Source organism: Rhinatrema bivittatum, chromosome 3 (assembly GCF_901001135.1).
Source record: "Rhinatrema bivittatum chromosome 3, aRhiBiv1.1, whole genome shotgun sequence".
In the NCBI taxonomy this organism is placed as follows: Eukaryota; Metazoa; Chordata; class Amphibia; order Gymnophiona; family Rhinatrematidae; genus Rhinatrema; species Rhinatrema bivittatum.
This window is the reverse complement of record NC_042617.1, coordinates 361,895,843-362,040,021: the sequence shown is the minus strand read 5'-3', so window position 1 is coordinate 362,040,021 and position 144,179 is coordinate 361,895,843. Positions and strand designations below refer to the sequence as shown.

The following is a 144,179-nucleotide window of genomic DNA, read 5'->3' as shown; positions in this document are numbered from 1 at the left end:
CCTTCTGCTCCATCTATCCCAGCACACAGTGATACTCCCAGGATGCATTCCTCAACCCGTCGTTTCCCCCTTGTCTCCTGGACCATTCAGAAGTGTATCCAAGATGTAGCGGACCTGATACTCATCACTCCGGCATGGCCGAGACAACCCTGGTACGCTTATCTAATACGACTTTCCGTTGCCCGACCATTCCCCTGGGAGACAGCCCAACACCACTCACTCAGGAGCATGGAACATTACTCCATCCAGTGCACCTCTCCCTACATATCGCAGCGTGGAGATTGAGAGGACAGTATTGACCCACCTTAATCTCACTTCCACCAGAAACAATTACAAAGAAAAATGGCTTTGCTACTCTAAATGGTGCTCATTAAAGGACATTGACCCGTTCTCTTGTACTCCTACACTTCTCTTGGAGTACCTTCACACTCTCTACCAATCCAGACTAACTACGGCATTGGTCAGAGTACACATCAGTGCCATTGCTGCTTTTCATCATCCTCAGAATGGGCTACCAATCTCCAACCATCCACTAGTCTCTCGTTTCATGTGGGGCATGCTTCGCTTGCGTCCACTGGTCACCAAACTGCCGATACCTTGGGACCTTAATAAAGTCTTACAATGGCTCAGGGAACCCCCCCCCCCCCTTTAAGCCTTTGAACACCTGCCACATAAAATACATCACTTGGAAGGTGATTTGTCTGGTAGTGGTTACTTCTGCCAGACGAGTCAGTGAACTGCAAGCACTAGTTCACTATTCACCATACTTGGAATTCTTCCATGACATAGTCACCCTACCTTCCTCCCCAAGGTGGTGTCCGCTTTTCAACTTAATCAAACAATAACCTTATCTATGTTTCACCCAAAATCCCACCACAATGAAAGGGAGCAACTTCTTCATACAATAGACTGTAAAAGAGCCCTAGCATATTAAAAGCAGAGAACCCAAACTCTTTCCAGACCATCTCTCCTTTAATCCCAATGCTCCTGGCCAACCATTCTCCAAGAGGACCATAGCAAGCTGGCTGGTGCAGTGTATTCACTTTTATCACACACAGAGTTCATCACCAATAACAAGTAAAGCACATGTACACCAGGTCAGAGCGATAGCAACCTCCATGGCCCACCTCAAAAATGTACTGGCAGTGGACATTTGCAAAGCAGCTACCTGGTCCTCTTTTCATACTTTCACTTCCGACTACTGCCTAGACCAACACATGTCCTCAGATGCAGCAGTGGGTTCTGCAGTCTTATCTAACTCCTTCAAGAAATGAGACTGTCTACTTTAAGATCTGGGTTGTTTTTTCTGGACTCCCACGAAAAGACCGCTACATTCCACAACCCAGGGGCTTGGGACGCCCATACAGCATGGCTAGTTCAGCCTGCTATCGACGGGAAAGAGCAAGTTTGCTTACCGTAAACGGTGATTCCATAGATAGGATGAACTAGCCATGCAACCCGCCCTCTTCCCTAGACAGTCTTTTGATGCTCCGCTACGCTATAACAGCTTGGATATAAACAGACTGAGGAGGGAGGGGGTCCTGATTCACGCGAGAAGGGAACCGTGCAGCTGCACAGAGTTAAAACTCTGTGTATTTTCCTGAGGAAGCTCCGCCTAGAGGTCCCCGTGGACGTCTCCCATACAGCATTGCTTAGTTCATCCTGCTATCTATGGAAACACTATTTACGGTAAGCAAACTTGCTCATATGGATAGGTATTTGGATAAAACAATTATAGATTAACCAGGTTTAGCATACTTAATTAGAGCATGACTGTGTAGTACAGCTTTGTGGTGTGAATTTTGTAGTCACTTTGTGGTTTCTTTTTATATTTATAAAATGTTGCAGATTTATGAGAAAATTCACTTGCAAAACTTTTGTCTTGAAAGAGTTTTATTTATGTCTCACTTATGCTGCTTATGATAAATCCTTATCTTAAATCACAGAAAGGAGAAAGCAGAATTATGGGTAGTTTTATTTCTTCCTTGTTTTTCTTACTTCTGGGGTTTTTTTTTGTTTTGTTTTTTTTTTAGAACAAATTCTGTATAGCATAAAACAAGAGCATAAACGCATGCAGAAGAGGAAACATTTGGAAAATTCTTTCCAGCAAACGGACCCTTGCAGTTCAAATGATGCACAGTCACAGTCTTTTCTCCTTGGTGGGCCAGCTGTTCCAGGTAAGAACTTTCTAGCAGAACCTCGCTGGTTAAGTGGAGAGTACACATGACTTCTTAAGTGTCTCTATTCATTTTGGTTATGTAGCCTAGTGGTTTAGTGCATGTTAACATGGACTAGACTTAGTTTTTGGGTACTTGCCAGGTTCTTGTGGCCTGGATTGGCCACTGTTGGAAAAGGGATGCTGGGCTAGATGGACCCTTGGTCTGACTCGGTATGGCATTTTCTTATGGTCTATGAAATCAGTAGAACCCAGTTGGCATCACTCTTCCGCTGTTCATGTGATGGTTAGAGCTGAAACAGACTTATTTGTCTAGCACAATGCTGGGCCCAGAATAATTTATAAATAAAAAATTGTGTTACAATAGCTGTACTGTACTATAAAATATTGTTCAAGCAAAATCCTTTAAAATAATTTAAAAAAAAACCAAAAACCTCTTGAAAATGTAGCATATTTTAAAATTTTCTCTGGAAGGGAGCGTGTTTTTTTCAGTCGATAAGCAGGCTGAATTAGCCTTGCTATTTGGGTGACCTCATCGGATGGCACGCCGGTTTGGACATTTCTCTTCAAAGATCAACGTCTTTGGTGCTATGCATGTGCGGCATTTCCTGCTCATGGCTCCTCAACAGCAGTTATTTTTCTTCCGCACTTGAGCATGGGCGCGTTTCTTCATTCTTCTCAACGACTAAATTTAAGAACAACAGCACTTTTAAGTGCTCACATGACTGTGAGAAAACCAGGCATCAAACATTGTCAGTGCAAACAAATAATGTCCATCAATGACAACCGCAATTATTATCTCTGTTTGGGCCTCGACCATGACCAAGCATCATGTTGGGATTTCGGGCGCATGTCGCCGAGAGCCCAGAGACAAAGGGTGGCTAAAATAGCGAACCTTCAACGAAGCCACTCTCCAGACTCGGGCTCATATGCTCCTACCTCGGGACATTCAATTCAATCTTCCCTGGGATCTAGGAAAAAGGTTCATAATTTGCCCAAAAGATCCTCCTCGGCTGAACAGAGACCAAAAAAGCATCAGGCCCCTCAAAGGTAAAAAAAAAAAAAAAAAAGAACCAGGAGGAAAAGGGTCCTGACTCAGATGCACTATATGCACCGCAAAAAAACCCCCAACGCATGACGCTAAAGCCGACACAACCTACTCAAGTTGATACTGTTTCGAAAAGCAGAGACCACGCATTGGCGCCATCCGACGCACACAAGTCGAAGCGTTCTACCTAGACGCAAAGTGTGTCGCAACCACATAAACATGAGGCATCGACGCAATCCCATCATGATTCTTCGCATTCTTGACACAGGACCCCCATCGCACTGATGCAATTGCGCCATCATGTAAATCCTCCCACGCAGGATGAACAAATAAGCCCCAACAAAATACAGGGCGCTGTTCCATCTATTTTATTGTTCCCAAGAAGGAAGGATCATTCTGACCCATCTTGGATCTCAAGAACATCAACCGTCATCTGCGGATACTACACTTCCGCATGGAGACTCTTCGCTTCGTCATAATGGCAGTACAACTAGGAGAGTTTCTAACCTTCCTGGACCTCTCCGAAGCGTTCCTTCACATTCCAGTCCATCAGGATCACCAGTGTTTTCTACACTTTGCGATACTAGGTCATCATTACCAGTTCAGAGTGCTACCTTTCGGCATAGCAACCGCCCCCAGAACATTCTCCAAAATTATGGTGGTCGTGGCGGCAACACTGAGGAAGGAAGGGATCTTGGTACACCCTTACCTGGACGACTGGCTGATCAGGGCAAAGTCTTCGGAAGAGAGCCGGTAGGTGACCAGCAGAGTCAAGAGCCTACTGCAGGAACTCGGTTAGGTCGTGAACACGGCCAAGTGCAGTCTGCAGCCCTCTCAATCGCTAGAGTACCTGGGGGCCCATTTCGACACCAAACAGAACAAATCTTCCTCCCTCCCCCAAGGAGAAGGAAACTGATGGAACAATTACAGTGATTGATGTCCAGTACACACACCAAGGTATGGGAATATCTTCAAGTCCTCGGCTTCATGGCATCAACCCTGGAGGTCGTCCCGTGGGCAAGGGCCCACATGCGACCGCTCCAACGCTCCTTACTGTCATGATGGAACCCACTGTCCCAGGACTACTCAATTCTCCTCCAACTACCAGCAGAGGTACGTTCTCAGCTCCAGTAGTGGCTACAGGAAGACCACCTAAGCAGAGGAGTAAGCCTATCCCCACCAAACTGGATCTTACCACGGATGCGAGCCTGTGAGGGTGGGGAGCCCACTGTCAGGAGCTGACAACCAGGGACAATGGAATGAGGAAGAGGCGGAATTTATCTTATTTATTTATTTAAAATCTTTTCTATACCGTCGTTAAGCTGGTGCCATCACAATGGTTCACAATAGGGCACAAAAACTATATGTTGTATAAAGTGTCTGGAACATAAACCGCCTGGAAGCTCGAGCAGTAAGACTAGCGTGCCTGCGATTCGGCCACAGACTCAGAGGCAAAGCGATTCGAGTAATGTCTGACAAAGCTACAATGGTGGCTTGCATCAACCCCCAGGGAGGAACCAGGAGCCAGCAGGTGTCTCTGGAGATAGACCCTCTTATGGCATGGGCGGAGATAAACCTACAAGGGATCTCTGCCTCCCACATCACAGGAAAAGACGTCTCAGCAGACTTCCTCAGCAGAGAGAGCCTGGACCTGGGAGAATAGATGCTGTCAACCACAGCCTTCCAACTGATAGTAAATTGCTGGGGGCCTCCCAGCCATGGATCTACTGACCACCCATCTCAGTTCCCAAGTCCTCCAGGTTCTTCAGCCGCAGACAAGAGCCACATTCCCAAGGGATCGACGCTCTCGTCCAGTCTTGGCTAGAGGAAGACTTACTGCATGCCTTCCCCCCCATGGCCGCTCCTGGGCAAACTCATCCGCAAGATAGAATATCACAGGGGACTAGTCCTACTAGTGGCCACGAATTGGCCATGGTACGCAGACATGCAAAGACTCCTGGTGGGGAGCCCTCTGTGCCTACCTCCAAACAGGGACCTTCTCCAACAGGGCCAGATTCTTCACGAAGATCCGTCTCTATTCTCTCTTACAGTCTGGCCCTTGAGAGGACTCGCCTGAAGAAGCGCGGTTACTCAAAGGCCGTGATTGACACCCTACTCCGCGCGCACAAGTTCTCCAAATCCCTGTCATACATACGAATCTGAAAAGTATTCAAAGCCTGGTGTGAGGACCGCGGGATACTACCACGGATGGCCAAGATCCCCATGATTTTGGAGTTCCTACAGCAGGGGTCGGGAACCTTTTTGGCTGAGAGCCATGAACGCCACATATTTTAAAATGTAATTCCGTGAGAGCCATACAAGACTTACCAAATTAATTTACTACAACCCCCTACTCTCCTGACTCCCCCCAAGACCTGCCAAATTAATTTACTACAACCCCCCACCCTCCTGACCCCCCCCCCCCCAAGACCTGCCAAAAGTCCCTGGTGGTCCAGCGGGGGTCCAGGGCTCGCAGACAAATCTTTAATAAAAAAGTAAAAATCTTAACAAAACCCCCCACCCTCCTGATGCCCCCCAGTACCTCAAAATTAATTTACTACAGTCCCCCCACCCTCCTGACCCCCCCAAGACCGACCTGCCAAATGTCCCTGGTGGTCCAGCGGGGGTCCAGGAGCGGTCCGGGAGCGATCTCCTGGACTTGTGCTGTCGGCTGCCAATAGTCAAAATGGCGCCTACGGCCCTTTGCCCTCACTGTGTCACTGGGGTCGACCAATGGAGGCGGTAACCCCTGTGACATAGTAAGGGCAAAGGGCCGTCGATGCCATTTTGATTACTGGCAGCCGACGGCCCTTTGCCCTTACTATGTCACAGGGGTTACCGCCGCCATTGGTCGACCCCAGTGACACAGTGAGGGCAAAGGGCCGTCGGCGCCATTTTGACTATTGGCAGCCGACAGCCCAAGTCCAGGAGATCGCTCCCGGACCGCTCCTGGACCCCCGCTGGACCACCAGGGACGTTTGACAGGTCTTGGGGGGGTCAGGAGGGTGGGGGGTTGTAGTAAATTAATTTTGGAGGTCTTGAGGGGGCGTCAAGAGGGTGGGGGGTTTTGTTAGATTTTTACTTTTTTATTAAAGATTTGTCTGCGAGCCAGATGCAGCCATCAAAAGAGCCTCATCTGGCTCGCGAGCCATTGGTTCCCGACCCCTGTCCTACAGGATGGTATGAAGAAGGGGTTGCCACTCAACTTCCCTCAAGGTCCAGGTAGCTGCATTGTCCTGCTTCAGAGCCGAAGTGGACGGTATCCGGCTATCAACTCATCCGGACTTGTCCCGCTTCCTGAAAGGGGTTAAGCAACTTCGGCCACCCCTAAAGTGGCCAGTGCTCCTATGGAACCTCAATCTGGTACTAGACTTCCTAGCGGAAGCTTCCTTCAGACCAACGCACGGTCTGCCACTACGCCTCTTACCATTGAAGACTGTATTTCTGGTGGCAATATGTTCAGCTCGTCGCATCTCCGAACTACAGGCACTATCCTGTCGGGAACCGTTCCTTCACTCCTGGAACCATACAGCTGCGCACCGTCCCCTTCTTCCTACCGAAAGTGGTCTCCGATTTTCATTTGAACCAGTCATCTCCGGATGAACATAAAGACTCTGAAAGCTCATGCCTTCTTCACCATCTAAATGTTGGCAAACTCCTGGTGCAGTACCTGGAAAGATCGGAACAGGTGCGCAAAACGGATCGCTTGATCGTTCTTCACAGTGGGAAGAAGCAAGGAGAAGCGGCCTCGCGGGTGACCATAGCCCGCTGGATCAAAGAAGTAATCCAGGAAGCCTACAAAGAGGCAGGAAAGCCCTTATCACTACAGATTAATGCTCGTTCCACGAGGGCCCAGGCAGTTTCTTGGGCAGAAACCAAGCTGCTGTCGCCCGCCAAGATCTGTCGGGTGGCGATGTGGTCCTCCCTACACACCACCTCCAGGTTCTACCGTCTGGATGTTCAGGCCCGAGAAGACGCAGCCTTCGCAAGAGCAGTACTAAGTGGCCACGAGCAGCCTCCCGCCCTGTCCGGGAGTAGCTTTTGTACATCCCACTGGTCCTGAGTCCATCTGGCTACATGCTAGGAAATGGAAAAATTACTTACCTGATAATTTCATTGTCCGTAGCGTAGACAGATGGACTCAGCATCCCGCCCTTGGCTGCCCCAGAGAAGGAAGACCTCGGAAAGCGAACCTCGAGACTAAACAAATATGGGTAAGCCGCTGCCTACCCCTAGTTCAAGACACCCTCAGTTTGTCCGGTGTCAGCGTTAATTGGTTGAGTGCACTGGCGGTCTCCAGTTTTGAAATCAGTTGAACCAGTTCAATCAAGTTTTAATCAAATTTAATCAAGTTTATTAAACAAAGATATATCCACATTGGCTTTTCGAAGAGAATACCGAAGAGCTGAGGTTACTGCAGGGGTATATCTAGAGTGATGTCAGCTTTGAAATCTGACTCTGTCTCCCATCTGCTAGCAGAAGAGCACATAACCCACTGGTCCTGAGTCCAACTGTCTACACTAAGGAAAACAAATTATCAGGTAAGTAATTTCTCCATTTGAAAGGCTAGCTGTTGATGGTTAGCTGGCTGCCCCCCGAAGAAGTGTTTTTATGTCTATAGCATTTTTTGTACTGAGCAGCCTACTATACAGTCCTATTAAACTAAAATACCAAAAGTTTGATGTTGGAAATGTTACCCATATTAAAATGGCTAGCTGTGAAATATTTGATAAAATTCTTGAACATGGACTGATGGCAAATAGACTGCAAGTTCTGCCTAGTTTGCCATTTCCTTTCTACTGCAGTGTTGGAGACTCTATTTGACCTCCAGCTTTATGCTCCCTTCACGGCTAAGGATCCTCCATGCTTGCCCCATGCTTTTGTAAATTTTCATACCAATTTTGCTTTCTTCAGTAAGACGGTTGCTTGCATGCATTCCTTCTACAAGTGTGTGTATTGTTTGTTTTTTTTTAAATATTTTATTTTTCATGTTGCTCTTCTGTTTTCAGTCTGTTCATTAAGCTACCTTTTGAGCATTAGTCGGCTTTCCAATTCTGTTGATGGTATTTGACATTCTGTGCAATTCAGTTAAAAGAAAAAATTTGTTGATTTGTAAATTGTACATTTACTTGAAGGGACTTCACCTGCATCACCATCGCCACCACCATCACTGAAAAAAGAGCAGCCACTGTTTACTCTAAGACAAGTTGGAATGATCTGTGAACGTTTGCTTAAAGAATGCGAAGAGAAAGTCCGTGAAGAGTATGAAGAAATTTTGACCACAAAACTTGCAGGTAGGTTATGTTGTTTGCTTCTAGTTTTGTTTAAAATATCACGTTGAAGTTGAGAAAGCAAGTTTGCTTATGGCAAACGGGGTTCTTTATAGACAGCAGGATGAATGTTATGTTACGTGGGTGATGGCATTTGGTGAATATCGGACCAAGCTCTCTAGCAAACATTTTACTACTGAGCATGCACAGGATTTCCTGCGTTGTTGCCTTGAGCCCATCAATTGTAGAACTTAGCTTTAGGAAGGTAATCAACTCTCCAGGGAGGCAGGTGGGTATTAAGCATGGTTAATTCATCCTGCTTTCTACAGAGTACTGTGTTTATAGTAAGCAAATTTGCTTTCCCTGTTGATAAGTAGGGCTGAATTAGTTATGACATGTAGGGAGTCTCAGGCTGAGGATTGCGTAGTGGAGCACTTACTGAAGAAGCAACCCAGAGCCCCTCCACCCCATCCCACCATGAAGAGTGACTTACTGAATGAACAGGCTGCACAAAACTGCTTGCCCAAAATTACTGTCGCTTCTTGAGAAGATTGTCTAGGCTAATGGTATGTCAAGGTGTAAACTGATGACCAAGTGGGAGCCCTTGTCACATCCCATAAGGATAACTACAGAAATTAAGTCATCCCTCCATTGGAGGCTGGAACCAAGGGTCTTGGAAATAAGTTCCCCTCTTCAGGCTCTGTCTCATCAGGTAACGTGTTACACTAAGGACTAGATCTAAAATAGCTTCTTCCTTTGTTGGTTCCTGTACCAGCTGTTCCATTAAGCACATGTATTTCAGCTAGAACTTCACCTTCTTAGCATGTCCTGATGTGACATTTACCCAGTCGATACTGGGGTAATTTAAATCACCCATTATCACCGTACTACTAATTTTGTTAGCATTTCATTGTCTGTCCATTTTGCCCAGGCAGATGGTAATACACCCCCAGTGCTATTTTATTCCCCTTTTCACATGGAATTTCTATCCATAAGGATTCTGCAGTACATTTTGTTCCTTCCTGTGGGATAGGTGAGCAACTTTCCCAAGCTGGAGAGACAGATTCAGGACTCCAGCCTTTCTTCATGCACGTTCACTTTATTCAATACTTGCAAACATAGGTAGACTGCCCACCTTCTTCTAGCAATACACTGACACAAAATCTTTACCAGAACTGTTATCGGGAGCTCCTCTTCTGGGGCCTCCTGAACCTAGTTAGTCTCAACCTCTTATCCTGCCTCAGCAGGGGGTCCACTCACAGAGCTGTCTCTCTCTATAGGATTTAAGGTGGACCAGGCATCTATCCTGGTCCTGCACAGGTTGAGGAGGGTTGGTAAGGTCACTCACACTTAGGGCCTGATTTTAAAAAGCATTTACTCGAGTAAAAACCAGGTTTACTGGAGTAAATTCACTTTACTTGAGTAAGTGGGTTTTTGAAAATTGCTACAATATATGCCATTGACTTGTCTATAGGATTTACTCACATAAGTGTACTTTACTTGAGTAAATGGCTTTTGAAAATTGCTACAATAGTAGCTACATTTACGCATGTAACTCCTTTTGAAAATTACCCCCTTAGTTGTAACTTTTCCAGCGCAAGTATATCTTTTTTTTTTTTTTTTTTGAGATGCAGCAACTAGAACTGCACACAATACTCTTCAGTGCAGTGTCACCATGGAATGATACAGAAACATTATGACCTTCACATTTTATTCTCCATTGTTTTCCTAATAATTGCTAACACTGTTTGTTTTTCTGACCGCCACTGCACTCTGAATCGAGGATTTCAAGATATTGCCCACTATGATGTCCAGATCCTTTTCCTGGGCGTTAACTCCTAATATGGAACCTAACATCGTGTAACTAGAGTGTGGGTTACTTTTCCCCATTTGCAAACTTTGCACTTGTCCACATTAAATTTCATCTGCCATTTAAATGCCCAGTCTACTAGTCTTGCAAGATACTCCTTCAATTTTTCACAGTCTTCTCGAAGGGGGGGGGGGGGGGGAGCTATTTTAGAATTAATCATATGATTTGGTGCAGGTGGTGATGATGTTAGGGCCGCTTGGCAATAGTGATCATAACATGATCAAATCTGACATGATAATTGGAGGGAGGACACTAAGAAAATCTACTACAATAGCATTTAACTTTTAAAAGGGAGACTATGATAAAATGAGAAAAATGGACAGGAAAAAACTGAAAGAAGCTGCAAAGGTCAAGTATTTACTTCCGGCATGGGCATTGTTTAAAAATACCATCTTGGAAACCCAGATCAGATATATTCCACACATTAAAAAGGTGGAAGGAAGGCCAAACAATTTCCAGCATGGTTAAAAGGTGAGATATGAGAGGCCATTCTAGCCAAAAGAACATCTTTCAAAAAATGGAAATGGGATCCAAATGAAGGAAACAGCATAAGTACTGGCAAGCTAGATGAAAAGCATTGATAAGGAAGGAAAAGACAATTTGAAAAGAAACTTGCTGTAGAAGCAAAAACTCATAATAAACATATATTCAGGTACATTCGAAGCCTGTGAAGGGAGTCAGTAGGACCGTTAGATGATGATGGAGTAAAAGGGGTGCTAAGGGAGGACAAGGCCAAAGCAGAGAGATTAAATGAATTCTTTGCTTTGGTCTTTACTGAGGAAAATGTAAGTCAGATACCCATGGCAGAAGTGATATTTAAATATGATTCAGAGTAACTAAAATCTCAGCAAACATGGAAGATGTACTAAGGCAAATTGACAAACTAAAGAGTTGCAAATCACTTGGACCAGATGAAATATATTGCAGAGTTCTGAAAGAACTGACACATGAAATTGTAGACCTACTGTTAGTAAGATGTAAACTGTCATTAAAATCAGCTACAGTACCTGAAGATTGGAGAGTGGTCAATGTAACACTGGTTTTTAAAAAGAGTTCCAGGGGTGATCCGAGAAACTACAGACCTGTGAGCCTGACATTCATGCTGGTAAGAATGGTTGAAGCTATTTTAAAGAACAAAATTACTGAACAAATAGACATAATTTAATGGGACAAAGTCAAATGGATTTAGCCAAGGGGAAGACTTGCTTTGTCAATTTGCTACACTTTGTTGGGAGGTGTAAATAAACGTGGATAAAGATGAGCCAGTTGATATAGTATATCTGGATTTTTGGAAGGCGTTCAACAAAGCACCTTATGAAAGAATCTTATATAGAAACATAGAAATGACGGCAGAAGAAGACCAATCGGCCCATCCAGTCTGCCCAGCAAGCTTCACACATTTTTTTTCTCTTACTTATCTGTTTCTCTTAGCTCTTTGGTTCTATTTCCCTTCCACCCCCACCATTAATGTAGAGAGCAGTGATGGAGCTGCATCCAAGTGAAATATCAAGCTTGATTAGTTAGGGGTAGTAACCGCCGCAATAAGCAAGCTACACCCATGCTTATTTGTTTTACCCAGACTGTTATTCAGCCCTTATTGGTTGTTTTTCTTCTCCCCTGCTGTTGAAGCAGGGAGCTATGCTGGATATGCGTGAAGTATCACTTTTTCTTCTCCCCTGCCGTTGAAGCAGAGAGCTATGCTGGATATGCATTGAAAGTGAAGTATCAGGCTTATTTGGTTTGGGGGTAATAACTGCCGTAACAAGCCAGCTACTCCCCGCTTTGTGAGTGCGAATCCTTTTTTCCACATTTCCTCTTGCTGTTGTAGCTTAGAGCGATGTTGGAGTCACAGTAACCATGTGTATGTTTATTGAATAAGGGTATTATTTCCAGGCAGTAGCCGTCATTCTGGTGAGCCACCCCCTCTTCATTGATGGCCTCTTGACTTTATGGATCCACAGTGTTTATCCCACGCCCCTTTGAAGTCCTTCACGGTTTTGGTCTTCACTACTTCCTCCGGAAGGGCATTCCAGGCATCTACCACCCTCTCCGTGAAGAAATACTTCCTGACATTGGTTCTGAATCTTCCTCCCTGGAGCTTCAAATCGTGACCCCTGGTTCTGCTGATTTTTTTCCTATGGAAAAGGTTTGTCGTTGTCTTTGGATCACTAAAACCTTTCAAGTATATGAAAGTCTGTATCATATCACCTCTGCTCCTCCTTTCCTCCAGGGTGTACATATTTAGATTCTTCAATCTCTCCTCATAAGTCATTTGATGAAGACCTTCCACCTTTTTGGTCGCCCTTCTCTGGACTGCCTCCATCTTGTCTCTGTCTCTACAGAGATACGGTCTCCAGAACTGAACAGAATACTCCAGGTGAGGTCTCACCAAGGACCTGTACAAGGGGATAATCACTTCCCTTTTCTTACTCGATATTCCTCTCTCTATGCAGCCCAGCATTCTTCTGGCTTTAGCTATCGCCTTGTCACATTGTTTCGCCGACTTCAGATCATTAGACACTCCTGCTCCTGCTCCGTGCACATCAGCCTTTCCCCCCCCATCGAATACAGTTCATTCGGATTTCCACTCCCCATATGCATGACTGCACTTCTTGGCATTGAATCTCAGCTGCCATATCTTCGACCACTCTTCCAGCTTCCTTAAATCCCGTCTCATTCTCTCCACTCCTTCCGGCGTGTCCACTCTGTTGCAGATCTTAGTGTCATCCGCAAAAAGACATACCTTACCTTCTATCCCTTCCACAATGTCGCTCACAAAGATATTGAAAAGGACCGGTCCCAACACCGATCCCTGCGGTACACCGCTTAAAACCGCTCTCTCTTCAGAGAGAGTTCCATTTACCATCACACATTGTCTTCTGTCAACCAGTTTGCAATCCAGGCCACCACCTCGGCACTCACTCCTAAGCTTCTCATTTTATTCACCAGTCTCATGTGCGGGACAGTGTCAAAAGCTTTGCTGAAATCCAAGTAGATGACATTGAGCGCTCTTCCTCGATCCAATTCCTTGGTTACCCAGTCAAAAAAGTCAATCAGATTTGTCTGACAGGATCTTCCAATGGTGAATCCATGCTGCCTCTGGTCCAGCAATTCTCCCGACTGTAGATAGTTCACTATTCTCTCTTTCAACAGTGACTCCATTACTTTTCCCACCACCGAAGTGAGGCTAACCAGTCTGTAGTTACCAGCCTCTTCTCTGTTCCCACTCTTGTGAAGCGGGACCACCACCGCTCTCCTCCAATCACACGGCACCACTCCCGTTTCTAGGGATCTATTGAACAGGTCACACAGCGGACCCGCCAGCACATCTCTGAGCTCCCTCAGTATTCTGGGATGAACTTCATCAGGCCCCATGGCTTTGTCCACTTTCAGTTTCACCAGCTCTTCCCATACATTTTCTACTGTAAATGGAGTTACATCTACTCCATTCCCCTCCAGTCTTTTGTTAACTAGTGACGGTCCTTCTCCAGGGTCCTCTTTAGTGAACACAGAACTGAAGTATTCATTTAATATTTCTGCCATTTCTTCGTCTCTCTCCACACATTGACCCTTTCCACCTTTCAATTTCAGTATACCACTTTGAACTTTGAACTCTTCACTGATGCATCTGAAAAATGTTTTGTTACCACTCTTTATCTCCTTGGCAATCCTCTCTTCCGCTTGACTTTTTGCCATCTTGATTAATTTCTTTGTCTCCCTCAGTTCTACCAGATATTCTTCTTTGTGCTCCTCCTTTTGGGATCTTTTATATTTCTTGAACGCTGTTCTTTTAGCCTTTATTTTTATTTATTTATTTATTTATTTATTGTTTTTGTTATACCGAGTTTCATGACAGGCATCACATCAACCCGGTTTACAATTAACAAAGTGTGTAAAACATAACATAACGTAAAACAATGTTCTCAAAAAGAACCTTGAACTTTTAAATATCGTGAATCAGATAAAGGAATTGAGAAAGTTACAATAAATCAGGGAAATCAACTTGGAACTGGAAATAGGGGAGAGATTGCACAGAGCAATATTTACATTTCAGTCTATTAATGTAATAGATTAGCATAGTGAGTAAATAAGAATATGTGAGAAACTGTGGCAATACCTCACTATGGAACGGAACATAAATAACCAAATGCATAAATACGACAGTGGTATGATAAAAGTTCAGCAGGTATTGAAGATTGTCAGTTTAAGGTTGGTTGAATTGTATTTGGTCTAGTTATTGGATAAGAGTTTGTGCTATTTAATGGAGGTATTATTCAAGGCTTGGAAATGCTTTTTTGAAAAGCCAAGTTTTTAGTCTTTTCCTAAATGTTAGAGAGCATGGCTCCTGTCTCAGATCTGGTGGGATAGAGTTCCAGAGAGTTGGACCTGCTGAAGAGAAGGCTCTGAGACTCAATGATTTATGTTGGTAGGTTTTGGCCTTTGGTATTTGGAGTGACTCTTTGTAGCATTCCCTGATGGGTCTAGCGGAAGTGTATTTTTTAAGAGGTATTTGTAGGTCGAGGTGCGTGTTTTGGTTGATAGTTTTGTATATGATGTTGATGGTTTTATATATGATTCTATAGTGGATCGGTAGCCAATGGAGGTTTTTGAGGATAGGTGAGATGTGGTCCATTTTCCTGGAGTTTGTGAGGACTCTGGCTGCAGAGTTCTGGACCATTTGTAGAGGTTTGGTATAGGAAGCTGGAAGGCCTAGTAGTAATGAGTTGCAATAATCTAATTTGGAAAAGATTATTGCTTGCAAAATTGTTCTAAAATCTTGGGCGTGAAAAAGTGGTTTAAATTCTTTTCAGGATATGTAATTTGTAGAAGCAGTCCTTGGTGGTTTGGTTAATGAAAGGTTTGAGGTTGAGTCGATTGTCCAGGATGGCTCCTAAATCTCTTACATGGGCTGTTTGAAGGAGTGTGGGTGATTTTGGGTGTGTATTTTTGTTTTCCGGTGATATGAGCAGGAATTCTGTTTTAGAAGCATTAAGTACCAGGTTTAGACTGGTGAGGAGAAGTTTAATTTCTACTAAGCATCTGTCCCAGTATTCCATTGTTTTAGATATTGATTCTTCTATGGGGATCACAATCTGTACGTCGTCTGCGAAAAGGAAGTGTTTCAGGCTTAGTTTTGTAAGAAGTTGACAAAGTGGTAGGAGGTAGATATTGAATAGCGTGGGTGAAAGTGAAGAACCCTGCGGCACCCCTCTATTAGAATGGTGGTATTGGGATTCTTTATTGTGGATTTTGACTCTATATCTTCTATTTTCAAGGAATGTTTTGAACCAGTTTAGTGTGGCACCTGTTAAACCAATGTTTGCCAGCTGTTTTAGAAGGAGGGCGTGGTTGACTGTGTCGAATGCCGCCGAAAAGTCAAGGAGGATTAGTAAATATGCTTGGCCTTTGTCAATTCCAGAGAGGAGGAAGTCCGTGAGTGAGAGTAGTAGCGTTTCAGTGCTTGCGGCTTTGCGAAAACCATATTGGTTTGGGGAAAGAATACTGTTGTCCTCTAGGTAATTGGATAGTTGGGTGTTTACCAATTTTTCCATGATTTTCGCTATGAATGGGAGGTTGGAAATAGGGCGGAAGTTGTTGGGATTGCTTGCATTTAGATTTGGTTTTTTTAACAGTGGCTTGATTGAGGCAGTTTTTAGGTCATCAGGGTAGATACCATGTGATAGAGAGCAGTTTATGATATCTGCTAAGGTTTTTGCTATTGTGTCCGGGATGAGAAGGAGCATTTTGGATGGAATTTGATCAAATGGGTGAGATGATGGTTTCATTCTTTTAACACCGTTTGTATCTCTGTGATTGTGATGTGTTCGAAGGCAATAAACTGGATCTCTTTGTTTTGGGGGAAGTATGTGTTATCTGGAGAAGTAGTGATTGGAGTTAGCTGATTGAGGAGATCCGATATTTTTTTGTTGAAATGGAGAGCCAGTTCGTCTGCTTTAGTCTGGGCTTGTTCGGGTGGGATATCTGGAGTGATCGGTTTAGTGAGGCTGGAGACGAAGGTGAATAGAGCTTTTGAGTCAAAGGTGAGATGATGAACTTTTCGGGCATAGTAGTCTCTTTTGGTTTTTAACGTGGTACTTTTGTATAGATGGAGTGATCGTTTGTAGTCAGCGAGTGTGGCCGGTGAAGTGGCTTTACGCCATTTTCTCTCTTTTTGCCGAAGTAGTTGTTTGAGCTTTCGTAGTTCATCGTTAAACCAGGGTTGTCGTTTGGATGCATTGGAAGACCTTGTTTTGGTTGTCAGTGGGCAGACAACCAAAACATAAATTTATAAATTTATTTATTTATTTATAAATAAATAAATAAATAAAAAATGGATGCCCCATCTTTTTTTAAGTCGGCCCATAGTGCTTCTTCATTGCCCCATCTTCCTTGCAGCTCAGATGCTTGGATATTGTTTCTGACATAAAGAGCCACTCCTCCCCCTTTCCTATCCTCTCTGTCCTTCCTTAACAAGTTATAGCCTGGTATTGCCGTATCCCAGTCATGAGATTCCGTAAACCACGTTTCCGTGACAGCAACAATGTCCAAGTCCGCCTCCACCATTAGGGCTTGCAGATCTGGGATTTTATTACCCAAACTACGAGCATTTGTGCTTATAGCTTTCCAGCTTTCTTCGTTCAGGTTACTGCTGTTCCTGGACTCCTTTTGTGACCTATTTAGTTGAGTTTTGTTATCCACTTTTCTCTTTGCATTTGTGCAAGGGAAGAGATTAGTGCCTCTGATGACAGTATTTGCCTCTGTTGTATTCCATGCAGGCAGAGCACCGTGCCATCGGCAGGCCAGGCCACCAGCGGGCCAAGGTTGCGGCGTCCGTTCATGGACCTTTCTGCCTGTATCCGGGCGTCCATGATTGGAGGCAGCGGGGTCTATAGAAAAGAACCATCCACTTACCTGGTGGAATGACATTTCAAATGACAGGTACCAGTGCACTCTGGATACTGTGTAGGCGCTGCATACCGCTCTATACAGTAAAATGGATTGCGAGCGCCTACTGCTTCATTGACGCGCTTTGGACGCCGCTTGGATTTGCGTCTAATTTGAATACTGAATCGAGCGGTATGTGAACCAAAATATGCGCGCGGCAAACGAGCGGGCGCCTGGCACTGCCACACTGTTTCTTACGCGTCCTCGCTGTATCGGCCTGTAAGTTTGTACCTGAGGCAATGGAGGGTAAAGTGACTTGCCTAAGGTCACAAGGAGCAACAGCAGGACTCTAGCCCTGGTCTCCTGGTTCATAGCCCACTGCTCTAACCACTAGGCCACTTCTCCACTCCAATTTGCCAAGAACTTTTGCCCAACTGAAATCTCTGCAGGAAGTAAACTCTACCATGCATTCCTAGGAGCAAGGAACCAAAAAGAAGAAGCAAGAGAACACAGAGAGGGAGAAAACAGGAATAGATCTGGTAGGGAGCTCAGAATTATTAAAGAAAAAAATAATCATGAAAAAGAGCTCTACATATGCAGAGACTCTTAAGCTAAGCATTATCATGAGTTGACACAGGTAGCAGTTTAGCAAAGAAAAATATACTGTACATACGCTACGGAGTCCGAAAAATTACTTCATACATATGCATAAGATCCAAAAGTTGATTTTGACTGGTTGTTACCTAATCCACTGGCATATAGGATTGGTGGGATTCCGATATGACTACTACTTAGCTGGTACATATATGCATAATCTCACAATGATGGTGTGAGTTGGAAGACATCTGGCATGCAATGCTGGGTCTCAGAATTGGAAACAAAGTTTGTCAAGGCCACAAACTGAGCAAGTTTCTGTCCGGCGAACCCTGAAAAATTGTAGCTGAAGACAGATTGCTGTATAAGAACAACAATAACAGCTGCTTCTCAGTGTGGTTCCCACAGGCATTAATATTAAAACTGCAGGGGCTATCACATGGCATGACTTCCATCTTGTGTTCAGACCTGCAAAATTTGGTTCATTTGCACACTCCTTTTTAGGTTGACTTGGGTTATCTATACGTTTCCTAGAGTGTAGCCAGATGGACTCAGGACCAATGGGTATTGTGCTCTCCTGATAGCAGATGGGATACTTCAAAGCTGACGTCAGCCTACATATACCCGTGCAGCGTGCTTAGCTCTTCAGTATTTTTCCGTCTCCATAGCCGATGCAGACACAATCCAAAAGAGAATAGTGAAACTTTTTCAACAAAGAAGAAAAGAAAATGTACCTTTTAAGAAGAGAGCCCCGCTTCTTCTGCGGTGAAACAGTCCCTCCCACAGTCGAGACTTTCCCTCAGAGGTGAACCTTGGTCTGATAGCCGATTCCCGGCATGGACTTAGCCCCCAGGGTGGCTGAAAGGCAGCGGGGGCAGAATTGAGCACGGCGGTGAAGGTATTCCCCTCTCCCCCCGCAGCTGGAGACCGCCCGGCACGCGACCGGTAAACGCCGAGACCAGGTAAGGTAAAACCTTTACTTTTAAGTCTCCGGTCTCCAAGGCTCGAATAGCCGTACCGATCTTCCTTCCGAAGAGGTTTAAAATAGGGTTGAGTAGCGGTAAGTGCGGGGCAGGCCGGAGGCCCAAGGCGCCTAACTTGAGTGCGCCAGTAAGGACACACGCTTAGCTGCGCGCACATCTGGGTTGTGCGCACAACTGCGCGAATAACTGCCGCGCACACCTGCGCGAATAACTGCCGCGCACACAAAATCCGTTGTCCGCACACACAACTTGTGCGCACGTCGTGCACATAACTTCTGCGCATCCGATGCGCACAACTAAGAGCATCCACGCGCATATCTCCACACACGGACGAGTTTTTAAGCCCTACACAAGCACAGACAATGGCACCACCATCCAAGAAAGCCAAGGGATCCTTCCTTTGCCCAGCCTGCCACTTAAGAGCCGTGCAGCCTGAATTGGAATCCCTCCTGTGCCTACAGTGTGAGCAGACTCGAGGAGAACCAAAACAAGACCTGCAGCCAGGCGAGGGATCCGGAACCACTGATGGCACCCCAGACCTAAGCATTTCCAACTCAGCGCCCCCACAGGAAAGAACCGCCGGGGCCCCCACTACAGTCCCTCCTGGGATCAACATGGACCCAGGAACCTTCTCCTGGGTTGAATTTTTTAAAGGGCTGCAAACTTTTGTCCAGGCACAACCAGCCCCTACTACTCAAACCCCGCCGGAAGCTCAAGCCTTTCCCTGCCCCTCCCGAGTTCCTCGAGACATGCCTCTCCTAACCAAGAGCGTCCCTGATGAGGATCCAGACACCTCAGATGAGGAAACTGACTCCCTGGAAGAAGGAGAAATATTCCCCAGGGATGGAGCCATACTGGACCATGCTCCGATTCTTCCACAAGGACGAATTACTAGCCCTCGTGTCCCAAACTATGAAGACACTGGGTCTTCCGGGCACGGAGCCTATATCGGAACCAAAGAAGAACCCCATGTTGGTATACCTCCGTAAGGCCGCCTCCTACTTTTTTTTTTATGTTGGAGCCCATAAAGGAACTGATTGACCTGGAATGGAATGCTCAAGAGACCGGTTTCAAAGGGGGGGGCGGGCCCTAGAAGCCCTATACTTGCTGGAACCCACGGCTAAGAACGCCTACGCTTCCCTAAAATGGACGCTATGATATGTGCAGTCTCAAAATGCACTACGATCCCTGTGGAGGGAGGAGAGGCACTGAAGGACACCCAGGACAGAAGCCTGGACGCCATCCTTAAGCAGTCCTTTGATGTATCAGCAATGACGCTACAAATTGCTTCCTGCTGCGCATTGGTGGCATGTTCCTGCTTGATCCTCTCCAGAGATGCAACCATGCCTGGAGAAGAGATGGAACCTGCGGTCTCCTTCCTCACCGATGCTACCGCATACCTCGTGCATACCTCAGCCAGAGGTGTCGCCGCCACAGTGGCGGCCAGAAGACAATTATGGCTCCGGAATTGGTCGGCTGACGCGACTTCCAAAGCGCCCCTCACAAAAATGCCTTTTAAAGGATCTCTCCTGTTCAGGAACGAACTGGAGAAGTTAGCCAACAAATGGGGCGAATCCCCAGTACCCCGATTACCTGAAGACAGGAGCAAAAGAACATATCAGTGCTCCTCCCCCAGAAGAACCAAGGGTAGAGGATCGCAGAGTTTTAAATTTTACAGGAACACACAGTCCCAAGCACCTCTCCCTTCAGGAAGGTCTCATTCCTTTCGGAACAAGCACATTAAGAGAGGGGCAGGCTCAGGCCGTGCCCCACAATGAAGACACAGACCCATCCACAGGAAGAAGACATAGGGGGCAGCTTGCCCTCTTCTACCAAAAGATGGATCGAGTTAACATCGGACAAGTGGGTCCTAACCATCATTCAAGAGGGGTACTCCCTGGAATTCCAAAGCTTCCCTCCAGACAAATTTATGAGACCACTTTGCCACTCCCATGCCAAGAGACTGGCAGTGGAAACCACACTAGCAAGACTACTCAGCCTGAAGGCAGTAGCCCTGGTGCCTATGCTTCAACAAAATACTGGCCACTATTCCATCTATTTTATCATTCCCAAGAAAGAAGGAACATTTCGGCCCATCCTGGACCTCAAGACAGTCAACCGTTACCTGAAGGTACCACACTTCCACATGAAAACCCTATGCTCCGTTATAATGGTGATATAACCGGGAGAATTCCTAACCTCCCTGGACCTATCCGAAGCCTACCTTCACATCTCAGTCCATCAGGACCACCTGCGCTTTGCGATACTGAGCCGGCATTATCAATTCAGAGTGTTACCCTTCAGACTAAACCTTCACCAAAATTATGGTGGTAGTGGCGGCAGCACTGAGGAAAGAAGGAATCCTGGTACATCCTTATTTGGACAATTGGCTGATCAGGGCAAAGTCTCCGGAGGAGAGTCACCACGCGACCACCAGAGTCAGGAACCTACTACAAGAACTCAGATGGGTCGTGAACACAGCTAAGAGCTGTCTACAGCCCTCCCAGTCACTAGAATACCTGGGAGCCCGGTTCGATACCAAACAGAACAAAAAGTCTACCACCCCCCAAGGAGAAGGAAGCTGATGGGTCAATTACAAAAACTGTTGACATCAGTTCGCCCCAAGGTATGGGACTACCTTCAAGTCCTCGGCCTCATGACATCAACTCTGGAAGTTGTTCCGTGGGCAAGGGCCCATATGCGACTGCTACAACATTCCCTACTGACACGATGGAACCCAGTGTCCCAGAACTACTTGGTTCGCCTCCAGCTACCGACAGAGGTTCAGGATCAGCTTCAATGGTGGCTACAGGAAGAACACCTATCCCCACCGAATTAGATCTTACTCACCACGGACACGAGCCTGCGAGGGTGGGGAGCCCACTGTCAGGAACTGATGGCCCAGGGACAATGGAACAAGGAAGAGGCAGGATGGACATAAACCGCCTGGAAGCTTGAGCAGTCAGACTAGCCTGCCAATGATTCAACCACAGACTCCAAGGCGAGTCTGTCAGTCATGTCAGACAATGCGACAACTGTTGCCTACATCAACCGCTAGGGAGGAACCAAGAGCCAGCAGGTGTCTCTGGAAATAGACCCCTTCATGGCGTGGGCGGAATTAAACCTACAAGGGATTTCGGACTCCCACATCACGGGAAAAGACATCTCAGCAGAGAGAGCCTAGACCCGGGGGAATGGTCGCTGGTGGACACGGCCTTCCAGCTGATAGTAAATCGATGGGGTCTCACAGTTATGGACCTACTGGCAACTCGTCTCAATGCCCAAGAACCCAGGTTCTTCAGCCGCAGACGAGAACCACAATCTTAGGGAATTGACGCTGTCTTCCAGAACTGGCCAGAGGAAGACCTCCCGTACGCCTTCCCACCCTGGCCACTACTGGGCAAGATCATCCACAAGATGGCCAATCCGGGGCGACTAGTAGAACTAGTCCCCTGTGGTGTTCTAAGAAGGCCATGGTATGTGGACATGCGAAGACTACTGGCGGGGAATCCTCTGCATCTACCGCCATACAGGGACCTTCTTCAGCAGGGACCAATCTCCCACGAAGATCTGTCTCGATTCTCTCTTACGGTATGGTCCTTGAGAGGACTAACCTAAAGAAGAGTGGCTACTCGAAAGCCGTGATTGGCACTCTGCTCCGGACACGCAAGTTCTCCACATCTGTCTTACATACGGATCTGAAGAGTATTCGAAGCCTGGTGTGAAGACCACGGTCTCCTCCCGAGGACAGCCAAGATTCCCACGATCCTGGAATTTCCTACAGGACTGCATGAAGAAGGGGTTGTCTCTCAACTCCCTCAAGGTCCAAGTTGCAGCATTTGCTTGCTTCAGGTCCGAAGTGGACGGTATCAGACTATCAACTCATCCTGATGTGTCTCGCTTCCTGAAAGGAGTTAAACAACTCCGACCACCCCTGAAATGGCCAGTGCCCTTATGGAACCTCATCCTAGTACTTGACTTCCTAGCAGGGAATTCCTTCAGACCAACATGCGGCCTGTCTCTACATCTCCTGACCTTAAAGACAGCATTTTTGGTCGCAATATGATCAGCTTGGCGCATCTCCGAACTTCAAGCACTATCCTGTCGGGAACCGTTCCTTAGGTTCACCCCGGGCACCATACAACTGCGTACGGTACCATCCTTCCTACCAAAAGTGGGTTCCCAGTTCCACATGAACCAAACCATATCCTTACCATCTCCAGAGGAGCACAAGGATTTGGAAGACTGACGCCGGCTTTTCCACCTAAATGTCGGTAGAATCCTAGTTTGATACCTCGAAAGATCAGAACCCCTGCGCAAAACAGATCACCTATTTGTTCTTCACAGTGGGAAGAAACAAGGGGAAGCGGCATCGCGGGTGACCATAGCTCGCTGGATCAAAGAAGTAATCAAGGCAGCCTACATAGGGGCAGGAAAACCATTACCTCTCTACAGGTCAAGGCGCTTTCTACAAGGGCCCAGGCAGTCTCCTGGGCTGAAACCAAGCTGCTTTTGCCAGCCGAGTTCTGTCGAGCGGCGATATGGTCCTCCCTACACACATTCTCCAGGTTTTACCGCCTGGATGTTCAAGCCAGGGAGGATACAGCTTTCGCAAGGGCAGTACTAAGTGGGCCACGGGCAGCCTCCCACCCTGTAGGGGAGTTGCTTTTGTACATCCCATTGGGCCTGAGTCCATCTGGCTGCAGGCTAGGAAATGGAGAAATTACTTACCTGATAATTTCATTTTCCTTAGTGTAGATAGATTGACTCAGCATTCCTGCCCACGACTGCTCCAGAAATCGAGAACCTCGGATATCAAATCTCGAGACTGAGCAAGTATGGGTAACCCACGGCCTACCTCTCGTTCAAGACACCCGCAGTTGCCCAGGTGTCGGCGTTTATTGTTTGAGTGCACTGGCGGTCTCCATTTCCAAATGTTTTATATATATTTAATCAGTTGAACCAGTTCAAGGTTAATCAAGTGTAATCAAGTATTAAGCAACATATATCCACACTGGCTTTTTGAAGAGAATACTGAAAAGCTAAGCACGCTGCACGGGTATATGTAGGCTGACGTCAGCTTTGAAATCTGACTCAGTCTCCCATCTGCTATCAGGAGAGCACAATACCCATTGGTCCTGAGTCCATCTGTCTAAGGAAAACGAAATTATCAGGTAAGTAATTTCTCCAATATCTACATCCATCAGCTCAGGGACACTGTCCTGGTGGCTGATTTGATCATATCTGGCCAGAGGAATATCCTTCCAAATTCTTCCAGTACAAATTGTCCAACATCTAACCTGAGCTGGGGAGTTCATTTAGAGGAGAAAACAGATTCCACTCTGCAGGGTATACTAAATAAATAATGTAACAAATACTATGTTTCTTTTGTCCATCTTTACTTCATATATTGACATTAACTTTTGTACATAGGGTTTCATAAATGTTTCCGTGTTAAATAATTTAGTCTTCATATCAGTATTCAACTAACTTTATCTCCATGGTCTATTCCACATTTTCAGCATGGGACTCAAAAGTGGAGGTGTCGTCCCCGTCCCCCCCCCCTTTTTTTTTTGGCATATAAAATACTCATTTTAAGTGGACATTTTGCATGTTATATATGCAAGAAGAGAACATTCCTGATTTTGAGCATATTACCCCTACCTTGATGAATCTCCATTGGTTACCAATTAAGATAGTGGTTGCACTTTAAACTGTTACTGGTGATACATAAGCTACTTTACTTGGATACGCCTTGTAATTTAGCTATATGTGCCAAATTTAGCCATATGTGCCAAAGAGGGGGTCAGCTGGCAAACTTTTTTTTTTTTTGGATGATTCCTTCCCCGTGTGTTTTTAATTTAGTCACCCCGGGTTTGAGCATCCTCGTGTGTAACTCTGTTTATGGAATGCTCTCCCTGCTAAATTGTGATCAGTGAGACTTGAAGGCTTTTAGAAAGGAATTTAAATTTTTATATATTATGAAAGCTTTTAGATTTACACTTTTGTCTCTTTATCTTGATGTTATTTATGTGAATCGTTTGAGTGTGTCAATGAATGTTTTAACAATAATCTGCGCTGAACATATTTTCTGGAATTTCAGACTATAAGACTAAATACATAAGAACCCTTTTGGATTCCATGATGACACACATGGGATAGACCATAGAGATAAAATTGAATGAACACTGGTAGGAGGAACCTAAAATATGTAATTCTGTCCAGTGTTTCATAAACATAGACCATTTTGGTCTTTATCTGCCATCATTTATTATTTTAGTATATTTATTATCAATATATGAAGTAAAGGTACTATTTCTGTTATACAACCTACCAATATGATCGCTTCTAAAGAGGTGTCTTTTTCCTTATGTTTGAAGGTAAAATGGGGCCTGCACAGTGAGAAATGGGCTTTAAATGAATTAGAATAGGTAGAGAATGTCATTAATATTTTGTTTGTCCATAGAACAATATGATGCCTTTGTGAAGTTCACACATGACCAGATTATGCGACGATATGGAGAACAACCTGCTAGTTGTGAGTATTTAAATTGCTATAAGTACTGACTTAATTTTTGAATACTAATTTTTGTTTAGCACTTCTTCAGCCTCCTTATCTGAGCAATTTTTGTCATGCTGTTTAGGGCATCCAGCTCAATGGATGCCCCTATTGGGCTATTACTAAATCTGCAGTACAGTATCTAATTCAGAAAAAATGTTCCACTACTGAATCAAATAAAAAAAACCTGTCTGCTTTTCCACATGTGTAGACCCCTGAGTATATTCTTAGAACCCTGAAGGTTTTGTTAAATTGTATATTTCCATCTTTTAGTTCATGCTTTTCCTGTTAGAGTTCAAAGTGTGCTACAGCAAGTTAAAGTTTACTGTAACAGTAAAAATTTACAGTTCAGTATATTGGAATACTGCAGCTGGGTGGTAGCTGTCTGTTACATGGGAGTCTGTACCACAAATACCAAAGGTGAATTTATGCAAAACAGATTCTAGAAAGCTGTGTTTTGCTACGTTTTTCATTTAAGAGTAATTCAGAATTTGAGTTAGAAGATTAAAGCATATTAACACAGTAAATGAGAGAAACAGACCGTCCAGTTGCATTTAGTTTGCCCAGTTATCTTGTCCATGCTGCTCAGAATATTCCAGCTTCCAGTCCCAGAGCATAACCACATGCACAATTTTTCTTTACTCATGGCACTCGTGGCTTTTTTTTTTTTTGGCATCCTTTTAGTGTTCCATCACCTTGAGTAGAAGAGCATACAAGATCCAGCCCCACAACTCCTTGATACTCACTGACCACCCTGAACCACTAAACTTGACTCTGCATAATGTTATCTGATAACGCCATGTGAAATAACTTTTGACCATCTTCCTAAAGAGACGATAATCCTCCTGACATCAATGTCCTCTGGAAACAAAAAGTAAACAAAACAAAAAAAACCCTACATGAATAAAGCATTTCTATAGCATTCAAAGTACATGCAGCTGAATGATTACCAAAACTTTAGATGTTTGTGAGAATTAGATGAATAATTCTGCTAAGTCCTCTATATACAATTATGTAAGCTTTAGCTTTACAGTGTGATATTTAGACATGATCAATTCAGCCTTCAAGGCTGAGGTATAATAGTTATGCAGTCTGTTTGCTTTGAGATCTTTAAGGTCTGAATAAAGCAGAGTTGCTACCTGTAACAGGTGTTCTTCGAGGTACACATGGGTAACATCATTGGATGGAGTCCAGGTCTGTAACTTTGACCTTAAAAGATTCTAGAACTTTCAAACATGCCCTACTAAGCATGTGCAGCTGTAGTCATCACCCTGACCCCTAGGCAGAGTCCCTCAGACCATGATATACATGGAGAAACCAACTCCCAGGGGTGGAAAGTGGGTTTCATGAGGACTAACATCCTGCTGTTCTCGAAGAACACCTGGTACAGGTAAGCAACTCTACTTGCTCCGAGGACAAGCAGGATAGTAGTCCTTACACATGGGTGATTCCCAAGCTATAGGCTGTCCGAGCAGGGCACAGCAGGAAACTGCGCCGTGCTGAAAGAGCCACCTCTTTCCCTTTTGCCTCTGAGGCAGCCAACCCACATAGGGGTCTAGATGGGAAAAGAGTTGGGTTCTACAAAGAGAAAACCATAGAAACGACTGAGACACAAAATCCCTGTGCGTAGCAAGGGTGCCTAAGGCAGAGGAGTGATGCGAGTGCAAGCAAGAAACATACTGTGCATCACGGAAAACATTGCAACCAGGGTTTCGAATCAGGAAACCCTTACAACTATAGTAGGTCTAGAACCTCTTGGATTCAGGAAAAAGTCTAGAGATGTAAACAAGAAGAGAAGGACTCTTGACCAAAGACCGCATAGTTTCCTTCGTTGTTAAGACAACCGAAAAACCAACTGAGCCCGTGAGTTCCCCAAAAAGAAACTGTAGTCTACTGACATCCGAAGGACAGAATACATCTGCAAAAGTGTGCCCATGTTTGGCTGATAGCCACAATGGGCAGAAAAACCCAAAAACGTTTTAAAGAATAATCAGCAATAACGGCAGAGTCTGTGACAGACCCTACGAGCCAAAGCAACAGACATAGCTGACCATGCAGGACAGCATCAATTGTTTCAGGGGATGAAAGGCAATCCCTAAATGGGATTGCTAGCCCAAACCCCTGAACAGGAAGATAAGTTAGGCCTGAAGCTCACCCACACTTTACCCTGTCAACAGGATTGTTCAGGTGAGCAGGAAGGCACTTTGGACAACCTAGTGGAGTGAGAAAAGCTAAAGGCAGTACTGGCCAGAACTTGGTGATAATATAGGGGAAAATGGTGTATCTTTCCCTGCAGTTATACACTAAGATGATATATCACAAATGCCCTAGATTTTCCTCCCCTCTCCTTAACATTCTAACTGGAAGTTAGAAGGAGTGAAGAACACAGAGGCAGAACGCTAAACTGCAAGGGTAAGAACAAGTCGCTAGGTTGTATATCTGCTTCAAGCGAATAACTCATTGCGGATTCCAGTAGGGAGTTACCCACTGAGACAGAGCGCTCAGACTGCTTAAAACAGCTGAAAATGAGAGCAAATCCCCCAGGGAAGAAATCCAGAAACACTCCACCAAGAGACAGGAAGCCTGGGTGCCATAAGTGCAGACCCGTCAAACAGGATTTCTTCACCGGCCTGGAAACCCTTGAGGATACCAGGACGGTCCATGTGATCTCTGAACAGATTGCCACAAACCTGGCTTAGGCATTAGCCATGATTACACATACTTCCCCTAAGGAAGCATGCGGTCCAGTAAATGGAGCAATCGTTGCATGAACCAGGACTCCCCTGTCAGCAGACAGGATTATTCCTAAAATGGGGAAGTATAGCTTGCAAATCACTGCAACCAAAGAGCAGCACTTTTGTTGCAGGGACCCTCGTCTCTCAACTCCTTTAGCCATGGATATGGCGATAGGTTGAAAGGCATACTTGCCAATTTGATGGATTAGAACCCTCCTCATTGATGTAGAGTCTCTGAGGCAAGAATGACTGGCAATAGTGGTCCGTATAAAAAAAAAAAATACTCATTGAGCTCAGCAGGTATCAAAAGTGACTTCTGGATGGGAGAAACCCCTTATCTTCACTGGGGAGCTACTCTAGAATGGCTCCCTCATAAAATAGACCTGCTGTGCCTTAGGACGATCTAAGGAGAGCGTTACCGCTCGACCAGCATTCAGAGCCCGTGAGAAACTGAGCAACCGCCAATCATTAGCAGTAGTATCCCTTCTCCGGGAAATGGAGAACGAGGGACACCCCTTGTAGGGTGGACAACTGGGTGTCCAGAGAAGGAAACCAGTCGAATCTCTGCTTCCTGAAGGGACAGGAAAGCAATGGGAATTGGGGCCTCCTGATCCCGAAAAACATTTCAACTCTCCAGTTGAAAGTTGTTACAATCACTGATTGGTCACTTCTGAACTTCAATGTGCCACTAGCAGCTACCTTCAGATGGGATAGGCCACCACTGTAATCATCCAATGATCACTGCTACTGTCTCCTGGTCCTGGCCTACAAGGAGAGTCACCAATTTCAAAGAATCGAGGCTCCAGTTCGGTAACCTGTAAGGGACGGAACCCTAGGGACTTCCCCGCACAGGGGATTTGTGACCCAGGAGAGGTTGAAAGACACATTCCTCTTCTGAGGAAGGAGAAGACTTTCGACATTACCCTCCTGATGTCTGCTCCCCTAAGGGTTTGACCAGGAACGCAGTCCTAGTTCAGTCCTGTGGCTGCTGCACCCAACCTGTTGTGCTAGCCACAAGGGAAACACGCATTCTCACACACCCATACAGTAAAGGGCAACTGGAATAATAGAGACCTTTACTGTAAAAGCACGCTGACTGGTTTTTTATACAGTGGCATCCCATGCTATGGATAGCGATTCCCCCCCCATGAACTGACTCACTGTGCTTATGGGTAGATTCCCATGGCATAGCAAGGACCGAAAACCCACCTGTTAGTCATTGGCTGCACGCTGCCAAAAAGCAGTGTGATGACACCTTTCTTACAAGTTTTCCCCAGCACTTTGTGGTGCAGAACTGATGAGGAGGCTGATATCTATTGATGCGACGATGGCAGAATACTGGCCTGGCTGAGTACTGCACAGACAGGGAGAATGCCGCCTGCCATCACCCGAGGCACTTGGAGCAGATGTGTTGCCCGATCACGCATGCTGCGCTCCACTGTCATACTCCCAGTGGAATGAATAGGCACAATATGATGACTGCATCTCCAGCACCACTGGTGTTCTGGTTATGGCATGATGGTGGGTGGCGTTCTATGGCATCGCCCCCCCCCTCCAGTACCTGATAATGCTCCAAGAATCTGGATATCGGGGAATTGCATCGGGAATGACTCACCGTCATTTCCCTCTTGGAACAGCAGCAACAAAATCCATAGTGACTGGTGCCCACTGTGGTGACGGCACCTGTAGGGCCAATAGCACTCTCGCGCTCACCAGTGATGGATCACATCAAGAGCACCAAATGATGCTGCCAAATGGGCTTTGGCGGTGCTTGACAGTGTCTTGCTCAGTTCAGAATATAGCGCTATCCCCAGCACCACAGGTGCCCGCAGACATTGACAGCCTGGCAGCACCAATAGAGACCCCGGTGCCCAAAGCCATCAATGGACTGGCGGCAACCAAGGATGCCAGGGGCGCCTGCAGGCAGAGGCTGTGCAGCCCCAACACAGGTCCAACACGTCTCAGTTCCCAAAGGAACCAATGACTGCTAGCGCCATCGATGGTATCCCTTGGCTCACCTATCCCTCCGATGGCTTTGATGCTTCGACCTCGATGGTTCCCCTTGCCAGATGATAGCCTCGCTAGCGCTCATTAGCACCGATGGGCATGAATCCAGGCACAGCCCCCGATCCCAGTGGCTCAAGCCTACAAGATCATCGGTATCCATGGTGCATGAGAGCCGTAGGCCAGTGATGGGACAGCAGGATGCCCCTCGGTGCTCCACCGGACCACTGTGCCTGGATGCCTTGGCGTTCAGAGGTGTCTTGAGCGAATGGCAACCTCGACATTTGATCCGTCCAAGGCTGAAACACCCTGTTGCCCGAGGACTTCAGTGGCACGTGAGGGCGATTGATGGCCTTTAGGATGACAAGGGCGCTCAACAGCAATCAGTGTTCCATTAATGGTGCTCGACCTTGTCAAGAGCAGCAACAATTGGCATTGGTGGTCAACACGCCTGATGGCCTCCATGGCAGCCCCGCACCTCGATGGCATTGAGGAGGTCAAGGGTTTTGAGGCAGCTCTGCACTGCAGTGACACCGAGGCCAGGCACCGCGACTGCCCCGAGGGTGGCCACGGCATAGAGAGCAACCATGGTGCTCAATAGCAGTCCTGGTCTCCGACGTGGTCCTGACATCAGATCAACGGTGTGCTGGTCACAGATGTGCATGGGTAACTGTTGCTGGCCATGGCACCAAAGGTGTAGCAGCAAGCTGCTTGCCCAAACTCCTGTTCACCCTCTCTCTCAAGGAGACTGGCACTGCCATTACAGGCAAGCAGGAGAGGAGGCTACGTCATCCAGGGCTCCTGCCCATGGAGACTAGATCTTTTGATCACCTACATTCAGTCAGTTCTGCCAGCACCTGACAAAGGTACAAAAACAGAGCAAGGAGAGGACACAGATACTAAACTGCAGGATTTATTTAATTAATAGACTCTGCCAGACTGCACAGAGAATAAGGTCTGCCATGAGGCTGGCAGACAGTGGAAAGAAGATGAAAAAGGAAAAAAATAAAATAAAACTACCATAAGGGAAAGGAAAGAAAACAGCTACAGCTTTAGAAAAAATCACTTACAAAAACTGTGAGGCGAGAGAGCAAAGCTGAATACCATGACACAAATGGCTCCTGTGACCATACAGCTCTGTGTCAAAAAATAGACTGAGGGACTCTGCCTAGGGGGCAGGGTGATGACTACAGCTGTACATGCTTAGAAGGGCAAGTTTGAAAGTTCTAGAATCTTTGAGATCAAAGTTCGACCGGGGCTGTAGCCAATGATGTCAACCATGTGTGAGGACTACCATCCTGCTTGTTCTCGGAGCAAACTTATATTATAAATTGCAATCTTTCAATTATACTTTTCAAATATGAAGGTTAGATTCAGTTGTACTTTTGAATCAAGGTAAAATGTTAATTAAAAAAGTTGTGAATAGTCCAATTGCTAAAGGACACACTATCACATCTTGTTCTATAGCAAAAACTTTTTTTCATTTGAGACCATCAGGTTTTTCTGCATTAAAATTTCTTTTGTATGTAGATAGACTCTTTGACCATCAATGGCAGCTGTAATTTGTTTCCAGTAGTCCTGTACCTTTTGAACTGAATATCCAAGTATGAGAGCAATGGTCACAAATTTAGTTTTCCACAGTTATTAGGTGAATTGAGACTGAATAAAATTCTCCACTTAATGGAGTGTCAAAAACACACAATCTTTTCAAATCCAGATAAACAGATCCCTGACATGGACTATGTTTCAAACTAGCTGCATCTGGAGGGATTTCCATTCTGTATAACAGAAGCATACAACATATAATTTATATGGAGGACAATATAGAGGCATGTGTAGGCACAAACAATTGCAAATGACAGTCACAAAACATTCATGGCACATCAACATGAACACTCGAAATATCTACTACTAAGCCCTTGACAAAGGACAAATGGTCCGAAACATGGTCCCGTGTCGGCTGTTGGCAATATACTATCATGAATTCTGGACATTTGGGCTGTGAACTTTCAATGCTAATCTCTAAGTCAAGCTAAGTACTATGGGGCGGATTTTAAATGCTCTGCGCGCACTGGCGCACCTATTTTGCATAGGCCGCCGGGGTGGGTCGGGGGCGTGCCCGGAGCGACGTGGTGTTTTGGGGGCGTGTCGCAGCGTTTCAGGGGCGGCGACGCGGGCGTGGTTTCGGCCCGGGGGTGTTCCGGGGGCATGGCCATGGCCTCCGGACCAGCCCCCGGGACCGGAACACGGAGCGGGGCTGCCGGCCGGCGCGCGCAAAGTTACGCCTGCTTTCAGCAGGTGTAACTTTGCCGACAAAGGTAGGGGGGGTTTAGATAGGGCCGGGGGGGTGGGTTAGGTAGGGGAAGGGAAGGTGTGGGGGAGGGCGAAGGAAAGTTCCCTCTGAGGCCGTTCCGATTTCGGAGCGGCCTCGGAGGGAACAGGCAGCGCGCGCCGACCCCGGATTTTATAAGATACGCGCGGCTATGCGCGTATCTTATAAAATCCAGCGTACTTTTGTTCGCGCCTGGTGTGCGAACAAAAGTATGCGATTGTGCAAATTTTTAAAATCTACCCCTATGTCTGATTGTTGAAAATTAAGAATTTTATCTCAAGTTGGTGATGGACATTCACTTTGGCATACTATTGAAAATATTTTTAAAAAATTCAATTTCAGACCGATGATTATGTATAAGGTAGACTATTAAAGTATTTTTACTATACGATGATGCCTATTATGATGGTCACTTTCTAAACTGTGTCTTATATTAAGATCTCAATTTTGGATCTAGTTGGTTTGTATTTCGAGTATATGTTTTTCCAACGATCCTAACGTAAAGAGGTTGTGCTGTGCATCATTCAGCAAGTGTTTTACATCAACATGAACATACATTTCATGCATACAATTAAATAAAAAAAAAACCTTGCCAAAATGGTCAATGATCAGAGCTGTCATTCAACATCAAGGAAGTATAGATTACTGAGAGTCAAACAGTATGAAAACAGCAAGATGCATAAGGTTATTACAGCAAAAATTAAAGAAAAACAGACCAATCAATGTTCAGATTCAGGCTACAAGGGTATAGATCCATATCTGTGTGTTGGATCAGGAAATGGGAAAAATTATCACCATGGGGTGTTGGAGAAAGTCATTCTGGGAATATAGTGCCACCCTCCAATGTTTTACCAGAGGGGCATTCTCTGTCTAGATGAAGGCAAGAACAGCGTTAATAGATGCAGGTATGAAGAGGTATGAATACATCTAGAAGTTTTTCCCACATATAAAAGGGGACAAGGGCATTGAATAATGAAAACAGTCCCTTTGGTGGAACAGTTGGAGGAAAAATGGAGTGAAAAGGTCTTGCCCGATATGGTGTGTTTGTAAAAACTGAAAGTGTCAAGAGATTACAAGCTTTACACTGGCTGCAGGGCATATAGCCATGATTGGTGAGGGAAGGGACCAAGATAGTATGAAACTCCACTCAGATTATGGCCATGGCGAAATGCATTGCAGAGATGTTTCTGAAATAAGGCCAATGATGGCGATCCAAAGAGCAGATACCCTACTCTGAAGCTAGTCATTGTATGACACAGGTGATCACAATGTCATCCACCAAAGGTTTTCCCTTGTGACCTGAATATGAACATTGATCAGTCTGTTTTCTTTGAATTTTCTATGTAATACTCTTATGTATCTCCCTGATTTCATACCATTTGACTCTGAGGAATCTACACTTGATGTTGAATGACAGCTCTGATCATATGACTTCATTATGGCATGGTTTGTTTTCTATTTAATTGTATACACCGGAGGTTCATGTTGATGTGCCATTCTATCCTTCTCTGTAATATTCTGAGCTCTAGTAAGCTGAATGTTTTGCGGCTAACATTTGCAATTGTTTGTGTCTCCATATGCCTCTACATTGTCCTCCATATAAACTATACGATGTATGCTTCTATTATACAGACTGGAGGTGCCACCCGACACAGCTAGTTTGAAACATGGTCCATGTGGGGGACAGTTTATCTAGATTTGAAAAGATTCTGTGTTTGTGACATATTGAGACTGAATACAACTGCACTTAATTCATTTAATAACTGTGGACAACTCAAATTGTAACCATTCCTCTCATGCTTGGATATTGTTTGATGGTCTGGTCTTCAACCAATTTGGTTTTCCTTTTGAACTCAAGCCATTTTGTGGTATCCTAACAAGATACTATATCAGTCATTGGCAATTTCTGAAGACAGAACACAGTAGTCCACTCCAGAGTAATATAGCGATTAAATAAGTTTTCCATTCTTTTGGTAAGTGCCTTTGCGTGATTCTGCTGTCTCTTATTCATTCTGAAAGAGCCAGCTTGCTGAGGGCTTTATCCTTGATCAGAACTTTTGTCGTCGTCGTTCCCCCCCCCCCCCCCCCCCCCCCTCTGTATCTTCTGTATGTTTTGAGTGTTTCTCGTCAATATCCATCTTGGGCACAAATGACATTTCCAGGTAATCATGGCCTTGGAAATCCCCTGTTGCATAAACAGTTTTGTCTATAACTCATGTCATTTGTCATGCTCCTTAGGGTTTAGCACTTTCAATGTAAACTGATATTTTGTACACTAATTCTATTCCTTTTTTTTTTTCTCTTCAGATGTATCATGAATCATACGTTCTACATTAGTGGGCTGCACCTTTTACCAGTCCGTTGCAAGGTGTCCCACTTAAGACTTGCAACAATACCATAATCCCCCCTGTTGACCACAGGCTAATTCAAGCTTTTGTCAGTGGCAGCTACTCTTTTATAAAGCAACTGGTTTTGGCTGTCCCTGATGTCTCTACCATCTGGATATAGACCTTCTTGCTACGTGACTTAATTTACCAGTAGCCTCACTTGCTGTACCTTTTGAAATTTGGCTTCTTATGTTAATATCTTTAAACAAGAAAAGGATTAAAGCTGGTGTTCTAGAACTTGCCCTTTACTGGTGCTGTAAATAAAATTGTAGAATCGCACGCAGTGCATTTCTGACTGAAGTTAGTGTGGCTGCCTAACCCTGCACTACAACACTTCTGTAACCATGGTCAATTACGTTAGAATGTAATCACAGGACAATTTGAAGCAAAGGGCCCAGAGTACTGCGTGTGAAGAGAGGAGGGCGGCAGTTCAGTATTCCAGGACCCTTGGCATTAAGATTGGGTTTATGATTTGCCTTTTTTTTTGTAGTTTTTATTTATTCTGTCTGTCTTCAACAAATGTTTATTGCTTCATTTTTTTCAGTTTTCAATGTTACTGTCCTTGTACTGGAATTTAGTTGGAAAATAAAACCTTTAATTTGATCTAATATGCGAATAGGATTTTCACTGTAATAATTCTTTGTCTTTTATATAAAATACTTTTTTCAGGATAAATATACCAGAGTTTCTCAGGTGCAACAGGAAGTTGGAAATTTACAGTGATTTTACAGATAATTTGAGGGTGTTCTTTATAGAAACTAGATCAGCTGATAATGTTCAAATTGTTTTTGGTATGAAAGAAGCAAAATGGTCAACTGATCAGAAGTATGAAATTTCCTGTAGGCAAGTGTGAAGTAATGTTCTGTAGCAAAGTAAGATAATAGAGGAAGAAGGTTGTCTCGTGTATACAAAAATGAATTTTCAGTAAGAATGTGAAGGAACAGAATACTTTTTTTTTTTAATACAGGACAAAAGGTTTTGCTTCCAAATAAGACAAGCTGTCAGTAACCAGCGACAGTAAATAAAATGCACAATTACTTCAGTATTTTATATCATCTTTGACATACGTTTTAAATCTTAATAGTAATGCTGATTGGTGATGTGCATATTTTATAATGTGTGCAGAAGTTATTGGGGACTTAATTTTCCTGCTTTTCTCTCTTTCACTACAGTGTGTGTGGTTTTCACACTTTCCAGTGTTATGAAAACAGCAGCATTTGCATGTATTTGGCTTGCTGAATTCATCTTACATTTCTAGCCTGGGAAGGCGAAGGAATGCCTGTCTGTGCTATGCACATGGCTTTTCAACCTATTGCCCTTTATTTCACCCAGAGGATCACCTCCTGCATTGCGCTGATAGAATTTGAAAGGGGCCGTTTGTTTCTTGCAAAAGCGCTTATCATTTTTTTATGCTAAGGTTTTTGGCCATTACAATAAAAGTTACTAGAGGAGGACCATGAAAATCTGGGTAGTGAATAATATTTGCTGCTGTCTTGGGTTACATCTTAATTGTTCTTGGGCAAAGGGGTGTGACCTAACCAGTGTTCTTTGCCTTGAACTTTCTGATAAGTAAGGTTATGTTCAGATAGTACATGTTTGGTTTTCATGGTCCTTGACTCAAGAAGAAAAAAGCCTTTATCTGTTTTATACCTTTTAAGGGCAAGTAGGTCTTCACTTTTCTAGTTTTAAGTGAAACTTGATAAGCTGACCATTTGCAACTAAAAAAAAAAAAACCTCCAAAACTAAAGTTTGCAAAGTATTGTAGATTTTACGTAGCATATGTACTACTGTTTTTTAAAGTATTTTACTGTTTATTAAGGGTTACCATTTAAAAGGGAAGTCCTTTTTCCTCTACGTTGCTAGATACTTGTTTGCTGCTGATCTGAACAAAAAGCAGTTTAGCCATACCAATACAGATTTCATGGTGAGTATTTGGACGCGTTGAACTTGTGTGTAGTGGGAAATACATTTTCTCCAGGGGCAAGCAGGATGGTAGTCCTCACACATGGGTGATATCACCAGATGGAGCCCTGACATGGAAAACTTATGTCCAAGTTTCTAGAACTTTGACTTGCCAGATCCCACGCATCCATGTTTGGGTATCCCTCTTCAGTCTCTCTTTCCATGGAGTTGCAGCATTGCAGTTTGTGAGCTCACTTTTGGCCTTTTTAGCCTCTTTTGGAAAACTTTTCATTTATTCACTTTAATGTGGTTTTCTTTGCCTGTGTTCGCCGGGTCCTCCCGGGTCCTCACAATAGTGTTCCTAGTAAGGGTTTTCAACATTTATTGGTAAGTTTCCTTTCTCAGTTGATTCCCTGGCAACAGCAGTGCTTCAGTGCCCGCCGGCCATAGATGCCTTTCGCCATCTATTTTGATCTTCCCGTTTATTTTGTCCTGTCAAGGCCACATCTGGGTTTAAACAATGCCCTTGGTGCCTGAGGACCATGTCCATCACAGACCCTCATGATGAATGTGTCCTCTACCTGGGGGCATCACATACATCTGGAGTAGCCGCAAATACCCTCAGAATACCCTGAAAGGATGTCGTCGTAGTCTCGACAAGATGGAGCACATCTTTGGGTGGAAGAAGACCGAGCCATTGGTTTTGAAGGACCACAGTGCTGCACTGATGCACACCAAGCCTGCTCCGTCAGTGCCGTTGGCTGATAGGAGCGCCGGAGACTAGCCATCATCAGGCTGAGGACTTTGAGTTCCTCGTAATTGACTTCAGCACCGGGGAAAAACCGTGCTGAGCATCTAGGGAAGCTGAAGAAGCATCGGTCTGATGATGCATGGTCCCAGGCATGGAGATGCACCAGCTCATGCTGTGATGCCCCTGAAGTGATTATGCAGTGAGGAGTGCCAATCCTCTGGTGCTGGGTTATCTATGACAGTCTCCACTGGTCCAGATGCCAGTCATTGATCCTCTTCTTCGTTCCAAAGAGGAACTGGCTACCCCTCCTTCCTCCCAGTTAATGTTGGAATCGGCAGTATTTAAGAAGGAGCTCGAGTGCAAGTACATTTGGCTCTGTGGTACCAACACTGGAGCCGGCACAGTCTGACTTGGAGCCAGTATTGGAAAAATTCCATGCGCTCATCGGTGTGTTAATCCAGCTGACGTTGGTTTCCGGGTTGGTGGCGGGGCACTGCAACCTCTCCCTACCAATACAGTGGTTGTAGCTGCTTCCTCTGAGGAGGAAACTCCACCAAGGCTGGCTGAGATACAGAGGACTACAGCCCCCCCCAATCCAGCCCCACTGTGCCTGCACCTCTGGACGCAGCCTGAGCACCCAGAGCCCCATCCCCTGTCGATGTCAGTGAGAATCAGGGACCCTATGATCCCTAGGGGGATGACACCACGGAGTCCTCCACCGATGGCTCTGAGGGTTTCCCCTCAGATCCTCCTCCAGAGGAGTGAAGGAAGTCTCTCCACCTGAGGACTTTACCCTCACAGGTTTTGTGCAGTGATGGCAGAGGCCATTCCTTTTCAGTTGCTTGCAGAGGAAGATGCCAGGCACAAAATACTTGAAATCCTCCAGTTCATGGAGCCTTCTAAGGAGGTTGTGACTGTCTTGGTGCACGACATCCTTAAGGATTTACTACTGAGGATGTGGGAACATTCCTTCACAGTGCCTCCTGTGAATAAGAAGGCTGATGGGGTTTACTCTGTCCAGAAGGCTCCCTGATGTGATAAATGACAGCTGCCCTACCAGTGAAGGTGGTTGAATCTGCTCTCAAGAGAGAAAAGCAGTCTCTAACCCATTCCTTGGTGTTCCTGGGAAAGGATCACAGAGCAATGGATGCTTTTGAGAGAAAGGTGTTTCAGCAAGCCATGCTCATTGCCTGTATAGCTTCCTACCAGCTTTACATGAGCCAGTACTGGCAGGACATCTGGAAACAGGTGTAGGAGGTGGCTGAGCAGGTGCCTCAGCAGCAGCAGGACACCCTCATGTCGCAGGTGCATAAGGGCCTGGAGTGCAGAAAACAGAAGGTCCAAGCGACCTAAGATGTTTTCAAAACAGCATTGAGGGTCTTTGCAATGAGAATCGGTGCCTGCAGAATGGCATGGCTGCAGGCCTCAGATCTCTGACCAGAGGTACAGGAAAGAGTCGCTGACGTGCCATATACTGGGGAGAATCTCTTTGAAGATAGGATGAGGGATGAAGTGGCCCAGCTCCAGGGCCATCATGAAACCCTTCATCAACTCTCAGCCAGTACTCCGACCTGTCCTCTGCTTGGAGGTTGGAGAGATCGGGGCAGAAGAAGACTTTTGCCAGAGGAAATACTATCCTCCACTCCCTCGCTCCTGTCAGCATCATCAGGGATCCCCTAGCTGTCTTAGAAGGCGGAGAGCTCTAAGGCCCAGCTGGCTCCTCAGTCAACTCCAGGGACGGGGTTTTGACTGGGTCGTAGGAAGCATAGTTGTTACATGTACTCGGGGCGATGGATCTGCCGGTCAGAGGCAGGATGTGGTTCTTTGCAAACCAGTGACCCAATATAACCTCAGATCGGTGAGTTCTTTCCATCGTCTGTCAAGGGTAGCGATTGAACATATTTGGTGCCCTGCCAAATTGCCCCCCCTTCCCCCTGAGCTCATTTTGGGGGCCGTTAATGCATCAGGAGGTACTACTAAGGGAGCACTCCTCCCTCTTAAGGCCAGAGCAGTTAAAACTGTTCCACCAGGTCAAAGAGGGTGTGGATTTTACTCCAGGTACTTCCTGATTCCAAAGAAAACGGGAGGACTCTGTCCCATCCTAGACCTAAGGGCCTTGAACAGATTTGTCAAAAAGAAAAAGTTCAAGATGGTTTCCCTGGGCATCCCCTTTGGCAAAAAGGGGACTGGCTATGCTCTCTCAATCTGAAGGCCGTGTATACCCACATCGAGATCTTCCCAAGTCACCGGAAGTATCTGATTCCAGGTGGGAAAACAGTATTAGGTGTTGCTGTTTGGACTCGCATCAGCTCCACAGGTCTTTACAAAATGCCTGGCTGTGGTGGTGGCTTACCTCCACAGGCTGGGGCTGCATGTTTTCCCTTATCTGGATGATTGACTGGTCAAGAGCACATCTTAGCAGGGGTCGTCAAATCCATGTGCTTGACCATCTGGGTGTTGGAATCACCAGGGTTCGTCATCAATTACTCGAAGACCCATCTCAACCTGTCGCTTCAATTGGACTTCATAGGAGCCCTACAAGACATGGCTCAGGCCAAGACCTTCCTGCTGCCAGATCATCACCCTGATGACCATTGCGGCAGGGGTTTAGCAGAGCCAGCAGGTGTCAACCTGGCACATGGTGAGGTTGTTGGGCCATATGGCTGCAACCTTTCACGTCACTCTTTTGGCATGATTATATATGTGCAAAGCCCAATGGACCCTGAAGTCACAGTGGTGTCAGGCCATGCAACACCTCCATGATTGCATTTGTCGCCTAAACCTTCAGAGACTCCTTGTCCTAGTGGTGGGTACTTTTGAATCTGAAACGGGGGATCTACTTCTGAGGCCTTCCTACTCAAATTGTCCTAACTACAGATGCATCCACCCTGGGATGGGGAGCTCATGTTAGCTGGGTTCAGCAGCCAGGGTGTCTGGTCTGCCCAGGAATGCTGTTGCCAAATCAATTTCATGGAGCTCCAGGCGATCGGGTACACGCTGTGGGCTTTCAGAGACCGACTGTCTAACAAAGTTGTCCCAATTCCAACCAACAACCAAATGGCAATGTGGTATATCAGCAAGCCGGGAGGTACTGGGTCATACCTCCTGTGTCAGGAAGCTGTTCAGATTTGGTCATGGGCCCCGTCCCACAGGATGATGCTCATGGCTATGTACCTGGCCGGAGCAGAGAATACCTTAGGGGACAGACTGAGTCATGCGTTCAGACCCCATGAGTGATCTCTGGACCAAGGGGTTACAGATCAGATATTCTGCCTCTGGAGGAACCCGGACATGGATCTCGTCACATCCCCTTACAACAGAGAGGTATCTTGGTTCTGCTTTCTGTACAGGACAGTTGGCAAATCAGCCTCAGATGCCCTCACCCGGCATTGGGGCTGAAGGTCTGTACGCGTATCCTCAGATTCCCTTAGTAGCAAAGACTCTCTTGAAGCTGATGTCACCCATGTGTGAGAACTAACATCCTGCTGTCCTCAGAGAACACATGTTAAAGGTAAGCAACTCTGCTTTCAATTAGGTCAATTGTAAATTTTATTAATGTAAGATATTTTTATAGCATTTCTAACATTCTCTTGAACAGTCATTAACTGATATTGATTTAGAACTAGACTGCATAGCAAAGTTGTTATGCAGCAGTACTAACTTTATAAATAATTTAGATAACTGAAGATTATTATTTCCATTTCAGAGGCTTTGTTAATAGTTTTGAGATTTTCAAAACTCCTGTTAGGATGCTGTTGTATTGATTATCATAACCCCAGGCAACTAAAGAATGGATATGATAAAGAAGATAATTAAAATTGAATGTAGACTTAATAAAAGGTATAAAAATAAGAATATTATCAAAAATAAAAGGAGTCCTGGGCATAGGATAGCAATAAGTTCATGACAAAGGCAAGGTGAAATTTTGAGCAACTGGGATGGCACTACTTCCCCCCCCCCCATATACAGCTTAACAATGTTAAATGGTTCTGGTTTTTCCTGGTATTGACCCAGTTATGTTGGGTTTGAATTTCTTTTCTTCCTGAATCATGCTTGGCTGACCTTCAGGAAGAGCACGTCTCATTAACCAATGCATTGATTTTCTTTGAATTAGTGATAGTGCATGAGAACTTTGCAGTATTTCCAGCTGAGCTACATCGTGAAATTATGGTCCAGACATGGCACATACATTACACTGTTTTCTGCAGGATAAAACCATGAGACTGTTGAGATGAGTTGGAATACAAGGACACATTAGCTTCTCAAATTAAGTATCTGACAACATTGAGAGGAATCTTGTATTGCATGTAATTTCTCAACTTTAAAATATCAATTATTACACCAAAGCAATTAGCACCTATAAGTGCATGGTTTTACTAATCTGATACAAGTGCCTAATCTTTCATGTAAAAAGGAATATGTCCAAAATTGACTTTTGGTATCAGCCATGCTTCTAATTTTATTAAGTATTTAAAATTTACACTAAATTTGATTAATTTCTATAATTGTAAAGTTTGTAACATATGTATATATGGCTACTATTCTAAATTTCCTTCATATACATTCAAATAAACTTATTTACCATTAAATGAGGTCATACAAACTTCCTCTAGCCATTTTATCTTAAAATGTAAAGATTCCTCTGTCAAATATGTTTTATTATGATAAAGTAAATCAGCATATTCTTTGCAAAAAATGCATTGGGATTGGTGTTTTTGTATAATGGCTTCTTATTGTCTGATATTGGCTTCAGTAACTTAAAATTCTGTGGTAATTACACTTGTTACTAAAGGTCTACTTTTAAAGAAAAAATTACATTTCAAGAAAAATTTAGTTGGGTACAGTATTTAATTTCAACTTTGCATTGTCCATTTTTTTTCTACTTTACTGTGGTCCTTGGTTGAAGTATTGACAGCACTGTTTTTGAATGCCTATGTTATTTAAAAGAAATGGTTCTGTTTAAATATTGCTATATCTATTCTCTGAGTAGATGCTTCATAATAGGAAAAAACATAATTAAAATGAAACAAATTTAACAGTGCATTCATGCTATCTACTTTACAATTCAGTGTTATATTGGTAATCATCTTTAAGTAACAGGACACCCCTCGCTTTCCTTGAATTCACGTATATATTTTTTGCAGTGCCCTACTCTACACAGAATTCATAAATCTGTTTCAAGTAATTTTCTCATTAGTGCTCCTCCCCTATTAATACAGCAGGATATATTTTTCCATCCCTTTTGAAACACCTTTCCCTCTGCCCTTCTGCTTATCACAATAGCATTCCGTTTATTGCTAGGCTAGGTCTACCAGCTTTCCATTTAAATCTGAAACTATTCTCTCTTACTACCCATAGTATTTATTACCTTGAAGCAAGAACCTTCCTTTTTTTTAAATCAGAAAGCCATGTTAGTCCATCACATCATTCGAACACACAAAAAGTACTTGGTAGGTAAGGGTGAGAAACTTCAACGATGTATAGGAAAGTGAAGTTTTGGAAAAATGAGAAAATGCTTTATTGAGTGTTGTAGATACTTGGAATAACCTACTGGCAGAGGTTGTGACAACCAAAACTGATGTAATTTAAATATCCTTGGGAAAGACAGAGTTCAGTGCTTAAAGGGGGGGGGGGGGGGGGTAGACTAGAACAAATGAAGAGGTTGGAGACTTGAGCGTTGAAGACTTGATCCTATGAAATTTTAGAAGGCCAAAACAGAGAAGAAAACCTAATGGGTAGAGAGTGGTGGTATGGCTGTCTCTGGTTTGCAAGAAGGCTGGGTTAACTAACACTGATTAGCCATGATTTGAGCCCTAATATCGATTAGCACAGGATGGATGTGATTTGGACAAATGTCTTGCTAGTGGTGGCAGTGGCTGTGTTATGATATTAACTCAAACTATGTATTGGTCTTTTAAGAAGCAAAAAGATGCAAATCGGTGGAGGCCAACACTATATAATAGAATTTTTAATATACCAGGTCAGTGGTAGGAAGAAAGTGCAACTGATCTATCCAGGTAACTTGTTTTGAAGGAAAGGCCTACTCTGTGGTATTTCAAAGGCAGTGATATGTGGATTTTTTAAACATGTTACTGTTATTTGTTAAATTCTTTAAATTCCTTCCCTTAAATTTGAATTCCTAAAGGCAGCCATATTAGATGTTGCTTTAAAAAAAACAAACAAAAAGCCCACCTTATTTACTAGAACCAAATAATATGATGGCAGATAAGAACCATAACACTTATCTGGCCAATTTTCCTCCTTTTGCATGTCATTGACTCAGATGAGCTCTGAATTTCTCTTGTTGGTCACCAGAAGTCCACTAATGTTATCCCAGATGAGTGGATGGTGGTTCCTATTCACCAAAATGGAAGTAAGGAAAAGGCTGGGAACTTAAGTCAGTTAGTCTGACCTCTGTGATGATCAAATGTATTGAATCGCTGCTAAAACTCAGCCTAGTACCATTTCTGGAATCCAATGGATTGCAAGATCCAAGACAGCATGATTTTACCAGAGGTAGGTCTTGGACAAATCTGATCAATTTCTTTGATTGACCAGAGAATTGGAGCAGGGGAGAGCATTAGATGTAGTATACTTGGATTTCAGTAAAGCTTTTGACACGGTCCCACATAAGTGACTTATAAATAAATTTAGGTCCCTTGATATGGTGGTTAAAGTGACTGGAAAAAGGGTAGTGGTAAATAGTTTACTCTGAGGAGGGGACATTACTAGCAGTGTGTAGTAAGGATCACTACTTTTCAATATTTTTTTAAGTGACATTGCAGAATAATTATCAGGAAAGGTTTGTCTTTTTGCCAGTGATGCCAAAATTTGCAATAGGGTAGATAGCCAGGAAGGTGTGGAAAGCATAAGGAGGGGTCTAGTGAAGCTTGTGGAATGTCTAGGGTGTGGCAGCTAAGATTTAATGCTATAATATGCAGAATTGTGTATTAGGTTTCAAAATCCCAAAGGAGGAATACAGTAGAGGGGGGTGGCATTCAAAGCACAAAGGAAAAGTGGGATCTAGAGGTGATTGTATCTGATGATCTTACAATGGCCAAGCAGATGGATAAGGTGATGGTAAAAGCCAGAAAGATGTTTGGCTGTATAGGGAGAGGAATGGTCAGCAGAAAAAGGGAGGTGATATTGCCCCTGTATATTCCCTGGTGAGACCTCATTTGGAATCCTAGGTACAATTCCAGATTGAACCTTCAAAAATATTTAAACCAGTTGGAGTCATCCCAGAGGGTGGCAACTAAAATAGGCAGTGGTCTTCATTCTAAAGCATATGGAGACAAACTTAAAGATCTAAACATGTATACCTTAGACCAGTGGTTCTCAACCAGTGTGTTGCAATACACCAATGTGTCGCCAAGCACTTCCTGGTCTCCTGCTGCTCTTCCCTCCCTCTCCTCCATCCTAGTGAGAAGCATCCGCTATCAGCACATTCCAGCCTGGAGGGGCATGGTAGCAGTGCTCGTGAAAGTGAGCAGCGTGGTTTAGCTATGTGCCGGTGACATTCCCACCCCCACCGACAGTATGAAAACGGCACAGTTTAGCAATATGCGGATGAGTTTCCTACACTCACCAGCAGGACAAGGACGGTGCAATTTTTTGACTGCCGGCAGGCAGAGAGTTCTGCGCGGGTGTGGTAGCGCGATTTGATGATGTACCAGGCCCCGCCGTTAAAAAGAAAAATGGTGTGCTGGCTGGGTTTCCACCTTCTGTCTCCAGAGCAAAAGCTTGCCAGGAAAAAGAGGGAGTGGAGGAGGGCTGAGGGAGAGGGAAGGGGTTGTGGATGAGGTGAGAGGGGAAGGTGAGGGGATGGAAGGAAAAGGGAAGAGGATGTGAGTAAGTGGGAAGGGTAAGAAGCTGTAGGTTAATGAGGGATGGAAGGGAAAGTGGGATCAGGCCAACCACTACCGGGTGTGCAATGGGGAGGCCAAGCCTCACCCATAGAAAAAGAACAATGGGGCACTGTAGGAGCACAGCCACTGACTGGGAGGCAAGGTCACACCAAAGAAGACCTGGCTGAACCAAGCAGGAAGGAAGGGGAGAGATTGGGATGAGAGAGTAGAGTAAAAAATGAGAGGGGAAGAAAGGGATGAGTGAGGTGGATGGGAGGGGAAAGGAGTGAATGAAAGGCAGTGTGAGAGGTGGAGGGAAAGAGATGGATGGAGCAAAGAAAAAGGAAGGGAGATGGGTGAATGAAAGGGAAGGGATGGGGGTCTCACACCTGGAGGGTGGAGGCAGCAGTGCTACCACTGGCGAGACCCAGAGGAGGCCATTGTAGCCAAAGAAAGAAAGGAAGGAAAGAGGGCCAGCAGCTGAAGAAATAAAGGCGCTAGAGCTGCTGGTGGCAGAGAAAGGAAAACTGGAGAGAGGACTTGGCATGAGGAAGTGTGTTGTGTGCGAGAGCATGTGTAGCAGGACGTGTGGGAAGAAAAGGCCATGCTGCATTGAACAGCAGTGGCAGCATCGGCCTCAATCAGCAGCGCAAGCCTGGAGCAAAATCAGAAGCAGCCGGCAATCAGCAAGGGACACAGCAGCATTAGCCCCCACGGTCAATGGGATTCTTCTTTCTTGGGCCATGGGAGATGGAGGAGGCTGCTTCAGCTACCATTTATACTTTGGGGAAGGGAGGGAGTGGGAATGAGACAGTCAAACCAGCCAGTGTATAAGTGAGAGAGAGAGAATGTGTGTGATTGAGAACTTGTGTGTAAGTGAGAGAGAACATGCATGTGATTGAAAGGTTGTGTGTAAGTAACAGAGAGAGAGAGAGCATTGTGTGATTGACAGACTGGTGAGGAAGGTGACGTGTGTGTGTGTGTGAGCCTGGTCGGGAAGATGATTGGTCTGTGAGATACAGGAACTGGTCCTGAAGGTGTGACTGGGGTAGGTGTGTGTGACAGAGACCGGTTGTGGTCCCTAAGCAAGGGGACCGAGAGGACAGATCTTCAGCAGCCACTGCCGCTTCTGGTATGTGCTATTGGCCTGGAAGGGAAAGGAGTAGGAGAGTTGCTGGAGAGGGTAAGTAAAGGTGGCTTTTTAAGTTAATTTTTCTTGCTTGACTGTCATTTTAATTGTTGGGTATTATGTCTGCTGTTTTGAAATATTTTATTAGTGTTTGGATAATTTTTAAAGAGTTTTTAATTGTTAGATGTTCTATTCATCAGCTCTTTTGAAACATTTATTAGTATAGCTTTACAATTATTTCTGTGTGGGGTTGTATACCAGCTTGGCTTATTCTGTTTTCCTATTAGGAGGTGTAATTAGTGTTTTAGGGCCTGGTTAAATATTTGTAGTGTTGCCTTTTCATAGATAGGGTTGTTATGTGTTCCATAATGCAGGTGTAATATTGTGCAGATTAGTTTCTGTGCATTATTGCAGATACTGGGACTGTGTTAGGTACTATATTTCTCTTTCCATTTCTCTAGGTTTGCACTGCATGCAGTGTGGGTTTTTTGGGTTTCCATTCCAATTTCTGTCTATTTATAATTTGTGGTCTTTCTGTACTTGCTGAAGGTCAGTTCTGTGAGTGTGTGTGGCCAAGGTGAGGTATTTACCTATAGGCAAGTAAAATATCTCACCTTATTTGTTGTGTTTTCTCAATAGGACGTGCATTGGTGGTGAAATGCTGTCTATTTATAAGCAGGGCTATTGTGCCTGGTAGTAGAGGAAGTTTGCATTGCTGTTATTGAGATAACACCAGAATATCTTTTTTTTTTTTGTATGATGAGTTGTACAGGGAGTGTTCTTGTTCCTCTTTAAACCCATTGCTGCGGGGCGGTGGGGGTAGGGTCCCTGTGGATGCATTAACATTTAGTCTTGTGACTGTCATGTTTCAAGTGTGTCACGTATGTGAGAACTATCTATCAGGTGTGTCCCAACAGACAAAAGGTTGAGAACCACTGCCCTAGACGAAAGACAAATAAGGGGAGATATGATAAGAGACACTTAAATACTTCCAAGGTTTCCATGCACAGGTGGTGAACTTCTTTCAATGGAAAGGAGAATCTAGAACTTGGGGTCATGGGCTGAGAGTGAAAGGGGGTAGACACAGGCGTTAATCTAAGAAATATGATACATTGGGAGACCCAAGATGGCTGCCGCACGGTGAACATGCAGTCTCTCGAGCTCCGCGTCTTTTTTCCTGCTGGTTAAACCTGAAGCGATTCTTTTGGATTTCTACTTGCCTTCATGCCACATACAAAGCGTAAGGCTAGAATTAGAGAGGCGATGGCTTCCACTCCTGTTATTTCCGCCCGACAGACGAGGATCGAGGACGTGCTGCCTGGTTTGCTGATCGAGCCGGTGAGGGGGGGCCGCTGGCGGTAATGGCGGTGAGCGGACGCCATACGCCCAGGCCGATGAGATCTCACTAAGTCCCGGCGAGCTGACTACCCCCTCTCTATCATGCAAACCCCCGGATTGTGAAGGGGGAGAACAGCTGCAAGAAACCCCACTGAACCTACCTTCAGGAACACCGGAGGACCCCCAGAGAAGCGGTTTGAACACCATACCGGCTTCGGAGAGCCTAGGAAGTGCAGGCTCCAGGGGAGGAATGTTGGGTTCAGAACGAGAGGAGCGAGATGTGGGGAATCTTCTGGATACAGGTGGTGAGGAAAATGCATTACACGTAATATTGGAACATTCACTAATAACTCCAAAAAAGATTACATCTGAAGAAATTTGGAAGGCTTTGATGCAAATGAATAAAGCCATAGTAGATTTAACTAACGTTGTGAAACAGAATATAGAAAAATCTAAGAGCCTGGAAAAGGAAGTTCAGAAACATGACTCTCATATCTTATTGTTGGAGCAAGATATTAGAAATATGAAGGAAGTGAATACTAACTTAATAAAGTCAGATTCATATGTGAATGGGAAGATAGATTTTCTGGAGAATCAACTAAGAAGAAACAACTTAAGAATACTGAACTTTCCAAAAACAAAATGGCTGCCATTAAGGGACTTAATTAAAAATTACTTTAAAAATGTTTTACTTTTTACGGAAGAAATACCAACTGTGACAAGAATGTATTATACTCCTGGAGGGAAAATAGAAGAGAGAGAACATCAAGAAGCCCTGTCGGAAGAAATTATTTCCCCTGATAACAGATTTTATTGAAAAATCTTATGAAGCAAGAATTACCGAACGTGCAACTATCTCTTTAACCTTCCTACAAATGTCAGATAGAGATGAAGTTCTGAGGAGATCCTTTAAGAAACAGACTGAGTTGTTTTATGGATATCAAGTTAGAGTATTCCCGGATGTTACTAGAAAAATTCAAGAAAAAAGGAAAGCCTTCATATCTTTGAGGAATGAAATAGTGGCTAGGGGAGCAAAATTCTTTTTGAAATATCCCTGTCGGTGTATTTTGGTACACAATAATAATAGATATGTATTTACTGAATTGGAACAATTACGTGTATATCTAGATTCTCACTCTGATTAATATCCCGAAGTGTTAGCTTGAAGTAGTATATTCAGCAAATAACCGTGTGTTTATATTATTTGGAAATTTCCTTTACACCGCTGTATTTTCCTGGGTCTCCCATTTACTTATAATTTGGGAATTTTCGCTTTTTGGGAAATGTATTACTTGAAAATGGTGTACTTGTTTTCTCCCTATTTACTTGTTAAAGTTTCAATGTTTTGAATATTTGAAAAATTCAATAAATAAAAAATTAAAAAAAAAAAAAGAAGAAATATGATACATGGAACAGCTTCCCTGTTAGGGGCATGAGGGGATGGGGTGGAGATAACAGTATCTGAATTCAAGAAAGCATGGGATAAACACAGGATCTCTGAGGTAAGTGTAAAGCTAGGTTTTCTATTGATAAGCAAGCCAAATTAGCCATTACATGTGGATGATGATATCTGGCTGCATCAAATGGACTCATTTCTTCAAGCTAGAGAGCTTTGAGCTGTACTGAGCATGTGCGGGAATTGTCTTGTGAGCCTCAGTAATTTTTTTGCCCAGGCACTATCATGGATGTGTATTCCATCTCTCCTTACAAATTTTTTCTTGAAACTTCTTAAATTCATTTTTTTCCTTCATTAATAGTTGCTTCACTGTCCCTGCAGCACACACAACACTTATCAGTGCTACAAAAAAAAAAAATGTTTTTCAGGGCTCTGAGTCCTCCACATGTCAGGCCAGAAGAAGAGGGATGGTGAATAGATTCAAAAACTGCATCTGAGAAAAGGTGATATCCTTCACTGCAACCATGAGCTGTGCTGCTGATGACTGACGGGAGCATGACCAGAAAGATTGCTGTGCTTGTGGATGGATGTCCCTGCAATACCAACGTTCCAGGATGATTTGCAGTGAGGAACTGTACAAATCTCTTAGGAGTCCCAACAGCTCCTTTTCCCACAGTGCAGCATCTGTCTTGCTGGGAAAAGAGTTGAGCAGGAGTGTCTCAAATACTTCCTATCAGCTCAGGTTGGAGTGAAAGAGTTGAGTAATGTAAGCTGCTCTGCATCAAAGAAGGGATATCACTCTGAGCTGTCAGAGCCTATTTGAAGAAGCAGAAGCACTCAAAATCTGCACAGTCAGCACAAGGTATGTTGATGTACCCAATACAATCGCATATCTAGCTGGTGCATTTGATGCACTCAATGTATTAATGCACTTAACACATAACACCGCTCTCTGAAGATCCAACAATGCTGTGAAAAGCATGTTTTTCTAAAGTGTCCAGGCATTCTACTCCATCGATGTCAATGCATCCAGCACAAGGCTTAGCTCATCAAGCTGCTCTATCAATGCAGGTATATGCAGCCCATCCTAGATTTACAGCAGAAGGAGTTAGGTTACTTCTGCTCCCTCCATTAACAAGCTCACCATCCAAATTGCTTGAGGAGGTCTCTGGAAACATTGATTCCGGTGTGTTCCATAATTCCATAACTGAAAAATTATCCGGCTAAATGGCAAAACAACGATCTTCATCACCGTATAAATTGCAGGCGGGAAGCGTTTCTGGGAGGGTATTCGAAATTAGCTGCTTAGCTTATGTGGCTAATTCTGGTCGCGCTGAAGGGCTGTCCTAAAGTTACAGCCAGCTAACTTTGATATCAGGATATTCAGCGGTGCTGCTGAATATCCCAGTTAAATTAGCCAGAGAGCTGCAAAATGGCTGAATATCGGCCCCATTGCTTCTTACTATCTATCACTTTATACAATGCTCTTAACACTATTTTCCGTTTTTACAGTAACAGTTCAATCTGATCTAAATACCTACTGTACCTAAATGTAATGTGAAAGGTGAAATATAAATTTAAAAAAATAGGTGTGCTGCTCTCTGGCTAATTTAACTGGGATATTCAGCAGCACCGCTGAATATCCCGATATCAAAGTTAGCTGGCTGTAACTTTAGGACAGCCCTTCAGCGCGACCAGAATTAGCCACATAAGCTAAGCAGCTAATTTCGAATTCCCTCCCAGAAACGCTTCCCGCCTGCAATTTATACGGTGATGAAGATCGTTGTTTTGCCATTTAGCCGGATAATTTTTCAGTTATGGAATTATGGAACACACCGGAATCAATGTTTCCAGAGACCTCCTCAAGCAATTTGGATGGTGAGCTTTGATCCCCAGACCTTTACACATTTATCAATCCTATTCCTTCTGTCTTCTAGGAACCTCAGAATAAAGGGGAAAATATCAGCAAGTATTACATATACAATGTTTTCAAAACTTAACAAAATCTACTGTCCATAAGTTCTTATGCCCTGAATTTGTCTTTTCTTTGTCTTTCAGACAAATAAGCGCAGGATTCTCCAAATAGGTGTGTGTGCTAGAATCTTAATTTTCCTAATGTATATCTGTTGTGGACTGGAATGAAATGCTTAACACTGGCAGCTAAAAGAGAAAAATCTTTATTCAAGGAAATGGGATATCAGAGGACTGTGCAAGTTATCTGAACAGACAAGGAATGATGCGGAATCAGAGATTGTTACTGATACAGCACCTCTAATCTATACACCACTGATTTAGTACTTAATTAGCAAAACCTTTTTTCAAGTGTTGAAGCAAATTCCTTATCTTTAATATGCAAATACTGACAGTATGTAAAATGAGCCTAGAGCTAAAATGGGATGCAGGCACTGACCTTTGGCACGTTTCTGCATGTCGGATACTTTTCCATTGTGAACTTGCAGCACTAGTCTTTTCCAGATCATTCCTTTCTCATACTGTCTTTGTCTCGCAAAGAATACATTCAATAATCAAAAATACAGTACAAAAGAGTAATGCCTTGTACTGTGACTTGCCTTTGCCTTGCATTTCAGCCTCTTCACTACACTGAGATATACAGGTATTTTCATAAGAACTTTGCAGGGCACTCACAATTCCCCCCCCCCCCCCCCCCTCCCGTCATGTTTAGTATGATAACATAATGTAACAGCCCCAAAACTGCTGGGCTGCAGCCCATGTCTTAGGTTTATCCCATGCAGGCCTAACCTATGGAGTAATAGGTAGGCTAGGACTCTTATCCATCATAGGGGTGAGATTCTGGGCAAAAGCTGAGGCCTTGTATCTACTTGAGGCCTATTTTGTAACCTGCTTCTTCTTCAGGAGGAGTTGGAGGGCAATATAAATATGGTGGATAGATGTCTGCAGAATGGCATTCAGGCAGTGGGGATGTTATCACTGCAGAAACAATCAATTTTGAGGTGGACTTACACCAAAGATTGATTCCACATTGACAGCCAAGGTATAGAACAATTAAAAAAAAAAAAAAATCATGACTGCAGTAAAAGCAATTATGTACATTAGTTTATTATTATGTGCATTAGTTTATATTTCTAATATCTAGAAAATTCCATGGCTACATACCAGAGCTTTGGATTTGAGTTTGAGCTGTTGAGTACTCAAATGTGTAATGCAGTGTATTGATTTGTGAGCTTACAGTTTTTCATACAGTCCAAAGTAGGTGGTGGTAGCTTTCTCTGATGCATTGGATCAGTCAAAATTGCGCTGAACCATTGTGATAGCCATACTTTTTGGCTGCTTGACTCTCACCACTGAAGATCAATGGTAAGAAATCCTCCATATTCTCAAACAAAATCAATAAAAGAAACCTGTCTACATTCTTGCATCCTTCATCTGAAATACTAGAGAAAGTGTGACTTCAGAGGATTGGATACCTTTGTGAAACTACATTCTAGCTAAGAAAAAAAACAAATGTTTGCCCTAATTCTATTTTGAATTTTCCCACTAAATGTGGATTAGCCTCAGAGGCACACCTTCTAGTATTCAGTTTAATATATTCTCTCTCAGCATTGTGCAAAGGTTGGAATTATTTTTTTGCCAGCTTTAAGTCAGTTTTGCAGCAAATGGCTTTTCTCCCTCTCACATTTATTTATTTATTTAACACTTTTATATACCGAGGTTCAGGTAACAGAAGTACTAACACTTCGGTTTACATTCCAACAATTACAATGACAGTATAATGTCTTACAATGAACAGGGTGAATAAAACTTGGATAATGTCTTACAATGAACGGGGAGAATAAAAATTTGGATACGAAGAACTTGGAGAAACAATGTGTATAATCATGGGGACTGACTTGGTGGGGCTTAAAGCCGACTGTAGTGAAGTTCACTGGGAGAATGAGCTATGAGGCACATAGGCAGTATAATCACATGAGGCAGTATAATCTATGTTCAGATTTACAGTCGCTTGCTCACAAAGCAATGTATTTAATCACTCAAGTCTCCACATTTTACTCTTTTGCTGCACTAAAGAATACAGCATGGATGCAATTTAACTATACTGTACTATCTTTCTCCTAGGACAAGCAGGATGGTAGTCCTCACGCATGGGTGACATCATCTGATGGAGTCCGACACAGAAAACGTATGTCAAAGTTTCTAAAAACTTTGACTAGCCCACTGAGCATGCCCGGCCCTTCACTATCCACGCATCCATGCAGGATCCCTCTTCAGTTTCTAATTTTCGCGGAGCTGTCATCTCGTAGTTGTGGAGCTTGTGCTCTTTTCTGCGGAAAACCTTTCTAAGGCCATTGTTTTTGACTCTCCTGCGCCGGGTCCCTCTCGATTCCTCTGAGTCTTTCTCTAATGACTCTGGGGACTTTCCCTTGGATCCTTCGCCTTTGGAGGAGTGGTGTCTGCCCCTGCCTGAGGAGTTGACATTTTCTGGGTTTGTTAGGACCATGCAGAAACCATTCTGTTCCAGCTTCTGATGGAAGAGGATGCCAGGCACAAGATGCTGGAGATTCTCCAGTTTGTGTATGCCCTGAAGGAGGTGGTGGCTGTTCCCATCCATGAGATCTTCAAGGAGCTGTTCCTTAGGATCTGGGAACACCCCATCTCCATGCCTTCAGTGAACAGGAAGGGCCAATGCTGTTTATTTGGTACAGCATGCCTTGGGGTTTTAGAAGCGTCAACTCCCATGCCAATTGGTTGTGGTGGAGTTGGACTTAAAGAAGGCCAAATGTTCACACACCCACGCCTTCACCCCTCCGGGTTAGGAGCACAGGGCACTGGATGCGCTGAGCTGGAAGGCATTTCAGAGCGCCATGTTAATTGCCTGTATTGCCTCCTACCAGCTGTACATGATGCAGTATTCCTGGAACCTCTGAAAGCAGGTTCAGGAACTGTCTGAGCACCTGCTCCAACAACAGCAAGACTCTTTTTTTTGGCGGTTGTCCAGCAGGGTCTTGAATGTGGCAAGCATGAGGTGCGCTCTACCTCTGTTTTTGAAACAGTGGCTAGGGTGGCAGCAGCGGGCGTAGGTGCCTGCAGGATTGCCTGGTTCTGAGCCTCTGACCTCCGGTGAGAAGTGCAGAAGTTCATGGACCTCCCATGTACTGTGAAGAACCTATTTGGTGATGAGGTGAGAGATGCTGTGGCTCAATTGAAGGATCACCATGAGACACTGCAGCATCTCTCTGCCATCCTCAGCCAGGAAGTCCTCAAATCAAGGCCCAAGGAGACCCTTAGATCGGCAGAGGAAATACCGTCCCAGCGGGTGAGCCCCCAGGCCTTGGCCGGTATCCCAGTCCAGCCCCGCTATGGGGTTGACTGGCTGCAAGGGGGTGAAAGCCAACCGTCTGTACCCTTGATGCTTGACTTTCCGGTCAGAGGCCAGCTGTGGTTCTTCAGGGACCATTGGCCCAATGTTTCCTCAGACCAGTGGGTTTTGTCCATTGTTCATCGAGAGTACCGACTGAATCTTTTGGGTGTCCCTCTGAACTCTTTCCCCTTACCCCTCTTGGGGTCAATCCTCACATCAGGAAATACTTCTGGTGGAGCTTGCCAATGTGGCTGCAAGGGCTGTCGAGCCCATTCCACAGAGTCAGCAAGGATGGGGGTTCTACTCCAAATATTTCCTGAGTCCAAAGAGAACATGGGGACTCCATCCTATTCTGGACTTGAGGGCCTTGAACCGTTTTCTAAAAAGAGAAAGGTTCAAGATGGTCTCTCTAGGTGCCCTGATTTCCCTCCTTCAGGAGATTGGCTTTGCTCCCTCGATCTCACTGAGGCCTACACCCACATCAAGATCTTCTGCAGTCACAGAAAGTTCCTCCGGTTTGTGGGTGAGCGACACTTTCAGTACAGGGTGTTGCCATTCAGCCTGGCCTCAGCCCTCTGTGTCTTCACCAAGTATCTGGCAGTAGTGGGAGCATTCCTCTATTGGTTGGGTATGCAAGTGTTCCCATACCTGACGATTGGCTTGTCAAGATTCCAACCCAGGAGGGAGTGGCACGATTCCTGCACTTGACCATTCGGGTGTTAGAGTCCCTGAGGTTTATTATCAGCTACCCCAATTCCCATCTACACTCATCGTGCCAGTTGAGCTTTGTTAGTGCTCTCTTGGACACGGCGCAGGTCTGAGCGTATCTTCCACGTGATCGAGTACTCACCCAGCACATGTCTGCTCACCGCATGTTGCACCTCTTGGGACACATGGCCATGACTGTCCATGTTACTGCCTTTGCTCATCTTCATGTGCGCAGAGCTCAGTGGGCCTTGCAGTTCCATTGGCAGTAGGCCACCCAGGACCTCTGTGTTTGCATCTGCATTACTCCAACTCTCCGGGACTCTGTCTTGGTGGGAGAATCTGTCCAATTTGGAGCAGGGGGTGCCTTTTCAAACTCCCTCTGCCCAAACTGTACTCACTACGGATGCGTCCAACCTGGATTGGGGTGCCCATGTGGAGGGAGTCTGCACCCAGGGCATATGGTCTGCTCAGGAAGCATGGTGTCAGATTAACTTCCTGGAGCTCAGCATGCACTCTGGGCATTCCAGGATTGCTTGTTCAAAAAAGCGGTCCTGATCCAGACCGACAACCAGGTAGCAATGTGGTACATCAACAAACAAGGAAGTACGAGATCTTTCTTCCTGTGCCAGGAATCGGTTCAGATCTGGGTCTGGGCTCTATTCCAGGTTATGGTCCTCTGAGCCACGTACCTAGCCGGAATAAAGAATGTGGTGGCGGACAGGCTGAGTTGAGCCTTCCGGCCCGAGTAGTCCCTAAAACAGGAGGTGGCAAATTGAATCTTCCGCCTGTGTGGGACCCTGGACGTGGATCTATTTGCCTCCCCCTGCAACAGGAAAGTATGCTAGTTCTGCTCCCTGTACAGGGGGGACAGAAATCCAGCCTCTCACGCCTTTGCATGACATTGGGGCAAGGGCCTTCTGTATACATATTCTCCGCTTCCTCTGGTGATGAAGACTCTCGATGCTTCAATAGGACAGGGGAACTATGCTCCTCACTGGCCGAGGCAGATTTGGTTCCCGCTCCTGCGGCACCTCTCCCTCCAGGACCCGATCAGTTTGGGAACTTCCCCAGATCTCATCACACAGGATCGGGGCAGGCTATGCCATCCCAACCTCCAGGCCTTGTCCATGATGGCCTGGATATTGAGTGGCTAATTCTATAGCCCCCCTCAACCTCTCGGAGGATGTGTTTCGAGTCCTGGTAGTTTCCAGGAAGCCTTCCACTATGAAGTCTTATGGCCTGAAGTGGAGGAGGTTTTCCATATAGTGTGAGCACCACAGCCTGGATACGTTCTCCTGCTCCACAACAAAGCTACTGGATTATCTCCTGCACCTTTTTGATGCTGGCTTGAAGACCAACTCTGTTAGGGTGCACCTGAGTGCTATTGGTGCCTACCACCAGGCTGTGATAGGTTGCCCATCTCTGTGCAACCCTTAGTGGGATGCTTAATGTGGGGTCTGCTTCAGTTGAAACTTCTCCTGCCATGTCCTGGGATCTCAATGTGGTGCTCGCTCAACTCATGAAATTACCTTTTGAGCCGCTGTATTCTTGTGACCTCAAGTACCTGACCTGGAAAGTCGTATTTTTGGTCGTGGTCACGTCAGCACGCAGGGTCAGCGAGCTTCATGCCTTAGTGTTGTATCCACCCTACACAAAGTTTTCATGATAGGGTGGTTCCACATACACACCTTTAAGTTCCTGCCTAAGGTGGTGACAGATTTCTATCATCCTGACCACCTTTTTTCCCAAGCCTCATTCATGCCAGGGTGAATGGGCTCTGCACAGTCTAGATTGTAAGAGAGCCTTTGCCTTCTACCTGGACAGCAGGCTATAAGCAGTCCACACAACTCTTTATCTCTTGACAGGAATAGATTAGGAGTTGCGGTTGCTAAGCAGACCCTGTCCAACTGGTTGGCAGATTGCATTTCTTTCTGCTATAGACAGGCAGGACTGCAACTTTGGGGCCATGTCAAGACTCATTCTGTCAGAGCCATGGCAACTTCAGTGGTCCACCTATGAGCAGATGGACCACTGAAGTTGCCCTTGAACGAGATCTGCAAGGCTGCGACGTGGAGTTCTCTCTACACTTTTGCCTCTCACTACTACCTGGTCAGGGATGGCTGACATGATAGCAGCTTCAGTCAGTCTGTCCTCTGGAATCTTTCAGCTGTACAACCCAACTTTTCCTACCTTCGGCCCATTGCTCGGGTTCAGGCTGTCTCCCTCTGTTATCAACAGCACCTGTGTTGTGCCTTTTGGCACCTGCTTAGATGTCCATTGTTCTGGTAGTGTTTTGGGAATAGCCTGTAGCTAGGGATGTGTGAGGACTACCATCCTACTTGTCCTAGGAGAAAGCAGAGTTGCTTACCTGTAACAGGTGTTCTAGGATAGCAGGATGTTAGTCCTCACAAAATCTGCCCGCCAACCTGCAGAGTTGGGCTTCTCTTTTTTGTTTTATTTTTTCATAATTCTATGTTATGAGACTGAAGAGGGACACCATGAGGTTGCATGGATAGCAGCATGCTAGCATAAGTTTTCCATGCTGGGCTCCTTCAGATGATGTCACCCTTGTGTGAGGATTAACATCCTGCTGTCCTAGGAGAACAGCTGTTATAGGTAAGCAACTCTCTCAGTCAGTGAATTTATAAAGGTGTACATAAGATACCCTATACAAGATGTATACTTTTTGTTTCAATATATTTTAATTTGCCTTTCTAAGCTTAAACACTGAATCCATTTCATAAACAGGCAATTTTCTCTTACACCTATATATCCTGTGAGATGGATCTACACAAAGCCATTTCCTAGTTTAGAAGTTAGAAGAAAACTGAAGGGAGAAGTGGAATGGGTCAGTAAGATGAATCTGAGTCTAACTGTTCTAGATATCATACTACATATATTATAGTAGAATGTGGCTTTCCAGCATGAAGCGGGCAAGAATCCGAGACCTGTACCAGAATTCAGCACAGCCCAATAAGATGTCAAAACAAGTAATGACAGATATAAAACTGTGAACCTTTTGTTAAACAGGCCATGATTACAATTAAGGTCTGATGCTGAAGGCTTTTCATACAATCAGATTTGAAATGAACTCTAGCCAAGTGATAATGACTTGCTGGCACTGCAGTGTGTCCCTCTGATTGTCATAAGGTTCAGTCATACCTAATGAGATATTTGGAAGGCCAATTAATCAGATGTCAATGAAGTTACTAGGCAATACATTTAAAGCTAATAGAGAATATTTTTTTACTCTATGCATAATTAAGCTCTGGAATTCATTGCCAGAGGATGTGGTAAAAGCTATTAGTGTAGCTGTATTTAAAAAAAGATTTGGACAAGTTCCTGGAAGAAAAGTCCATTAATCATTTTGAAGGTAGAGTTGCAGAAATCCACTGCTCATTCTTGGAGTAATAAGCATCTTGAAATCTATCTACCACTTGGGATCCTGCCAGGTACTTGTAATCTGGATTGGCCACTGTTAGAAACAGGATACTGGGCTTAATGGACCTTTGGTATGACCCAGTTTGGCAAGTCTTATGTTCTAACTGCCTAACCAATGAAAGAGGCCTAGCACCAGACATCAGCCACTTATGAGCCAGATACTGATGATAGCTAGCTAAGCTCTGCCTATGATGACTGCATGTAAAACTATAAACCAAGAAGATTGCAAAGGACAAGAGGAAGTGCTGGAGCATAAGACATTGTAGAAACTCCTAGCAGGATAGCAGTATGCCCTGCTAAAGACTTTGATTTGGCCAGACCTCTAAAGCAGCTAAACTTCAGGTGATATAAATCTTAGCAACTTTAGGGTAACAACATTAGGTATTAAGCTTTGTTAATAAATTTTAATTTTGGGTAAATTCCTATTTTTAAATGATAGCCCAGAACCAGTAGAGTTATTGGAAAGGGTGTGGTCATATACCCTATAATTGGTTTGTACATGGTTGTAGAGCTTAGCAGGTGGAGGGGGTCTGCTAAGAGTTAGCTCATTCACACATTGCAATTATAGCCTGGAGATTAATTTGGGGCAATAGGAATTCAAGATTTTGAGATTAGATTTCTGATTTGCATTCCTTGAGTTTATGCAATTTAAGCTTAGAATGGCATGTTCTCAAATGTTGTCTAGAAAAGAAAAAATTAATGGGCAACAACGGTAGAGACTAAGGATAAAAAGCCCCTTCCAAACAATTGAGTAAGGCAATGACAATTTTTTTGCCCCTATAAAATAAGAGGAAGAATATACAATTAAACTCCCAAAATAATGTTTATACTGTGTGGCTTTTGTTCAGTGAATGTCAGGAAGTGCAGCTTCTACTGTGTTCAGTGACATTACTAGCTCTATTTACGTGTACTGGCATAATTGCACTGGAAAATAATTAAAATGCAGCTTTATATTCTGCTTAATGTCACAAAAACTATGCTAATAAAACCTGGTTCCATTCTTATCTAGTTAGTGTCTTTCCCTAGTGGTTGAAAATTAACTTTTCCAACATTAACAGGTAACAAGATTTGTTACTGCTAATTTCCAGTTAAGGAATTTACCTCTGCCCTTTCTCCTCTCTCTTTCTCAGGGAAATCCAAAGCAGTTTTTTATTACCTCTGTTTCCAGAGATCTTGTCAATAATGGAATGGTTCTGATCTGCAAAAGACTGAGGGCTTTCAGCTGCTATGCTCCCAAGATCTGGAACAAGATTTTGCTACCCATTTGCCTGGAAGAATGCTATCTCACTTTCTGGAAAAAAGTAAAGGCATAGCATTCAACCAGATCTTCACTCAATCTGTTTATTAGGAAAGAACTAAGTGCCTCTATCCCTGGACAATTCTACTGGCAATGCTATGGCTATTATATCTGAGATTGTTCCTGGAAAAAGTGAAATATCAAATATTTGTAAATAAGCAAGAAAGAAATAACCATTATACAGGCTTTTCTACAATAGATTAAAACAGGAAAGCAAAACTTCCTTTCGTACAAAATGTCTGTGTGGTATTGCCCCAGCAGCATCCCTAAAATGCTTTTCTCGATGTCTCTCCCCAAATGAGCAGTGTGTGTGTGTTCTAAGCTACTATCCTTCTCTGCATCTGTAAACTTTTGGTGACTATGACTCAGCTCCAGCTGTTTTTTTTCTTCCCTGTGCTTTGGTGGTGTTTTTCTGCTGGATCTGGGTGCTGCCTTCTTTCCATTACATACCTGCAACAATGAAGGGGAGGGGTAAGTAATTAGTAGCTCCAGGATATAGTAAGAAAGGTGTTTGAGTTTTTTGGTTTCTGAAAAACCTCCACAGAGATAATTGTATATTTTGATTCAGTAAATATTTGTTTTTTGTATGATACATCACTGGATCTAGAGACAAGCATTTTTCCTTTGACCAGGAAATAAATGTATTTTCTTAGGCATGTATTGAAGGAGTTGGTAAGTGGGTAGTCCTTTTTCACTGAGCCCAGGTTGTAAATACATGAGACAGATTCGCATGTAATAGATATCCAATATATACAAATCTATCTGAGGCATATTCACTGTGGCTATCTTGATCAGCAGGCTACAATTCCCTAGGAAATCTGTCAGTGTCTGCAGGTTGGTAGTGGTCAGGTGCTGTCCAGCAAGGTTATACAGATCTAGAAAGCTGTTTAGCTTTATAGCTTTCAGCATTATTATGGAAGTTGGTGGGTGGGTTGCATTGATAGTTTTGGATATTGGATTGGGGATGGGATCTTGTATGGTCATTTATCCATGACAGTTGAGAACCTATGAGGAGGCAAATAAAAGCTAACTAGTAAAGTAATGATGTCCGGCAAGCAGTAAAGCTTCTACAACTGGGATATGTCCTTGTTGTGTAGTCAGGGGTAACTGGGCAGACTGAATGGTCCAACTGGTCTTTTTCTGCTGTCAATTCCCATGTTACTAAGAAAATCAAACTGGTTAGGTATGCCTCCAGGACTGGGCTAGAAAACACTAGGTTATGGAATGTACTGTCAACTGAGTCCAAGACACCTTAATATATGCTTTTAACATTTAATTGGATGAGTTCCCAGGAGATAGTGGTGTAACCAGCTATTCAAAATTAATATTATGCGAAAGGGCAAGTGCTGATTCATAGACCTTTATCTGGTGGTTGAAGGAATTTCTTTTATCCAGAAAGCACAACTAGTGGAAGTGTTATACATAGTTGGGTGTTTTGTTTTGTTTTGGTTTTTTTTACCACTGTTTCTCAAAAAATTTTTTTTATTTACTTGAGCTTTTAGTTTAGTGAAAACCTTCCATGGCCTTCATCACCACCATTTATCACAGTGATGGGGGGATGGGGTCCTGTAGCTAATTGTCCCATCAACTATTATTTATAGCATTTAGGAGTCTTCCTGACTAGGTCCTAACCTCTTTCATCTATAGGGATGTGCAAAAGAAAATAATTTTGTTTTGGTTCATTTCTTCATTTTGTAGATCACCAAAGTTAATTTCAGACAAAAAAAAAAGTTTATTCGTTCCATTTGTTTCCCTTTAAAGTCAATGGGGGAAGTAAAGCAGCCTATTTTGGGCGCCAAAATTGGAGTTTTCTCATCAATTCTAATGAAATCTGTGGGTAAACATCAAAAGGGAGAAGAGCACTACAAGGCGGCAAGACTGTGTCAAAGTGGCACAAAAAGTAACATGAAAGACCCAAAGTACAATAAAAGGACAAACTGCATCAGTAGTGGCAGTTCTACAAGATACTGTGAGATGAGCACAGCAGAAACAAGAGTGGCATGAACACCTCAAGACAGCAAAAGAAGGGCATGAATATTCCAAGGCACCACGAAGAGAGAACAGAGCAGCAAAAGTGGCAGGAAAAACCATAAGGCACTCGGAAGGTAAAAGCAGAACAAGTAGCATGAAGGACCTCTAGTGCACCATGAGAGGTACAAAGCAGTTACCCACAGTGGCAATAGAACCCCAAGATTCCATATGAAAATAAATTGCATCATCCAAATTGTTACAAAGCCCTGGGTAGGGAGGCTTGCAGTAGTCCTGATATGCAAATTGGACCTCCAAACTTGCTTCTATATAGGGAAAAAGCTAATTAAACCATCTAGAAGCCAGAAGATGGAGAACTTATCTTACAATCCTTGAGCAGGGAGAAGCCAGAGTAATTCCCTGGAGGAGACCTGTAGCAGTTTTGATATGCAAATTGGACTTCAGATCTGCAACTCTAAAGAGCAAAAGACTAATCAAACAATCTAGAAGCTGTAAGATGGGGAACTTACTATCCCCAGACAGGGAGAAACAATTAGAAATGACATCAGAAAAAGACCAAACAGCCCATCCAATCTGCCCAGAAGCCAGAGGATATTCCTGGAGGCGACCTGTAGCAGTTTGGCTGTGCAAATCTGCCCTTAGAACTCTGTATTCATATAGGCCAAAAGACTAATCAAATCATGTGGAAAGCAGAAGATGGGGAACCTACTATTCATGGGCAGGGAGAAGCCAGAGTAAATCTCTGGAATAGGCCAAATGTTTCCCTATGGCATCATTTGGGGAAGATGCTAGCAGTTCAGGCTTGGAGCTGGTCTTCCCTTTTGCTGTAGTATAATCCACCGAAGGCTAAATTCCAGATTAGACCATTTGCTAGTGTGTAGCAGATGGACTCAGGACCAATGGGTATAGTGTACTCCTGATAGCAGTTGGAGATGATTCAGATTTCAATCTGACGTCAGCCCTAGTACATATACCCCTGCAGGAAGTGCAGCTCTTCAGTATTTTCTGTCTCCATAGCAGTTCGGGACTCTATGCACGCTCACACAGCGTTAGAGTAATTTATCAAATCAAGAAGAAATCTTACCTCTACAGATGAGCCCCGCTCTCCTGCGGTGACACCACTTGGGTCCCTCCCCCAGGTGAGAATCCCCGAGGTGATTTCCGCGATCCCTCGGAGGTTGGCCTCGGGCCGGCAGCCGACCCTCGGCGTGGACTTAGCCCCCGGCAACGGGTGAGGCTGAGAGGCAGCGGGTACAACATCCAGCACAGCGGTGAAGGTATTTTCCCTCTCCCCCCGCAGCCGGAGACCGCCTGGAACGAGACCGGGAAACGCCGAGACAAGGTAAGGTAGAAAACTTCTTTAAGGTCTCTGAAGTTCGAAGAGTCGCACAGGTCGCCAGCCGGCGCCAGTGCCACCGGGTTGATCAGCCCTAGCAGGGCTAGGCCCAGTCAGATTCGGGGGTCCTCCCACATGGATACCCTCCGAGGTGGTCGCCATACTGGCCACGTGGTCACCGTCGCCATTTTGACCTATTCGCTGCCCTGTCCACCGTCTCGACCCGTGCGCACAGAGGCGAGCCTTGCGCAAAATCTCGTGTGCACATTGGCACGTGCATAATTGCTGTGCATATAACGATACGCATACTGTGCCGGGTGCATAAGTTTGGCCCATGCGCACAACGGCGCGCGCATCTTATTGAGCACGCATCCAACTTACGCGCACAACCTCAACACACCAGAGTGCATAACTAGGCCGCCCGGTCCCTGTATTTTTTTACGTGTACAACCCATGGCACCACTGAAGAAGCTCAAGGCTCAGGGCCTTTGCCCAGCATGCCACATCAGAGTTGCGCAGCATGAGGAAGCCACAGCCCTGTGTATACAATGCGAGAAGGCCCTGGGGGATTCAGTCCATGGCCCTTCCCAGCCGGTGCCGGGATCCAGCTCCTCGAACAGTACGCCAGACCTCGCATCCCCCCAGCGGGAGGCTCCCTCAAACGGGGCTCCCCAGGGACACAGCGCCTCTTAATTTAGACCCAACATCTATCTCCTGGGTGGAATTCTTCAAAGGCCTGCATACCTTCGTCCACATGCGTCAGGGGCCTTCTATAACATGGCCACAGCCTCCGCCAGAGGACCTCAACATCCCAGGACCCTCTATGCCCAGAGATGTGCCTCCACCGCCCAGAAGCCCCACCCTCGAGGACACGGACAGCTCAGACAGCGATTCAGAACCCCTGAAGGGGAACTCCCCCCCCCAGGGACCGAACCCCACCGAACCAATAGGCGTTTCTTCACCAAAGACTAGCTTCCAAACCTAGTCACACACAGCCTGAAAGAGCTCGCTATCCCGGGCACAAGTACCTTGGGGGAACCTAAGACGAACCATCTCCTAGAGGGACTCGTCATTTCCCACTATTACAAACCATCCAGCAACCAATTGATTTGGAATGGGAAGCCCCGGAGACCATGTTCAAAGGGGGGGAGGGGGGGCATGCCCTAGCAGCCATGTACCCTCTGAATCCAGCTGCCAAAGATCTCCTGGCATGTCCGAAAGTGGATGCCATGGTCTGCGCGGTCTCAAAGCGCACTACTATCCCAGTCGAGGGAGGAGCAGCAGCACTCAAGGATGCCCAAGACAAACGTCTGAATCCATCCTCAAGCAGTCTTTTGACGTCTCCGCTATGTCTCTGCCTGCTGTGCGTGGTGACACACACCTGCTTATCACAGACAAGGAACAACACTCCCGGGTAAGCCCTGGAACCAGCAGTATCATTCCTCATGGATGCTGCTTCTGATCTAGTGCGCACCGCAGCTAGAGGCGTATGATCTGCTGTGGCGGCCAGAAGACAACTCTGGCTCCGAAGCTGATCGGCCGACGCATAGTCCAAAACAAGGCTCACAAGGATGACTAATGAAAGAATTAAAACTCTTCAAAAAAAAAAGCTTAAAAACTTGGCTTTTCAAAAACGTATTTCACAGTAAAGACACTGAATAACAACAAATAAATACAGCTGAAAGTCACCTATATATATAAAAAAGTAGAATTGATTATTTTATTATTTTACTCATCATTAAATATTAAATTAAAAACAGTATACACATATATGATTATCCCAACAATCATATAAATGGTAACCCCAACCCACTTCTCATTTAGAGTATATTATTGAACTGTGTAACCGTAAATATTGGCACACTATGGATAACTTAGAAACCAAACGTATTTCGTGCCTAAATGTAAACCGTTGTGATGGTACATTACTAAACGATGATATAGAAAAGTTTTTAAATAAATAAATAAATAAATAAATGCCATTCAAGGGAACCCTCCTGTTCGGAAGCGAACCAGAAAAGCTAGCCAACAAATGGGGTGAATCCCCACTGCCGCGGTTACCAGAGTACAGGAATAAGAGAAACCAGCGACCCTTCCCCCGAACCTCTAGGGGCAGAGGATCACAGCGCTTCAACCCATACAGAAGCACATATCAAGCGGCTCGCCCCGCAGGCAGGAACCAGTCCTTTCGGAACAAGCACAACAAAAGGGGAGCCGGCTCGGGGCCAGGTCCCAGCTGCACCCCACAATGAAAATCAGCTGACCCATCCAAGGGAAGAAGCCATAGGGGGCAGACTTGCCCTATTCTACCAAAGATAGGTCGAGATAACCTCGGACAAGTGGGTCCTAGCCATCATTCGAGAGGGATATTATCTGGATTTCCACCAAATCCCTCCGGACAAATTTGTGGAATCCCCCTGCCACGACTCCTCCAAGAGGACGGCAGTGGAAGCTACACTGACCAGATTACTCGCCTTAGAGGCTATAATACCGGTGCCCTCACAACAAATAAATACTGGACACTATTCCATCTATTTTATCATTCCCAATAAAGAAGGGACATTCCGGCTCATCCTGGACCCTCAAGTCTGTCAACTGTCACCTGAAGATTCCTCGCTACTGCAAGGAAACCCCACGCTCGGTCATAAGGGTGATACAACCGGGAAAATTCCTTACATCCCTGGATCTTTTGGAAGCCTACCTGCACATTCCGCTCCATCAAGAGCATCAGCGTTTTCTGTGCTTCACGATCCTGGACCATCACTACCAGTTCTGGGCACTAACATTCGGGTTAGCCACAGCACCCCGGACGTTCACCAAAATCATGGTGGTAGTGGCAGCAACACTAAGGAAGGAAGGAATTCTCATACACCCCTATCTGGACAATTGGCTGATCAGGGCGAAATCCCCAGAGAGTCACCAGGCGACCAACAGAGTCAAAACTCTTCTGGAGAGCCTCGGGTGGGTGGTAAACACAAACAAAGCTGTTTGCAGCCCTCCCAATCCCTAGAATACCTGGGAGTTCGGTTCGATACCAAACAAGACAGGGTCATCTTGACACTGACAAGGAGATCAAAACTGATGACCCAGCTGCGAACCCTGTTGAGCGAGCTTCGTTCCACAGCATGGGACTACCTCCACGTCCTCGGACTCATGGCATCGACACTGGAAGTAGTGCCATGGGCAAGAGCTCACATGAGACCCCTACAGCGCTATCTACTATCACGAGGGAGCCCGCTGTCCCAGAACTACACCGTTCGTCTCCAGCTCCGGACAGAGTTTGGACCCAATTTACGATGGTGGCTACAAGACGGCCATCTGAGCCAGGGAGTGAGGCTGTCCTCACCGACCTGGATCCTGCTCACCACGGACGCCAACCTACGGGGATGGGGAGCACACTGCCAGGAGCTAACCGCCCAGGGGCAATGGAACAAAGAAGATTCGGGATGGAACATCAGTCATCTAGAAGCACAGGCAGTCAGACTAGCCTGCCTACGGTTCAGTCACAGACTCCGAGACAAATCAATCAGTCATGTCGGACAATGCCAAAACAGTGGCCTACATCAACCTTCAGGGAAGAACCAGAAGCCAACAGGTGTCCCTGGAAATAGACCCCCTAATAACATGGGCGGAAGCGAACCTTCGAGAGATCTCTGCCGTCCACATCGTGGGAAAAGACAACATCGGTGCGGATTACCTCAGCAGAGTAGTTCTGGACCCAGGAGAATGGAGCCTGTCGACCACAGCATTCCAGTTGATAGTAAGCCGTTGGGGAACACCAACTATGGACCTCTTGGCAAACCGGTCCAATGCGCAAGTGCCCAGCTTCTTCAGCTGCAGACGGGAACCTCAGTCCCAGGGAATCGATGCCCTGGTACAGACCTGGCCACAAGAAACTTATATGCCTTCCCACCGTGGCCCCTATTGGGCGCAATCATCCACAAGATAGAACACCACAAGGGACCAGTACTTCTGGTGGCCCTGAACTGGCCAAGAAGACCGTGGTACATAGACATGCGAAGGCTACTGACAGGGAGCCCTCTTCCGCTACTGCCACACAGGGACTGCTCCTACAAGGGCTGATCCTCCCCGAGGACCCAGCTTGATTCTCTTACGGCCTGGCCATTGAGAGGACTCGCCTGAGGAAGAGCGGATACGCGGGGGCAGTAATTGACACCCTGCTCCGAGCACGCAAGTTCTCCACATCCCTAACATACATATGGATTTGGAGAGTATTCGAAGCCTGGTGTGAGGACCGTGACATCATCTCATGCTTAGTCAAAATTCCCGAGATTTTGGAATTCCTACAGAACGGTCTACAGAAGGGATTGTCTCTCAACTCCATCAAGGTACAGGTGGTTGCACTGTCATGCTACGGAACCAAGAGTGAGGAGGGTAGCCTAGCTTCTCACCCGGATGTCTCCCGCTTCCTGAAGGGAGTCAAGCAGATCTGACCACCCCTAATGTGGCCGGTGCCTCTATGGAACCTCAACCTGGTCCTAGACTTCTTAGCAGGAGCCCCCTTCAGACCTCTCCGCGGCCTGTCCTTCTGACTATTAACATTAAAAACAGCCTTCCTGGTGGCAGTCTGTTCGGCCCGGCGTATCTCCGAGCTACAAGCACTGTCCAGCCGGGAACCGTTCCTCAGACTCACTCCAGGAACCATCCAGTTACGCATAGTCCCATCCTTCTTCCCCAAAGTGGTTTCTCACTTCTATCTCAACCAAACCATCTCGCTACCATCGCCAGATGAGCACAAGGATTTGGAAGAATCTCGCCGCCTGCGCCACCTCAACATCAGCAGACTCCTAGTCCGATACCTGGAAAGGTCAGAATCTGTACGAAAGATGGACCATCTATTCATCCTTCACAGCGGGAAGAAGCAAGGGGAAGCGGCCTCGCGGGCAACCATAGCCCGCTGGATCAAAGAAGTTATCAAGGCGGCCTACGTAGAAGCAGGCAAACCACTGCCTTTGCAAGTCAAGGCCCATTCCACTAGAGCCCAGGCAGAGTCCTGGGCAGAAACCAAGATGCTTTCACCCACCGAGATATATTGGGCGGCGACATAGTCATCCATCCACACCTTCTCCAGGTTCTACCGCCTGGATGTTCAGGCACGAGAGGACATAGCATTTGCAAGGGCAGTACTAAGTGGGCCTCGGGCAGCCTCCCACCCGGTTCGGGAGTAGCTTTTGTACATCCCATTGGTCCTGAGTCCATCTGCTACACGCTAGAAAATGGAGAAATTACTTACCTGATAATTTCGTTTTCCTTAATGTAGACAGATGGACTCAGCATCCCACCCACCGCTGCCGTCATTCATGGAATCCTCGGGCAACATTCCTGAGAGTGAGTTATCCACGGGTAAGCCAAGCTTTCCCTCCAATTAGGACACACATCCTACCGGGTGTCGACATTTCCTGGTTGAGGGCACTGGCGGTCTCCAGCTATAGCCAATTTAACCAGTTCAAGTTAACCAAGTTATGCAAGTTATTCAGCCACACATATATCCACAATTGCTTTTGGAGGAGAATACTGACGAGCTGCACTTCTTGCAGAGGTATATGTACTAGGGCTGCCGTCAGATTGAAATCTGATCCGTCTCCAACTGCTATCAGGAATACACTACACCCATTGGTCCTGGGTCCATCTGTCTACACTAAGGAAAACAAAATTATCAGGTAAGTAATTTCTCCAATACTTTGTAAAGACTGTAAGGGAAGAAAGTTTGAAGATAAAGTCCAAGAGGGCATGAAACCATTAAAGGTAAGGTCTGTAGAAAGCATCAGTTTGTCACAGCTCAATAATCAGCCAGTTTGTCACAGTTCAATAATCAGCCACTACTAGATGGAAAGAGAATTTGTAAAGAACCTTTAAGACAGCGAGAACAGAGGCAGAACAACCCAAAGATACCAAAAGCGGCTTGAAACAGCACTGACATTTAAAATCACACACAACAGATGCAGAGCAATGCAGCAAGAAAAGCATCAAGTATCTAATATATACAGCAAGGACTCAGGGCAGGAACAATCGCAAAAAAAAAAAAAAAGCCCAAGGCACCAAAAGAACCCAATGCTCCATGAGTGATGCAGCAACTGTGCACAGCATTGGATTGCGATGGCCTGACTGTTTGCTAACTTGGTTTTGCTAATTCAGTATGGTGCGCTCAGGCCGAGCGCACCGTTAGCTCCCGTTTGGATGTGCGTTTTCGACATGCTATTATTATCCCTTATACAGTAGCCATGGGGTAATAATGCGTGGAAAACGCGCGGCCAACCCCCTCCCCCCCCCCCGAAACTAATAGCGCACTCAACATGCAAATGCATGTTGATGAGCCTATTAGTTAGTTACACTCGATACACAAAGTAAAATGTTCAGCCAAGCCACACATTTTACTCTCAGAAATTAACGCCTGCCCAGCCGGTACCGGGAAAGTGTACAGAAAAGCAGGGTGAACAAATAAATGTGGGGGTAGCTTGCTTATTACGGCGGTTACTACCCTAAACCAATTAAGCCTGATACATCACTTTGAATGCATATACAGCGTTGCTATCTGCTTCAAAGGTAGGGGGAAGTGAGGAATACAGGATTTACATTCAGACATCATCCAACAAGGCAGTGATCTGTGCAATCTGAGTAAACAAGCAGCGGGGTAACTTGCTTGATGCGGCGGTTACAACTCTTAACCATAAGCCTATGCTCAGCTTTGATGTAACTCCAACATTACTCTCTGCATCAATGACAGGGGATGGCAGGAAATATGAATCAAACAGTTACCAACAAGAGCCCTGAAGTTGGTGGTTGGTGAAACAGATAAGTATGGGAAAATAAGTGTGGAAGCTTGCTGGGCAGACTAGATGGGCCAATTGGTCTTTTTCTGCTGTCATTTCTAAGTTTCTATGTATATTGTAATATATGATATTAAGTCGGAGGCCCCAAAAATAAAAAATCTTAAAAAAAAAAATTTAAAAAATCTGCCCGTGGGTTGGAAAATGGACACTCAATTTTGCCGGCATGTGTTTTCCGAACCCGTAGCTGTCAGCGGGTTTGACAACTGATGCCGGTAAAATTAAGCGTCTGCTGTCAAACCTGCTGACAGCTGCTGCTTCCACCAATAAGGAGGCGCTAGGGAAGCGTTAGTGTCCCTAGCGCGGACCCTCATTTGAATACTGAATCGCACACCCAGAGAGTGGCCTGGGTGTGCGTTGGGAGAACCGGCGCTCGCCTCGGAGCGCCGGCTCTCCCACGCAGTTTACTGAATTGGCCCGACTGTAAGTGAAGGAAATTTGGAAAGAATCTGACAGCTCGAGCAGAGCATGAATTCCCAGATAGCAAGAGTGCCTTGGAAGCAGCAGCCATACTGCTGGCATTTAAAATCACAAAGAGTAGGTGCAGAGAGGTCTAGAATGGGTAGATGTGAATCGGTTTTTTACTCTTTTGGATAATAGAAAGACTAGGGGGCACTCCATGAAGTTAGCATGTGGCACATTTAAAACTAATCGGAGAAAGTTCTTTTTCACTCAACGTACAATTAAACTCTGAAATTTGTTGCCAGAAGATGTGGTTAATGCAGTTAGTATAGCTGTGTTTAAAAAAGGATTGAATAAGTTCTTGGAGAACTCCATTACCTGCTATTAATTAAGTTGACTTAGTTAATAACCACCACTATTACTAGCAACGGTAACATGGAATAGACTTAGTTTTTGGGTACTTGCCAGGTTCTTATGGCCTGGATTGGCCACTGTTGGAAACAGGATGCTGGGCTTGATGGACCCTTGGGCTGACCCAGTATGGCATGTTCTTATGACACTGCTTATTAAGAAGAGTTGCTTGGCAGTGGCATACACTGTCTGGCTATGCCTATATAATGTACTACAGTTGTACAGTACAATAGTACACCCAAGAACTGTGTGTGCAAAAATGTCTCACATAGTATATGTGTGCTGACTTCTTTTGCACACAAACTGTGACAGAGAAATAACAGATTAGGCTTAGGCTGGTGTTCTTCAATCTGTTTCTGGAACTCATAGTAGCTGCAGATTAGTCTGTAGTGTAGAGACTAAGACAGAGAGAAAGCATGACAGCAAAACCCCTCAGGTGTAGCATCAGGGCTATGGAAGTAAGGCAGATTGTGTTGTATGGCAAATAGCATACAGGTATCAAACAGCCCACAATGTATGTATTTTATTAAACAGCATGGATTCATCAAAACTCCCAAGGCTTAGAATGTAGGGTATCACACACATAGTCTGAGGTAAGGAAGAATGGCAGTTAAACCCCCATGCTGAAGCATCAGGGATAGGGCAAGGGAGCATAGCAGCAAGACCCCTTAACGTATAGAGTCCACTCTAGAGAAGTAATGCCTAATGTGCTTTGTCTTCCTGTCAATTGCATCAAAATTCTGGGAAATCTAGCAAAGGGAGATTAACTCTGGGGCAAGCCTTGAACATTGAGGTCTTGGGATGTGTGTTGCAGTTGAAAAGACACATTCACTGGCCATACTCGTGGGCAGGAAAAATAATGCTGGACCACCTTGGTCCAATCTTTAACTTTTGTGCTCAGTATGTTAATGGATCTGTGATCATGTCCTTGATGGGCTGTCAGAGAATGTGTCACAGAAATTGCTGTTGAGGTCTACTTTGCTGGGGTGGGGCAAGGGTCTCTGCTGCTTTAGCTATGACCTGGGTCTAAAGATACAGTTCTCTGGAAGCAATGTGGCTGTGGGAGAGGAGAATGTAGCTGATAGGGTGCTATTTGTGCTCACTACTCTCTATAGTACCATTACCAGTTTTTCCCAGTTTGCTAAGGTAAGGGATAGGATTTCCAAACCCCCTACTTCTCTCCTGTTCACTCTGATCTTTAAAATCCTGCTGATCTACCTCAAACCTGTTTTACAACTTAGCTATAGTTAACATTTAAGTAAAATTATGGGGTGGGACCCCAGCATGTAAATATTTATGTACTAATTTCAATGTAAAGGTCATGGCCATACCCCTCCCCTTTTTTGGAACATTAATTTGTGTGTGTAGTGGCAAGTATGTGTATACTCAATTGGCTTTTAAAATTAACTCAGCATGTGCCAGCTCACATTTTCTGGTTTTGGCATGTAATAGGCTTTTAAAATTCATCTTTTAGATTATAAGTCCTTCTGCGGCTAGGGAAATACCTACACTACCTGAATCTAATCGTCTTTGAAAAGCAGAATTGAAATAAATGCTAGCAGGTGCTAATATTCTGAATCAGCCACTTAGAAGGTATCCCAGTTTTACATCTCATGGAGAAGCTGCACATGCTTCATGCTATAGTAAAAATGGCACACTATTTTCCTGTACCTCTATCAGGTCCTTCAAGAATGGAATGTATTGCTTGGCCACCCCCCCCCACCCCCCAGTGCATCCCTTACCCCAAGTGTGCAAAGTAACAGATCCCCTGAAAGACTATCTTCTACTGCTCTTATCATAGTTGCATTAGTCTGTCACAACAAATGATGCAAGAACATTCCTACCTTTCCCATCTAACTGGCAGCCCTCTAGGATAAGGTGTTAGTAAAAGCCAGAACCATGCTTGCTGTTATAGGAAAAGGAATGGAGGGTGATATTGCTCCATATCTGTTCCTGGTCAGACCTTAAATCAGACTTTGAACAATTCTGAAGCCCACCCTAAAAGGATATAAACTACGTGGAGTTGGGCCAGAGGATGGTTACTAAAATAATGAGGGCCATATGTTATGGTATATGCAGATCAACTCAAAGATCTAAATCTATATACTAGAGGAAAGGGGAGATATGATATTCTGGAATAGTATTTCCCAACCCTCTCCTGTAGGCACACTGTACCAGATGTTCTATAAGGACAGGAGCATGTTAGTTCTCATTCAAGGGTGACATCATCAGCTAGAGGTCTGACACAGAAAACTTCTGGCAAAGTTTCTAGAACTTTAACTTGGCACACTGAGCTTGCCTTGCCTGCCCTATAACACATGTCCAGAAAGGGTCCTTATCCAGTCTTATAACCCAGAATTGCATAAAAACAAAAATAGGAAAAACCCAACTCTACAGGGTGGGTTTTGTGAGGACTAGCATTGTGCTGTGCTCAGTGAACCCCTGTATGGGTATGGAACTCTACTTTCTCATAGGACAAGCAGGATTGTAGTCCTCACCCATGGGTGAATCCCTAGCTACAGGCTGCTCCCCAACATAAAAGGGACTAACAAACCAACCAGGTGCTGTTGGTAAGAGAAGGGGAGACAGCCTGAACCCAAACAGATTCCAAAGGATAGATTGGCCAAACCTACTGTCACATTGGCCAACCCTATCCAATCAATGAGATGTGAATGGGTAGAGAGAACACCACGTCATAGCCTTACAGATCTCTTCCATGGGAACTGCTCACAAGTGAGCCACAGATGCTGCATTGCTCTGACAGAATGAGCCTTGAGATGACCCCATCATGCAGTCCCACATAAGTATAGCAGAAAGAGATGCAATCTGCTAGCCATCTGTATAAGGTCTGACAACAGCAATTCTCAACCTATTCCACTCAAAAGAAACAAAAAGTTGGGTGGACTGTCTATATGCTTCTGTCCACTCCAGATTGAAGGATATGGCTCGCAATGCATATAGGCCAGTGCTCATTTACCTTGGTGTGAATGAGGCCTGGGAAAGAATGGTGGCAGGATGATGGACTGGGAAAGAGGGAAGTCCAGCACCACCTTAGGCAGGAATTTAGGGTGCTTATGTAAGACCACCCTGTCATAAAAAACAGTGTAAGGTGGATAAGTCACTAAGGCCTGGAGCTCACTGACCCTGTTCCCTGAGGTGACCATCCCCCAAAAATATGACCTCCCAGGTCAGGTACTTCAGATCACAGAAGGGCAGCAACTCAAACAGAACTTTCAGCAGCTAAGCTAATACCATCTTGAGGTCCCTAGAAACAGCAGGAAGGCTTAAACATAAGCAGACCCCCACCTGAAACATAACTATAGGCTGTACAGAGATGAACTCTAACTGATTTGGTTTTTAAGTCAGCTTCGGATAAGTGTAGCAGGTAATGAAGCAGTTGGTGTGTGGGGCCAGAAGAACAGATGTAGGGCCTTCTGCTTCCACCATATGGAAACCCTCCACCACTTCAGTCCATAGGACAGTTGACTGGAAGGCTTTCTAAAAGCGATCAAGACCCAAGACATAATCCTCTGAGAGATCAAGAGGTTGTAGAATTAACCTCCCAACATCCAGATTGTGAGCAACAGGGGCTGGAACTTGGGATGTTGCAACCTACCCCAAGCTTGTGTAATGAGATCTGATTGGGCTCCGGCTGGACAACTCACATAGGAGTGGAAAGCAGAGCTATCCTGAGCAAACAAGGGGCAATGAGGATCATATGCCCCTTCTCCGCACAAAGCTTCTAGAAAGTCTTCACGCCTAAGGGAATGTGAGGATATATGTACAGAAGGCCCTTGCCCCACTGACAGGTAAGGGTATGCCAGGGTGGTTAGTCATCTGTCCTGTGGAGGGAGCAGAACTGAGGCACCTTCTTATTGCAAGGGGCTGCAAAAGATTTATATACAATCCAATCAGAAGTGGGCTATCCAATTTGCAATCCCCTGCTCCAGGGACCACTCATGGGGGCTGAAGGTATGACTGTGCACTACCATGTTCTCCAACCAGTACCAGTGCCAGTTCCAGGGCTCTAAGCACCATCCCATGGGACAGGGCTCATGACCAGATGTGGACAGATTCCTGACACAGGAGATACAATTCCATACCTCACTGCTTGTTTACTTACCAGATCACTATCACTTTATCAGTTCAAAGCAGGTTGTTTTTGTGGGACAGCTGATCTCTGAAAGCCCATACTGCGTACCTTATTGCCCAAAGCTCCTGCAAGTTGATTTGAGAAGAGCTTTTTTGAGCTGAGCAGAGACCTTGTGTTCTAAGCTCATCTACATGAACTCTCCAGGCCAAAGTGGACACATCCATGCTTAAAACAATTTGGATAGGACCACTCCAAAAAGAGATCCCCTTTCAGATTTGAAATTACTCAGCCTCAGGACAGCTTGGACAGCTTGGGCACCAAGGGTCCCAGTAGCAGTCCCAGAAACGCTGGCTGCAGAAGAGGAGGCTTCAACAGTGGCTGCAGCTTTGAAGGACCTTCCTCTTCAGAGGAAGAAGGGGAAATAGTGGCCCGTGAGACATTATCAGCACCCAGGCCACTAGCATCAGCTGGGTGGAGAGACTGATGAGAAGTATAGGAAGGGGCTCTAGCAGCCATGCCAATGTGGGGTAGGTGGTTTAATACTCTGCATAGCTTAACTAGCCACCCATTGCATCCTGCACTCCAACTCCTCCTTGAAGGCCACAAACAAGACAGTCTGAGGAGGCATAAGCAGATCTCCCTCAGAATCCTGAGGATTGGTACCCTGCTCCAGATCTAGTGGGGAATACCTCAGATGCCCACTTTTGATGGAGGGCAGCACCTCCTCTCCTCTCCACTGGCTTGCTTAGGAAGCATCACAGTCAAAGCTGTCACCAGCACCATGTGAAGACTGTGACCAGTGCTCATGCTCATTAGACCTTCCCCAATGCTCCACCCAGTCTCTCCCCAGGACTAAGGGTGATGGATGAGCATGCAGTCCTCAAGCAAGATGAAATGGAGGAAGGACAGTTACCAGCACCTTACTCCACCCATGGTCCTGGTGGATGGGTGGACAGCAATATAGGGGTGTCCATTGGTTCTCCATGGCCCTTCAGAGGCAAATGCCCTGACACCCACAGCCATCGAGAGCTCAGACTTCTTTGAAACAAAGAGCTTCTCTATTTTATCCAAGGAAGTATGTTGGCCCTTGAGGGGTCAGCTGATCACAGAAACTACACCCCTGGACTTTGTGCGATAGGCCATACAACACACACCTCATGTAGGTCCATAATGGACATAGTCCGAGGACATCCCCAATAACACAGCACTATAGCCACAAAAAGACTGATGAGCAGTCGATGGCAAGCAGGTCTCAAGGGCTCCGCTCGTGGGAATTAACTGCATACTATGAGAAGACTTACCATGCTGTCTAGCTAAGGCAGGGAAGAATCAAGAGGGACCAACACAAACACAAAACAAAAAAACAAAACAAAAAAACAAAAAAAACACCATTAAATAACATAAAAACCACACCAACCAAAGTTTTCCACAGGAAAAAAGCTTGAGCTACAACACCACAAGACAACAGCTCCATGGAAAAGTAACTGAAAAGGAAGCCCCTGAGAACATGTGGATAGTGGCATGCTGGGCATGTTCAGTGTGCCAGTCAAAGTTTCTAGAAAATTAAACATTTTCCAGGCTGGGTTCCATCTGATGATGTCACCCATGGGTAAGGACTACAATCCTACTTGCCCTAGGAGAACCCTCTTGAACTTTACTTTTTTGACAAATTTTTTCAAGGGCTTTTGATCTAGGATGGGACAGTGTCTTCCTGTGTTCTTTGGAATCAGAAGTACCACGTGAACACTCTTTGCCTTGGTGGAACAGGCTGACCGATCTGGTCATTAAGAGTGAGGAGAGCTCCCTTAGAAGTAGCTACCAGCCCTCAACATGCGCTTGGAGGGCAGTTTGGGAAACAATGGCGAGCAGCCACTGGTCTGTGAAGAGCCACAACCTGCCCGGATGGTCCAACATCCTGGGTACAGGCACTGGCCTATGCTCCAGTCAAAACCCCATCCCTGGAGTCAACTGAGGTGGCCACAAGAGCCCTGAGGCTGTTGAGGGGAGCAAGGGGGGGCAGAGGAAGCACTTCCTCTGGGGGAAAGACTTCCTTTCCCCTGATCTTGCCAACCTCCTCGAAGGAGACCGGGTCCTCAGTGCTGGTGGAGGGTTTCATGGTGGTCCCAGAACTGGGCTACTGCATCCCTCAGCCTCTCTCTGCAGAGATTCTCCCCAGTACACAGCATGTCAGTGAGTTGTTCCTGTACCTCCAAGGCCTCCAGCCATGCCATGGTGCAGGTGCTCATTCCCATTGCAGAGACTCTTGCTGCCATCTCAAAAACATCATAAGTTATCCAGACCTCGTGTTTTCTGCAGTCTAGGCCCTTATGCACCATCAATATGAGTGTCCTGTTGCTGCTGAATCAGCTATGCAGCCATCTGCTGTACCTCTTCCAGCTGTCTCGTGAGTACTAGTTCATATAGGGCAGGTAGGAAGCTACGCAGCCAATGAGCTTGGCTTCCTGAAACACTTTTCTCCCAAGAGTGTCCACCACTCTGTGATCCTTCACTGGGGATGCCGAGGAATGAGTTTGAGAACACTTGGCCCTCGAGAGTGGATTTGACCATCACTGACTGGTGGGGCAGTTGCCACTTATCGAAGCCAGCAGCCTTCTGGAAGAAGTAGACCCCATCAGCTGCTTTATTTATGGGAGGTATTGTGAGGGGGTGTTCCCATATTCTCAGTAGCAACTCCTTAAGATCTGCATGATCATCGTTTGAGGTTCCACCAACTGGAGGATCTCAAGCATTTTGTGCCTGGTATCCTCCTCTGTCTATAACAAAATGGGATGGCTTCTATCAACCTCACAAACTCTGTGAAGGTTAAGTCTGCAGGTGGATACTTCCTTTGCTCTTCTGGAGGAAAAGGGTCTGTTGGGAGACCTTCAGAGGAGGACTCAGTGGTGTCATCCCTGCAGGGGTCATAAGGACCCTCATCCTCACTGTACGCACCAAGGGATGGAGCCCCTAGGCTCTCGGCCTTCATCCAGCTGTACAGGCACCAGCAGCACTGGATGGGGCTACAGGCCTTGGCAACTGTGGGCCTGGGCAGCACTTTCACCTCCAAGGAACCAGCAATGACCACCATAGCAGTAGGAAAGGCTATGGTGCCCTGATGGGCACTGATGCCAGCCCAACAGATGCCCACTTGGTTGCTAACACACCAATGTGCACATTGAGCTTCTCCAGCAGCAGTTCCAGGACAGATTGTACCAGCTCTGGTGCCATAGGACAAATGCCTTGCATCGCCAGTTCTACCAGCAGCTTCTCCTCGAACACTACCGATGCCAACAGAGTCTAGGAGGAAGGAGGGGTAACCAGATTATCTTCGGATCCGCAATGGGAATCAATGACTGGCATCACGACTGGAGACCATCGCAGAACCCCGGTAACGATGGAAGACTGGCTCTCCTCACCCCAGGCTTGCTTCAGAGGCATCACAGCATGCTCTGATGCATTCCAGTGCCCGGCCTTGTGCATCAGTGGGGACTGGTGCTGATGCTTCTTCGGCTTCCCTCGATGCTTGGCTCAGTTCTTCCCTGGCGCAGAGGCAAATGAGGTGGCTCGATCATTGGTCAGTCTCAAGCACCCCATCTGCCGATGGCACTGATGGAACAGAGAGTCCTGCTGATGTTGATGGCGAGGTGTCCATCCGTGTGGCTCAGAGGTCCTTTGATGCCGATCGCTTAGTTTTCCCTCAACCTGAAGAGTTGCTCCAATTTGTCGAGCCAAAGACAACATCTCTTTGGGGTCATCTGTGCATACTGGCATCAACCCCGGATGTCATGCAATGCCCCTAGGTAGAGGACATGTCGCATGGGGGTCTGAAATGGACATGGGCCTTGGGCACCAAGGGCATTGCCAGAAACCACATGTGGCCATGATGGGACAAAATAAAAGGGATGCAAAATCAAAATCTATGGTGCTGGGTGTCAATGGCCAGGGGTGCACTGAAGCACCACTGTAGGAGAAACCACTGAAAAAGGAAACAAACTGATCAGCCTTCCCAATGCTGGAAAGGATGCAGTTACAATTGCAGTTCTCTGAACTATAGAAATTAGTTTTTAACTGAATGCCCAATTAAGCTGTGGAATCTGCTGCCAGAGAACATGGTTAAGGGGACTAGCACTGTGGGTTTTAAAAGAGGTATGGACTTTTCTCCAGGAAGTTGTCTAAGAACAAGTATTAGCCAGGTATACTGGGGAAAGCCATCACTAACCCTGGAAGTGAACAAGAAATAGAGCTACTTTTTTTTTTTTTTTTTGCTGTGCCCTGGCCCCTGTAAGAGACAGTATGCCAGGCTCAGACCTTGACCAAGCCAGCATTCATTTATTTTCATATACACCACACTCCAAAGGGAGCAAAGCCAGAAAAAAAATCAGTATATACCTCAAAAATCTGCAGAAAACAAAATACATTCTCTGTTTTATTCACCATTACTTTCCTAGTAATTCCTGTTTGCTTTTTTTTGACCACTGCAGCACACTGAGCTGAAAGCTAGTCTTTCCTTGGACACAAACTTTTGCCCTATAGATAAATTGTTCCATCATTCTCATTGAAGGCTCAATGTCTATGTGAAAATTAGATAACTACCTCTCTTACTGCCATTACTGTACAGGTGCCTACAAGAAATTTTAAATCGGGTAGTTGGGTATTTTAACTCTTCATTAAAAAACAATTTGAGCACTAGCAGCTTATCTAGTTTCTATTAAAAAAAATTCTGTAAAATAGTAATTTCAAATGTCATCTCCAATTTCTGAACTAATGTATTCATCCCAATAAAATATCTATTTAACATATAAAAGATACTCACAGAGATTACTTTTATTTTACACTGTGAAAACTGTATTTGCATATTAAAACCAAAATCAAATTTAAGGTTTTATTTTCCAACTAAATTCCAGTACTACAAGGGCAATAAAACATTGGAAAAAATACACTGAAAAAAATGAAGCAATAAACATTTGTTAAAGACTGATAGAATAAATAAAAACTACAAAAAAAAAGGCAAATCATAAACCAATGCCAAGGGTCCTGGAATACTGAACTGCCGCCCTCCTCTCTTCACACGCAGTACTCTGGGCCCTTTGCTTCAAATTGTCCTGTGATTACATTCTAACGTAATTGACCATGGTTACAGAAGTGTTGTAGTGCAGGGTTAGGCAGCCACACTAACTTCAGTCAGAAATGCACTGCACGCGATTCTACAATTTTATTTACAGCACCAGTAAAGGGCAAGTTCTAGAACACCAGCTTTAATCCTTTTCTTGTTTAAAGATATTAACATAAGAAGCCAAATTTCAAAGGTACAGCAAGTGAGGCCACTCGTAAATTAAGTCAGGTAGCAAGAAGGTCTATATCCAGGTGGTAGAGACATCAGGGACAGCCAAAACCAGTTGCTACATAAGAGTGGAAGTTGCTGGAAAAAAAAAAACACTTGAAATAATCTGTAGTAACGGGAATTATGGTATTGTTGCAAGTCTTAAGTAGGACACCTTGCAACAACAGACTGGGAGAAGAGGTATCCCACTAATGCAGAAAGTACAATTCATGATACATCTGTGGAAAAAAGAAAACAGATTCAATGTATGCTGAGATTTTTTTACACTAATTTTAATTGCTAAGACCTAAGCAACACAACAAACGATGAAATGTGTACTATTTAAATTGTTTACGCAACAGGAGATTTCAGAGGCCATGACAACTGCCTAGAAATATAATCATTTGTGCCCAAGCTGTCTTGACAGGAAATGCTCAAAACCTACAGTAATCCTACAATAACTCATGAATTACAGGGAATACTGCAGGCTGAAATTTACTCCTGGGGGAATTCTGCGCTACTGTGGAATGCAGAATTAGCATAGAATTCCTCCCCCCACGCAGAATTGCCAAATTCTGCGCAGAAAATCGCGGCAAGCTGAGGTCTCCTCTGCTAACGGAGTGCGTCCCGCAGCACACGCTCCCTTCGCAGCGAAAAGGGAAGGCCCCTGTGTGCCGCAGGACGCGCTCAGAGGCAAATATGAAGGCCCATCGCGCCGTTCGTGGCACACAGGGGCCTTCCCTTTTCACCACAAATGGCATGCCGGACCTTCATCTTCACCACGAACGGAGCACGTCCCGTGGCATGTCGGTGAGAGAATGTGTGTCAGAGAGGGGAAGGTGAGAGAGGAGGATGAGAGCGCATGGTTGGTAAGAGTGGGTGGGGGGATGCCGGTGAGAGAGAATGTGTGTGGAGGGAAGGGTGTGAGAGTATGGGAGTTAAGAGAAGGGGGCCGGGGGGATGCCTGAGTGTGGGTTTCAGAGAGAGCGAGCCTATATGAGGAGATTGTGAAGGAGTGTGAATGTGTGTGAGATTGGGAGCTCTTGTGTATGAAAAAGGTATTGTGTGTATGTGAGGGTGCTAGCCTGTGTATGTGTGAGACAGAGCCTTGCGAAAGGCTGCGTGAGAGAGAGACATAGGTCGCCTGTGTGAGGATGTATGTGTGAAAGAGAAAGGGAGCTTGTGTGTATGCAAGAGAGAGGGAACCTGTATGAGGGGATGTGTGTGCACGAGAGATTGAGGGAGCCTGTATGAGGGTGTGTGTATGTGGAAGGGACACTTACAGTGAATTTCTAGGGAAATTCTGCTCAAAATATTTAAAATTCTGCAACTTTAATAACTTTTCTGTAATAATTTAAAATGTAATTACTTAAAGACTGTCATGTAAATTGTGTTATTTTGACCAATATAAAGTTTGCAGAATTTTCAGTTTTTTTGCACAGAATTTTAAATTTTTTTGTGCAGAATTCCCCCAGGAGTAGAAATTGTGGTTCCTTTCTGTTTACAATACTAGGCATTTGTTAGCTGTTACTTACGAAGCCATCATGCTCTAGGGGCACAAGACAATCCAGCCTTCCCTGTTCCCCCCTCTGCAAGCATGGTCTGAATATCTCCCCAGAATTTCAATTCTACAATCGCCCAGAAAGCAGAATTTCTATAATCTTTCAATATATATACACTGTGTGTATTTTTAAACCAACTCATTTTTCCTAGACACACAATGGGAGAAAATCCTTAGTAAATCTGACCCTTTAATGGAAAAAAATAGAACAAGAACAGACACACTATGGGTCTCATGGGACTATGTCTGATGACATGGCTTTCTATTAAGATGTTTGCTCATGATTTCATGTATAATATATATAAATAATTTCATGTATAATCTATATAAATAATATATAACATATATAAATAATTTAACAACTTCTAAGGATTATAGGAAAATACTTGACAGTCTATACATGTGGAAAAGCAGAAACTTTTCCCCATTACTCGATTCAGCTATGGAGCATTCTGCAGACTTAATATTGATGAAAACATAGGTAGGCTTGAAGCAGTAAAGGCAGCTTTACAGATTTCTACATAATTTTCTCAATTGCAAATGCTTTAAAACCAATAAACCCAATATTCTCTCTGTACCAGCGATTTTTAGGAACAATGAATTTTGCTCTCAAAAAGGTTTGTCTTTTCTTTATTGGGAAGGGTCCATTTGATTTAAGACGACCATCTTACCAACATTTCTTTATTTCAACAACTTCCTTGTGATGTGCCTCAAGTTTTTTACATTGTTGCTTGGTTATCTTTCTTCATTCATTTGGCATAAACAGGTTGCAAGAATTAAAATGGAGACATTACAGTTGCCCTGGGAATGTGGTGGGCTTGAGGCTCCTGATTTTTTCCTCCATTAACTTGCTGCCGGATTGCAGGGTCTTAGAAGATGGTTTGGAGTGGATGAGAATACCGTGTGGTCTGACTTGGAACAAAGTCAAACTTTAACACATAACTTGGCTAGCCTATTATATCATCCACCTGGGGCAAATAGTCTTAATAAAATTGGTAAGGGGCACCTTTTATTTCTCACGCTCTCAAAATACGGAGACAGGTCCTAAAAAAGTTGGACAGACCGGAAGAGACCTTCTATCCTGTATTTCTGTTTTCCAATGCTCATCTTTCCCCTGAGAATTTTTCACCTGGTATGGAAATATGGTTTAAATAGGGCCTAAGACTTTTAGATCATTTATGGGTGAGCTCTTCTTTCACTACATTTGAGGATATTCAGAGTAAATGTCATCTCCTGGTACATACTCATATTTGCCTACATATATATATAAATACATATATATATGCAAAATGACTTGAGAAGGCTTGGGGGGGCAGAAATCTATGCGAAACAAATTATATTAAAAATATTGACTCAGAAAGGGCCTCTGTCCAAGGGTATTACAAAATTATATCGCTACCTTGCATATGGTGATGGTGATCTGGATACTAATCCATTGCTTATTGCACAATGGAATAGTGACCTTCAACTAGAACTAGATGAAACGGACAATTAATATGGGGTTCTGCAGCAAAAATCTCCATTTGTATTAAAAGTCAGGAGCTTTTATAAAATTATTACATAGAACATATAGGTACCCGGTGCTCTTTTCCAAGTTTAGTTCCTCTGGCCCTTATTGTTGGCGGCAGTGTGGAGAGTCCTTGGAACTTATATTCCCATGTGGTGGGAATGTGCTAAGGTACGACAATTCTGGTGAGAAATACATGTGATTATTCAAGATATTATTGGTTCCTTTTTTGATTTACTTCCACAATTGTGTCTTTTGGGATACTGGAGTCAGGTGGACTTGGACAGGAATAAACAGAGATTGGTGGGACTGTTTACATTCTGCTGGACTCACTATTGCTTTCTTTTGGAAGTGGTGCTCACAACTCTCTCACTGGTATTCTACACTAGTAGAAATCGCTTTGATGGATAGGATTATATATATGCATTGAGACAAGGTTATACAATCTAACGCAGTATGGGGCACATACTGGAACTGGAGGTAGCGTACAGGCTCATAACATTTGTTTTTATGTACATTTTCTTTTCTTTCTATGGGACTGTTTTTCTACATTCTTCTATACTCTTAATTATATCCATATTGTACCCTGATATATTGGAGTCTGACCTATGTAGTCACAATTTCTATTGCTTTTTCTGTGTTTTTTTTTTTAAACTTTTTATTTAAAGAAAGTATGTACATAAACCATTTTTATAAGGCATCACCACTTTATAAATTTATAATCTGCCCTATATAATTTTAGGTGGTTCACTAATGTGAACCACCTAGGGAGGAAGAATAGCCTAGTGGTTAGAGCAGTGGACTATGAACCAGGAGACCAGGGTTCGAGTCCTGCTGTCACTCCTTGTGACCTTGGGCAAGTCACTTTACCCTTCATTGCCTCAGGTACAAAAAAACTTAGATTGTAAGCTCTCTGGGGATAGAGAAATACCTACAGTACCTGAATGTAAACCGGTGTGATATCTCAATTGAGATCGAATGTCGGTATATAAAAATAATAAATAAATAAAATGTGTCCTTGTGTATATGAGAAAAATGAAAGCTTGGAAAAACAAGATGCAAGGATAAATCAAAAAGGTGTAGCAAATTATTTTTTAAAAAACTACATTTGTGTCATATAGTAAATATGTAAAAAAAAAAAAATCCTTAGCAAAATTGAAGTCATTCACAGACAGTGAAATCTACTAAAATGGTTACAAGAAAATGGTCTCAAGTGACTACTCTAGTGGGCAAGGGTGGAACAGGGGGATTATAGCACAGTAGGCATTCAGAGAATTAAAATGGAATAAACTGAGAATGCACAAAATTATCTGAAGAAAGAGGACCATACAACCTGTACAACAAGAATCTGTTGGTTTGATAAGACTGTGGCACGAAAAAAAAGTTATTTACTCTTTTATGTTTAAGTATCTAATAGTAAGCTGTTCTTTCAGCGTACTGTGCAGCATCTCGACAGCATGGATAGCAAGCAGCGATCACTTTTAACAGCACCTCTACAAGTCTCTTAAATAACTAGGCACTGTTACAGCATTCACTAGCAAGAGTCACAATTAACTCAAACTTTTTAATAATCAATTGGTTTATATTGGTCGTCACAAATGACACCGCACTGCATTAACCAATTAGATCCCATTTCAAAATCAGCATGTGATAACATTCTGAACAGGGATTATGGTAAAAGCTTAAATAATTTAAAAGAACGAGTGAGCATTAATATTTAAAAGTGTGAGCATTTTCTGTGCACACTTTGAAATAATGCATAACATATAGACAGAAAAGATTTCACTTTTGGCCCAGCAGTTTCTTCCTACTTCTTTGGACTTCCAGTTCAATTGGAACCAGCCTCTAATTGAGTTAAGACACCTTGAGCCTTCATGTGCAATGACAGAGGGTTTTTCTCCCCAAGTCTAGTGAATACTCTCCCAGTCAACATCTAATAGCCAGTCTCACTCAGCAGTGCATGGTTCGGAGAAATGTATCCTTGAAGGATACTAATGAAGGATACTAATGAAACAGGAGAGTTAGGGCATCCCAACAGAGAGGTTCCATTAAAAGCAAATATAGTCCATATGCCTATATGTAAAAAATCACCAAAACTAATGATTTCCGAATTATCCCAAACAACTGAAAAGCAGGTTGTTAAAACAAACAAAAAACACACTTTGAAATGTCTATATGCCAATGCCAGAAGTCTAAGAAGTAAGATGGGAGAGTTAGAGTGTATAGCAGCAAATGATGAGATTGACATAATTGGCATCACAGAAACTTGGTGGAAGGAGGATAACCAATGGGACAGTGCTATATCAGGGTACAAATTATATCGCAATGATAGGGAGGATCAACTTGGTGGGGGTGTGGCACTTTATGTCCGGGAGGGTATAGAGTCCAACAGGCTAAAGATCATACAAGAGACTAAATGCTCAGTAGAATCTATATGGGTAGAAATCCCATGTGTGTTGGGTAAGAGTATAGTGATAGGAGTATACTACCGTCCACCTGGACAAAATGGTCAGACAGATGATGAAATGCTAAGAGAAATCAGGGAAGCAAACCAATTTGGCAGTGCAATAATAATGGGAGATTTCAATTACCCCAATATTGACTGGGTAAATGTAACATCAGGACTTGCTAGAGATATAAAGTTCCTGGATGTAATAAATGATTGTTTCATGGAGCAATTGGTTCAGGAACCAACAAGAGAGGGAGCTATTTTAGATTTAATTCTTAGTGGAACACAGGATTTGGTGAGAGAGGTAACGGTGGTGGGGCCACTTGGCAACAGTGATCATAACATGATCAAATTTAAACTAATAACTGGTAGGGGGACAATAAGTAAATCTGCAGCTCTAACACTAAACTTTCAAAAGGGAAACTTTGATAAAATGAGGAAAATAGTCAGAAAAAAACTGAAAGGTGCAGCTGCAAAGGTTAAAAGTGTTCAACAGGCTTGGACATTGTTTAAAAATACAATCCTAGAGGCGCAGTCCATATGTATTCCACGCATTAAGAAAGGTGGAAGGAAGGCAAAACGATTACCGTCATGGTTAAAAGGTGAGGTGAAAGAGGCTATTTTAGCCAAAAAATCATCCTTCAAAAATTGGAAGAAAGATCCATCTGAAGAAAATAGGATAAAACATAAGCATTGTCAAGTTAAGTGTAAAACATTGATAAAACAAGCGAAGAGAGAATTTGAAATGAAGTTGGCCATAGAGGCAAAAACTCATAATAAAAACTTTTTTAAATATATCCAAAGCAAGAAACCTGTGAGGGAGTCGGTTGGACCATTAGATGACCGAGGGGTTAAAGGGGCTCTTAGGGAAGATAAGGCCATTGCAGAAAGACTAAATGAATTCTTTGCTTCCGTGTTTACTAGTGAGGATGTTGGGGAGATACCAGTTCCGGAGTTGGTTTTCAGGGGTGATGAGTCAGACGAACTGAACGAAATCACTGTCAACCTGGAAGATATAGTAGGCCAGATTGACAAACTAAAGAGTAGCAAGTCACCTGGACCGGATGGTATGCATCCCAGGGTACTAAAGGAACTCAAAAATGAAATTTCTGACCTATTAGTTAAAATTTGTAACCTATCATTAAAATCATCCATTGTACCTGAAGACTGGAGGGTGGCCAATGTAACCCCAATATTTAAAAAAGGCTCCAGGGGTGATCCGGGTAACTATAGACCAGTGAGCCTAACTTCAGTGCCGGGAAAAATAGTGGAAACTATCCTCAAGATCAAAATTGTAGAGCATATAGAAAGACATGATTTAATGGGACACAGTCAACATGGATTTACCCAAGGGAAGTCTTGCCTAACAAACCTGCTTCATTTTTTTGAAGGGGTTAATAAACATGTGGATAAAGGTGAACCGGTAGATGTAGTGTATTTGGATTTTCAGAAGGCGTTTGACAAAGTCCCTCATGAGAGGCTTCTACGAAAACTAAAAAGTCATGGGATAGGAGGCGATGTCCTTTCGTGGATTACAAACTGGTTAAAAGACAGGAAACAGAGAGTAGGACTAAATGGTCAATTTTCTCAGTGGAAAAGGGTAAACAGTGGAGTGCCTCAGGGATCTGTACTTGGACCGGTGCTTTTCAATATATATATCAATGATCTGGAAAGGAATACAATGAGTGACGTTATCAAATTTGCAGATGATACAAAATTATTCAGAGTAGTTAAATCACAAGCAGACTGTGATACATTACAGGAGGACCTTGCAAGACTGGAAGATTGGGCATCCAAATGGCAGATGAAATTTAATGTGGACAAGTGCAAGGTGTTGCATATAGGGAAAAATAACCCTAGCTGTAGTTACACGATGTTAGGTTCCATATTAGGAGCTACCACCCAAGAAAGAGATCTAGGCGTCATAGTAGATAATACATTGAAATCGTCAGCTCAGTGTGCTGCAGCAGTCAAAAAAGCAAATAAAATGTTAGGAATTATTAGGAAGGGAATGGTTAATAAAACGGAAAATGTCATAATGCCTCTATATCGCTCCATGGTGAGACCACACCTTGAATACTGTGTACAATTCTGGTCGCCGTATCTCAAAAAAGATATAGTTGCAATGGAGAAGGTACAGAGAAGGGCAACCAAAATGATAAAGGGGATGGAACAGCTCCCCTATGAGGAAAGGCTGAAGAGGTTAGGGCTGTTCAGCTTGGAGAAGAGACGGCTGAGGGGGGATATCATAGAGGTCTTTAAGATCATGAGAGGTCTTGAACGAGTAGATGTGACTCGGTTATTTACACTTTCGAATAATAGAAGGACTAGGGGGCATTCCATGAAGTTAGCAAGTAGCACATTTAAGACTAATCGGAGAAAATTCTTTTTCACTCAACGCACAATAAATCTCTGGAATTTGTTGCCAGAGGATGTGGTTAGTGCAGTTAGTGTAGCTGGGTTCAAAAAAGGTTTGGATAAGTTCTTGGAAGAGAAGTCCATTAACTGCTATTAATCAAGTTTACTTAGGGAATAGTCACTGCTATTAATTGCATCAGTAGCATGGGATCTTCTAGGTGTTTGGGTAATTGCCAGGTTCTTGTGGCCTGGTTTGGCCTCTGTTGGAAACAGGATGCTGGGCTTGATGGACCCTTGGTCTGACCCAGCATGGCAATTTCTTATGTTCTTATGTTCTTATGTTCTTATGTTGTTCTTATGTTCTCAGGGTGCAAATACTAGTATACAATGGCTGTACTAAATTTCAGGGAACAGATAAGAAACCCTCAGTAGGGGCCATTCCCATTGAGCTAGAAGCCATAAGAAGCAGGATAAAATGGGATGGGGGTGGGGAAGACGTGCTAATTTTTATGCCAGAACTTATAGTAATTTAAATACTCACAACTAGCAGGCTGTTCTCCATATCGTCGCATAATCTGGTCATGCGTGAACTTCACAAAGGCATCATATTGTTCTATGGACAAACAAAATGTTAATGAGAGGACAGACATTTTCTATCGCCTCTAATTCATTGAGAGTCAGTTTCTAACTGTGCAGGCCCCATTTTACCTGTAACAGCAGAACGAACCAGCCACATAGTTGGATGATATCACTTCACTTGACAGAGCTGAGATGGAAAAGCTCTTTCCAAGCTCAGAAAACTCAAGGCAGATTTCTGAACATGTGCACAGATGTTTTCATGCAGCCACCATGTGAGCCTCAGTCTTTGTATCAAGCTAACCTTCAACTTTATTCAGTTCTAAGGGTAGATGGGTGGGATTGTGTGGCTGATTTGTCCTACTACCTATGGAGAATGCCTGTTATAGGCAAGCAGCTGTGCTTTCTCCATGGACAAGCAGGCAGCAATCAGCCACACAAATGACTCCCTGCAAGCTGAAAACTTTTAACCTAGATGTTGAAAGGGAAGTATTGAAAAAAATTAAATTAACTTTCAAGAACTGCTTAGCCAAAACTGCTGCCTTAAAAGTGAAGCACTTTTTAGGCATAATGAGCAGTGAAGGTGCAAGCAGAAGACCAGGCAGTAGCCTTGCTAATATCTCCTATGAAAGCAGAGTTAAAATGGGCAAAGGAAGTTGCTATAGCTCAGACTTGAAAAGTTTTCATCTTACTTTGAAGTTGTCGTCCTGACAGAGAATAAAAGGCAATCAAATCTTTGTGGAAAGAGTTTGTTCTATAACTGAAAACCCCTGTTTGACTGGGTTGAAGGAGCACTTTGTTCTCTCAGAATAGAACAAAGCTCTTTCTGCAGTCCAATGCATGAGGAGCCTCTTCACCCTTATTGGCATGTGATTTCAGAAATAAAATGTTGGCAATACAATGAAATGATTTAAAAGAAACAGATCGGAGTCACGTGACGCTGTGCAGGGGAGCGGATGTAGCCTGCCCTTGCTGGCATCCCATCTAACCATCCAACCCCATCTGTGACTACCAAAACTTCCTTTTTGGGTGATATTTGGGCCAGAAATTTGTGGTAGCATTCAAGGAACAGTTGTAAGTGTGTGATGTCAACCAGAACAACCAGAAAGGAAAAGGAGAGAGACAGAGAGAAACTGAGGCCTACAGACCCACTGTCGGAAGCTGAAGGGGAGATGGCAGAATCCTCGATGCCTGAACTGGGCTGACCTGAGAACAGCGGTTGTGGAGGCGTTGGAACCAGAATTCAAAAAGCTCTCGCAGCAAATTGCTGATTTAACCTCTTCAATTGCGGGCTATGAATCCCGGTTTACCGAAGTGGAGCAGAGAATTTCAGGGGCCGAAGATGGCCTCCAGACCACGCGGGACGAGCTGGCTAAATTAAAAAAGGTAGTAGAGCAGCACACTGACAGACTGGAGGACCTGGAGAACCGTTCTCGGTCGAATCTCCGTTTTATAGGGCTGCCGGAATCTTTAGACGAGAGGGAGCTGCCGAAGATTATGGAGGGCTGGCTGCAACAGGAAGTGGGCCTGACAGGGGCGAGAGGGCCCTTGCGAATTGAACGCGCGCATCGGCTGGGTCAGCGCAGCAAGATCGCCCCCGAGTCATCATTGCTAAAATTTTAAATTTCGCTCACAAGGAAGCGATTTTGCAGGTGGTACGCAGCGGCAAGACTCTCACCTTTGAGGGTAAGAAGATCCTCGTCTTTCAGGATTTTTCGGCGGCCCTCTCGGCTCAATGGCGCGCGCTCTCCCCACTCTGCGCGCAGCTGCACAACCTGGGGCAGCGTGCGGTCCTCGTTTACCCAGCTAAGGTCAGGGTTTCGACTCCCAGTGGTCCTAGGTGGTTTTCGGCGGCGACGGAGCTGCAGGAGTATGTTGCGACGTTGGACAAGCCGGCGCATGGGAGCTGAAGGCCTTTCTGCCGCGAGATTGTCGGCGGCACGAGAAGAGGCGCAGTGGTTCTTTTTCCGTTCTGTCCGTGGTCCCTGGCACGTGGGCGTCTTTGATGGCGCTGAGACTCGGCGGCTTCATTATTTAGCGGTTTGTGCATGACATTGTATTGCTGCATGTTGCTATGCCCTGGACAATATTCTAGACATGTCTGGCCGCTGACCTCCCAGACGCAGACTCACGATGTTTGTAGCCTCTCTTTTACAGACTTGGGGGCGGCTCGAGTTGTTTATTCATTTTGTTGGGACTGAATCCAATAGTTTTTGCTCCTTTAGCAAATGTGTTATATTAATCGCAATCGCCCATGACGCCCACTGCGGTATGATAGCCGGGAGGGGCCGCGATCGGTTCTTAAAAAACAAAAAAGAAAACACAGTTTATCTTATTTTCCGGTTTGTTCTTTTTGCCTATAGGTTATGCTGCATGCTGGTTCAATCAACACGAGATCCCGCAGCCAGATTAGTGGCCGGAGTTATAGTGGGGGTGCGGCACTTTGTCGTCTAGTCTCTGTCTTTTCCCTGATGTTGTTGCTTAAGTTCTAACAATCCTTCATGCTACTTTCGAAGTTTTATCAAGTTTTTTTTTATTTCTTCTGGGATCCGAGATGGGGTTGGAGGGAGGTCTAGAGCGTCGGAGGTGACTCAATTGGACGGGGGTAACATGAATACGGTAGGGGGAGTGGGGGAAGGGGGGGGAGGTGGGAGGGAGCGAGTCAACGGGGTTGCGGGATGGGGAGTAGGTAGGGAAGGAGGGTTGCAAACGGAGGGTAGGGAACAGGGAAGACGGGGCAGGGGTGGGGGGGTGGTAGGGATGGGAAAAGATACACTTCCTTGGTTGCTTCATGCTACACGTGCAGTGGGGGGTCGGGTGCTGGGGGGGTGGTCCTTGCTGGGACGGCCGTCCCCCCTTCTATTATGGATTGAAGTTTCTGAGTTACTCTTTCATACTGTGATGCATGGCTAGTCGGGGAACTGTCCTGATATCCTGGAACGTTTGTGATATTAACTCGCCCATCAAGAGGGCTAAGATTTTGTGGGCTCTGAAACGGAAGTCGGCAGATGTGGCTTTCCTTCAAGAGACACATCTGACAGACGGTGAACATGTTAAATTACGTCAGGGCTGGGTGGGAGCGGTACATTATGCGTCGGGGAGCTCCAAGTCTGCAGGGGTGGCCATTTTAATTAGCAAGAATCTTCCGTTTACGGTTTTGAACGAAATTAAAGACCCCAATGGTCGGTATTTGATCCTAGAGGTGGAACTCAATCACACGCCTATGGTGTTTTGCTGCGTTTATGCCCCCAATGCTCAACAATCCCCTTTTTTTCAGGCCCTACAGACAGTGCTTTTACCATACATTGACAGAGCTATGGTGGTGGGGGGTGACTTTAATGCCCTAGGGGATCCAGACTTGGATAGGATGTCCACGACTGGGCCCGGGGGAACCCGAAGTGGGGGCTTCCATGCTTTGGAGGACTCCTTGCATCTGATTGACTCCTGGAGAACGCTCCATCCACTGGAAAAAGATTTCACGCACTTATCACGGGCACATGCGACTCAATCGCGTATTGACTATTTTCTGGTCAGTACTCATTTTTTTTCCAAGGTTGCGGCGGCTGAAATTGGGGACATAATTCTCTCCGATCATGCCCCTATCAGCTTAGAATTGACAGTAGTAGACAAAGCCATTTCGGTAAAACATTGGCGTTATCCATACTATTTAGCAGAGGATGAGTCCTTTCATGGGTTCCTAAAGGAAAGATGGGCGGATTACGCAAAACTGAATGCTCAGCATAGCGAGGACCCTATTTTGTTTTGGCAAACCGCGAAGGCGGTTTTACGGGGTGATATCATCTCATATTTAGCATATCGGAGGAAATCTCTAGACAAGCGGCTGTTGTCCCTGAGTGCACAGCTCCAGAGGGCAAAACGGGTATTGGTGCGACAGCCTTCCTAGTCTCATAGGGCATCTTTTATCGCCTTGCAATCTGCCGTCAACTCCCTACTACATCAAAGGGCTAAGAAGAGTGTTCTTTACTATCAATTCCAGCTATACAAATTCGGGAATAAGCCGGGGAAAATGATGGCAAATTTGGTAAAATCGGCTAGGAAATCTCGATATATTCCGGCTATCAAGTCAGGGGGAGGTCAAGTAGTTAACACCACTTCTGAGATTCTAGCTGCCTTTCACTCTTATTGGCTCTTTATGAGTCTGATGGCTGGAATTCCAGTGCCTGGGAAGCTTTTCTGCACCGTATTAATTTTCCTTCCATAACGGTAGGGCAGCAGCGGCAATTAAATGAGCCGATTACGTCAGAGGAAGTCTGTTTGGCTATTGCTAAAGCAAACAAATTGAAAATGCTGGGCCCGGATGGGTATAGCTCAGAATTTTATAAATGTCTTGTGGAACCCCTCACCGATCTCCTACCGTTGGTCTATAATGCTTTAATTGTTCACGGTTCATTCCCTTCTTCGGCCAATAGGGCACATGTCACCCTTATTCCGAAGCCAGGGAGGGATCCGCTATTACCAGCGTCTTATCGCCCCATTTCCTTGTTGAATGTTGACCACAAGCTGTTAGCCAAAATTTTGGCTGACCGTTTGGGCGATATTTTACCCCAGTTGGTCAGACCAGGGCAGGTGGGGTTTGTCAAGAAGCGTTATGCGCTCACCAATATTAGACGGGTAGTTGCGGCTATGGCGTTGTGTCAACGCTCGGATACGCCCTTTCTTATAGCTAGCCTAGATTCGGAAAAAGCTTTCGATAGGGTAGAGTGGAGCTACTTATTTCGCCTGCTCCCCTTAATGGGGTTTGATGGCTTTTTTCTTCAAGCAATACAGCTTCTATACCACGATCCGGTTGCCCTGCTTTTGGTGAACGGGATGTTATCTGCTCCCTTTCCGGTAAAGCGCGGTACACGACAGGGCTGTCCACTCTCCCCCCTGCTTTTTCTACTAACCATGGAACCCCTGTTATTAGCCATTCAGGAATCTCCGCTTATTCGGGGTGTACAGTTTCATGTTGGATCTCAGAGGGAGATTTTCAAATATGCCGCCTTTGCAGACGATGTTTTAGTCTTTCTTACTGCTCCGCAACGCTCGCTGCAGTTGCTTTTGGCTCTTTTTCACGACTTTGGGTCCTTCTCAGGTCTGCGAATAAATTGGGACAAATCCGAGGCGCTGGCGTTTCCGCCGGGGCTTCGGGAGTCATGGTCCGGTCCTTTTCCTTTGCGGTGGGCTGGACCCTCGATTAAATATCTTGGGATATTTCTGTCTGTTGATTTAACTACCATCTATTCTCTGAATATCTCCGGTCTGCTTACGCGAACACGAGACAAATTGAAGCAATGGCGGGATCTTCCCTTATCCTTGGGGGGGCGAATTAATTTGTTTAAACTGATTTTGTTACCCCAGTGGTTGTATGTGGTGCAGAATTTCCCCTGTGTGATTAAACGTAAGGATTTGCAGACTCTGGACGCTCTCATGCGTGTTTTTCTCTAGAGGGGAGGGAAAGCCCGGATCCCATTGAAGTGGCTTAAATTAAGATGGGGTTCAGGGGGTATGGGGGTTCCGGATCTTTTCCGCTACAGTATGGCGGCTAATTTAAGACTTGTAAGGGATTGGTTGCTGGGGGAATCTACATTCGTGAGTTATATAGCGGAAAACACATTGGTAGCCCCACTTGATCTTAAATTTGTGCTTATGTGCCCTGGTCAGGCTCTTCCTGGTGCGTTGTCACAGCATATCTTGATTAGCCCGATTAGAAAGGCCTGGCGATTTCTGACTAAGCATCTACATATTCCGCTGCAATGTGCGTCTCTGCTACCATTTCTGGGGAATTCGGATTTCTCCCCGGGATCTGACTCCCGTGGGTTTCGAGAGTGGAAATCAAAAGGCGTGGTTCAAGTGGGACATGTGCTGGATTCCACGGGTGAGATATTTACTTTTGAGGTGTTTCGGGATTTATATGGACTATCTAGCAGTCATTTATTTAGTTATTTACAAGCCAGGCACTACATCCACTCACTACCCTTCTTCCATCAATCGCCCGGCCATATACAAGCCCTTAACAGCTTTCTTCACCTTGATAATAAACGAGGGATCTCTCTGTCAATGTTTTATCAGAAATTGCTCCAAGGGTTGGCTACTGATACTGTGCAGGTTTCTGTAGCTCGCTGGGAAAGGGATGGTGCTTTCATAATACCAATAGCTGCTTTTACTGCCTGTATGAAAAATTTGATTAAGGTTACTGGTAATATGTATTATCGGGAAATGCAGCTCAAATTTCTGCGCAGAGCATGTGTCACTCCCCAAATAGCCTTTCGGGCAAAAATTTCCACATCGGCGACATGCCCGCGATGTGCCTCGGCGCTCGGGACTATGTCGCACGTATTTTGGACTTGTCCACATATTCAAAAGTTTTGGGGCAAGATCGTGGGCTATCTGAGCCAGCTTCTGCACATCAATCTCCCACTCTCTCCTTACATGCTGTTATTTGACTGCATTCCCCGCCCGCTTGTTCGGGGTTTTGGCCCCCGTTTGTTTTTGAAGAAAGCAGCTGCGGTGGGGAAGAAAGTTATATTGCTTAATTGGCGGGAAGTGGAGGTCCCATCTATTTGGACTTGGAGGATACATCATCGCATGATGCAAATGGACAACTTGGATTCGAAGGTGTGCCCGAATCGGCGTCGTCGGTTCCTGCAGATTTGGGATGCATACCTTCAAGCTTTACCACATCGTTCCCGAAGTTTGATACTTAACGACTGACCATAGTGTGTACTCATGAATCCGACTGTACGTGTATGTTTGGTGAGAGGGACTGGAAGAATATATGGAAGTGGCCTTGGGGTAAGGGCTGGGGGGAGGGGGGGGACGGGTGGTTAGGAAAAGGAAGTTTGGCGAGAGGAGGTGGGATTCACCTGGACTTCCAACATGGTTGAGGCGGTACAAGGACAATAGCGTTCCTGGTTCAGTTTGGTGTTCACCCATTGGTTTGCTTGTCTATATACCTTTAGGGGGAATTACAGACAATGTTTAGGTTTGTGGGAGGGGGGGGGGAGATGTATATCTATAAATGAGCAGTATCTTGGCTGTTTACTGTACTTTGGTCTGCGGCTGTGGAAGTGTCAACACAGTGGGGACCTTGTGTATTTCATTTTGCTCAATAAAATTATTTGAACATAAAAGAAACAGATCACTTGTGGTAGAAATTTAGAATAGTCAAAATGGACAGCATGAGACTAGCATTTCTAACTTGCTTACTCTTTGTGCAGAAGTCACAGCTATTGAAAATGAAACCTTCCAAGAACAGAATTTCTGAGAAAGTCATAAATAGTTTCATGAACAGAGCCAAAAAACTATCAAGTAAATTTTCAAAGGGCTACCTACGCGTGTGGCCGGGCCTTGCACGTGCTGTGTGCATTTTACAATGAGCCCAGTCATGCACGTAAACCCTGGTACACACAGAAGTGCCAGCCGAGGGAAAAGGGGTGGCCCAAGGGCGTGGTCTGGGCCAGCTGGGACAATGCCATTAGCCACTGTCCCAGGAAAGCACACGCCAGCAGCTGGCCAGTGCGCACAGATTACTTCTGCTCCAGAGGAGCAGTAAGTATTAAAATAAAAAAATTAGGGATAGTTAGGGTAGGTTTAGGGGGTGGGGAGGAAAGATATAGAGTTAGGTGTAGGAAAGTTCCCTCTCAGTCTTCTGAGGCTGCTCTATTTTGGGACAAAGATGAACCCTGAGACAGACTTATTTGGTGCACATCATTTCTTCCCTGGTTTGATATTGCAGAACATTAGACCGAATTTCAGATTTACGGGCTATTTGATCCAGATGAGATGGAGGAAGCAGAGAATCTGGTTTACTAATAAAAGATTTTGATGAAGTCAAGTCACATTTTCCTTATGAATGGATGCTTTGGAAGAATTAACATACTTTTTTGGCAGGATTAGCTTCAGAATGCACAAACATTTTTGTCTGATTGACACAGGTTTATATCTTGGTGCAGAGAAGTTAGCACTGACAAGGATGTGGTTGATGCATCAGTAAAATTTTTTACTGAAGAAAGCAGAGTTGCTTACTTGTAACAGGTGTTCTACTATGACAGCAGGATGTTAGTCCTCACATATGGGTGGCATCATCCGATGGAGCCCAGCATGGAAAACTTATGTCAAAGTTTCTAGAAACTTTGACAAGCACATTGAGCACACTGAGCAAGCCCAGCACGCCACTATTCACGCGTCCAAGTGGGGTCCCTCTTCAGTCTTGTAACATAGAATTATGAAAAAATAAAACAAACAGGAGAAACCCAACTCTGTGGGGTGGCAGGCGGGTTTCATGAGGAACATCCTGCTCTCCTAGTAGAACACCTGTAACAGGTAAGCAACTCTGCTTTCTCCTAGGACAAGCAGGATGGTAGTCTTCACACATGGGTGAATCCCTAGCTACAGGCTGTTTTGTCTTCAGGGACAATCAGGCACCTAACTACGTGCCAACGGGCACAATAGTGGTGCTGTTGGTAACAGAGGGGAACAGCCTAAACCTGGAAAAAAAAAACAAAAAACGCAGTAGTTAGAAAGAGCTGGGTTTCACAGCTGAAAGACTCCAGAGGACAGACTAGCTGAAGCTGCTGTTGCATTGGTCATCCCTGACCAGGCAGTAGTGAGAGGCAAAAGTGTGGAGAGAACTCCATGTTGCAGCCTTGCAGATCTCATCCATGGGGACTGCCCTCAAGTGGGCCACTGCAGTTGCCATGGCTCTGACAGAATGAGCCTTGATGTGGCCTGCAAGCTGCAGTCCCGTCTAAGAATAGCAGAAGGAGATTCAATCTGCCAGCCAGTTGGACAGGGTCTGCTTAGCAACCGCAACTCCTACTCTATTCCTGTCAAGAGATGAAGAATTGCCTAGACTGTCTATGGCCTGCTATACGCTCCAAGTAGAAGGCTAAGGCTCTCTTGCAATCCTGACTGTGCAGAACCCATTCGCAGACCTCGCATAAAGCATTCCACAAGGGTTGCACAGAGATGGGTGAACCATCCAAGCCCCAGTGGTAGGCACCTATCGCACTCAGGTGTACCCAGAGTTGGTCTTTAAGCCAGCATCCAAAAGGTGCAGGATGTAATCAAGCAGCCTCGGTGTAGAGCAAGAGAACGGATCCAGGCTGTGGTGCTCACACCATACGGAAAATCCTCTTCCACTTCAGGCTATAAGACTTCCTAGTGGAAGGCTTCCTAGAAGCCACCAGGACCTGAGACATCAGAGAGGTCCGAGGGGGTTGCAGAATCAACTCCATTTGGGACAAGGCCCGGAGATTGGGATGGTGCAGCATCCCCCGATCTAGTGTGAGGAGGTCTGGGAGGTCCCCGGAAGACATCCCACAAGAGTGGGAACCAGACCTGCCTTGGCCAATGAGGATCATAATTCCCCTGTTCTGTTGAAGTTTCAGGAGAGTCTTCATCATCAGGGAAGTGGAGGGTACGCATACAGAAGGCCCTTGCCCCAATTGCAGCAAAGGCATCTGAGACTGGTTTGCCGTCCACCCTGTATAGGGAGCAAAAATGATCCACCTTCCTGTTGCAGGCTGGATGCGAACAGATCCATGTCCAGGGTCCCCTAGAGGTGGAACATCCAATCCGCCACTTCCTGATTCAGGGACCAGTCTTGGGGTTGAAAGGCTCGACTCAGCCTGTCCGCCACCACATTCTCCAGCCTGGCCAGGTACATTGTTTGGAGCACTATACCCTCCGACAGAGCCCAAGACCAGATCTGAATGGTTTCTTGGCACAGGAGGAACGACCTCGTACCTCCCTGTTTGTTGATGTACCACACTGCCACCTGGTTGTCTGTCTGGATCAGAACCACTTTGTTGACCAGCAATTCCCTGAATGCCCAGAGATCATACCGGATCGAACAAAGCTCCAGGAAGTTGATCTGATACTGAGTTTCCTGGGCGGACCATAAGCCCTGGGTGCTGAGCCCCTCCACATGGGCACCCCACCCCAGGTTGGATGCCTCTGTAGTGAGCACAATCTGGGTAGGGGGATTTTGAAAGGGCACCCCCTGCTCTAAGTTGGCCAGACTCTGCCACCATGACAGGGAGTCCTGGAGAGGTGGAGTAATATGGATGCGGACATGGAGATCCTGGGTGGCTTGCTACCACTGGCACCGCAAGGTCCATGGAGCTTCACGCATATGTAAGCTAAAGGAGTAACATGGACAGTCATGGTCATATGTCCCAAGAGTTGCAACAAGTGGCAAGCTGAATTCTGCTGGCTCTGGTGGACCACTCCCACAATGGTCACCAATATAATCGCCCAGTCATGGGGAAGATACGCTTGGGCCTGAGCCGTGTCCAACCCTGCACCAATGAAGTTCAACTGAGGTGACATGTTGAGATGGTAATTGATGATAAACCCCAGGTACTAACACCTGAACAGTCAAGCGCAGAGGCTATAACCGCACCCTCCTGGGTAGGGCTCCTGACAAGCCAATCGTCCAGATAGGGGAACACATGCAACACATGCACACCAACCTGTGGAGTTATGCCCCCACTATGGCCAGGCACTTTGTGAAGACACGGGGGCAGAGGCCAGGCCTAACGGCAACCCCCAGTACTGAAAATGTCACTCGCTCACTACAAACCACAGATACTTCCTGTGACCTTGGAAAATCTCCATGTGGTTGTAGGCGTCTCTTAGATTGAGGGAGAACAGCCAATCTCCTCTTTGCAGGAGGGGAATCAGGGTGCCCAGAGAGACCATCTTGAACTTTTCTCTTTTTAGAAACTTGTTGAAGGCTCTCAAGTCTAGAATGGGACGGAGTCCCCCAGTTCTCTTTGGAATCAGGAAATATTGGGAGTAGAACTCCCACCATTTCAGCGGAATGGGCCTGATGGCCCTGGTCCTTATCAAAGCAGCAAGCTCTGCCAACAGTATTTCCTGATGTGAGGACTGACCCTAAAAGGGGCATGGGAGAAAGAGTCTGGAGGGACACCCCGGAAGTTCAGCCGGTACTCTTGACGCACAATGAACTGAACCTACTGGTCTGATGTAAGCCTGGGCCAATGGTCCAGAAAGAACCATAACTGGCCACCAACCAGGAGTGTCCTACATCGAGGGTACAGGAGATTGGCTTATGCTCCCTCACAATCAGTCAAAACACTGTAGCGGGGCTTGTCTGAGGTGCCTGCTCCTCTCCAGAGCAGCATCCTGCGTCTGGCATCCTCCTCTGTAACAAGTTGGAATGGAATGGCTTCAGCCATGGCCCACAGGAAACCAGCAAAGGTTAAGTCCTCAGGCAGGGAACAGTGCTGCTCCTCTGGAGGAGACTGGTCCGAGGGAAGGTATCAGAGTCATCAGAAGACGACTCAGGTATCATCTCCCCATGGGTCGTAAGGGGCGTCATCATTGCTAAGATCACCTGGAGATGCACGTGGGGGACAGGCTTTCCCAGGCCCAACGACTTGGGCGCCAAGGGCACCAATGACCTCAAAGGACCTGGAACCAGACCGGGCAATGCTAGCTGCAAAACTGAGGGCCTCGACGGCCCCGGCGGCTTCCAAGGTCCCTCCTCCTCAGAGGACCCCACAATAGCATAGGGAGGCGGCGGCACCGGTGGCCACTGGGGCATCAATGGCACCCTGGCCATCAGCATCGGCTGAGTGGGAAGAACACCGAGCAGAACATGAAGGCTCTGGCGGCTCGATGCCCTGCAGGGCTCGAACAACTGCTAACTGCACCCTGCGTTCAAGCTCCTCCTCGAAGGCAGACGACAAGGCAGCTTGAGGCAGCGGCATAGCCAGATCCCCCTCGGCGCCTCAGTACTCAGCACTGGAATTAGTGGGGACTCCTCGAACCCCTGGCCTCGATGGAGGGCTATACCTCCTTGCCACAGGGTCGCTTTGGGGCATCACAGCAGAAGCTTGTGCCAACCCGAGCCCAGCATTGTGTGAAGACAGACCGGTGGTGATGTTTCTGGGACTTCCCACAGTGTTCAGCCTGGTTTTTCCCCAGTGCAGAGTATGAAGGAGACCATCCAGAAGTCCTCCAGCGAGAGGAGACAAATGAAGGACAATCTCCGGCACCCCTCTCCACTGGAGGCCCCAGAGGAGGAGTGGACACCAAGGGATCGGTTTCCATTGGTTCCCCCCTCACCCCTTTGGCCATATTCCTGATGCCGGTAGCGCAGGTTCGGACTTCCTGGACCTGAACAGCTTTCTCCATCTTGTCCAGGTGAGCGTGCTGGCCCTTGGGGGTCATCTGGTTGCAAAACCAATAGCCCTGAATATCGTGCAGTGCTCCCAGGCAAAGAATAGACACCTCTTGCAGATCCATGAGGGACAAAGTCCGTGGGCACTGGGGCATAGACGAAAACCTAACGCCATGACAAAAAAATGGCTGAACAGTCGATGAGTGGTGGACACTGAGGGATAGCGGTTACCGGGAATAGACTGCACAGAAAGCAAAAACTTACTGCGCCACCTGCTAACTAGACATGGGAGGAATGGAGAGGGACCCAGTGCAGAAAAAAACATCCCCTCTTCCCCCTTTGGAAAAAAAGCACAAGCTTCACAACTTAAAGATGACAGCTCTGCGGAAAAAAAAAGACTGAAGAGGGAAACCGTGTGGATACGTGGATAGTGGCATGCTGGGCATGTTCATTGTGCCAGTCAAAGTTTCTAGAAACTTTAACATAAGTTTTCCGTGCCAGACTCCATCGGATGATGTCACCCATGTGTGAGGATTACCATCCTGCTTCTCCCTAGGAGAATGAAAGAGTCTTCCTGCATGCCGATATGTTGTTGGCAACAGGGCTTGCTTTGGGCTGCTGTATGTTTTGGCGCAGAGACATCTCAGTCATGGTGCACTGCATGAGAGGACTCATTTTTTTGATTTAGGAGATGGTCCCTAAGTTGGTGATGGTTTCCTCTTTGCTGACCCAGAGGCTTGAGAACAAATTCTGTGTGTAGCAGCTAGAGCTTATAGCCCTGGAAGATATTCAGGCATGGGCACAGTGCGGTTAATTACATTATGCTATGGGCCTAAGCAGTGAACACAGCAGTCATATAGAAGAAAAAAAAAAAAGAAGACTGAAGAGACTAGAGGGAATACCCACTTATGCTCAGAAAACCTTAGGTTTCTTGAGTTCTGAGTGAGCTTTTCTGTCTTGGTGCCATCGGATGATGTCATAAGAAAATAAGATTTGCCATACTGGGTCAGTCCAGTATCCTATTTCCAATAGTAGCCTATCCAGGTCACAAGTACCTGGCAGGATCACAAAGGGCAGATAAGATTCCAAGCTGCTTATCCCTAGAATAAGCAGTGGATTTCCCCAAAGTCCACCTTAAAGGTTTATGGACTTTTGTCTACGCCTTTTTTTTTAAAACCCAGCAATACTAACAGCTTTCACCCACTTGTGTGGCTGATTACTGTTACGCTTGTCCATGGAAAAAAAAAGATGCATCATTGGCAGACACATTCTAATTTTTTTTTTTCAATAACAAAATCCAACACCTATGACAGAATTTAGTGTGGCTTTGTAGTACAACGCAACCTGTCCACTCCCATCAACGGGAGCTAAACAAACTTACCAATAGATGCCATATCTCAACTAAGCACTAGTTCTAATTCAGCTGAAGTCTGGGGACCCCCAAATATGACATTAAAATTTTTCATGGCCATTGAATTCTCTGAGACACCACAGGGAAACTGCTATCTCCCTGCTGGATCCTAGCTGAAAACAAGGATTGGGTGAGCTTTAATTAAATGAATATATATTATTCTGTATGTGTTGTATATGTATACGACAAAGGCCAAACATTATCTATCGGATAACACTGTTCCAAAATACTTTGATGTAGTAAGTTACAATATGACCAACACCATCAGCTTTTCACAGACTATTATTTAGATTCTGCAGAACGTTTGGCAATTTTAGCACAGTTTGAAGTCTTGTGAAACATTTGCCTGCAATCATATCAATAGTTCAAAAAAATCAATTTGTATTAAAAGTCTTTGAATTTTTAGATTTTGAATTCAGAAATGAAATCTAGATTTTCCCAATCTTTGCAGTATGAGCCTATAGATTACATTTTCTACCTCAACCATATTCCCCCCCTCCTCCAATTAAAGACTTTCCACCCACAGGCCTCCTTTTACTACCTTGAACTGCATAGTGGCAGCAGTAAGTCTATCGTGACGCACCCTCAGAACAGAGAACTACTGTCAGCACCACATGGTTCAGAGATAGTAAATACAGCAACACAATCAACCAGGAAAAATAAATGCTGCAATTCTTCACTATTAAGGAGTTTCTGTGGTACTTGCTACACCAAAACAGGGGCCTGGCCATGAAATGGGGCAGTTTTAACTGAGCATTATGATATATTATGATTTAGCCGTAATTCAATAGATGAAAGAGCAATAAATGATTTCAAATTACTTTTTTCTTTTGAAAGTTAAGTTTATTGACTTTTTAGCCCCAGGACAATTAGTAGATTCAATGAGATTGTGCTGAAGGCATGCATTAAAATATTTTAATACATAAACTATTGCTTGTCAAATTTTATCTACATCTCATTTGAAAGCTTACTTCCTGGTAGATCAAAAGATCAAAACCAAACCAACAGTACTGTTGCATACAGGCAGTGACATTTTTCCAGCATATTAAGAACAGTATTTTACTGTAAATCCGAGAAACTTAATGGAATAATTTTGTAACAGCCCACATAAAAATTTTAATTATTACCTGCATACTTTATTCTAGCATTTCCCAACCTGTGGTCCGTGAGGCCATCACAGGGGGTTCGCAGAATGCAGGAAAGGATAAAGTATGACTTCAGTAAGCTGTAATTGGTATGGGCTCTGGAGATCAGCAGCAGCAGTGACATCATAGTAGTCCCTGTGGGCTGGAAACAGCACTAGCAATGGCGGTAGAACATGGGGCTGTCTGCGGGGGCCAGGAACTGGAGCAGTGACAGCAGGATTAACAGTCGACACAGATACAAACAGCATTAACAATGGCTTCCATATAAGGGGTAAACCACAGGGGCTGAGACTTGCAGTGGTAGTGGCAAATGAAAGCCAGAGAATTGCAATGGCAGAATCAGCAGTAGTGGCAATGACTGACTCAGCAGCCAGCCAGTAAAGCAGATGTTCTCCTAGGACAGCAGGATGTTAGTCCTCACACATGGGCATCTATCGGATGGAGCCCGGCACGGAACTTTGATCTCAAAGACTCTAGAGTTTTCAGCATGCCCTACTGAGCATGTGCAGCTGTAGTCACCACCTTGCCACCCTAGGCAGAGTTTTCAGTCCTTGATATAGCTAATACATGGAGAAACCAACTCTCAAGGGAGGCGGGAGGGTATCGTGACAACTAACATCCTGCTGTCCTAAGAGAACACCTGTTACAGGTAAGCAACTCTGCTTTCTCCTAGGAAAAGCAGGATGGTAGTCCTCACATGGGTGAATCCCTAGCTCTAGGTTGTCTGAGCAAGACAAAGCAGGAAACCACACAATGCTGGAGATCTATCTCCCTCCTTTGCCTGAGAGGCAGCAGACACACCAGGGGTGCAGGCTGGAGAAGAGTTGGGTTCTACAAAGAAAGCCATAGAAAAGACAGACACAAAGCCTCATACGTAGCAGGGATGCCTGAGGCAGAGGAGTGATGCAAGTGCAAGCAGAAGCAAACTCCATATCATGGAAAACAGTACAAGCAAGGTTCCTGATAAGTAAACCTCGATAAACAGTGAATTTAGATCCTCCTGGATACAGGAAAGACCCAGAGATGTAAATGAGACTCTTGGATGAAAACCACACAGTTTCCTTCAGTGTGAAAAAAACAACCGAAAAACAAACTGGGGCCTGAGAGCCCTCCAGAAAGAAACTGTTGTCCACTGACATCCAAAGGATCGAATGTATTTGGAGAGGGTGCCCAGGTTTGGCTGGTAGACCAAATGGGCAGAAGAAACACAAGCAATGCTTGGAACAAGCAGCAAGCCACGGCAGGGCCTGGGACAGAAACTGCGTGCCGAAGCATCAGACCTAGCTGACCACGCAGGGAGATGAGATAGGCCTAAAGCTCACTCAAGAGCACTTGTCAGAACAGGTTCATCTATCCTGTCAGAGGATCGCAAGGGGAGCAGGAAGGCCCTTTGGGCAACCTAGAGAATGAGAAAAACTAAGGCAGTATTGGCCAGAGCAAGGAGAAAATAAGTGGAAATAACGTGGTGTATCCCTCCCTGCAGGTATACAGAGATATACCATGGGCTCCTTAGCTTTACCCTCCTCTCCCCCCCCCCAACAATCCAATCGGAAGGAACGAAGAACACAAGAAGGCAGACTGGTGGACTGCCGGAGTAAGCACAAGTCGCCCGGTTGTCTATCAACCCCAAGTGAACAAGTCACTGCCAAAACCAGCAGGGAGTAACCCACAGAGATGGAGCCCTCAAGTCTTCTTGAAACAATGGAAACAGAGCAATTGCCCCAGGGGAGAAATTCCAAAAGATTCCACTAGAAGACAGGAAGCTGGGGAGTCACATGTGCAAACCCAGGCAGAACATGATTTCATTATCAGCCCGGAAACCCAAAGGGCATCGAGGCAGGCCCAGGGCGATCTTGGAACAGAGTACCAAGCACCCAGCAGAGGTATCACTACCCCAGCCATGAGTGCATATGCTTCCCCTCCTAAGGGAGCACATGGCCCGACAATGGACAATGTTGCATGACCCAGGACTCCTCTGTCCACAGACAGGGTGATCCTGAAAAAGGGGGAAGAATAGTCTGCACGCTACTGCGAGCAGAGGGCAGTGCCTCTGTTGCAGGATACTCGGCCCCAACTCCCTCAGCCATGGACGTGGCAAAGGGGTGAAAGGCCTGATCGCCCAGCTGATGGACTGAAGCTCCTCACAAAGGAGGGTCCCGCAGTCAAGAATGACCAACTATAGTAATCCTTAAGGAAGATGCCCACAGAGTCCAGCAGATACAAAAGTGACTTCCGAACGGGGAAACCTGGAGGGTCACCAGAGAGCAACACTGGACAGGCTTCCTCGTGGATAGACCTGCTGCATCTTACAGCACCCAACGGCACTATTCTCGACTATTCTTTGGTCTGGTGCCAGCCAGAGTAGACTGACAGAAAATGAGGGACACTCCTCGAAGGAGTGCAGTCAGGCATCCAGAGGGGAACCCAGTCAAATCTCCCCTTCCAGAGGATAGAGGGAAGCAGCGAGATCAGGTGACCTGATCCCTAAAGACCTAGCAACTCCCCAGAGGAGAGCTGAGACAATTACTGACTGCTGAGGTGCAGAAGCAACCAACCCACCATAGGCAGCCAGCCTTGGATAGGGGATGTCGCCCTGCAGTCCCTGGAGGGGCCCCAGCTGAAGACCGTCCAACGATCCCTGCTGCTGCACCCCAGCCCTGACCTCCAAAGAGACGCACCGATTCAGAGGATCAGGGTCTCGGATCAGAGAGAAAAAAAACCAGAAAAAAAACTTTTCAGAGACCGAACCCCAGGGCCAGTTCCACAAGAAGGGGAGTCTGACATGGTAGAAGTCAAAAGATATTCCTCTGCCGAGAAAGGAGAGGACTCCTGAGCCTCTCTCTTCAGGATCAGACCAGGAATGCAGTCCTAGGTCAGTCCTGCGGAGCACAACCTGTTGTGACCGCCTCCACCTGAGGGAAAAACACCACACACACATAAATACCCAGGCTGCAGAGGGCAACTGGAAGCCCTCCGCTGCGAAAGCATGCTGGGCGGAACTCATGCTGCGGTAACTCATTCAGGATGATGGCCCACCTATGATCCTATGCGCCGTACTTGTGGGAGAAATCCCATACCCCACTGAGGACAGAGAACCATTTGCCAGAGTCGGTGGCTACACGCTGCCCCAAGACCAAGCACAGAGTATGTAATGACACCTCCCCTGCCAGTGCTCCTCAGCACTAAGTGGTGCAGACTGACACGGAAGCCGAGACCAGAACCCTAGAATAGCTGAGGACTGCACAGACAGGGAGAATACCACCTGCCAACAATTCAAGGCACTTGGAACAGATGCCTTATCTTTCCCAACCGCGCAAGCTACGCGTCAATGTCACAGTAACTCCAGTGGAGTAGAGAGAACAGTGTCACGACTGTGTCCCCAGCACCACTGGTGCTCTGGGTAAGGCATAGTGCAGGGTGGTGGTCTATGGTATCGCCCCCTCCAGTACCTTATATAATGCTTCGGGGCGGGCCTTCGAAACTGAGTCGGAACCGGCTCACCTGAGAGTTCCACAGGAACGACAGCAGCGAAGTCCCTGGTGATCGCAGGTGCTTATGGACTACTGCGGACATGTCCTGCGATCTCCAACTGCAGCCACTGGTGCCCAGAGCAGTGACGGTGCTTATGGCACTTTCGCACTCACCAACGCAAAACCACCACTGGGCACCTAATGACTGCACCCAGGGCCTTGACTGCGCTAAACTGAACTATAATCAGTTTGACAGTAAATAGCACCATCCCCAGCGCCACAGGTGCCCACAGATGTTGACACCTGGGGGACCCCAATGGGGACTCTGCCCGAAGGTATGGACCAAGGAAGCCATGGGCATCTGCAGGGAGAGGCCCTGCAGCCCACCCACAGGTCACCAATGCCAAAAAGAACAGATGACCACCAGTGCCAATGGCAATTCCCCCTCAGCTCACTTATGCGACCAAGGGTGTTGATGCTGTGAGCTTGATGGTCTCAAGCATTATGGCTAATGAGAGCCTCACTAGAGCCCATTAACAGTCATGGTGTATATATCCTGGCAGGGCCTCCAATGCTGGGATTGTCAGCTGAAGGGACAGCTCTAAGCTTCAGTTCTCTGAGGTGGACACCAACCAGGAACCTTGAGGGCACTAACCACTGCATCAGGATACCTCAAGTAAATAGCTACCCCTGCGTTCGATCCATAAGAGGCCAAAAACCTTTGCCACTAGAGGGCTGCAGGGTCACACGGGGCTTCAGAGAGCCCTAGCAGTCAATGTCAGGGGCGACAAGGGCGCTTAATGGCAAACCCAGTGCCTGGTTGGTGGAGCTCGACATAGTAATCCAAAGGTCTCTACGGTGGCCCCACATCTTGAAGGCCTCAAGGGCATCGATGATATTGGGGCAGCACTGCATTGCGATGGCACTAAAGTAATGCTGGCATCAAGGCCTCGCACCTAGACGACCTAGTATGGGGGCCTCGGCATCGAGGGCTGCCGCAGCACTGATGATACACACCGAGATAGCATCAAGAGCCTGCCATTGCTTCAACCTCGACAGCCCCCAGGATGGCCATGCACGCACCTTGATGGATCAAGAGCGTCAATGGCATAGAGGGCCCCATGGGCATTGAGAGCACTATGGGCATTGAGAGCACAGCATCAATGGTACCATGGCATTGCGACCTCGAGGGCGTTGACTCACTTGTACTCCGCCCCCTCGATGCCCAAGCTGGTGCAGCAAGACTCCAATTCCACCGATGCCAAAACGGCACAGAAGACCACTATGGCATCGTGGGCAGACACTCACCTAGATGGCAACGAGGGTGACCTTTGACCTCTACGGTGTCAAGGGTGACCATGGTACTGGAAGATGGGCTCGGTCCCTGATGTAGTCCCGACATCGATGTGTCAGATGAACTGTGCACAGGCAACCGTTCATGGGCATGGCACCGAGGTACGGCAGCAAACTGCTAACCCAGGCTCTGCTCACCCTCTCTCCCAGGGAGACTGATTTGCCAAGGCTGGCAATGTCATCCAGGGCTCCTGCCCATGGAGACTAGTTCCTTGAGATATGGGGAGGATGAGTTCTCCCTCCCCAACAGGAACGGCATGGTCCTCGATCCTTCCACCATCGATGCTGATCAATCGGTGAATAACCATTGAACTCCAGCCCGGGTAGAACTCAGGCAAGTCCCAGGCACAGCAGCCTACACGGATCAGAGATGGGCTGCACAAGTCAGTCCTGTCAGCACCGTGGAAAAAGAGAAAAACAGAGAGAGCAAGGAGAGGACACAGATACAAAAACTGCAGGAAAAGGTTTTTTTTTCTTTAAAATTAACATACTGCCAGGCTGCACAGGGGAAAGCCCACCATGTAACCAGCAGACAGTTGGAAAGAATAGAAAAAATATAATAAAACTACTTTAAAGAAAAAAAGCACTTACAAAAACTGTGAGAAGACAGCAAAGCTGAATACAGTGAGCACACAGCTTCCGCAACTACACAGCTCCACGAAAGGGGGGGGGGGGGGGGAAATTAGAGACTGAGGGACTCTGCCTAGGGAGCAGGGTGATGACTACAGCTGCACATGCTCAGTAGGGCAAGTTTGAAAGTTCTAGATTCTTTGGAGATCAACGTTCCGTGCCGGGCTCCAGCCGATGTCACCCGTGTGCGAGGCTACCATCCTGCTTGTCCTATGAAGAATAGTAGCAATAGTTTGCAGTTATATGGGGAGTGGACAAACAGACTGGTGGGAATAGATTGAGGTAATATTTGGGGGCCCACAGTTCATCCCCCCCCCCCCCCAAGCCCTTCCCTACCAAAATTATATCCAGTACTGAAATTGCTAATCTGTTGGCAGTAACCTATGTGCTATGCATTTATAAGCCTAAGTATCAGATTTATTTAAAAGTATTTCTCAACTTCAGCCTCGAGGGGAGTTTAGGCTATCATCCTTAAATTAAATGTAAATAGCATAACCTACCTGCAAGTTTTGTGGTTAAAATTTCTTCATACTCTTCACGGACTTTCTCTTCACGCTCTTTAAGCAAACGTTCACAGATCATGCCGACTTGTCTTAGTGTAAACAGTGGCTGCTCTTTTTTCAGTGGTGGTGGTGACGGCGATGGTGATGATGCAGGTGAGGCGCCTTCAAGCAAGAGAAGTATACAATTTATAAATCAACAGATCTTCCCATACCTTAGTTTTTTTCTGGTCATGGCTTGTTAATATACCTTTTTTTCCCCTTGATATGCCATTCTGGGTCAGACCAAGGGTCCATCAAGCCCAGTATCCTGACTCCAACAGTGGCCGATCCAAGTCACAAGTACCTGGCAAGTACCCAAACATTAAATAAATCTCAAGCTACTATTGCTTATTAATTAATAGCAGTTTATGGATTCTTTCCTCTAGGAATTTATCCAAATCTTTTTTAAACCCAATAACACTAACTGCTGTAACCACATCTTCTGGCAATGAATTCCAGAGCTTAACCCTGTGCTGAGTGAAAGAATTTTCTTCGATTTGTTTTAAATGAGCTACTTGTTAACTTCATGGAGTGCCCCCAGGTCCTTCTACTTTCAGAGAGTAAATAACCAATTTACATTAACTTTTTCAAGTCCTTTCATGATTTTGTAGACTTCTAGTATATCCCCTCAGTCGTCTCTTCTCTAAACTGAACAGCCTTAACTTCCTTAGCCTTTTCCTCATTGGGCAGCTGTTCCATGCACTTTCTCCAGTGCAACTTTAGATGAGCTACACAGAATAATGCGAAATATCAACAGAACTGGAAGCCTGGACTAATGCTTAAGAAGTAGCTGACTGACCAGACAAAGCAAATTCTGGGGTAATGTGAAAAATGAATTAACAAAATGGGTGGTAGAGTGGCTGAGACAAAAATGGTATTAGAATTTACAAGAGCATGTGAGGATGGAAATATATTTAGAAAACCTGATTGCCAACAGTCAAAAAATAATTCTCTTATCTCACTCTCTTGCTATTTTGCTTAGATTTCTTTTTTTAAGTTATTTTCCTCATTTTTATTTTTTTGCTTTCATGAATTTTAGACACCAGCTACCAATTGTAGGAACTCAGGTGATTTGGGTCCCAGGAACTTTCCAGTCCTGAAACATGGGATAAGTACAGAGGATCCTTGGCAGAAGGGAGGTGGGAGTACAAGTGGAGATAGAGTATGATTGCCAGTATTGAATTAAGGGACAATTCAGGCCACCATTTTCTAAGCATATCTTAAGAAGCTTGTGCTCTGAAGCAAACAAGATGGATATTCTTCTGTATGCAACAGAACTGCAAAAATATACCTGGGTTACAAAAATATATCCTTGGCACTGCCACCAGACTACCTTTTGTCTTGCCTGAATCAAAGAGCTTAGATTGGAAGACTTCTCTCTCTGTCATTCTGATACTATGCAGTTCCTCTATACTAAAATTAATTTGGATTTTATGAAAATTATTCTTTCGCACTCACAGCACAGACTTTTCAAGGCAGATTATACATTAAAACATACGTTAAAGTAAAATAAATATACATAGCAGGTAATACAAATACAAAAGACAAAAAGCCTGATTACTGCACCTTATTTTCTAACAAACCAAAACATTTAGATGCACACTGTCCAAGGCTTGCAGCAGTCCATCAAATAAATCATCAATAGAAGTAGCAGATTTACTATCTGACAGAGATGAAATTCGACAGCCCCTGGTTATATGCATGCTTAAACAAATACGTTTTCAAGGCCATTTTAAAAGTGGTGTGACAATCAGGATTTGATCCGGTATAGAGTTCCATAATAGTGGACCTGCACCAGAGAAGGCTCTTATAGGTAATTTCCAAATGTTCAAGCTTCACAGAGGGTACTTCCAGCAAGCTTGTATTTTCAGATCATAATGACTGAGGTAATTTGTAAAGTCTCAGTAATTCTTCATTTTCTTTACAAAAAAAAGAGAAACTTCCAGTCAAAAGCTATGTTTGGCCCTCATTCATATGCATTGTCTATTCGTTTACTATAAAAAAAGAATCAAAGAAATCAAGGAGCACAATACCACCAATGGTCAATACCCTGGGGTCAACATCCCTGCCTGATTTTCAGTGTTGGAAGAGATATTGACCTGAAATACCTCCATCAAGCTACTGAGCCTTCCAGACCTGCACAAGGATAACACAATGTCTTAACATAGAGAGAAGCTATTCAACACCTTCAATTGCTGTTTAACAATATAGTTACAGATATGGATTTAAAGTAGTCAATATTTTGTTGTTTAGGGGTAGATAGTCTATAATTTATCTGAATTAATCTGTGCAGACTTTTTGGTCAATGATCTGATGAGTTATTTTAGAAAGTGCAAATGTCCTCTGTCTTGAATTACTAAAGCAATTGCTATACTAATTATGTTTTGATAAAACTCATTAAAATCTAATTTTAGATAGATGTATCAAAAACAAATTTTGATCGACAAGAGTGAGTAATTAATAAATTCACATTGTGGTAAAAGCAGTGGGAGATTCCTATTATTCCTACATGCAACAGGACTAGACAGACTGCAATCAGTCCATGTTTAGCTGAAATATTTGTGATGAGAAAACACCTAAACCTTTTGCTATGGGTAACATTACCAGGAACAAACCAGTATTTCAGCTGTTTAGCTAAATAAATTATATACCCTACCAAAAGAGAAAAACCCCTCTCTTTAGGGGACTCCTGACTAACCACCCGATCTAAATCCTACTCCAGAACCACACGAGAAGGAAGAACTATAGGCAATCATTCCCAGATACCTGAGGACTTACTCTATTAAAATCATTGCCCCACTACTTAGGCACCAAATTAACATCCTCCAACTCTGGAATCAAGACAATAGTTCTGTATGGAATACATTACATATTCACTCTGAGCAGCAAAAAGGCATTTTTGTTGAGTGCCATCCTGACTTCCATTACACTGATGCTGCCAACTGACCAAAAGGCCTCATATTTTGAAATCAAAACAAGTCTCCTGCAACAGAGCATCTATCACTGCCACAGAGACCTTGTCTGAGCTTTGGAAATATACCTTTTATGAATGTTTCTTCCTTTATATTATTGAATTCTTTGTAGGTTGTCATACCAGAACAAAAAAAAAAATCCAAAAATGTGATACTTGAATTTTCAAGACCACATAGGTTCTGTCTTCAGATAATCTTAAAAGCTCACACTACATAATCTTTGGATTATTCTCATACTGGCTCCATAAAATGTCAGTATGACCTACACCAAATTCAATTGTTTCCAAAACAAAATTGAGCTGTATATTCCTGAGAAACAAGAAGAAAGTATTTTGCTTAACTGAAAACTGTGTTCGCCCTAGAGAGCTGGATGATTTAGTCATTATAAATAGGTGATGTCATCTGACAGACCCCAGCTCTTAGACTTCAGTAAAGGTCTTAATGAGCATGTGCATGAAATCCTGCATGCATACACTGCCTCGTAAGCTTCTCAGTCTCTTCAAAACCTCGAGCTGTAATGAGGAAGTCTATTCTCCAGGGAGGCAGGTGGGTATTAAGAATGCTAATTCATCCTATCTACAGAGAACCCTGTTTACAGGTAAGCATGAATTAGCCATTAAGTGTGGGGAATCCCAAGCTAATGGTTGCAATGCAGAGCACTTACTTAAAAAGACAACCCAGCTTCACCAAGTGGAGAATAGACTACTGGGCAAGCAGGCTACACATAATAGCTTGTTCAAAGTTACTGCCTTCCTTGGGATATGCTGTCCAGACAGTAGTGGGATGTGAAAGAGTATGCAAATGACCAAGAAGCAGCTTGGCAAATGTCTTCAATGTGAGTGCCCCAAGATGAGCCACTGAAGTCGCCATGGCTCACATTTGATGAGTCTTGAAAGAGTGTGATCTGTAAACCAGCCTGCACATAACTGTATATTTTATTCTGTTTGTATCTGCTTTATGAGGTTATGTTGATGTACAAATATTTTTGTTTTCATGTTTCCTTTTGTGAACTTTTTAAATTGCACCCTGCCTCGATAAAAAGGAGAACGAGGATAATAAATCCTTTTAAATAAAATTATCCAGTCTACTAACCAATTAGAGAGTGTTTGGCAACTGCCATTCCCAATTTTTGAGATCAAAGGACAAAAATAGATGAGGAGCTTGAGGGCTAAGTGGAGTCATCTCCTTAGGTAATATGCAAGGGCTCTCTTACAGTCCAAGCAGTGAAGAGCCTCTTCTCCTTTGTGTGAATGTGATTTGAAAAGAATGCTGACAGCACAGTAGCTTTGTTAATGTGGAATACCATTAACCACTTTCAGAAGGAATTTAGGGTGAGTTTGCAGAACTACCCTACTGTGAACAAGACTGCAGATATGGAGAATATGAAGCCAGAGCCCTAACTTGCTTACTCTTCGTGCACAAACACTTTCTAGGTGAGAAACTTCAAGTCCACCGACAAATAGTTTGAAAGCTGGTTTTATAAGTTGAGCTAGGACTCAACATCTGCATTGTGAGAGCCAGGGATGGAAGATTGGAATGGCAGAGCCTGAATGTTCCTGTGTGGTGAGAGTCTGAGTTATCACCAATGGACTCAAAAGACCGAACAGATAGATGGACAAAGTGTGCAATGGAGGATTGTTGCAGTCAGATAGTGTAATGAGGATTGTTCTGGTCTTGTCCTGAAGGACCTTCTGGACAATCCTAGCAATTGGAAGAACTGGTGGGTACACATAGAGACCACTGACACTCCAATTTGGAAGAGCTTTGGGAGCCTATTTGTAGCTGCTCGAATGCATGGAGCAGAACATTTTGACTTTCTTGTTGACCTCTGAGATAAGCAGGTTGATCACCGGCTTTCCTCGGAGACTGAATAAGTTTCTGTGATTGATTTAATAATCACTTATATGATTGCAACACTCTGTATGGGCAGTCCACCAATGTATTTTAAATCCCCAAAAGCTAAATTGCCTAGAGATAGGCATTATATTCATCCTGCCCATGATAAAATTCTGATGGCCTCCTGGAAGAGGGTGTAAGAGCTCATATCTCCCTGCTTATTTATATAGAATATGGCCACTTGGTCGTCTGACTGGCTTAAGATTCTCACTTTCGAGAAAAAGCCCTCAGAGAACAGCAAATAGCTCACAAATCCAGGTGTTTCATTTGTAGGTGACTCTCGCTAGGGACCACAATCCTTGGGTCCTTGATACATGAGTATGCTACCCCTGCTCCTTTGGTGGAAGTGTCAGCAGTCATTTGGTGCAATAGGACTTGCAACAAGAGAGTCACCTTCAGAATACCTGGGATTTATCACTAACTTATGTTTCCATCCCAGAGATCATGGATATTTGGTGGGATAAAGGTCAAGAATGCTGATCCCATTGGCTTCAGAGCTCATACTTAAGACCCCCTCATGTGCAAATGAGCCAGAGATACCATATGCATAGTAACTGGCATGTGACTGAAAAGGACCAGGATCAATCTTGCTTTTGCTTGGTTCTGTTGAAGGAAGACTTATTAGAGCCACCAGTAATGTGGTCTTTTCAATAAGGAGAAATGCTTTCTCCTGAAGAGTGTCTATTCATGCTCCTATGAACAGGAATTTTTGAGCCAGAACCAGATTTCACTGGCATAAGGAACCCCAGGACTGGCGGCGTTGTATTGTCTAAGGACTCCGGAACTCCTGATGAAGATGAACCCAGCGCCAATCACCCGGGTACCGGAACATACAGACTCCTTGCTGACGAAGCTGTACCATCACTATAAGGCATTTCATGAATATACACAAGTCCGCTGAGAGGTCAAAGGAGATATCCTGTACTGGTAGTGCGCGTCCATCGCAAACTGAAGTAATTTCCAATGGGAAAGATGAATAGCAATGTATGAATAAGCGTCTTTCAGGTCCAGCTCATTCATTCAGCTGAGGGACGGATTGAAAGGCGAAATCATCTGGAGAGATCCATCTTGAACCTCTCCAGAGCTAGCAATTTGTTCTGTCTTCAGACGTCCTACATAGGCCTCAAACCACTTACTTCTTGGGGATCAGAAAGTACCAGGGATAGAATAGAATCTCTGGCCACAACCTTGGGAAGGCATAAGTTTGACAGTCTTCTACTTCTAACTGCACTTGGGCAAAGTGAGAAGGGTCAGAGTCAAAGACTGAAATCCACTGGGTCAAAGGAGGGCAAGAGAAGTATACACAATAACCATACTCTACAATTTTTCAGGATTTACCGGAGGTTGCAGGGAAGTGGGTCTCAGAGTCTTGCTATGGTCACATCTCAATTTTATAGCCAACCTCACCTAGAGCACTTTTTAGTGTTTTTGCTATATTAATACTTTATATACAAGCTGTGAACCTAAGCATGTGATGATTTCCATTGGAATACCACAATTTACTCAGGGTTAGAACAGCTAATTGGGAGCAGCATTCAAAAACTTTTACTTCAGGAGTAAATAAGATACTGAAAATGAAAGGAATACCTTTAAAAGTATTTTGTCTGATCAATGTTTGATAGTACAGTACAGCTGTTATTACAGATACTTTGATATTTATATAAATTCTCTGGGTCCAGCACTGTGCTGGCCACTCTATGATCTTGTCTCTAAGCATCACCTAAACAGTAGAAATGGGCCTCAATCTGGGCTGCAGATTTCATAGACCCATGTTCTAACCATGAGGTTACACAACCAAAATGAATATAGATACTTCAGGAGTCATGTGTACTCTCCACGTAACCAGTAAGGCTTTTGTAGAACGTTCTTACCTGACACAGCTGGCCCACCAAGGAGAAAAGTGTGTGTCTGTGCATCATTTGAACAGCAAGGGTCCGTCTGCTGGAAAGTACTTTCCAAATGTCTCCTCTTCTGCATGCGTTTATGCTCTTGTTTTATGCTATACAGAATCTGTCCTAAAAGGAAACACAGAAGAAAAACAAGGAATAAAAAAAACTAGCCATAATTTTATACAGACTCTTTCTGGACTTAAGATAAGGATTCAAACTCAGCATCAGGTGAGCTGTAAATGATAAACCCTTTCAATATGCTTTGCAAGTGAATACTCACATAAATCACTGCAATATAAAAGAATCCCCAAAAGTGGCAATAAAATCCATGCTACAAAAGCTGCAATACACAGGTATGTTCTATGTAAGCATGCCAAACGGTTAATTTTAAAGGTATTATCCAAATACCTACACACATATCTAATTAACAACCAAACATTCAACATGTAACATGTCTGATTTCTTACATTTTAATGCATACAATTTTAAACACAGTAAGGATCAGTGCAGTCTGACTAAACTGTATAGAGATTTAGAATTTATAAGTTATTGAACGTGTGACTTGTGGAATATAATGTATTTCTTTTAACACTTCGTGCAAGAAGAGAATTCTTTCACCATGTATTTCAAGAGTTAAGAATGAATTTAAGAACCTTAACGGAATGTGTGTCATTTTAATCGACTATCTGAGGTGCATTTGTTCTCCTGCTCTCCCACCCTGCTGTGCACTAATCATCCACACAGACCATGGCTGCTAAAAAATGATATGGTCTTTCCAGATTATAAAGGGCTTCTAAGCAAGCAACTATGTATTAGAACAGGGGTACTCAAACCTGTCCTATGGGCCCCCCAAGCCAGTTGGGTTTTCAGGAGATCCCTAATGAATATGCATTGGAAATATTTGCATACACAGAAGGTAGTACATGCAAATAAGTCTCATGCATATTAATTAGGGATCTCCTGAAAACCCAACTGGCTGGGGGGGCCCCATAGGACCGGTTTGAGCACGCCTGTACTAGGACTGTAATCAGACACACAGGCCATACATAACTTGAGAAACAAAAAGGAACAAGAATTTTCTTTACAAAAAGGAAGAAAATTATTAATATAGATCTTTTTCATGAATGGTGTAAATCTGATTTCTGTCATTTCAGGAGTAGACATCAGATGACCTTGAGCCTAAAGCTAAGTTCACCTCTTGTTAACACGTGAAAAATCCTGACAATGAGTCTACTGGCAGACACAGAGGAACTAGAAAGCTGCAAATAGGAAGTCTTCCCATCAACTTGAAGGGCTGCTGAGAAGCTCACATATTGTGCTCCAGAGTTGATCTGTTTGTAAGTTGATGTGAATTACCTGAGATTTGATCCAAGGAATTCAACTACATGTATAAACCCTGACCCAAGTTAAATGATAAACTAAACTTGACTCAAATTGCTATTGGACTAGCATACAGTGAAACTACTCTCTGGTTGAGCAGATATCTCGTTTATGGACTTACTATAGAAGCTCAGGGAGAGCTGTCAGTCATCACACCTCTGCTTCTCTCTCCTCCTTTCAGCTAGAGATATCAATCCCAATCCTGGCTCTCCACAGCAAGTGTCATCCCATCTATATATTTCAAAGCGTCGCCCTTGTAACCTTATTCCTGCCTCTTCTTTCCTTCATGATCCTTCTGGAATGCCTGCTCTGTTTCCTGTAAATGCCTACATTCATGATCTTCCTGCATTGACTGAGACTTGGCTTTCCCCTGAGGACTCTGCTTATGTTGCTTTCTGTCATGGAGGTTATTTCTCCCATATACCATGCTTGGTATGCTGTGCTAGTGGAGTCAGGCTGCTACGCTTTCTCCTGCAGGTTTCAAACCCTTCTTCCACCTTCAAGCCTACTCCTTTTCTTCATTTGTAGGTTCACTCCATCAGTCTTCATCACACTTTCATTCTGGATAGTTGCCATCTATCATCCTCCTAATAAGTCCCCCTCCACTTTCCTTGTTTTCCATATACCTCAAACCATTTTCCCCCACCCTTATTCTTAGGGATTTTAACCTCCATATTGATGACCCTTGCCTTAATTTCATTTGATTTCAAATTATGTTCTACTACTTCCACTCTCCAGGATGGATGTTGCCTTGACCTTTCTTCTAACTGCACCCTCAGGCTTCTCCATTTTGGGTCTTTTCTCTGACCATCTGATAACTTTCACTCAACCACCCTCCCCTGCAGTCTTATCCAAAATAACCACAGAATCTCCAGGTTATTGACCATAGCGTCCTCTCCAGAACTCTCTCTTCTCCATCCTTGTCTGATTCTGTTGATGAGGGAGTTGTTTCTTAAACTATACATACCTCTGCTTTAGATACTCTTGCTCCTCCTCTCTCCTGCAAGGTGTGCCAAATCCTAAACTTGGCTTATTTCTACGTCCTATATTTGTGTGCGGAACATCTGTCTTAAATCTTGTTCCCATCAGGGCCAGTGCAAGGGTATTAGGTGCCCTAGGCAAACCTTCTACCTTGCGTCCACCCCCCCCCCCCAGGACCCAGCTACGACCTTATTCACACAGACAGGCCCTCTTCTCTTACAGTTAGGTTCCTTGTCTCATTCACACACATCCCCTTACACAGGCTCCCTTGCCCTCTCTCTCAACTAAGACAATTGCTCTCTTATACCCATAATCCCTCTCACTCACACAAAAACGGAGGCACCGCTCATGGCCCGCTGAGACACTGCTTTTCCATCTGCAGGACACATACATAAACATGTCAAACAAAAAGAATACAACAAAACTCCTTCCATGAACAGACTGACAAAATTAACCATGAAATCTTCTCTAAGCTGTCTCTTCTACTCCACCTTCCCTTTGGCCCCTGCCCTTTTCTAAAATGAGAAGAGAAGAAACTGACCATTTTCTCTCCTTCTCCAAACTGCTTGTTTCTCTAATCCCATTCCCACCCAGCTCCTCAGTTCTATCTGCCCTGCAGTCATCCCCTCCAACTATTACATCTTCAATCACTTGCCACTGCAACTGTGCTCTCTTCCTTCAAAAATGCTGTGATCATGCTGTTCCTCAAACAAAAAACCCCAAAACCTTCAATGGCTTCTGCCTATCCATGGTCCCATTTCCTTTCAAACTGCTCGAACAGGCCATTCGTCTCCACAGTCTTAACTTTATCTCAAGCTGTTCTGGATATGCTGCAGTCTGGCTTTCACTTTCTACATTCCACAGAAAAACTGCTCTTGCCAAAGTCTCCAATGACTTCTGAGACAGAGGCCAAAGCCAATGGCCTTTGTTTGATCATCCTCCTCCTTGACCTATCTGCGGCTATGGACATCATTATCTACTCCTTGAAATTATCTACTAGACTGGATTTTGGGACTGCTCTACGTTGATTCTCTGATTCTTCTTTCCACCACTATTACGCTATTGTTCAGGGTGCCTCAAGTCACTATTCCGGGCCTTTTTTCTTATACCAATACTTCCCCTGATGCTCTGACCTCCTCCCACATCTTTCAATACTACTTAAGCTGATGACACCTAGATCTGCCTCTCTATACCAGAAATTTCATCATAAATCCAGTCTAAATTTCAGCCTGCTTGTCCAACATCACCACCTAGATGTCCTACCACCACCTTAAAATTAACATGGCCAATACAGAACTTGTTTCCCCCACATTCAATGCCCTCTTCCTTTTTTTTCTTTTTTTTTTAATATGCTAATGGCACTCTCATCCTTCCCTGTTCTCTTGGATACCTGCCTCTCCTTCTCTATGCACGTCCAAAACACTGTTGAAGTGCGTCAATTCTTCCTCTAAACATCTCGTTAAAATCAGTTCTTTCCTTTCTGAGTTGCTACAAAAATGCTAATCTACTCCTGTCATTTAAGGTTAATGAAAACTTCGTAACCAACTTTTTAAAAAGTGCTTTAGAAAATACAGCTCTATAGTGTGCTTTCACTTCCTGCCACCTGTTGATCTACTTTACAGAATTAGAATTTGTAATGAGTGGAGGCACTACTACCAAATTTCAAAAGGATTCCAAGTTCTCAACAAACCTGGTTGACAGCTTTTCAGAGTTGGCTGGCTGTGCAGCACACCCTATGGATTTTCTACAACAAATTATACCTTATAATCAATGACATTTGACCTTTAAAATAAATTGACTAGTATTCTACTGCAATTATTCTATTGCAATATATTCTCTTTAAAATGCATCTCATCTCTTAAAGGTGGCCAACCAACTATTAACACCCAGTAATAGGGACTATGATGAAAAACAGTGTGAAAATCTTTCCTAAATTTGGCAGTCATTTGATTACTGATTGATGAAAACTGTTGGCTATGAATCTTCTTCTGGACACCAATAAATTTTTGCCAGGAGTTAAAGTTTTAGTTATTAAAAGAGGACAAAAATTGCAGATAATCCAACTCCTTCCCAGTTAACTAAGAACTCCACTACTGGCCTCAAACTGTGAAGCCACCTCTCAAGAAAAATTGCATGTGTGATTCCAATCCCAAATTGAACAAAAATCATTGCATAGAAAACTCCAATCGTATTTTCTCTCAGGTATTTAAATTGCAGCGCACACAGCTCTGATTACTTCTGCATATGATTGCTGCCTCTTTTTATTTCTACATATTTTGATCTTGTTAGAAGTTCATAATGTATCATTTTGACAATCTTCAAAAAATTGTCCAACAGAGGCAAGCTCTACATAGCAGAGCTACTGTACAAGTTTTAACTGAAAACATATTTGAACAGCTTTCCACACAAGTTAGATTACATTTATCTATAGGTTAAAACCACAAATTCTTTTCATTCTGCCTGACTTTCACGCAATCCAGTATTCTTTGTATAGACATGAAGCACCTCCTGGCAGAAGACAGCATCTATATAAACTCAAATTGAGAAGCAGCAAAGAAAGTTGCTCACAAACTATTTCCACTCAATGAAAAAAACCCCAAATAGGTGAAATATACTTATAAATCACTGTAGAAAATCACCACAAACACTGAGATACAACATATGTATAAATAATGAACAGAGGTGCACTATTCAAAATTACATTAGTATGATCATCATATTTATGATACCACCAAGAATATTCATTATCTGGATAACTTTAACCTGATATAAAGTGCATCAATATTCTAATCATAGGACATATGTAGGCAGTTCCATTTTTTTTTTCAAATGTTTAAGCAAATAAAAAGGGTTTGAAAAACAGTAAGTCGCTAACTTGAGAAAAACACAGACTGCCTAAGATTTAATAGGACTGGAAAATAGTTTGTCAAGTATGAGATATGTATCCAATTTACTACGAAACACTGCAGTGTCAGGCAGTACTTTGATTGAAGTAGTACACAAATTTCCTTACTAAAATAAGTTGAGCTTTTTCTTTGCTTAAAAAAAAAATGGACCTACTTATGAATATTGTAATTGTATAATGCATCTTTGTTCATTATACATATGTTGTATCAATATTCGTGGTGATTTCCTACAGTGATTCAAACTCCAGCACAAGGCCCTAAAATGATCTACAAAGCTTTTTGATATAAGATAGCAGCCCATATGCAAAGCAGAGCTTGACTTCCCAATTTTAATCTGTCAACTGCAAGACTTTCCCCACTGCCACAAACAAGGAGATTGATTTAAGCTTCCCCACCCCCAAACAGACTGTGTAAGAATGAGAGCCAATTTACTTCCTCTATCAAAAGTGACATGCTGAGACAGCAAATCTCTTCTTTGAACTATAATACTATATAGTTTAGGCAAAATTCCCCTTGCCAAACTGGAAGATTACCAACATTTGAGTTCAAAATAAATACTACTAAGTCTGCAAATGTGAAAAACAGGTTTCTATAGCTGGTATTCTAATAAAGGGAACTTTTTATTAAAATTGCAGATGACAAGCAATATAACATGTTAGTGTTGTCACAACTGTTTACTTTTGTTGTTCAAAATGACAAGGCCTGCATGAGTCAAAGATTCAAAGTCATAAAACCACAAAGAGGGAAAAGAATTTATGCATACAATCAAAAAATAAAAGATGTGCAAATTAATTATCTAAAAGTCTTACAAATTCCTTGTATACATCTGAGGAGCGCGGTATCAGAGACTATATATGGTGTAAAGGATGTAATCCACCGTCTCCCGCCTGGAATGGGCCTCAGACAGTATCAGAACTATACACCATCAACTGAAATCATCTACCGCAAACTTCATTCCTTGTATGCATTCAAAAATGTTTTTCAGCCACTTTATTTCAAAAAAAGAAAAATCACGCTCAATAAAACGATGTACATCGACAAACTAAGGCACCAATAGAGTTTCTAAACTAAACTAGTCATCATATACTTAGCTTGAGTGATCAATCTTCAATCAAATGTTAAAAAGACATGGTCCATATTTCGGCACAGCCCTCTTCAGGGATTCAGCATTATCATCTTCAGTGGATTACATCCTTTACACCATATATAGTCTCTCTGATACCGCACTCCTCAGATGTATATAAGGTATTTAAGACTTTTAGATATTCTTTTTCCCTCTCTTTTTGTGGTTTTATGACATTTTTGGAGAGGCATGGCTCTGTGGTTGATTTTTAATCAAAGATTCAAAGTTACATTTACTGTTCAGCCCTTAATTACCTTTAAAGTCACAAACATGAATGAGAAATTACTACTTACCTGACAATTCCTTTTCTTTAGTACAGTCAGATGAATCTAAAACAAGTGGGTTATGCACATCTACCGCAGATGGAGACAGAGTAAACTGACATTACAGTATACACACCCCTACAGTTACATCAGCCTGCCAGTATTCTCTTCATAAGCATCTGTGGACAGACTAGCAAAAACCTTGATGAAAAATAGATAACCACTGCAATACTCAGCCAACACTGAGCTCAGACAAGAATGCAACACTAGTCTAGGAACTGGAGTAACACTTACCAGTAAGCCCTGTAACACACAGACACATAGGAGGATCATTATGTAATCATACGGCAGCCAAGGGAGGGAAGCTGGGTTCATCTGACAGTCCTAAAGAAAAGGAAATTATCAGGTAAGTAGTAATTTCTCATTCCTTAGTGTCCAAATCTGATGAATCCAGAACAAGCGGGATGTACCCAAGCTACACCCGAATAGGACGGGGGCTGCCCACGGTCCGGTCAAAACTGCACGTGCAAATGCTGCTTCCTCCCGGGCTTTCACATCCAGACAATAATACCTGGAAAGGTGTGTAATGAGGACCATCTCGCAGCTCGGCAAATATTGACAGGAGACGACAATCTAACTTCTGCCCATGACACTGCCTGAACTCAAGTGGAACAGGCCCAAACCTGACTAGGTAACTGCTTCCCAGCATCCAAGTATGCAGCCGTGACTACCTCCTAAATTCAGCAAGCTATTGTAGCCCGTGAGACTGGCTGTCTAGTACTGCCATGGGGGACATACAGGCAATCTGATCTAAGCAAAGGCACAGTGACCTTCAGATACCTGACAATATACCGCTTGACATCCAAGCGCCACAACAGATGAGACTCTTTTACATCTTTCTCCCTGACCAGAGATGGCATGGAGACAGACTGGGTCAACTGAAACTCAGAGACTACTTTTGGTAAAAAGAGAAACAGCTCCTGGCAAGACAAAGCCTGCAGCTTGGAAACCCTACGCGCAGAACAATTTGCCAGAAGAACACGGTTGTCAAGGTCAGAAACCGCAAGGTCAGAGTACATAGTGGACGAAACGTAGGGCCTACCAAAAAATCCAAAACCAAATTGAGACTCCATAGGGGCATCGGAAATGCAGAGGATTATGAAGATGTTCCACTCCTTTCAAAAACGGACCATATCGGAATGAGCCAACAAGATCCACCATTGACCGGATAAACGGTCAAGCTTTTAGTCAAGCCATCTTGCAAAAATTCCAAAATGAACTGCATCTTGATCGAACGAGGAAAGAGTACCACGATCCTCACACCAGGCCTCAAATACACTCCAAATCCGCACATAGGCCAAGGAAGTAGAGAACTTTCTAGCTCTTAGCAAAGCAGAGTATCCATGTTTCAGCAAGCGAGCCCTGTCAAGGACCATATCGTAAGACAAAATAGAGTCTGATCTTCATGAAGGATAGGTCCCTTCTGCAACAGGTTCTTGTGCGCTGGAAGTCGAAGAGGCAAATCCACCCCTCCGCAGATCTGCATGCCACGTCCTCCTGGGTCAATATGGAACAACCAAGAGCACCATCCCTTTGAGGCATTCGATTCTTCAAATCAATCTGTCCAACATGGGCCATGGAGGACAGGCATACAGCAATTTGTCTTCTAGCCACTCCTGCACTAGGGCATCAATCCCCAACGACCTTAGATCTTTTCTGGAGCTGAAGAACTGTGAAGCTTATGCAGTGCACAAAGTCACCAAGAGGTCCAGGATTGGGAGACCCCAGTGATCCTGAATCAGTCGAAACCAGTCTGACAATGCCCACTTTCCTGGGTCCAGACTCTCCCTGCTGAGAAAGTCTGCTCTTACTTTGTCTTAGCCTGCGATATACTAGGCTGAGATCATCTGGAGATGCACCTCTGCCCGTTCCATAAGTTGATCTATTTCATGCAACACTTGCTGGCTCTTGGTACCTCCCTGCCGATTTGATTTAAGCTACAGTCATTTCATTGTCCGACATTATGCGGACCAAGCAACATTGCAGCCTGTGAACAAACTAAACATGCCAACCGGACCACCCTGGCCTCCAGTCAATAGATGTTCCAGAGACACTCTCTGCACTCCAACGCCCTTGCGCCATCAGCTCCTGACAGTGAGCTCCCCAACCAAGCAGACCCGCACCATTGTCAGGACTAGCGAGTCTGGAGGGGATAGCAAAAATCCCTTCTGTAGATGATCTGCCTGCAGCCACCACTGCTGGTGGGAGAAGACCTCCATCGGCAGGTGGCGTCAAATCGAATAGTCCTGTGGATTCCACAGAGGCAGCATGGAGTGCTGAAGAGGACGCATATGCATCCTCGCCAATGGCACCACTTCCAGAGAGCCGCCATTAAGCCAAGGACCTGCAGGTAAAACCATGCAGTCAGGTGCAGCGTGTTCAGACAGAGTTGAGCTAGCAACTTCTAAATTCAAACTTCTGTCAGGAATACCTTGTCCTGCTTTGTGTCAAACTGAATCCACAGGTATTCTAACGACTGAGTAGGCTGAAGTCTGCTCTTAGCTAGGTTCACCACCCAGCCGAGCTCCCATAATAGGGAAATCACCTTGTGAATCACCAGGCAGCTCTCTTCCAGTGACTTAGTGCGAATCAACCAGTCATCCAAATACGGGTGTACTAGGAGTCCATCCTCAACTCTGCCGCAACTAATCACCATTACCTTGGAACAGATTCTGGGAATGGTGGCCAGACCAAGGGCAGCGCTCAAAACTGAAAGTGGGGTCCCAGAACTGCAAACCGCAAGAAGCGTTCATGTTCTAGTCTGATGGCAATGTGGAGATATGCTTCTGACACATCCAGAGAGGTAAGAAATTCTCCTGACCGCACAGCCATTATCACTAAGCACAATGTCTTCATGTGAAAATGCTTCACTTGCAGATGACAAGTGTCACCTTTGAGGTCCAGGATGGGACGAAAAGAGCCTTCCTTCTTTGGCACAATGAAGGAATGGAAAATCGTCCAGTATTTTCTTGAGACTTGGGTACTGGGACCATAACCCTCATACTGAGGAGCCTCGCCAATACAGTTCCACTGTCTTTTTTTTTTTGTGGCAAGTGGCAGGGAGACAGCATGAACGTGTTCCAGTGAACACCGCGAAACCCCAGTGCATATTCCTCTCGTATCACTTCCAGGAACCACTGAACAGATGTGATTTCGACCCACCTCTGATAAAAGAGGCATCCCCTATCTCCTGTTCCCAGGGGTGGACTGGCAAAACTTCATTGGGAGGCTCCACTAAGTGAGCATGCACCTCTTCTGGGTTGTCTGGGACGAAAGGACTGAAACCAAAAGAGCTGAGTCCTCTGAAGGTCGCTCCTCTACAGGGTCAAAAACATTTGGATCTTCTAGCATGACCTCATGTGAAAAGAGCGTTGTGCCTGCTTTTTATCCTCCGGCCAACGAGGAACCGGAGATTCGCCCCACTTACTGGCCAGTTTCTCCAACTCGCAAACACACAAAAGCTAGCTGTTAAGGGGCAGTGTGGTGAGGTTAGCCTTGGATGTCGCATCAGCCGACCAATTGCTCAACCATAACTGAAGCCTGGCCGCTACTATCGAAGCCACTCCTCTGGCTGAAGTGCAGACCAAGTCACAGCCTGCCTCCGCCAAGAAGGCTGCAGCTGGTTCCACAACTGCCCTGGAGTTTACCCCTGCGTCATCAACCTCCAGGGAGAGAAAAACACAAGGGAGAGCCACCAAGGAACAAGAAGTGATCTCAAGGTAATTGCCATTGCTTCAAATGCTTGCTTAATGATAGCCTCAATCTTTTTAGCATGAGCATCCTTAAAGGCCACTTCTGCTTCCACGGAGATACTGATCTGTAGGGAGATGTTTTACCACTGAAAGCACCAAATATGAATCATAATAGCCAAGAAGTATGCAGAGAAAATACTGACAGGCCAAAAACAGTCACAGCTAAAGAAAAGAAACTTTGCCCAGATGAGAACTTTAGACCAACACTGAAGGATGCTTATCCAGATCTGCCTGTTTGTAAGAGCTTGTGTAAATAAAACCTAGGCAGAAGGACAATGCAGCCACTTAAGCACATAAGCAGCCAAGGGAACTCCAAAGGTCAGAAGGACCCCCACTCTTGGATGAAGGGGGAGCACGCTGAAATGGAGAAAATGCTGACTGGCATATGGAATCTTCTTTACCCAGACCCACAGCTGGCTGGGAAGAACATTCACCCTGAGCCTCCAAACAGCACTGGCACAAATCAGCAGGCATTCCTGGCTAAGATGCCCATATATAACAAGCAGTGCAAAGAGAAAGATGCTTAGGCTTCTTAGGCACAGACACTATGATGGCCGACAACGCACTGAGCGGGGGCTGGAGGCATGCGTCTAGCTTTTTATTTTTCTTTGACACTCAACTAGGCATCTAAAAATTATGCATCCAACACTTAGGCGGCAAAAAATTAAGGGCAAAAAAAAGTGCACTTGTGCGCATAAGTAAGCGCATGGCACTATGCGTTGCTTAATGTGGGCCAACATCCTGGACACACAGCAAGATGCACATGCTGGACCGACAATCCTGTAGAGGGCAGCCTTAGAAAGCACGCAAAAAGCCATTGCAGCCTACCACATGGCGTGCAGTGAAAAGCAGAGTGGGGCCTAACCTAAGGAGCCTGTTCAATCCACCAGGCTGCCCACATCCCTCGACCTCCCATGGAGTGTAATGAACTTTGGACCAGCGCGCCGAGCACGGAGACCAGAGGAAACCCAGTACAACAAAAAAAAACCTTCCTGCTAAGTCTGTCTCTCTCTTTTTATTTTTAAATAAAGATTGTCTCTGTGCTCAGCCAGTTATACCTGGCTGAGCACAGAGACAGTCTTCGGCTGCGGGGGGGGGAAGAGGACATGTGCCATCACCACCACACTCTGTTTCCTGCACCTCTGCTTTTCAGCTGCTAAAGCAGTTAAGTCCACGCCAACAAAACTAGCCTCCGGACCAAGGCACACATCTGCAAGCCCATGGAAATCACCTCAGGAATTTTCAACTGGGGGAGGGACCATTTGGTATCACCTCAGGAGAGCGAGGCAAAGTTTATCCTTCATTCTCCTTTATTTTAAAATGAAGCAATCCCCAGTAGGGAGATGATATCCACCATCTGCTGGAGACAGAGAATACTGTGAGGCTGATGTAACTGCAGGGGTGTATATACTGTGACGTCAGTTTACTCCGTCTCCAACTGCATACTCCACTTGTTCTGGATTCATCTGACTGGATGCTAAGAAATCAGTGTATGTTAGTTCAGGGCTCATGAAATTCCTCCACTAGTACCCAAAAAAAATCTGATGAATATCCATACAAAACCTCTCATTTTACATAGCACTACAGCAAAAATGAAAATCCATTCATTTTAAGACAAGCCTTAAAAACTGAGTAGCATTATGGAAGGTTCCAAACAGCTACTATAGCCCTTTCCATCCCATTACTTTCTCTCTCATCCTATAACCCTCTCCTGCACAACCTCATTCCACTATGAGCAATAAACCTCCTCCGCATTACTGTAGTAACTAAATTACCAAGGATTAAATTCAGAGCAATTAAGAGAACATATACATCTGCAAGATCATTTTCTATTATGCAATCAAACAATTACAGGAGGAATTCCCAAACTTTTAGACAACATGACCCCATTTTAGCACTTGAAAATTCACTTGACAATCAAAACAAACTAGCAGGGTTGCAGTCCCCCTCTAATGACCACTCCACTTTCATCCTCCCCATACTACAGCTGATCCCCTCAAGACTCCACCCTATTTAGTCAATTCTCTCCCAATCTCTACCTCCTCTAGAGCAATGGTCCCCAACCCTGAGAGAAAATTTGCATACAATTCTCTCATGCATATCCATTTTGGATATCCTGAAAACCCGACTGGCTGGTGGGCCCCCAGGACAGGGTTGGGGACCACTGCTCTAGAGGACCTACTCTCATTCTTCTCCCCTTCAGTGGACGCCCTCTCTCAACTGTCATCCCTCCTACTGATCCTCTTATATAGGTAATCCAGTTCTTACCCACTCCAACCTTTCACACCCACTCAAGCTGATCTTCATCAAGCCCTTCTTATAACCCTCAACTGATCCTCTTTCCTTCCTTCTCACCCCCTCTTTACTCTCACCCCTCCATCTCCTCTCTCACCTCCTCCCCCCCTTCTTTCAATCTCCAGCTGATCCCTTTTCAACCCCAGCTCAACTTTCTCTCATTCCTGCTCTCTAACCATCTACAGCCAATCCCTCTCCACTTGATCCAACTTTCAAAACCCTCCTGCCTGTCTGATCTTTTACTTCAAAACAGCATTCTGGCTAGGATCAGCAGCATGTTCCTTTGTGCCTCAGGCCAAAAATGGATAATAGTGGGAAGAGAGGGCTGGCTGATGATAGGAGGAAACATTTTTCTCATGGGTAGGATCAGTGGAGGGTGAAGATAGAAGAGCAGTGACAATTCCCACCATCTCATGCATATTCAGCCCTCCCCCATCTTGGCTGGTCCCAAATCTAATGGGGGATCTGCAAGCAGCATCAATAGTAGTGAAAGACAGCACAGAGCTGTGAGCCAATGCAAGTTTACATGCCCCGCAGTGGACCTGCTCTCTCCTCATGTAGGGCTTCCTGCTACCACTAACTCATTAAAGGGTCAGGCTACTGAAAGGCCTGAATGCATGTGCTAGCTCATAGACTCCATGCTGATTTCCACAATTAATGCTGCTGGTGCTGAACAGTACAGCTGAAGGTTTTGTGATTTCATTTGGGGTCCCAACCCCCAGTTTGGAAAGACCTGAAGTACAGTAATTTATATGGACTATTCTTCTGTTAATAAAGAAAATCAAAACCACTCCAGTGATCACACCAGCATAGACAATATCAGCACTATGTGCTCCATTGAATTTAACCTTACACCATACACAAAGTGTGCCAATATTGATCAGATTGCCTTGTCGTGGCTTATTGCTTAAATATTGACAGCCAGATTGATGTCTTCTTGCTTAACACTTATTAAGCTGAATGGCTCAAGACAGTATCACCGATAGATTACCAGGCATTGCCCTTTCACATCACCCCTATTTAAATAAATATAGAACTATACTTACTACCTGTATTTAATCGTTAAAAGGGTGTAATTGAAACAAGAGAAATTAAACTCCTGCCTGTATCACATTTTTAGCAGTTTTCAATGGGGAAGGTGCAGGCCCATATTCCACCTTCTCCCCTTCTGCCTCCCAAACAAAATGGATGGATGAATTTTTACAGTAGTTGCTATACCTCCACACAGACTGACAACCAGCCCCACCAAGCACATTTTTTTATACATAGCATATTTAATCTAAAACTATTTATCAGTATCTCCTCTACATCCAGTCAAGTCCTGAAAGCATGACAGATTTTTAACTACTGCATTAGCTTTTTAGATCAGTAACTTGAAATATAGGTACATGAGTTATGGGTAAAGGTGCCTTGGCTGCGTAGAAGTGACAACTTTAAATCCAAAAACATTTTACCGACCAAAGTTAATTTGAGACTTAAAACAAAGCTAAATTGCAGTTTCTTACAGCTGTGAAATATCTGTGGCATGAACAGATGATGCAAGTTGGACACAAATACTAGGAACAAAACTCACAGGAAGTGCAAATAAGAAACCCAAAAATTACAGTTTGGCTGCCAAATACGCTGTGAAATCAGAACAGCTGTTCAAATACCAACATTAAATTGTTCCTTTAGATATAAATTTCATCTTGTGTATAATTTTTCCCTTTGAAAAAATTAAAGGTCTCATTCTAATGCATCGTGAACAGGTTTCTCTGCAGGAACCCTAGAGCAAATTTTGTCCTTTGGCAACTGGGATGTGTTCAAGTTTATTGCCAAGAAAAGTGGCAAGTTTCCAGCATGTTTAACAAGGTTAGCATTTGTTTATGGATCACTTGAAGTGTATTAGCTCTAATGCTGCAAAAAATGCAGTAAAGCACATCACAGTTGGGCAATGCAAAGTTGACAGTTGAGTTAGCCGAGCCACTATCTTAAGCCAACAAATATAACCAGAACCAACCTATCTGCTTCACATAGTAACATTTCAAGTCAAATTTACGCATTACCATAGTGCAGATGCTATAGAATGTCAGAATTTCCAGAAGAAAGTATGAAAGATCAAACAGGGAGCATTTTAGACAAGGCCATTAATCTTCAAAATCACTTTCTACATAAAAACTAAGCATTAGTAAATTCAATATCATGGAAACAGAACCCATTTTGCTCAACACATTTATATAATCAAAGACACCCTACACCTAAGTAAAGGGATACCACATCCAGTTAAAGGATCATGGTCTTCTCAATTTTATCACTTTAGGATGCCTGAATTTTTTGAATCCTTTGTATGGAGTGGCAGGCATAGCTCCAGGTGTAAATGTGAAGGCCCTAGCTATGTCACACTGACATATCTAACATTAATTCCTAGTTTGAGCCCAATAATGCAACTCTGCAGTATGAGGAAACCTCATTCTTCAGTCTATATTAGAAGTACAACTGCATGTTGGAAGAAAAAAATATATATTTTACATACACATACCACAAAGTGTGAAACACACAGCAAATAATGATGACTTGGTCTAAAAAAAAAAAAAGAACTAATGCCATTTCATAGCCTGTGGCAATGAATAAACATGGCCTTGAAGTTAAAACATTCCAGTTATTACTGGCCAAAATAACAAAACCATCAGCAATTCAAACTTCCTTACAGCAATTATCAAGGTTGTCATTATTTGCTTTGTTTCACATTATTTTGTGGTTTGCATACATTCAGGCCAATACTGTAAAGTGCGCTCAGTTGGACGCATGTCCACTATCCCTTGTACAGTAAGGGGTTTAGTGCATCGAAAACACGCATCTAACCCCACCCCCTAAACTAATAGCGCTCGTCACATGCAAATGCATGTTGATGAGTCTATTAGTGATTCACCGGGATACTGAAAAAAAAAAATGTGCGGCCGATCCGCACCTTTCATGCTCAGAAATTAACGCCTGCCCTCACCCAAAAGAGTGAACAGAAAAGCAGAAAATACTGCTTTTCTGTACATCCTCCGACTTAATATCGTAGCAATATTAAGTTGGAAGAACCAAAAGGTAAAAAAAAATAAAAAGATTAAGCCAGTGGGTCAGGTTAGGAAAAACAGACGCTCCTAAAAATGAGAGAGTGTTTTCCAAACCCGCTGACAGCCACCTCTCCTGGGCCAAGGAGGCACTAGGGGTGCGAAATCATCCCTAGCGCCTTTTAGTGCGAACCCTCATTTGCTTGGTGTATCATGCGCCCAGGAGAGGGAGCTGTGCGCGTTTTCTGAGAGCAGGCGCCGAATCGGATGCATTTTTTTTTTTAGTGCGTCCATGCTCTATCGGCTTGATTGTTGAACACAAGCAATTACTGGTGTTAAAGCAGTTTTTTGGATTATAAATAATCCATTTAGCTTTCTGTAGTGTCTGGGACCAGCTGTTGCAGCTCCGGCCACAGGAAGTACTGTTTGCAAATTGCAAAGCTGTAAGACTGGAGAGAGGAAGGGGGGGGGGCAGCCTGAAAGAGCATGCCAGAACTTGTCAAGTAGTAGGGGGGGCAAACAGGTGTCAAGCCGGGCTGTGAGCCCTGAGTTTGGGGGGGGGGAGAGGAATATTCTCCTGTGAATATTCAATAGGCGATAGATAAAATTTAAACAGTTTCAAAAATGATCCAATTATTAGAATTGGTTTACATTACAAATTTTTTTTTGCAGGTTCTAAAGGGGGGGGGGGGAATCTTGTATTTATCTGCTTGTATCCATTTTACTGTTATCTTCCTGTGCGATGCAGCAAATACAAATTCAAGTTTGGACCATGCTGATGGGCTGCAGCAAAATCCACTTCCATCTGCATGCTACCTACCTCAATACTTTAATAAAGCTTACCATGCCCACATTATTCACAAACCACTCATTTCTTGTTTAGACTGGTTCCTTTTGTGACTTCAGGGGTTGGGTTTTTTTTGCGGGGGGGGGGAAGGAAAAAAGCTATACATCTTTTATTACAAAATTAAAACTAAGTGTATAAATCAACTGTCGTGATTCCATATAAAATGTATCAGGGTTACAATGGAATTACACAACTGTTTAGATCAGGGGTTTTCAAACAGGATATGCATACATCCAAGGGCATGCAAGACTGGAGAGTCCAATGCGCACAAGACCAGCACTTGCTCCCGCCAACTTTTTGCCCCAGCAATGTAGGCTGAAAGGAGGCGACATCCTTGGCCACACTGGCAGGAGCTGAATTCACCCATGCAGGCCAGCATGCTGCTGCATCTGAGTAATTTAAATTGCAATACATAAGTGCTTTTGCTCAATTGTATTTATAGTATACTAATCAATACAAAAAAAAATTCTAGGCAAGGCACAATGTTAAAAGTCACAAAGCAGAGTTATTCCATATATTGTGTTTTGACAAATAAAATGCCAGATATATTTATATATTTGGTGCAATACAATGTTTAGGCCCAGAAGTAAACATTTTTGCTAACCTTTAGATATACTGTGAATTTTGAAGAACCTGAGAATGCACAAGACATCCTGCACTCCTAAATGAGGTATAGTAGTCATGAAAGGTAGACAGCTACCAGGGTAAACCTGCGTATACAAACAAGATTATCCCACATGTTCCTGCCAAAGCATGAACATGGTGAGTTCTTTAGTGTGTGAAAAACAGTACTATTAAACAAGTGAAAGAAAATTAATAAAGTGGAGTGGCAAAGTACCCGTGTATCAGTTATTGAGCAGACCTCTTATACAATAAATGTCCTGCTGCTGCTTCCCTGTGACCTTGGGCAAGACACTCCACCTTCCATTGTCGCAGGTAAAAATGTTGAGCCTTCTGGGGACAGAGTACATTACCTGAATGTAATGTTTTGAAGTGCTCGAAAGGCAGAATATAAATCAAATACACATTTTGCCGCCAATGCACGAGACAAGGTGACCACAAGTGATTAGTGTGGGTCTCATCCTCCAGGACGTTGCTACTACTGTGTTTGTTTTTTTTGGCCTAAAGGAGAGTCTCATTGCTTTTGCAGCGACTGTGCCATTTCCCCTCGGAAGGCACTGCACATGGTCCAATGGACTCATCTGTCCTGCGATGTAACTGGGGATTCCTCTGGTTCAGTGAATTGTCAAGTCAGCAAAGGGTCCCTTTCAAGGGACAAGACCATTAGCTCTGGCAATAATAGGAGCCAAGACCCTCAGCACTTACTTTATCAGATACTAGTGCTAGGGAGATGGCTGTAGAGATATTAGCTCAGGATCTACCACTAAAAACTGCACCGGAGCAGTTCCATCAGACAGACATTCTATAGCTGAAGGGGAGGTCAGTAAAGCACTCATTACTTTAGATACTGTGAATTTTTTTTCTCTTAGAAAAAAACTTACTACTGGATATTCACAAAATTAGCAATAAAGTTGAGCTACTAGAGGGCAAGGTAGAGACCCAACAGTGTATTACTGCAGATGCTGACCATGCTCAAAAGTTGGAGGCTTAAAAGGGAGAATTTGATGCCTTTAAAGCTGCACTAGTTAGAAACAAATGCTTGTAGCCAGAAGTAGTATTGCAGAATGTGTGCAACAAATACTTTTATAAGTTACCCAAGAATAAAGCTTCTCTCTGACTTGGAATTGGTAAAGAGATTTGACTGAATGCCTTCAGATGCCAAAAAGATAAACTTGACAAAAGGCTTGTTTTTTTATATCATTGGAAATTGCCTCCTCTCAAGAATAAACTTGATGTCTTACACAGGAACCAGAATACTCTGTAGAGACTGTACCAAACAAAGACATTATCAGTTATATTTTGCAGCTTGTCAAGGTGCATGTAAATGTGGTTGATCTTTCATAGTATTAATAAAATGTTTATGGGATGCAGTGTTGGGCTCTCTCCAAATGTATTTCTTGAACATACGGTAGGTACAGAGCTGACCTTAGGAAGGTGTAGGGCCCAGGGAAAAATCAACAGCCGTGGGGCTCTGGAATTGAAATTATAGTGTTAGGGATAGAGCTACCACGACAGTATAGGGCTCCCCCCAAAGTGGTTGCCTCTATTCATATCCCCCCCCCACCCCCCGCTTCCTTTAGATAAGAGCGGCCCTGGGTAGGTGGCTGTTTGACCTACCAAGTTCCCTCGCTTATAATTTTCTAGTTCTGGTATAGATAGTTTCTCCCCTCCTTTTCCTTTTTTTTGGGGGAATCTTATGCTTTTAACTAGTTTCTCTTTTACTTTTATGGAAGACAATTCTGAAGTGAATTGTGTTTACCTGTTAGTCATTTTTAAAGCCAAAAAACAGAAAATACAAAAAGCATTTTCAGATTTTGACGGAAAAAACAGGATAATCTGTCTTTATGCACGCAATTATGATCAAACTTGTACATGCACATCATAACCCCGATGAAGATTTCGTCTATGAAATAAAGATATACAATGATTGTTGTTGGAATCTGGTTTACACCCCCCCCCCCCCCCGATTTAACTGGATATCTGAGCCCCCCCCCCCCCCCTCCCAACTGTTTGTATTTTTATTATGGGTGCCTATTCCCATTTGAAAGTCTAATTCCTTGTGTTCATTCCAGCTTTGCTTCATATGTTCATGTCAAGTGTACTTGCCAAATACTTGTAGCCTGGATTGGCCACTGTTGGAAACAGGATGCTGGGCTTGATGGACCCTTGGTATGACCAGGTATGGCAACTAGGTCCTAGGGGAATTCTGTACACAAAAACTTAAAATTCTGCAAAATTTATATTGGTCAAAATAATTTACATGACAGTCTTTAAGTAATTATATTTTAAATTCAGAAAAAAATTAGAGATGCAGAATTTCCCTAGAAATTCACTGTAAGTGTCCCTTCCACTCGCTCTCCCTACTCCCCTGGCTACTTTGCCCTCTCAGGCTCCAACTCCTCCACCTCTAGGCTCAACCCCTTCCACTCTATCACCAGTCCCAGAGTTTGACCCTATTCTCAGTACTGCCCTTCACACAAGCTCCCTCTGTCCCTCCCTCTCTCACACATATGCTTCCTCTCTCTAGTGCAGATACACATCCCCTCGCACAGGTTCCCTCTCACACACACATCCCCTCGCACAGGTTCCCTCTCTCCCACACACACACACACACATCCCCTCGCACAGGTTCCCTCTCTCACACACACACACACATCCCCTCGCACAGGTTCCCTCTCTCTCACACACACACATCCCCTCGCACAGGTTCCCTCACTCACACACCCACACAAGCTCCCTCTCTCACTCATACATCTTCACACAGGCTACCTATGTCTCTCTCATGCACCCCTTCACACAGGCTATGTCTCACATATACACAATCCCTTCACACAAGCTAGCACCCTCACAAACACATGACCCCTTTTTCATACACACCAGCTCCCAATCTCTCACACACATACACACTCCTTCACAATCTCCTCATATAGGCTCCCTCTCTCTGGCATGCACATTCAAGCATCCCCCCCCCCTCTCTCACACTTCCCTCCCTCACACACACACACTCACCGGGACCTTCATCTTTGCCTCGAGCGGAGCGCATCCCATGGCACGAGGGGGCCTTCATCTTCGCTGCAAATGGCGCACACTCCGTTCGCGGCACACTGATCTTCGCACGTGCTGTTCACAGCATGCCAGGGTCTCTGCCATTTTCTGCGCAGAATTTGGCAATTCTGCGCGGGGGAGGGAATTCTGTGCAAATTCTGTGCTCTGCAGTAGCGCAGAATTCTCCCAGGACTAGGATCATCACAGCAGAATCTCTAATCACTTGTGTTTATAAGAGCAGAAATGGCTAAAAAAAAATTTTTAAAAAAATCAGAGCTTTCAAAAATCCGACACACTGTGGGCTGGATTTTAAAAGGGGTACGCGCGTAACCCTTTTAAAACCCCCTTGCGTGCGCCGAGCCTATTTTGCATAGGCTCGGTGGCACGCGCAAGCCCTGGGACTTGCAAAAAGGGGCGGTCAAGGGTGTGGCCCCCGACTGCCCGAGGCAGTAGTAATTTTTCATATAAAGGTGGGGGGGGGGGGGGGGGGTGGGTGGAGGGAACGGGCAGCGTGTGCAGGGCTCGGCCCGCGCAAGTTGCACAAATGTGCACCCCCTTGCGCGCGCTGGCTACGCGCGTATCTTATAAAATCCAGCGTACTTTTGATCGCGCCTGATGCGAACAAAAGCACTGTCTTTTAAAATGTACCCCAAAGTGCGCTCAGGAATGAAAAATCTAAGCATTTTCTTTTTGCGTGATTTTACCAAATTGTTCTGTTAACTGAATTAGCTAATACTATTTAAGTAACATGGAGAAGAGTGGCGGAGTGGACCAGAAGGTGAACTTTCTAACTAACCATCTTATAAAAAAAACTACAGTAATACATGCTTCTGGCTTCTTCTGTGACAACCAACATTAACCAACTATGACAAAAGCACACCCAAGATTACTTAACTCTAAATAGATGCACCAAGGAAAGTTTCTAGTTTGCAATAAACCTTATTCTGCCTATACCAAGCTATTATTTCTAGCAAAGTCACCTTACAATATTTTTTCTAAATGGCACATTCTAGTCAACATATGTGCATTCCTCTATATGCATTTAGGGTCAAATTTCAGTTGGTGTAAAGTCTGCATGTACATTTTACCTAACTTTTTAAAGCAAAAGTACTTCCACTTTAAAAATTATTCCTGGAAACTACTCACATTTATACCTGAAAATAGATGCTGGTAGTTTCCTCAGGTGAATTTATGCACAGACTTCTAAACATGACTCCTATTAAAGTCCAATTCCTGCCCAGATTACCTCTCCGATATGTGGGGGAAAATACATGTACAAGAGGTGTATGCATGCATTGTTTCTGACATATTGCATAGGTAGTCTTACAAACCAGTATTTATTATGGGCAAAGCAATTTTACCCATATAAATGCCTTTTAAAATAAATCTATAAATACAAAACTCCAAATCAGCCATGTGATTTAGTCTTCACCACAGAGAACTCACTGCATGCCTGAATGTTTCTTTCTAGCTAAGATCATTGATATTTTTCTCTGTGGAAACAAAAATGAAAGAAACTTTATACAGGGCCCATAGGCAACTAGAATTCAACAGTTGTTATTATGCATACAATGAAAAAATAAGTCTTTCCCACAGAAAGACAATTTTCTTTCAACGTCTGATCTAGGATTTGGATACTGTGATACCAGTCAATGGACTAAATTGACTATAATGCATTTATTTTCCACTAACTTTAGGACCCAGCATGTCTTTCAACAAGCATTAAAAATCCTGCTATAATGAGCCACAGGGCTGGAGGATGAGTTAAGGCATTCAGCATAACTGGATTTATAAAGGATTTGGACAAGTTCCTGAAGGAAAAGCCCATAAACAATTAGATGGTAATTTTCAAACATGTGCACGGGAGCTCTTGCGTATGTATATATGGGCAAGCAGCCAAATAAATGGAAATTTTATATCTTGCACGCACATATTATATTATATTATAAAATGGCCCTGGCACGTATGTATGCTAATTTTACAAGTGTGTGTGCGCACAACAGAGTAATACTGGATTTGAGGGGGCAAGTGAGGGAATTTTATAATGGGTGCACATCTACACCATGACCAGTTTCACCAGTCTGCCAAGTTTACAGCTAGGTTCTCCATACCCCCCCCCCATATCCTGGATTTTTAGCTTGCTCTCCCCCCAGTTAACCCAGACCCCCTCAAACACTTCAGACTTGCCTAGAAGTTTTATTGAGACTTACACCTCTACTATAGCAGAAGTAACTACACTCAAATATACCTGGGTGCAAGTCCAGGCACGTAGGTACTTCTGCACACATTTCTTGGCCCCACCCTACAATACCCATATCCCACCCCTTTCTTCCTCTGATATTTACACATTCGCAGCTTATAAAATCAGGTGCAGATGCTCGTGTGCGCCTATCTCCTGATTTTGGTGTCCATCCAGCTTTTAAAATTTACCTTTTAGCCAGGTCAAATCTGGAAAATCCGCTACTTAACCATGGGAGTGAGCAAAAAGGAATGCATCTACTCAAGATCTGATGGATACTTTCTAGTGACCTGCATTAGTCATTGTCATTTGGTCTGACCTAACATAGCATATTTTATGTTCTTAAGTAAATTGGATTTTGAAGGAATGACTAGTATGTATCAAATACAAAATCTGATTTAGCCAACATTGAAGAGAGGCTATTTTGACACATACTATAACAAAAGTTGCATTTTAAATTTTGTAAGAATTGGTAACTTCTGACATACAAGTTATACAAAACTATCAAAATGATATTCAACATTTAGACCCAAAAATACAACTGTTAAGGAACAGTACTGATTTTAACTTTTACAGCGCTCCAAGACTTCCCGTTCAAAACATATATACAGATTCTGTATATATGAGGAATTAGGTGGCAGGGGGTGATCATAGCTAATGGATCAAATTAGCCCAGCCATGATGAGCAAGGGCCCAAATATGCAAAGCACTTAACACTAATTTATTGGACCCTTTGTGGATCTAAAGTCTGAAATGCAAGGACTCAAATCCAGTTTAAAGTCAGCAAAATTTTCATTAGCTCCCTTTGTAAAAAAAAAAAAAAATAATAATAATAATTTTATAATAAAATCTTTGTGTCACTAATACAAAGGAGTCATACCAGATCCCACTGCTCCAACACTATTAATGTGCATCTGCAAGAGGACACTATAGGGAAATTGCAGGAAGCAGGCGATGGATTGGACATGTCGGCGACAGTTGCTTATGCCTCAAGTCACACCTTCTGCAGCCCTTTAAATTCTCAACTACCGGTAAACTCATTTGTGCAGATTAATAACAGTCCAAGATCGCCATTTGTTTACAGGACAAACGTTTTCTTAGCAAAGCTACCTTTTATGCTATGGTTTGAACCCATGTCCAAACCACATTTTCGGTATACATCAGAGGGTCGAAAAGGATCCTGATCGGGCCTTACTTTTTATTATCCATTAATTCTGTATCGAATTCCTTTTTTCTCTCCCCCTGCATCATCATAGCACACCAGTACTTGGTTTTTTTTTGGGAGGCAATGAGGTTTTGTCGGCGACTAAACATTCTACCCACTCCCTAACTGAAACACGAAGTAGCAGCCCCGCACGGGGATCTGGTAGATCCCCCTTCACACCCCAAGGGCTGTAAAAACAAGGAGGACAGGGCGATTTCGGGGGGGGGGGACGGACGACTGGAAATAAGCCACAAAACGGAGGGAGTCGGAGACCGGGCAAGTACGAGACTCATTCCCTCAGCTCTACACACACACAGAAACACGCCCGGCATCTTAGAAACAGACGGGCCGGGAATAAGGGACAGGAGGCGAGAACTCTCCTGGAGCACAAAACCAACAACGGGGAGAGCCCCGCGGCCCCTCCCTCCCTCCCTCCCGCTACCCACCGGCCGTGAGCCGCGAGGACACGTCGCCGAAGGGCGAGGGCTCCATGCGGAGGCTCTTCTGCGGGGAGGAAGCGGCGGCGCTGGGCGCGGACAGGGGCGCGCATCTCCGGCGCTTGGGGGACGCCTGGCTCAGTAGCGGGTCGAACTCCAGAGTCCTTTTCAGCGTAGCGCCGCAAGCCATGACCTCGAGGAGGAGCGGCCGTTTCAATCCCAATCCACGGAGCCGGAGCGAGGCCTCCCCTGAGCAACGGCCGCTTCAACCGGGTCCACGGGCCGCGCCAGAGCCGGGCTCGCCTGACTGGATGGGGCGGCTACTGTTGCTTCTCACTCTTTCTCCGGTGGAAGCCCAGAATCTCGCAAGATGTGGACGCGTCGGCCTGCTGCCGGTTAAACGTCTCCCGGGTGACGGATGAAGAGAGATTTCCTCAAGGCCGGGAGGAAAAGCACTGACTCTCCCTGTCCTCGGTGCTTTGTGACTCTGCTTTTTCCAATATGGCGTCAATAACAACGCCACCGGTTCAAACGTTGATCAGCACTGCGCATGCGTTTCAGCTCTGACGTCCACCGGGGTTTGTAGTTTTATCAGCAAACGCTTCAGACCTAGCGTCGGGCCTCTGCTGGGAGGACGGGACTTCAAGCTCCGACTTGCAGCGCCCGAAACGTGAACTTCCGGAATGGAATTTAAATCCCCCTTAGGTTCTCTGTGAATGAAAATAGAAGCCCTGAAAAAGGGAAAGAAATATTACTTTGCTGAGTCTGGCAGTCTTATCGGCATGGAGTTTCTGTGCTGTACGCTAGTAGACTGGTACAGAGCCTCACAAAAACTATTAGTAGCAGAATACTTCATCTCTGTCGCATGATACAAAACACAGACAGATCCTTTCCAAATACAGCAGACTAGAAATAAAAATATGCACACACAAACTGACCTCGCAACCCCAAGAAGCCAGACTTTATATGTAATGCAGTAGTGAAGAAATACAAACGGAAATGTATTTCCACGCATACTATGCAAAATACAAAGGTATCAGAGATACATATTTCCCAAAGCTGAAAGACTTTCCTTCCACAAATGAATAAGTAGGAAAAATTGTATATATTCCTGGTGAAAGGAGGAGAAATTGCACCAGACTAGAAATTAATCTGACCAGGGACAATTATTTGTTAACCTTTATTTCTGTGCACTATAATTTTATCTTACTTTTATTATTATTATTGTGATGGGAGCTGTTCCCCATCCTAAGAAACCCTGAAACCATTTTGGGGAGATTCTTGGGTTGCTAATAGAAAGTATGACAAACTGGCAGGAAAAAGCAAACTTTTCCATTTCATGCTAACTTAAATGTAAGTGTATAATATGGTGAATGTCCGGTAGATAACATGCATTCTGATTCTGATAAAGTTACACAATGCAGATCTATGGAAATGGGAGTGCTGCCGCAAGACTGGTCCCACTTCACAAAAATGGTACAAATGGTTACCTCAGTGTGGGAAAATTAATGGAGATTCTGCTGAAGGAAAGGATAGTGAACTATCTACAGTCCAGCTGATTGTAAGATCTAGGTAACATGGTTTTACCAGAAGAAAGTCATGTCAAATGAACCTGATTGATTTTTGTCACTGGGTAACTAGAAATTTAGATCAAGGAAGAACACGCAATGTGGCTTATTTAGGAGACTCATGAATAGAATGAGAAGCCTGGAAGTGGGTCACAAAGTGGCAGAATGGATTACAGATTGGTTGACTGACAGACAACAGCATGCAGGGCCAATGGAAGCACTAGGCAAACTAGGCCTGGGCCTAGGGCGCTGAGCATTAGGGGGCATGAGCAGTGGCATACTGAGGGGGGGGGGGCAATGCCCCCGGGCACAGGGCCATAGGGTGGGGGCACTGATGGCCGACATGGAGACTTATGCGGCCACCGGTGGACCTCATCCCACTGGTGGCTGAGCAGGGAACTACTGTGCTGGAAGACTGGCAGGGCCGTGGTGGAGTTCATGTCACCATGGCCCGAAGAAAAAGGTCACATCCAAACCTGCAGGTGCTCCTCCTCCTTTCTGCCCGCGCGGCCCCAGAAGAAAAACATTGCCGGAGCCGCACGGGCAGGAAGGTGGAGGAGCATCAGCTGCGTGCAGGAGAAGAGCAGCGTTTATGGTCATCCGTGAATCCCAAGTCGCAGCAGGCTGAGGAGGAAGCCTGGTAGCAGGGCTGCCGCGGATCCCACATTGCGGGCAGCCCGAGAAGATCAGGGCCACTGTAGAACCCATCCTGTGGCGACCCGTGATGATGAGAGAAAGGCTGATGGCCTGTAGAGTGTGTGTGTGTGTGTGTGTGTGAGAGTGAGTTGAGAGACTGTGTGTGGGAGTGAGGACCTGAATGTTTGCAGAGACAGCTTTTGCGTCCGTCGGTCTCAGACAGCTTCGACCTGTGTGCCTCACCTTTCTTCCTTCTCTCTCTTCAAGCCTTGGGAAGATGGCTGCTGCCGCGTCTTCATGCCGCTCTCTCCGGTGTCCCCGGATCGGCAACAGCGACGGTGTTCGCCATGATTTTCCTGAGGGCCTCCTAGGGTGCGCACGCGCATGCCACCCACGTCTTTATCCACGTCATGGTGGGAACCTCAGGGGCATCCCCTCCAAGTGACGTCATCACTTCTTGGTATTTAGCCTGCCCTTCGTTTGCTAACAAATTGAGTTAGCAAGGATTGGATTGCCTCCGGTCTAAGCTGCTCTGCCACTTCCCAGCTGCCGCAGGAAGCTCTCTCTGCCCTTCGGGGAAATTCTTCACTAACTTGGGTACCCGCTCCTCGGGGGCTCTTCTGCTCTATTTCAGGTACCTATCTTGGGATACCGGGTATTCGCTCCTCGAGGGCCTGCTCTCCCTAATCTGGTGCCTGCCACTGAACTACTTCTGCCTGCCAGGACCTTCAACAATACAGCTTTCTGCTTCAGTGAGTACTAACTCTTTCAGTCTGTCTCACCTTCAGCTTCAGCGCTCTGTGTCTACATCCGGGACCTGTCCCTGCTATACCGCGCTGCCTATCACCTACTCGAGTGTGAGACTGGTCACCTCTGCTGAGGATCCCTGGTCGTCCAGGGGAGAAGAACACTCGGACTGATGCCCTGTCACAATCATTCTCACCTCAGGATGTGCCGGATGAACCCCGTCATATCATTGATCCCGAAAGAGTGGTTCTCGCAGCCACCCACATGGCACCCACCGGGTACGGTGGTGGCCAGAAATTTAAGAAAGAAGCTGTTGAAGTGGGCACACGATTCCCGTCTGGCAGGCCATCCAGCCGTACCAGCGTTGGCGTCCAGCACCGGCCGAACTACAATTCCGTTACCCATACCTCCACGCTATGCAGGGGATCCTCAGTTGTGTCAGGGATTCATCGACCAGTGCAAGATGCATTTTCAACTCCAAGCCTCTTTGTTTCCAGACGATCTCACCAAAACTACTTACATTTTGTCACTCTTGGAGGGGAAGGCCCTTGCATGGGCTTCTCCCTATTGGCGATGATCAGACCCCATCCTGCAAAATCTTCGAAAGTTTTTGGAACTTTTCATCGCAGTCTTCGATGATCCTGGGAAGCAGGTAGTAGCTGGTTCTAAACTGTTGCAACTACAACAAGGAAACCGAGCCCTCGCAGACTACACTATCAAGTTCAGAACACTGGC

The 144,179-nt window shown here is 44.7% G+C and overlaps 2 protein-coding genes across 3 annotated transcripts in view; one reads left to right on the top strand and one right to left on the bottom strand.

The window, feature by feature from the left end:
* LOC115087830 (akirin-2-like) overlaps nt 1-35,451 on the top strand; it is a 61,919-nt gene extending 26,468 nt beyond the window's left edge. The window contains exons 2-5 of the mRNA XM_029595433.1: nt 2,034-2,177; nt 8,360-8,518; nt 25,293-25,364; nt 34,764-35,451. Coding sequence (XP_029451293.1) covers nt 2,034-2,177; nt 8,360-8,518; nt 25,293-25,364; nt 34,764-34,774 — 386 coding nt within the window. The 3' untranslated portion in view covers nt 34,775-35,451. The remainder of the gene's footprint in view (nt 1-2,033; nt 2,178-8,359; nt 8,519-25,292; nt 25,365-34,763) is intronic.
* A 44,474-nt stretch (nt 35,452-79,925) lies between these two features.
* Nucleotides 79,926-141,045, bottom strand: LOC115087829 (akirin-2-like). Of its 2 annotated transcripts, XM_029595431.1 has the most exons (5): nt 140,503-141,039; nt 116,285-116,428; nt 109,504-109,668; nt 88,806-88,877; nt 79,926-80,628 (listed from the first exon to the last, which is right to left on the bottom strand). In XM_029595431.1, the coding sequence occupies exons 1-5, from the start codon at nt 140,681-140,683 to the stop codon at nt 80,618-80,620; spliced, it is 573 nt and encodes a 190-aa protein (XP_029451291.1). In that variant the 5' UTR covers nt 140,684-141,039; the 3' UTR covers nt 79,926-80,617. The 2 variants fall into 2 exon arrangements, with proteins under 2 accessions (XP_029451291.1, XP_029451292.1); XM_029595432.1 differs by lacking the exon at nt 88,806-88,877 and having other exon boundaries at nt 79,926-80,488; nt 140,503-141,045.
* Nucleotides 141,046-144,179: the final 3,134 nt, after the last annotated feature.

What these genes read in the sequence shown, in the direction of transcription:
- LOC115087829 (XM_029595431.1), bottom strand. Translation starts at nt 140,683, where the DNA reads ATGGCTTGCGGCGCTACGCTGAAAAGGACTCTGGAGTTCGACCCGCTA. An exon ending in GTCCTCGCGGCTCACGGCCG is followed by an intron (nt 116,429 to 140,502) that starts GTGGGTAGCGGG and finishes GTTTCCTTTTAG; the next exon opens with GACAGATTCTGTATAGCATA. An exon ending in TTTAACCACAAAACTTGCAG is followed by an intron (nt 88,878 to 109,503) that starts GTAGGTTATGCT and finishes GTTTGTCCATAG; the next exon opens with AACAATATGATGCCTTTGTG.